Source organism: Camellia sinensis, chromosome 2, assembly GCF_055761805.1.
Source record: "Camellia sinensis isolate YWXY chromosome 2, ASM5576180v1, whole genome shotgun sequence".
In the NCBI taxonomy this organism is placed as follows: Eukaryota; Viridiplantae; Streptophyta; class Magnoliopsida; order Ericales; family Theaceae; genus Camellia; species Camellia sinensis.
The window spans coordinates 103,061,529-103,205,707 of NC_138962.1; the positions used below are offsets into that span (position 1 = coordinate 103,061,529).

At 38.3% G+C, this 144,179-nt stretch overlaps 3 protein-coding genes and 3 pseudogenes across 11 annotated transcripts; 3 read left to right on the forward strand and 3 right to left on the reverse strand.

The window, feature by feature from the left end:
• The first annotated feature begins 14,326 nt into the window (after positions 1-14,326).
• On the forward strand, positions 14,327-14,941 carry LOC114316387 (uncharacterized). The gene is made up of 2 exons (XM_082912560.1): positions 14,327-14,744; positions 14,913-14,941. Exons 1-2 carry the CDS (start codon positions 14,327-14,329, stop codon positions 14,939-14,941), a joined length of 447 nt encoding a protein of 148 aa, XP_082768686.1.
• Positions 14,942-30,026: 15,085 nt separating this feature from the next.
• LOC145816631 (protein FAR1-RELATED SEQUENCE 5 pseudogene) lies at positions 30,027-31,511 on the reverse strand (annotated as a pseudogene).
• A 1,139-nt stretch (positions 31,512-32,650) lies between these two features.
• On the forward strand, positions 32,651-71,100 carry LOC145789060 (nuclear pore complex protein NUP107-like; annotated as a pseudogene). Its single transcript, XR_014361421.1, has 24 exons — positions 32,651-32,904; positions 34,913-35,259; positions 36,253-36,322; positions 37,217-37,330; positions 38,264-38,297; positions 38,385-38,510; positions 41,090-41,248; positions 41,559-41,651; positions 41,719-41,886; positions 42,233-42,331; positions 51,368-51,603; positions 51,675-51,732; positions 54,235-54,323; positions 54,853-54,979; positions 55,876-55,998; positions 57,844-57,942; positions 58,046-58,234; positions 64,125-64,299; positions 64,420-64,576; positions 65,735-65,937; positions 68,929-69,070; positions 69,783-69,943; positions 70,152-70,268; positions 70,889-71,100. The product of XR_014361421.1 is annotated as a nuclear pore complex protein NUP107-like (transcript).
• Positions 71,101-75,048: 3,948 nt separating this feature from the next.
• On the reverse strand, positions 75,049-80,063 carry LOC114316396 (cation/calcium exchanger 4 pseudogene; annotated as a pseudogene).
• On the reverse strand, positions 77,581-89,304 carry LOC114316592 (putative disease resistance RPP13-like protein 1). 8 transcript variants are annotated; one of them, XM_082915298.1, is made up of 7 exons: positions 84,665-89,304; positions 82,371-82,481; positions 81,306-81,368; positions 80,019-80,207; positions 79,847-79,926; positions 79,116-79,201; positions 77,581-78,606 (listed from the first exon to the last, which is right to left on the reverse strand). In XM_082915298.1, exon 1 carries the CDS (start codon positions 89,057-89,059, stop codon positions 84,680-84,682), a length of 4,380 nt encoding a protein of 1,459 aa, XP_082771424.1. In that variant the 5' UTR covers positions 89,060-89,304; the 3' UTR covers positions 77,581-78,606; positions 79,116-79,201; positions 79,847-79,926; positions 80,019-80,207; positions 81,306-81,368; positions 82,371-82,481; positions 84,665-84,679. The 8 variants fall into 8 exon arrangements, with proteins under 8 accessions (XP_082771424.1, XP_082771423.1, XP_082771425.1 ...); XM_082915297.1 differs by having other exon boundaries at positions 80,015-80,207; XM_082915299.1 differs by lacking the exon at positions 82,371-82,481 and having other exon boundaries at positions 80,015-80,207.
• Positions 89,305-141,325: 52,021 nt separating this feature from the next.
• LOC114284294 (uncharacterized) lies at positions 141,326-142,247 on the forward strand. The gene is made up of 2 exons (XM_082912561.1): positions 141,326-141,525; positions 141,773-142,247. The coding sequence occupies exons 1-2, from the start codon at positions 141,326-141,328 to the stop codon at positions 142,245-142,247; spliced, it is 675 nt and encodes a 224-aa protein (XP_082768687.1).
• The last annotated feature ends 1,932 nt before the right edge of the window (positions 142,248-144,179 follow it).

Sequence of the window (144,179 nt, forward strand, 5' to 3'; positions counted from 1 at the left end):
ATTGTTGATATACATATCTGTTGAGAATGTGGATATAGCTTTTATGCTTATCTGAATGTGAGATATAGTTTTTATACATATCTGTGGAAATGATGATAGAGCTAGCATGCTTATTTGTTGAAAAAGGGAAAATGAAAAGTAATTGGGACTTGTAAGTCGTTGACATAAATATGTAATTTATGTGATTGTATCAGTGGTGACCAACTATCAATTGCTAATGTTTTAGTCATTGTCCATGGTTGGTTTAGTGTATTTCTACTGGGCTGTGGCTCACCCTATATGGGAATATCATTTTCAGGTACAGGAAGCATGCCACCTCCAAGGACATAGCTTGGAAGGCTAGAGGCGGACATAGTGTAGTTGTTTTACTTTTGATGTATTACATGTAACTTCAAGCCAAGGGCTTAATGTGTAAACGAGTTAGTACTCTTTTGTTGAAACCAAGTGTTAACTTGGAAAGCTGTAAGCCCGTAGGGCATTTTGTTTTGATGTTAACATGTAATACTTATGTAATGAAACTCAATGAAATAAAGGAATGTGGTTAGTTTATATGTAAATGATTGTCTTATTTTGAGGGCGTTACAACTTGGTATCAGAGCGTACCGGGTTCGAATACTTTGGGTACGTGGGAAGTGATTAGGATCACAATGGGTTTGTCTCGCTTGATAGAGACGTAGATGTAGTACCATATGCTATGTGTTTATTTGATAACATGCTTATGTGACTATGTGGGTATGGGATTTAATTTCTAGGATGTTGATTGGATCCTTGGGTTTCTGGGAGTCTTGTTGGAAAAGCACTTGATCAACGCTGCTTCTAACCGGAACTCTAGTAACGCCTCGGGACTATCATTATCCGGAAATGAAGTTCGTAAGTGCTTATGTGTTTATGTGCTTATGTGGAGTGAATTACAGTTGTCCATGCATTAGGACGTGAGTGTTTAGTTTCGGCACACTTAGGAATGTGCTAACGTTCTGTGTTGCCTTTATTAGGATGTCAGGACGAGGAAGAGGTGCTAGGCGTGGTAGACCTGCGAGGCAGGAAGTACCGTTACAGGGTGAGATTCCGGCAGTGCAGGAGGGAGTTGGGCAGGCCAATGTGGCCGAGCCAGTAGGTCAGCAGGCTATGGGTGCCTTGGCCAGAGAGATAGCAGGAGCTTTGGGTATTCTTAGAGCTGGGAATCAGGCAGCTGAGACAGGGCCTTCCTTCTTGAAGAGGGAGTTCTTTCGGTGTAATCCGGACGAGTTTATCGGGGATCCTAAAGAGCCGCTTAAGGCAGATGAATGGCTCGAACAGACAACGAAGACGTTTGAGATGCTTGGCATCGAGGACGGAGCACTGAAAGTGACCTTGGCATCCTTCCAACTGAAGGGAGATGCGGGTCAATGGTGGAAGTACGAGAAAGCTCGTGTTGGTGGTACTTGGGAGGCGTTTGTAAATGCTTTTCAGGAGAGGTTTTTATCAGCAGCAGCTAGGGAGAAGCTGAGGGATCAGTTTAGCCGGCTTAATCAGCAGGGCTTGTCAGTGGCCGAGTTTGAGGCTACTTTTTACCAGTCTGTCTAGGTTTGCACCTGAACTGGTGGCGTCTGAGGAACGCCGTTGCTATGAGTTTGAGCGGAAGTTGAGGCGGGGCCTCAAGTTGAGAATTGGTGGGTCTTATATTCGAGAGTATAGACACCTAGTGGATGCTGCAGCTCATATGGAGCTTATGATGCAGGAGGAGGATGAGGGTCAGAGAGGCTCCAAGAGGAGCCAGGATAGTCAGGGTGATGGCAGGAGACAGAAGGGTTATAACCCTCAGCAGTCTCAGGGTGCAGTCTCTAGATCGACCTTTCCAGTGCCGAGTGTTGGCTCAGGGAGAGGCAGTCAGGGGGAATTCACTTGTTACAAGTGTGGCCAGCTGGGTCACAAGGTTTCTGTTTGCCCGCAGAAGGGTGGGAGTCAGAAAGCTGCTTCTTCTTCAGCTAGACCGCCGAGTCAGAGTTTGGGCAGGGGGCAACTCTTGACTTGTTATCAGTGTGGACAACCTGGGCACATGAAGAGGTTTTGCCCACAGTTGAGTGCCACTTCGGGAGCGTCTGGTTCTAGGCAGACGCAGGGTTTTCAGCCAGCTCAGTCTGTGCAGCAGTCTTTTGCTCCGAGAGGTGAGCAGGTAGACCAGGGGCCTACGGGGCGCGTGTATGCTGTTACCGCGCAGGACTTAGTACCGGCTCCATCAGTAGTGCGAGGTACTTTTCTGTTTTGCAACTCAGTTGCTAATGTGTTGATAGACACGGGTGCATCTCATTCTTTTGTATCTGCTGCATTTGCATCTGTTTTGGAATTGGAGTTAGCACAGTTAGCATCTCCTATTTGTGTGGTATCGCCTTTGGGTGGTGAGTTGATTCTGAAACAGGGTGTTAGAGGATGTGATATAGAGGTCGCCGACTATAGGCTTCCTTTTCCGTTTGTTGTCATGCCCATGAAGGGTTTTGATGTTATTTTGGGTATGGACTGGTTATCGTCATACCGGGCTGTTATTGATTGCTACCGCCCGAGGGTTACATTGTGTACCTTGAGCGGGGAGTGGTTCCATTTCTTGGGAGACCGGGTTGGTAGTGTTTTACCACCGGGGTATGATTCGCGAGGGCGAAGTGAGCTTAGTAGTCTACTTGCCAGCTTTGAGAGTGGTAAGTGTGTTGAGACACAGATTGTGTTGCCGAGGGTGGTTTGTGAGTATTCGGACGTCTTTCCCGAAGATCTTGTTAGTTTGCCACCTCACCGAGAGATAGAGTTCTCTATTGATTTAGTGCCCGGCACGGCGCCGATTTCTATGGCACCTTACCGTTTTGCTCCAGTAGAGTTGGTTGAGTTGAAAGTTCAGCTCCAGGAATTGCTCGATAAGGGCTTTGTTCGCCCTAGTGTTTCGCCGTGGGGAGCACCGGCCCTCTTTGTTAAAAAGAAAGATGGTGCCCTGAGACTGTGTATTGACTATCGGAAGTTGAATCGGGCTACGGTTAAGAATAAGTACCCTATGCCCCGTATAGATGATTTGTTTGACCAGTTGAAGGGTTCCCGTTGTTTCTCTAAGATAGACTTGAGATCGGGTTACCATCAGTTGAGGGTCAGGGAGGAAGATATTCCTAAGACGGCATTCCGTACGCGGTATGGCCATTATGAGTTTTTGGTGATGCCATTCGGGCTTACCAATGCACCGGCAGTCTTTATGGACTTGATGAACCGGATTTTCCGGGAGTTCTTAGACCGATTTGTGGTTGTTTTCGTGGACGATATCCTTATCTATTCGTCTTCTGAGGAGGAGCACGAGGCACACTTGAGAGTGGTGCTTGAGTTACTTAGAGCCCATAGGCTGTGTGCCAAGTTTGGGAAGTGTGAGTTCTGGCTGAGGGAAGTCAAATTCTTAGGCCACGTGATATCCGGGGAAGGGGTGTCTGTTGATACATCCAAGGTTGAGGCAGTGCAAGATTGGGCACAGCCTAAGAATGTGTTTGAGATCCGCAGTTTTCTGGGATTGGCTGGGTATTACCGTCGGTTTGTGAAAGATTTCTCCAGGTTAGCGTCACCGTTGACTAGACTGACTCAGAAGGGAGTCAAGTTTGTGTGGAGTGAGACTTGTGAAAAGTCGTTCCAAGAGTTGAAAGTTAGATTGACCACCGCTCCGGTATTGATTATTCCGGAGAGAGGGTTGGGTTATGCGGTTTATTGTGATGCCTCACGAGAGGGTTTGGGCTGTGTGTTGATGCAAGAGGGGAAAGTGGTAGCTTATGGCTCACGTCAGTTGAAAATACACGAGAAGAATTACCCCACACACGACCTAGAGTTAGCAGCTGTGATCTTTGCCTTGAAAATCTGGAGGCACTACCTTTATGGTGAGAGGTTCGAGGTATTCTCGGATCACAAGAGTTTGAAGTATCTGTTTACACAGAGAGACTTGAATTTGAGGCAGAGGAGATGGATGGAGTTCATCGAGGATTATGATTTTGAGTTGCATTATCATCCGGGAAAGGCCAATGTTGTGGCCGATGCCCTTAGTAGGAAAACCATTAGTGATGTAGCTTGTATAGCCATCCGGGAATGGGTGATGTTGGGAGCACTTGGCGAGTTTGATTTGCTACTAGGCGAATCTGTTGAGGCTGCGGCCTTGTTTTCTGTCGTGGTGCAGCCTACACTCGTGACTAGAGTGTTAGAGGCACAGAGAGATGACCTTGAGGTAGAATCCCTCCGAGAGAAGATCTCCAGTGGGAAAGTTGAGAAGGGTTTGACTGTGTATCCCGACCTGAGTGTGAGATACCGAGACCGTTTGTTTGTACCGGAGGCTTGCCGTGAGAAAGTACTCCGAGAGTTTCACCATTCGCGCCTTGCGGTGCATCCGGGAGGTACTAAGATGTATCAGGATTTGGGTCGCCAGTTTTGGTGGCGGGGTATGAAAAGAGATGTGGCTGTTTTCGTGTCGAAGTGCCTTACTTGCCAGCAAGTGAAGGTCGAGCATCAGAGGCCAGCGGGTTTGTTGCAACCCTTGCCTATTGCCGAGTGGAAGTGGGAGCATGTCACTATGGACTTCGTTGTAGGTCTTCCGAGGACTCAGCGGGGTAGTGATGCTATTTGGGTGGTTGTAGACCGGTTGACTAAGTCGGCGCACTTTATTTCTATGCGCGTGAGAGATTCGGTGGATCATCTTGCCGATTTGTATATTCGGGACGTAGTGAGATTGCACGGGGTCCTAGTGACGATCGTCTCAGATAGAGATCCTCGTTTTACTGCTAGGTTGTGGCAGAGTTTGCAGAGTGCCTTGGGCACTAAGTTGACCTTTAGTACGGCTTATCATCCTCAGACTGATGGGCAGTCCGAGCGTACTATTCAGATCCTCGAGGATATGCTTCGGGGTTGTGTCCTGGACTTCAGTGGGACGTGGGAGAGGCACTTACCCTTGGTAGAGTTTGCCTACAACAACAGTTTTCAGTCTAGTATCGGTATGGCACCGTTTGAGGCCTTGTATGGCCGACCGTGTAGGTCTCCAGTTTGTTGGGCCGAGGTGGGTGATGCACCTTTGTTGGGTCCGGAGTTAGTTAGGGAGACGACGGAGAAAGTTGAGCTTATCCGTAGGAGGCTTGTTACAGCCCAGAGTCGGCAGAAATCTTATGCTGACCGTAGGAGGAGGCCTTTGGCGTTTGAGATAGGTGATCATGTCTTTCTGAAGATATCACCTAGGCGAGGTTTGATGAGATTTGGGAAGAGTGGGAAGTTATCCCCTCGGTTTATTGGTCCTTTTGAGATCCTTGAGAGGATTGGTGAGGTTGCTTATCGGTTAGCCTTACCGCCGCAGTTGTCCGGGGTGCATGACGTATTTCATGTAAGTATGCTTCGGAAGTATGAGCCAGGTCCATCACATGTGTTGGATTGGACAGATTTAGAGGTAGATGAAGATGCCTCGTATGAGGAGAGACCGGTTCGGGTCTTGGATAGGCGGGATCAGATCCTGCGTGGCAAGACCATTCCTTTGGTGAAAGTCTTGTGGAAACATCACGGAGTGGAGGAAGCCACTTGGGAACGTGAGTTGGGAGTCCGAGAAAAATATCCGGACTTGTTTGTTAATATGTGATCTTGTAGTTAAATTTTGCATTTTGTTGAACTTAAGAGCTTTTATATATGTCTTAAGTTGTGAAACATTGAAAATGTTTGGGTTATTGGAAGTATGTTTTTGGGAACTTGCCTTATATGGAAGTTGATTGTAACATGGTATATGTTGAATATATTGTTGAAATTGGAAAGATAGTGCATAATGTTGATGCATGTTGAAAGTACATATGTTGTTTACATATTGTGAAAAGCCTCTTGTTAAAGGGAGGGGGTGACCGGTAATGGGTCGAATTGTTAAATGTTAAAATATAACATTGTTTAAAAAAAAAACTTGTTTTTGAGAAACTTATGCTTAATTTCGGGGACGAAATTCTTTAAGGGGGGGAGGTTATAGCGATCCCGGGTTTACCCTTGTTGTACAGTGATCCGGACATGTGTCCGTGGATGTTGGTAGTTGGTTATCATCGTGTTTACATTCCTTTTTCTTCATATTTGAGTTATGGGATGTGTTGGGTGGGTTTGTTTCAGGTTGGTTGAGTTTAGAAACCAAAACTAGTTGCCCAGATTTTTGGCCTGTCCGCTCGAGCGGAGGTGTTGGCGCTCGAGCGGGGAATACACCCATCCAGTATTTGTTGTGCAGTGTTGTACGCTCGAGCGTAGGGTTGGGAGCTCGAGCGGAGGTCTGGTTCTGCAAAAGTACTGGGCGAGAGCATTCTGCGCTCGAGCGGGAGGTTGGCCGCTCGAGCGGAAGTCTGTGAGTGGCCGCTCGAGCGGGGTGTTTTACGCTCGAGCGGAGACCTGGGTTAAAGTCCCGAATTTGTGACTCTTTAAATCACTTTTTCACTTTCTCTTCTCTCTCTTACTTTTCCAAAATCACCATTGTTGAGCCTCTCACTCTAGACTCTACCTTCTCTCTAGGTTTTGATCTAGTAGGAGTGATTTACTCACCTTTGGCCTTTACAAAAAAGTTGTTGATCGTCGAGGGCTTCATTTTAATCTGAAAATCTCGGGTTTTGGAGCACGTTGAGTTTTGTCTTCTTCTCCCTTGGAGCTCCGGGTTTGAGGTAGGGATAACCTACTCCTCTCTATGGGTTTTGTCTTTAAATTTTGGTATTTTGAGATGTTGGGCTTGGTTTGGTAATTTTGTGAAAGATTGGGACTTTTGTGTAATTTTACAAAAGTTGGGGTTTTATTCATAATAAAACTAGATGCATGTTTGGCATAGAAAAATGGAATGATTGTTGAATCATTGATGAAAATGGGACCTAAGGGTTGAAATGGTAATTGTGGAAAATGGCCTAATTACATTGTTTAATTAATTGAGATAATTAATTGGTGAGAAATGAGGAAAAGAAATGTTGATTGAATATCCATTTGTGCATTTATTTTCTGCTTAGAAATAACTGCTTGGGCTATCGGTGGAGGATAGTCGTGATTGTTGTAGACAATGCATGATGATTAGGTAAACGGAAACTAATCAATGGAATGTGTCATGGAACTTAACGGTTGATAGAATACATTAATTGTGTGTATTGTGTGATTGTATATAGAACCAATGTGTTTATATACGTTATGTGTAGAGGAGGAGATAGGGGATGTACTCCGCGGTTTAGGGGAAGATAGGGGATGTACCTCTAAACCGGATAGGTATTGGGAGGAGATAGGGGATGAACTCCGTAGACAGAGCTCATATGCTTGTCTAGAGAAGTGAAGATAGAGCTCATATGCTTATCTGTTGTGAAGTGTGGATATAGCTTGTATGCTTATCTGTGGATATTGTTGATATACATATCTGTTGTGAAGTGTGGATATAGCTTGTATGCCTATCTGTGGATATTGTTGATATACATATCTGTTGAGAATGTGGATATAGCTTTTATGCTTATCTGAATGTGAGATATAGTTTTTATACATATCTGTGGAAATGATGATAGAGCTAGCATGCTTATTTGTTGAAAAAGGGAAAATGAAAAGTAATTGGGACTTGTAAGTCGTTGACATAAATATGTAATTTATGTGATTGTATCAGTGGTGACCAACTATCAATTGCTAATGTTTTAGTCATTGTCCATGGTTGGTTTAGTGTATTTCTACTGGGCTGTGGCTCACCCTATATGGGAATATCATTTTCAGGTACAGGAAGCATGCCACCTCCAAGGACATAGCTTGGAAGGCTAGAGGCGGACATAGTGTAGTTGTTTTACTTTTGATGTATTACATGTAACTTCAAGCCAAGGGCTTAATGTGTAAACGAGTTAGTACTCTTTTGTTGAAACCAAGTGTTAACTTGGAAAGCTGTAAGCCCGTAGGGCATTTTGTTTTGATGTTAACATGTAATACTTATGTAATGAAACTCAATGAAATAAAGGAATGTGGTTAGTTTATATGTAAATGATTGTCTTATTTTGAGGGCGTTACAGAATTCACCAACTAGAGCTTCATTGAGAGATTGACGTAGGAATTCCACCCTTGAATTGTATACTATGATGTCTAGACCATAAATTCAAGAGAATTTAGTTGAATAATGCAAGGATTGAGCTAGAATGGATAGACTTGAGCCATATCATGCATGCATGTACATTTTCTTACATTTTGAGTTAAACTTCAAGTAATTCTCACATGCATGTGCTAAGTCTACCTTTGTTTTGAGAATTCATCTTGTTTTGCATCATTTTATACCAAATGATCATGTCTTAGAAGCCTTGAAGCCAAACCATCTCATGCATGTTATGTTTTCAACGAATTAAGTTTTGTTTTGCACAATTGGCAAGCTTTTGGGCCTTGATTTTACAAAATGATCTTGAATTCTCTGTCTTCCAAGTTCACACATGTTTCCTTAAGTTTTTGGCCCAAAAAGATGAGTTCTGATGTGTTGAATTTGAGTTTTAAATAAGGAAGAGCAATATGGGAATTCCATATTCTACTCCTCCGTTCGAGCGACAAATCTTGCACTTGAGCGACCACTTTATGTCTTGTACCTCTGCTCGAGCGACCAAAAGTTGGCTGGAGCGTAAAATGCATGCTCGCAAAAGTTTACCATTTTTATAAATAGCTCGAGCGACAAGAGTTGCGCTCAAGTGAGGAACTCAGTCTCATGCTCAAGCGACCATCGAGCAGAGAATTCACGCAGCCAATACTTTTACAGAGTTTACAGACTGCTCGAGCGAAGGAAGTTACGCTCGAGCGAAAAAAAGTTATGCTCGAGCGAGGCCTCTATTTTAAGCATATTGCTTAAGTGTTTTCAAGTACATTTCAACAACCCCATTGCGTTCTAGGCATTTCTAGGCCATGGTTAGGACATAATAATAAGGATAAGACTTAGAAAAACACTAAGAATAAATGTATTGGGTTAAGTTATATTCGGGTGTATGTTTCAAGAGTGTATCTGTTATTTTTGTGTAGGTCACACGCCGTAAGCTCTTTCTGCTCTGTCTGTTTGCCTCTGAAGCCAACTATGAGTATTAACTTAGTAAAGCTATGTTCAACTTTATTAATTTTCTGTATGATGTAATAAGATCTGTTTTTTTGAAATGCCATCTGGAATGCAATTTGTGAATCATGAATGAGTGTCCATTTTTTTGAAATGTAATTGTGGCATCCATAGTTCACGTGGCCCACGTTCGAGGGTAACAATACTGTGACTGATATGCACATGGCCCTCGCCCAAGGGTACCAATACTGTGGCTTATGTTCATGTGGCCCTTGCCCGGGGGTAACAATACCGAGGCCTATATTCACGTGGCCCTCACCTGAGGGTAACAATACCATGGCTACTTGTACACAAAATGTGGACCTATGTGGTCGTCGGTACCAACTATGCAAATTTGATATGATATGACGGCTAAATGGATGTACTACATATAATTGCTATAATCTTTGGTTAAGTATGCGAAACTGAATTTGTTTCTAATTGAAAATCTGCTATAGGACATCATTCATTAAATTTTTTACTCTGTTATTATTCACTGGGCTTCCGCTAACTATTTATATTATATATATAAGTAACCAGGAGCGTGACCAGGCCTAAATTGCTGCCTCGAGTTTTGGTGTGTCAACCACCCTTTTGTACCTTCCGAGGGGGTTTCGGATTAAGTCAAGCCTTGTGGCCATGTTTTGTAAATGTTTAAGACTTTATTTTCTATTGATATATGAGCAAACTTTTGTTCATCTATATATGGGGCTCAGTTCCCTTTTTGCTCCATCTGCAATGAATATGACGTAAGACGACTTTATTTTTGACGTCACATATTTGTATATAGAGTTTTAAATTTCTGTCTCATATACGTCAGCACAGCTTTATGGACAATGTGTTTTATATATTTGCTTCCGCAGCCCCTAAGTATATGTTATTCTATTTAGAGGTCTTTGGTAATCTAAGGATTACTGGCCGGTTACAATGCTAAACCTATTGGGGTAGGTTTAGGCTGTGACAGAGTGGTATCAGAGCACATGTTATACCGCACACACAAGTCCATATGAGCTATAAGGTGTCCTAGAAAAGAAGTAGGGACATTACATCTGCATGTATGAGTGTGTGTTGAATTCTTTCAATGTGTAAACTGAATCTTAATATGAATTCATGAACTCTTGCAATTGAAAACAATGAACTTACTCCGAACATCGCAAACAAGATTATTCCTTTGTTTATTATTGCCTTTTTTACCTATAGCAAATGGAAAATACAAGAAGTAATGATGCCATTGAGTCTTCTGAGGCCTAAATGAGTAGAATGAAACAGATGCTTACAGCTTGACTGAGGCAATGACGCAACAACGGAGGCAACAACCGTTACCTCCACCACCTTCGGTGCCAGTTGAGCCAGAAAACAATGATATTATTGTACTAACACATAAGTTCAATAAAATAAAGCTGCCAATCTTTTTGGGTGGGATTGAGCCGTTGAAGCTGAAACATGGCTACTAGAGACTGAAAATATATTTGAAGTATTTCCGTGCTTGAAAATGCAGAAAGTTCTTTTGGCCACTTATACGCTGAAAGAAGAAGAGAGACGATGGTGTATGCTTATCCAAGATGGCAGTGGAACTATGACATGGAGTTAGTTTAAAGTAATATTCTACGAGAAATATTTTCCCCAATGCTTTAGAGATCGTAAGGTGTCAGAATTTCAAGAACTTAAGTAAGACAAGATGTTTGTAGCCGAGTATGAGGCTATGTTTACCAAGTTGGCCAGATTTGCTCCTCATATGGTTGACACAGATTACAAAAAGGCTCAGAAATTTGAAAGGGGATTAGATCTGGACGTTTTGATTGAGTAGGCATTTTAAAGTTGCATACATGTGTGGAAATAATTGATAGAGCATTGATGGCAGAGGCCATTTTGGCAGCAAAGAAACAAGCTCCAGCTCCAACAACTGAATGGAAGGGTAAACGATCCAGATTTAATTTCAAGAAAGGTCGGTCATTTTCAAAAAGGCAGAATACGGGATCCTCCAGTAGCTCTAGTCAGAGTAGTGGATCTATTTTAAATTGTCCCGATTGCGAAAAAAAGCATAAAGGCACATGTTACCGTACATCAGGTGCTTGTTTTCGATGTGGCAAGACTGGCCACATGGTTAGAGATTATCCTCTGAGATCTGATGATGCTAATCGTCCTATAGCAAGTTCAGCGGGGTCTACTTCTGTAGCAAGAACAAATGCATCAGCTAATGCTAAGGGTAACACGGGAAATAAGACGCCAAGACAAGGAAGAGTGTTCGCCCTAGCACCCGGGGATGTACAGAACACCGAGTCTGTGGTGTCAGGTATAATTTCCATCTGTAACCAAAATGCATATGTCCTGATAGATTCTGGTTCTACACACTCATTTATGTCGTATGTCTTTTTTCGGGAACTAACTAGACCTTTAGAACCTATGAATTATTTACTGTTTGTTTCTACACCATTTGGGGATTCTGTGGTATATACTTATGTTTATCCGACATGTGAACTAGTAATTGGTGATGTGACATTGTATGCTGATTTATTGCCATTGGGTATTGATTATTTTGATTGCATACTAGGTATGGACTGGTTGATGAATTACTGTGCAACTATTGACTGTGTGAATAAATCCGTTGTGTTTCGTCCACCTGGCTTACCTAAATTTGCGTTTACTGGGAATGGGGCAGTTCCCCCTCCCCAATATTTGATTTCTGCCATGAAAGCTGTTAAACTACTTAGGAAGGGATGTAGAGGGCATGTGTGTTGTGCTTTGACTGTGATTTCTGATAGTCTTACCATAGAGAACATCTCGATAGTAAATGAATTTCCTGATGCATTTTCAACTGAATTGCACAAAGAGTTAATTGATAGAGAAATTGAGTTTAATATAGATGTTGTACCCGAAACGCAACCAATTTCCAAAATCCCGTATAGAATGTCAACTTCTAAGTTGAAAGAATTAAAAAGCCAACTTCAAGACTTGTTAGACAAGAAGTTCATCCAACCGAGCACTTCACCTCGGGGTGCTCTAGTTTTATTTGTTAAAAAGAAAAACAAATCTTTGAGGTTGTGTATAGACTATCGGGAGTTAAACAAAGTGACTGTCAAGAATAAATACCCACTACCTCGAATAGATGACTTATTTGACCAACTGCAGGAAGCCCAAGTCTTTTAAAAAATTGACCTTAGATCCAGATACCACCAATTGAAAGTTAAAGTAGAAGATATAGAGAAAATCGCATTCCGGACGAGATATGAGCACTATAAATTTTTAGTCATGCCATTTGGGGTAACGAATGCACCTGTAGCTTTTATGGACCTAATGAATAGGGTGTTTAAACAATTTCTTGATGAATTTATTGTTGTGTTTATTGATGATATCTTCATTTACTCCAAAAGCAGGGAAGAATATGAATATCACCTGAGAACTGCTTTACAGATGTTGAGAGAAAAGAAGTTGTATGCAAAACTATCCAAATGTGAATTCTGGCTTGACAGCATAGCATTTTTGGGACATGTGTTTGACAAGGATGGTATATCAGTGGACCCACAGAAAATTGAAACCATTGTAGACTGGCCAAGGCCAACCAATGTGTCTGAAGTTAGAAGTTTTTTGGGGCTTGCAGGCTATTATCGCAGTTTTGTGAAAGATTTCTCCAAGCTTGCCTTGCCACTCACTCAACTGACTCAGAAAAATGTACCATTTGATTGGAATGATTAACAAGAGTCAGCCTTTCAAGACCTGAAAACTAGACTGGTAATTGCACTAATTCTGATCTTGCCTAATGGAACCGATGGGTTTTAGATTTATAGTGATGCTTCCTACAAAGGTTTAGGATGTGTACTAATGCAAAATGGTGAGGTGATTGCTTATGCTTCTCGGCAACTCCGACCACATGAAAAGAACTATCCAACACATGACCTTAAACTAGCAGTTGTGGTGTTTGCCTTGGAAATTTGGCGACATTATTTGTATGGTGTGACTTGTGAGGTGTATACTGAGCATAAAAGCTTGAAATACTTATTCAGCCAAAAAGAACTGAACATGAGATAGAGGCGATGACTTGAATTGATCAAGGATTATGACTTGTAGATTTTGTACCATTTAGGAAAAACTAATACAGTGGCGGATGCCTTGAGTCAAAATTTATTGGAAATTTGTCATGTTTGCTCATCGGCTAGAGGGAATTGTTATGTTACCTGGACAGAAATGAGATTGAAATTGTGTTGCGTGAACAAGGTGGAATCCTAGCTGCCATTTCTGCTCAACCTACCATCATTGGAGAAATTAGAGAGAAGCAACTTGAAGATGAGTCTTTGAAGAAAATTGTTGATGAGATTGACTCAAAGCCAAGGTCAGGATTTGTGTTAGAGAAAAATGTATTGAAATTTCAGGGTAGACTTTGTGTATTAGACCATTCTGAATTGAGAAAACGTGTTATGACTAAGGCCCACAACTCCAAATTTGTTATGCATCCAGGGAATACAAAGATGTATCAAGACTTGAAACAGAATTTATGGTGGCCTGGAATGAAAAGAAGTATCGCTGACTATGTGGCTAAATGTTTGTATTGCGAACAAGTTAAAGCCGAACATCAATGACCCGTTGGACTACTTCAGTTGCTTCCAATACCGGAATGGAAATGAGAGCACATTACCATGGATTTCATTGTGGGATCGCTTCGCTCCTCTCGAGGTATGGATTCTATCTGGGTCATAGTTGACCGTCTGACTAAATCTGCTCATTTTTTGCCTGTTACAACTTTTTACAATGCAAATAAGTTAGCTAACATTTATGTGAATGAGATTGTGAGATTACATGGTGTGCCTGTATCTATCGTATCAGACAGAGACTCTAAGTTCATGTCAAGATTCTAGCAGAGTTTACAACAGGCCTTGGGAACTGAACTACGACTGAACATCGCCTACCATTCACAAATAGATGGCCAAACTGAACGAACCAATCAAACTTTGAAAGATATGTTATGGATGTGTGTATTGGACTTCCAAGGCAATTAGGAGGCCTACTTACCATTGGCCGAATTTGTGTATAATAACAACTATCACTCAAGTATTGGGATGGCTCCTTATGAAGCTCTGTATGGTATAAAATGCTGTTCACCGATCTGTTGGGCTGAGGTAGGTGACTGATCTTTCTTGGGGCCAGAACTTGTGCAAGAAACGACGGAAAATATGAAATTGATTCAACAAAGATTGAAAACTGCACAAAATCGCCAAAAGAGTTATGTCGATGTCCGAAGAAGAGACAGAGAATATGAAGTTAGGGATCACATATTTTATCAAAGTAATGCCAATGAAAGGGCAAACTCGGTTTGGTGTGAAAGGGAAGTTGGCACCAAGATATGTTGAGCCATACGAAGTCCTTGAGAAGATCAACCCAGTGACGTATCGGGTAACCCTACCGACGGTCATGGAACATATGCATAATGTTTTTCATGTTTCGATGCTTCGGGAATATCTACGAGATCTATTCCATGTAATTGAGCCGACTCATGCACTTCTGAAAGATGACAATACGTACGAAGAGAGGCCAATACAGATTGTTAATTGTCGAATCAAAAGATTAAGAAACAAGGAAATCCCATTGGTGAAGATTGATTGGCAAAACCATGGAGGGACTTATGTGACTTGGGAGATCGAGGAAGATATGATGAAGAGGCACCTAGAATTGTTCCCTCTAGATCCGGTATTCTTCCAAAACGAAGGTAATTCGAGTTTGGAGGACCAAACTCTTTTAAGGGGAGAAGACTATAACAACCCCGACCTATGATTAACCGTTAAACCATGAGTAAGAATGCCTAATGAGTAATTAAGGTGAAAATTATTAATTGCATGTGTTATGTGCTGTATGAGTTTCTATCTGTTTTGCGTAGGAATATCTGTCTCTGATTTTGCGAATTGAAGGCCTTATCGGCATCCAATTAGGAAATTGACTTGATTTCTGTGATAATTAGAATTTTTAGAATTTTATGATAAGTTTAATTAAAATTCGATTTGGAACGCATTAAAAAATAATTAAAGTCAATTTGCTTAGCTTAAGTTAAGATTAATTAAATTTCCTAAGCAAGCCTATATAAGGCCTATACACACCACTTGAGTCACCTTTTCATCATAATCTTTGAGCCTACAAGAGACAAACGTGAGAGAGAGGAAGAAGAGACCAAGAGGGTTGAGATCAACACTTGAGCTTGAAAGAAATTGCTAGACAATTCAAGGAAATTGGTATGGAACCTTAGAGAATTCACCAACTAGAGCTTCATTGAGAGATTGAGGTAGGAATTCCACCCTTGAATTGTATACTATGATGTCTAGACCATAAATTCAAGAGAATTTAGTTGAATAATGCAAGGATTGAGCTAGAATGGATGAACTTGAGCCATATTATGCATGCATGCACATTTGCTTACATTTTAAGTTAAATTTCAAGTAATTCTCACATGCATGTGCTAAGTCTACCTTTGTTTTGAGAATTCATCTTGTTTTGCATCATTTTATACCAAATGATCATGTCTTGGAAGCCTTGAAGCCAAACCATCTCATGCATGTTATGTTTTCAACGAATTGAGTTTTGTTTTGCACAATTGGCAAGCTTTTGGGCCTTGATTTTACGAAATGATCTTGAATTCTCGATGTTTTCCAAGTTCACACACAAGTTTTCTTAAGTTTTTTGCCCAAAATGATGAGTTATGATGTGTTGAATTCGAGTTTTGAACAAGGAAGAGCAATCTGGAAATTCCAGATTTTACTCATTCCCTCGAGCGACCACTCTGTGTCTTGCACCTCTGCTCGAGCGACCAAAAGTTGGCTCGAGTGTAAAATACATGCTCCCAGAAGTTTACCATTTTTGTAGATCGCTCGGGCGACAAGAGTTGTGCTCGAGCAAGGACCTTAGTCTCTCGCTCGAGCGATCATCGAGTGGCCATCGAGCGGAGAATTCACACAACCAGTACTTTTGCAGAATTTACAGACCGTTTGAGCGAAGGAAGTTACACTTGAGCGACTACTCACATTTTTTAACCTCCGCTCGAGCAAAAAAAGTTGCGCTCGAGCGAGGCCCCTATTTTCAGTATATTGCCTAAGTGTTTTCAAGTACATTTCAGCAGCCTCATTGCGTCCTAGGCATTCATAGGCCATGGTTAAGACATAATAATAAGGATAAGACTTAGAACTATACTAAGAATGAATGTATTGGGTTAAGTTATATTCGAGTGTATGTTTCAAGAATGTATCTTTTATGTTTGTGTAGGTCACGCGCCGTAAGCTTTTTCTACTCTGTATGTCTGCCTCTGAAGCCAACTATGAGTATTAACTTAGTAAAGTTATGTTCAACTTTATTTATTTTCTATATGATGTAATAAGATCTGTTTTTCTGAAATGCTATTTGGAATGCTATCTGTAAATCATGAATGAGTGTCCATTTTTCTGAAATGTGATTGTGGCATCTATAGTTCACGTGGCCCTCGCTCGGGGGTAACAATACCGTGGCTGATATGCACGTGGCCCTCGCCTAGGGGTAACAATACTGTGGCTTATGCTCATGTGGCCCTTGCCCAGGGGTAACAATACCAAGGCCTATGTTCACGTGGCCCTCGCCTGGGGGTAACAGTACCATGGCTACTTGTGCACAAGATGTGGACCTCTGTGGTCGTCGGTACCGACTATGCAAATTTGATATGATATGACGGCTAAATGGATATACCATATATAACTACTATAATCTCTGGTTAAGTATGCGGAACTGAATTTGTTTCTGATTCAAAATGCTCTATAGGATATCATTTATTAAATTCTTTACTCTGTTATTATTCACTAGGCTTCTGCTCACTATTTATATTATGTATGTAGGTGACCAGGCGCGTGACCAGGCCTAGCTACTGCCTGGAGTTTTGGTGTGTCAGCTACCTTTTTGTACCTCCCGAGGGGGTTTCAGATTAAGTTAAGCCTTATGGCCATGTTTTGTAAACGTTTAAGACTTTGTTTTCTGTTGATATACGAGCAAACTTTTGTTCATTTGTATATGGGGCTCAGTTCCCTTTTTGCTCCATTTGTAATGAATGTGACGTAAGACGACTTTATTTTTGACGTCACATATTTGTATATAAAGTTTAAATTTTTGTTCCATATACGTCAGCACAGCTCCATGGACAATGTGTTTTATATATTTGCTTCCGCAACCACTAATTATATGTTATTTTGTTCAGAGGCCTTTGGTAATTCAATGATTACTAGCCGGTTACGACGCTAAAACTATAGGGGCGGGTTTCGGTTATGACAATTTCATTGCATGTTCATGCAGGTATTTTTGGAGGCCGATCATCCAGTTCCTCCCATTGTTGTGCTTTGGCGAGTTCACCATCACCCTTGTGCATCAAAATAGGAGAATGCATATGTTAGCCACATTTAGAAATTCAAAGACAACATAAGACCTAATGTAGCTACTCGAGAGACATTTGATATGGTTGACACTGACTGATGTATTAGAGAGAAGTTCTAGAATATTTAAAAGATTTAAGAGATTAGTTTTTATGATTTATAATAGCACGGAGTTCTGAAATGGATATCATTTTGCCCTTGGATTTTGTAATGGCCATTTTTTGATGGAATATCACATAAGTTATAGTTGTCTTATGTATGAAATGGATATCATATTGTTTACATTGTTTGAACACAAAACGTAATAAAAATAATATTAATCAAGTGCAACTACTGTTAAAGAGTAATAATATTAACCAACAAGTATCCAAAAAGACAAAATAATATCAACTAGTAGTTCAATCCATCCACATCATCACAAAATACATGTCTTCTTATACATAATACAAAGAGTAATAAAAATATTAAAGAGTACCACTGATAAATACCTACTACTAAATTACTAAATCTACCAAAGTATCCAAAAAGTACATAATCCAAAGATAATAATAATATTTGTCTCCTTGTACATCCACCAACACCATCACAAAATACCTAATATAACATTATGAACTACTATCAACTATGTGATCGGCGAGTGTAATGTGCTCCAAAACGATATGTAGTAGAAGAGCAAAGTGCAGACCGATCCTGAGTAGATGTGCTAGGTGCAACTTCACCAATGTGCTGATCATGCAAAAGGTGTTCAATTGCATCTATTGCATAGTAAAGCCTATCAGGATGTTCAACACTGTCATCATAGCCAGACTCAATGAAAGGATAAGTAATCTAATATATCTGTGACATACGCTACATTAAGAGAACAAGTACAACATTATATACATTGTCTGAACAGTTTACATACATAAGTTGTAATGTAAATGAAAAAAGATGATACCTGTGCATCTTGGCTAGGATACTGATAATGATGAATATTCACTAGGTTTTGAACATACATGTGATAACCATGTTCCTTAATATGCTAATTGGTCCTTCTTATGAATTTGATTATGTATTTGATATGATTTTGTGTGCCATTTATATGAATATATATGGTTTTGAATTTCTATCTGTTCACCGTAGGAATATCTGTTTGATTACCTGCTTTGGAATTTAAATTGAAGGCCTTATCGGCCACCAAATCCGAAATTGACTGCGCTGTTATGATTGGCGTAATTTTTAGAGCCTACGGTGAAATTTAATTGAAAATTGATTTAGATGAAATTAAATAGATTAAATTGGAATTATAGTGCTCAATTATTTAATTTTAATCAATTGTGACTAATAGGACCTATAAAGAGGGGCACTACACACTCAATTTCCCTTTTTGTTCATTTGAGCCGAAAATTGCTCTAAGGAAGGAGAGTGAGGGTCAGCTAGAGAGAGGGAGAGGGAAACAATTGAAGTTTTGATCTTAAACTTGAGTGATTTGGAGACCAACTCAAGAGTTAAGCATAAGTTTGGAAGATTAAAGCTCCTAGGTGAGTAATCAACCCTTAGCTCATGAGTTTGAGTTGTGTTTTTGTGAATTGAAGACTAAATGGTGAGTTAGATCATGAGTTGTGTTGATTTTGATGAGATATGCACATGCATGCATAGAATTGCTATGAATTGCCATAAATTTGTATAATCTAACATGTAGCATGTCAATTATAAAAGATTGAGGGTTGGATAATACATTCAAGCATGTTTTTGTTAAGTTTCATGAGAATGGACACCATTTGCATCATTTAAAATAGAAATGAAGTCAAAATTTGCACGCATGTTTGATTATTAAAAACGTGGAGCTTATATGAGGTTGAAAGCATGAGCCATCATTGATTTTGAATAATTGGATCATGATTTTGGGTGATTGGCTTCATGTTGTTTACATCCATGTGCTATATAATGTAATTGCATGTTTTGGACCGAAATCATGTGTTTAGAGCTTTTGAATAGCAAGTTTGAGCTCAAGAACGTTGCTGGAAAACCCAGAATTCATGATGTCCGCTCGAGCGGGGAAACCGCCGCTCGAGCGTAAAATTCGGGCTCCCAGTATTTTTTTTTGCAGACATGGTGTCCGCGCGACCGGGGAAGTTCACGCTTGAGCGGGGAGCTATGTAGGATGACTTTTCGCTCGAGCGCCCGAGTCCACGCTCGAGCGTAAAATCAAGGTAGCCAGAACTTTTGCAGACTTATTGGGTTCGCTCGAGCGGGGAAGTCCACGCTTGAGCGGGGACCCCTGTTTCTAAAATTTTGAAAATGCATTATGTGCTTCGTTTTCTGTTCTCTTTCACTTCCAAGCACTCTTAGGCATGCATTGAGCATTATTAATGTGTTAAAAGGATAAGAATGAAGCCTAAAGAGGAATATGTGAATTAAGAACGGATTGAATCATTTGTGACCCATATGTTATATGATGTGTAGGGTCAAGCTTCAGGGCAAATCAACCAGCCGATCACTGTGAGTAGTATCTTAATAAAGATATCTGAAGCATGTTATTTGTCCTATTACTTACTTCTATGTAAGTCTTATAAGTTTGTTAATTCGAATGATAAATGAATGGGCCAGAGGCCAGTATGATCTGAATGATAAATGAATGGGCCAGAGGCCAGTATGATCTGAATGATAAATGAATGGGCCAGAGGCCAGTATGACCCGAACGATAAATACATGGGCTAGAGGCCAGTATGATCTGAATGATAAATGAATGGGCCAGAGGCCAGTCAGACATGAATGATAGAATGAATGGGCCAAAGGCCAGTTTGACATGATTGAAAGAATGGTTGGGCCAAAGGCCAGTCTGACATGAATGGAAGACAAATGGGCCAAAGGCCGTTTGACATGAATTGGGCTCAAGGCCGTCTGATGTATGTTGTTCTAATGTATCTTCTTTATTCGATATTATTCACTGGGCTTTTGCTCACGCTCATTCATGTGTTTGTAGGTGAGCCAAGAGAGGTCCAAACCCAGCCCCAGTGAAGTTTGTGTGGAACAACCAAGGTTTTGAAGAGTCAGTCCTTACGTCTCACGCACGAGACTCGTCTCCGCCCTTTTGCTATCTTGTTTTATTTTGTCATGTTGGCAAAGACTTTAGACACGTTTGTATATAGCTTTGATTGGCTGACTTAGACTTGAATGATCCTGTGTGTACAGAGTTTTGTGTTGGTACATATTTTGATGTGAGTTATTAACAGATATATGTATGGTTTGTTATGGCGTGCCATGTAAGCACAGCTCTACGGACAAAGTTTTAAATTTTGCTTTTGTTTGGCCCTTTTTACTCTGATGAGTTATGTCTGGTTTGGTTTGAGGCCGAAAGTAATCTCAGGATTACTGGCCGGTTATGTCCTTAACCCATGGGGGCGGGTTCGGGTCGTGACAATACATATGGGTAATAGTTTGGTACCAATCCATGTAACTATAAACACAACCCTAAGGCTGCCATATCGGTGTAGTCCTCCTCTACTCATGTGACGCCCTCAAAATAAACCCATTATATGTATATCATCGACATGCATTATTTAAAGAAAACAATTTATTAATTCATTCATCAGAGTATTACTAAATAAAAACATTACATGTAACATCAAATTAAATGCCCTATGGGCTTACATCTTTCCAAGCCAACACTTGGACACAAAATATGAGTTCTAACTCAAATACAAATAAAGCCCTAGGCTTAATTATTTATCAAATAAAAACAAACAACTAAAGATAGTCTTCACAATCCAAATCCTTCCAAGCTAAGTCCTGGGAGGTAGCTTATCACCTGGACCTGAAAATGATGTTCCCATAAAGGGTGAGCCACAGCCCAGTAGAAATATACTAAACCAAATATAAGCATTGAATAAAGCATCAGTATTTAATAGATGGTTAACCAAGATAATCAATTACATCATCAAACAGTCTCATGACACTAATGTCTAAAACTCGTTTTACTTTCCAACATTATCAATATGGCTCAGAACCTGGCCAAACTTACAACAGTGAACTATATAGATATCATATTCACATTCTTCCAATGTCAACAAACAATTGAGACTCAGGCTCAAATCAAAACACTTCATACTTCCAGTTTGATACACATTTTAGTGCTGTATCAATAAAACACTTCAATATAAATAAGCATACATAAAAGTGATGCTAATGGAGTCCATCCCCTATCTCCTCCCAAACAAAATCCGGTTTAGAGGTCCATCCCCTATCTTCCCCTAAACCGTGGAGTACATCCCCTATCTCCTCCCACACAAAACAATGTATGCAAACACATATCATATACAACACACAATCAATACACATAATGTCTGTATTAATTCAGCAGTCAAAATTGATGACTTAATCAATGATTAATTTCAGTTATTCCTATTCCACATGCAGTGTCTACAACAAGCACGACTATCCTCCACCGATATCCCAACACAGTTATTTCTAGACTTGGAAATAAATATACCAACAATTCAATAGGCGAGTGATTTACATTATCCAACTACACCATTTAATCAATAAATTTCCCAATTTCATGAATTTAACCAATTTCCCCAATTCCCTTAAATTAATTATACAAATTAATTAATTAATACAACTAGGGTTTTTCCCAAAATTTCCAAAGTATCCCCAACATATCAAAATACCAAAACTTAGAACAAAACTTATAGAATGGAGTAGGAAATCCCTACCTCGAAGAAAATAACCCGAATGGAGAAAACGAAGATGAATACCCAAATTCCAAAGTGCTCCAAACCACCAAACGTTCAGATTGAATGAAAGCCCTTGACTCACTCTATCTTTTTAATAAAGGACCAAGGTTAGATACTCACCCTAGGTAGACCAATTTTTAGAGAGAAGGCAGGTTTAGAGAGAGAGACTCTCAAGGGGCGGTTTTCTAAAAGTTAAGAAAGAAAAGTAGGTCAAAAAGTGATCCAAAAAGTGAAATCTCGGACTGATGTAGTCGACTCCCCGCTCGAGCGTGGAAATCCCCGCTCGAGCGTCAGACACAAACTCACGCTTGAGCGTGAAAAGAGCCGCTCAAGCGTCGATTGCACACTTCCAGAAGTTTTGCAGGCGATGATACCCGCTCGAGCGCCAAACTCTCCGCTCGAGCGGAGGGACTGCAAAGTAAAGTACTGGGAGATGGAAAAACACGCTCGAGCGTCAAAACTCCCGCTCGAACGGATAAGCAACAACGAAGAGCCCGCTCGAGCGTTAAAACTTCCGCTTGAGCGTGAAGGCCAAAATCTGGACATCACCTTTTGGTTTCAAAGTGCAACCAACCTGTTTCAAACCTGCCCATCACAACCCAAGATTCAAATACAAAGAGGAAAGGCTAGAAGTGATAATGATACAATAGCAAGTCCACGGAACCAAGTCCAGAATACAGTATACAAAGGAAGGAAAAACCGGGATCGCTATAACTCAGATAACACATGGTTGTCCCATGTCTCCTAAATGATGTCCAAGTATGCATACATAACATTGTAGCATGGAGCTATGGCTCCTTAAGAAGTACGCATGGGGCCAAGTGATGGATTAGGGATTGTTTGCACTCTGCCAAACTGTCTTAAAACTTTATCAATGTGATATTGTTCAACTACTTCCAAACACTTCAGGCAACCGTGGTAGAACATAACTAGATGACACAGATAGACATCTCTGAAACTCTGATACGGATCCCAAATAACCTACAAACAATAACAACTATAAGATATAACAACTATAAAATTTGTATGAAATAAAGTTTCAATTTCGAAAGACTTTTTAATTGTGTACACCCAACCTGTTAAGCTCTTCTTGAAAAGCCTGCAACTGTATTTCTTCACTAGACTCTTTCTGAGAAGTCCAACGGTAAACATGTGGCATGTGTTGAGCATAATTCGTATTGAGGTGTGGTCGGAATCTACGAAAGTGCATATAAATCCATCATTCAAGAAGTGTCATGTAACTGGCTATTTATTTCACATTGGACCTACTAGTGTACCCCAACTATTTGTATAAGTATGCTAATGTAGCAGCACCTAAGCATATGAAGGTATAGTCATCAAATCGGATAACAAACTCAAATAAACAATGAGGACCCTAGTATCAGTCTTGTCACTGAAAAGTGTACAACCCAACAAAAATAGCAAGTATGATCTACCTGTATATGCAATTCTTTCCATTGAATAATCGTCTGTAACATTGTGAAAGTGTGCCAGCCTCACTGAATTGCCTCCAGCACTAGAGATCTCATGTCTGATCTTTTGCTCATCAATTTTCAACGTATTAACTACTAATGCAATAGCCCACCTTTTTGACAACTTGCGCATGCTAATAGATTTGCCTACAAGGGGAAGCCATAGGATAGTAGTGACGTCGTCCAATGTGATAGTCATCTCTCCAATAGTCAAATGGAATGTGTTTGTCTTCGGTTGCTATCTCTCAACAAAATTGGACACAACGATTTTGTTGACAAAGTGGTATGTGCAACGAGCTAAGTGTGCAAGTCCTGACAACTCCACAATGTTTACAAATGTTGCAGTATTGCCTTGTTCCTACCATGACCACGAACGAATCTTAGACAAGTGATTATGACACTTCAAGGGCCCTATTTCATCAGCACCATTCCAAATAGTTGCGGCAACATGACTTTTAAAACTTTTAAGATTGACAGATCAGCTGGCCCTCTTGGAAATGGCTGAGTAAGGATATGTTCATAAACAATGTCAACATCATCACCAGTAGGGTCATCATCTATAGCAATATTGTCCATAACTGGTGCATTGTGTATAGTATCATCATCCATGACAATGTGTGCATCATCATCCATGACAATGTGTGCATCATCATCATGCACTCGAGCTGTCCATGTCCACATCCATGTTTAGCATTTTCTAATTCAAGGAGTCTTCTATTCGAAGTTGTTATTGACCAACGTTGACTGGGACCGGCATCCATCTGCATAAGCAAAATTGTTCTCATTAACCCAATAGAGCATTTAGGTTAAAAACACTCTAATAAAAATACAATGAAATAGTCAAATTGTAGTCATTAACCAATATAGCAATAACATTAGAGGTTAGACTAGGGTGTGTTGTCTACTTACATGAAATTTGAGTTCAAATCTCATAAGTAAAATAAAATAAAATAAAATAGTTGGAAAAGAGGAACCGAAAGGGGAAAAATAGACCTAAAAGAATAAAATGATAGCATGAATTTCAGTGAATAATACTAGCTTCCATGTCAGTGCACCACAACAGATTTGCTTCTACTCCCATTCACAAAATCAAACTCTCAACAGCACTCCAATCCTGTCATCTTTTAAACATAAATGAACCCAGGGTCCACGTGTAATGTTGTCTAAATAAGTAAATAAATAAATAATAAATAAATCATTCGGAACTGCAGTATCGAAACAAAATACATCATTCAGAAAATCTACTGTTGAAAAAATTGACAATACGGAACTAAAATAATTTGTTAAATTTAGAATTCAACCATCGATATTTTTGTTTTTATTTGAAACTAACCTGGCCAATTAGTAAATATTATTCAGAAGTAAATTTCTGAAATAAACACATAAATTCGGAAGACCGGGACCGAAAACTTAAAATCGCAAAAGTTGAAAGAAAAAACGAGGGTTTTATGGCAATGGAGTGCATAAATGTCTAGAAATGATAAATGTAATAATAAAATGTTAAATGCAATAACAAAATGGAATGATGATTCACCTTTAACAATGCAATGGAGTCTTTTCCATGGTGTTGTCGATAGAGGTCTTTAATGGAATGGAGGTCTTCAATAGAGGACTTTGGTTCTTCAATGTGGGTCTTCACTTTGACTGTTGCAGAACTGTGGATCTACAAATTTTCAAACCATAACAGTAGGTAGCGTATGGAAGGAGGGACAAGTGTGTGAAAGGAGAGTTGAAGGGGTGTGTGTATAATGATATGAGTGAAGGGTATAATTGATATATTTAGTATATGAATTGAGAAAATTAATTAATAATTAAATTACAAAGTGTGTGTATTAAGAAATGATATGGATTGAGATAATTAAGTATGTGAAAATAGAAATTTTCTATTTTCATGCGAAGACTTTTAAATAAAAAGAATTTAAATTCGAATTTTTGACGTGAAAGCCTAAACTAAAAAAATGTGAGAAAAAAGTAAGGATTGATTTAAAAAATTGACGAACGCAAATGGAAACACCAAACAAAAGAGCGTTTTAGAAAGATAATTAAAGTTGAGTTTTTGATTTTTAAAATTTTTTTTTTATGTGAAAAAAGATTGATTTTTAAAATTTTTTTTTTATGTGAAAAAAGAAATGAATTAAAAATTGATTTTTAACGCACTTCCCCAAAAAGGCCAATTGCGGTTTGGAGATAAAGATGCTAGCTAGCCTATTATTGAATCACTAATGCCTCATACACCCAGTTGCCCCGACCCCCAGTGACACCCAGTGAGGTGGCACTCACGTGATAGTCACGTGACTGGGGTGTAAGACCAAACAAACAGGTTCCATTTCATTTGAAATTTTCCCCCCTCCCCCCTCAAACAACGGTGCCCTCCCCCCTGAAACAACGGTAACAGGTACTGACCCCCCACTCCGACGCCTGACTCCCACTCCGACGCCGGCAACCAGTCCTTCCCTTCACTTGAACTGTATGTATATCTGAGTATATATATATGTATATATCTATTTATTATCTGTGAATTTTCTATCTATTATCTGTGAAATTTCCTTTTGATTTGGGAATTGTGGCATTTTCATTTACGAATTGTGGCCTTTTCAGTTGGAGTCTTTCATTGCCTTAAACGTGTTCGATGAAATTCCCCAACGAAATGTTTAATCAATTGGTTTAATTTCTCCAGTGCATAATTTCTTCATTAAATCAATTTCGTAATTCATCTTGATTATACAGAAATTTCTGTGCATAATTGGTTCAATTGGTTAAATTTCTGAAGGTGCATAATTGGTGAAGGTGCTCTAATTGTTTAACTTTTGGTCAGAACTCCAAATTCATAGATGATACGTATACATATGAAGTGTCTTATATCAGATTTTTATCAGATTTTTATCAGATTCATATACAGATGACTTTTATCAGATTTTTTATATACATAGATGATACATATGATACATATACATATTCTGCTAAATCATAGATGATACATATACATATTACATTTACAGATGACTTTCAGATTCATATGTATATGTACAGATGACTTTTATATGACTTTCACATGTATATGATTCATACTCAGATTCATATGTATATGTACCTGTATATTCTGCTAAAAGTCATCTGTATATGGTTAAATTTCTGTATATGATTCATATGTATATGAATTTGTATATCAGATTTTGCTAAGTCAGGTACATATACACATGATACATATACATATTCAATATATTCTAGTCAAAATGGTGACATTTCTCCTTTATCCACATCAGATTAAGAGGGACAGGATTACAAAGCTTGTTGTGCTGCCACTTTATCCGCAATTTTCAATCTCCACTACTGGGTCAAGCATTCGTGTTCTGCAAAACATCTTCAGGTAAAATTTTGCTTCATTGTCTAAACTTCTATTTTTTGCTAGCATGCAAGTGTTATTTTTTGTCCGGCACATAGTATATCTAATCCTGAGTTATATGTCAGGGAAGATACATATTTGTCAAGAATGCCTGTTTCAATTATACAGTCCTGGTATCAATGAGAAGGATATATCAAGTCTATGGCTGACTTGATACACATGATACTTTCTCCCCATACAGTTGCACTGCACAGAGTCATGCACCAAAGCCTTTACCACACACAGCAGCAGACCTCATTTTTTATTGTATTTTTTTAGCAGTGCAGACACAAAAATCTACAACCCAAAAATCTGCTAATTAGCATGCCTCTAAGCTACAGCAAACAACAATACACATGATGCTAATTAGCATGCCTCTAAGCCATAGAGTCATGCATTAGACCACAGGGCTTTCCCAATGCAGCAATACACATGATGCTAATTACACACAAGATCATTAACAGAGAAACCACAGCCTTGATCCACATTTTACACCCAATCCTATAGCAACACCCTAGATCAGCAGCATACTTTCTCCCCATACAGTTGCACTGCACAGAGTCATGCACCAAAGCCTTTACCACACACAGCAGCAGACCTCAAAGCATTCATTTTTTATTGTATTTTTTTAGCAGTGCAGACACAAACAAGATCATTCCACAACAGACTCCATAAGATCATAACTATGTTGCTTGAATGGTAGACCATAACCCACACCACTGAAATACTCCAATATTGCTGGTAGGCACCAAAACCAACCTTAACACACACCAGTGAACCACTGAACCACAACACAGCACAAAGACTTGAGCCTAAACCAGAGAGCAGACCAACAGATCAGAGAAACCAACAGAACAGACCATCCTAGAAACCCACAACCAGCAACTGAATAGAAGAGGCTAAACCAGGGAGCAGACCAACAGATCAGAGGGGCAAATTTCAAAACAAGGGAGGAATAAGACAAGTAGCATTAGTGACCTCAGCATTCATCTTCTGTATATAGAAATTTCCTCCCTTTATGTATTATTTTTAATTGAATATATAAGATCATTTGAATATATAAGATCATTCATCTTCAGCATTCATCTTCTATTTTTAATTGCTATTTGTCCCTCTTTGCAGATGTCAACTCCAAGTGTTAGTGGCAGTAGCTCAGGTTGGTTGACATACGTGAACAGAATTTGTCGTACATGTAACAAAAAAGCCACCATCAAAATATCACAAACCGAGCTAAACAAGAACAAGTTATTCTACTATTGTAATGTTTGTGGTTTTATCGGATGGTGTTTACCTACGAATCCAGAATATGGAGGTCATCAAATTCAAACAGACGAAGTCCCAACTGTTGGCGAACAAGTTATGACCGAACGACTTCAAGCTATGACTGAACAACAAATACAGCTGACGGAACAACTTCGAATTCAGATCGCAAAGATGCAGAAGTTGATATATATGTTGTCCGTGTTGTTTGTAATTGGTGCCTTTAAACTTATGAATATGTAATAAGTAGAAGTACATGTCTCCTTGAACTTGTTGACGTAGACTTCATACTTTTGTGATGTTTTGGAGGAAGTCATGTTTTCTTGTGTATTGAAACCTACTTATTGTACCTCTTTTGTTGTTAGTGGAATGGAAAATGGCTTGTTCAAATTTGTACACTTTCTTCATTACGCATTGAATGGACATTGTTAAATACAGGAAACTATTGAATACAAGGTAACTATTGTTGAATACAGGTAAACTATTGAACATGGTAAATTGAACATGCTAAATAAACACTATATATTAAATAACAAAGTTTGAAACTCATAATAGTAGACTACATAATATTCAATCTTCTCAACATCAAAGTACATGAAGTAGTGACTACATAGAAACTACATAATTTCCAATCTCAAAAACAAACAGTTGGAATACATAGAAACTAGTCAAACAAGTCTGTAATATCTAAGTTTCCCGATGCAGAACCATAAAGCTGAGTTGGAGCACTCATCAAACTTCCCTGTGTGCCACTTATGAAGTCCGATGGAGTAAGAGATGTGCCTCCAATACCATGGGCCACCTATGACAATTCATTGCAAAAAGTACATGTTAGAACAATAGAAAGATGCAAAAGTACATGAAGTACTCTTTCGAATACACTTTGGAAAAGTACATGAAGGCCTCTTTGGAACACGTACCGGTGCATAAATACTATTTTCTGTGCCAACCATATAAGGATAATACGGTGTTTGAGCTTGAGCTTGAGCTTGAGCTTGAGCTTGAGCTCCAGGTTCAAATCGGAGCAACTTAGCAGCCTGCATGTTTTGAAGAATAATTACATATTGAAATGTATGAATTGCTTTTACATACTTCAATATAGTTTGTCAACAAAAACATTTGAATACACAATTTACCTTTGCTTTTGTTTGTTTTTTTGCTGTTGCCTTGAACCGATTAACAATTTGATCTACTTTGGCAACCTTCCGTTTCGTAACTGGACGACCTCTTCGCCTAGCAACCAAAGGACTAATCACTTTCCTACTAGTACCTCCTTGTATAGAACCGGTGTGAATCGGACTTCTTGTTGAACATGGTAAATTACTCCCATAACGGATTCTTCTTTCATGACTCTCTCCTTGATTTCATCCAACCCAAGCTCTACAATTCTAGTTTTGCCTTCAGAGTTACCAGCAAGTTGTACAATGGCAATCAATTTTTTGTTCATCCTCTCATAGGTACTTGAATTGAAATCGTTCCCAAAGCCGGTATATGTGGTTTTGATGCTTGCGTATTCTCTATCCACATCTTTTCTCCGCCGGGGCAAAATGTATTTACTTGGCACCTCATTTATGCATCTTCTGACAAGCACAGCGAGTGAGTGAGCGCACATAATGCCTCTAAACTCAAACAACCGACATATGCATTGAACTTCACATTCAGTTGAATTAAAATAGACAACAAAGTCCACATGCTTCATCTTCTCAGAAACTACCATCGCTTCTTGGACATTATATGTACAAATTGATCCCTCCTCTTTCACAATCACCGCCTGACAGTAAACTAATCTCTGCATCTGTCCTTGAACTTCTTTGAATTTCGCATTGGTGTAGGCTTGCTGAAATTGTTTTCAAACCCGTATATAGTTAGGCAATCAAACAATTTGTGTCGAGACTTGAAGTCTGCTTTCTTCTCTTTCTCTACCTTATTTCTCAAGGCATTGTCATATTGTTCAACGAATTGCTTCAATGTAGTTTTTGGATTTACATATCCATCAAAAAACGCATTCATACTTTCACTTCGTTGTGTAGTTGACATGCCAGCCCAGAAAATGTCTTTAACATAAACAGGTACCCATCGATTCCGCTCATCATATAGTACCCCCAACCACTCATTATCATAAAGATTGAATGTTGCAAGCATCTCTTCCCATTTACTCTTAAATTCAGCTCTTGTCAAACAGTCATAAACTGCATTTTGCATAGCCAACTTTATGGCTTCATATTGAGCATATCCTTTCAACTTCTCCGGAATTTTGTTCATGATATGCCATAAGCACCACCGATGTCGAGCTTCTGGAAACACAATTTCTATAGCATTTTGCATAGCTCTACACTGATCAGTTATGATAGCTTTTGGCGGATGATTTGACATGCAACTTAACCATGACTTGAATAGCCAAACAAATGTGTTAGTGTCTTCACTAGACAACAATCCACAACCAAGCAAAATGGACTGACCATGGTGATTAACTCCGACAAATGGAGCAAATGGCATGTCATATTTGTTCGTCAAATAAGTTGTGTCAAATGAAACGACATCTCCAAATGCTTCATAAGTCGCCCGACTCCTTGCATCAGCCCAAAACAAGTTTCTAATGCGAAACTCCTCATCAATATTAATCACATAAAAGAATCTCTCACTATGTGCTTGCATCCTCATAAAATAACTTTGAAGTGATTCGGCATCACCTTCCCCAAGCCTCAACCTTCTAGCTCTCTCAATGTAATTTCTTGCGTCTCGCTCGTCAAATGTCAATGACTCGTATCCCCCTGCTTCGACAACCATTGAATGAAAGTTCTTAGACACCCCTATCCCTGCTTCATCATTAATTTCTAATTTTCTCTTCACAGGAGTAAGAATTTTCTTATTCATTGCAAAATGACGTGAGTCGGTGGGAATCAAATCATGATTATGCTCAAGGTTAACTGTGGTTAGTTTATATCTCCCATCCTTTTGTACACTACCTCGTACCCTTGCTGTGCAACCAATTTTTGTGGACAAACATGGCTTCAGAGGGTTGAGTTCTGATGTCTTTCTTCTCTGCCCCGCTCGAGAACATTCAATGGCAAAGTTTAGCAATTGCCCATCATCTCCAAAATGTTGTGCTCTATGAGCTATAGCAAATCCGACATGCTTAGCATATTTGCCATAAAATGTGTACACCTCTTCCCTTGAGCTAAAACACATACCCTTTTTAGGTTCTTCAACGTGTTCGCCCTCATTTATTAAAGGATTCTCACCTTCAACATTTGAATCAACCTCCATTTCTCCACTTTGCGTACTGAAATAACAATTAAACAAATATCATTACTGATTATGGAACTAAACTTCATATTTCAGATTTTATATAAACTGTTTACAGATTATGGAAATTATATGAAGTTTGCTACCAAGCTTATGAAGTTGGCTACCAAGCTTACAGATTACAGATTATGAAGTTTGCTACCACAGTTGAGCACAATTACCCATAAAAATTAACTAAATTGTAGTTGAGCATAATGCCCAGATGAAAGATTAGCATATTAATTACTCATCTAAGTTTGCTACCACCTAGACCCAACTCACTAATGGTGATGTTTTTTACCTCATAAATCAGTTTCATACGAAAATTTAAAAAACCATGGTGTTTCCTGATCTTTTCATTATTTTTGTTTTTGAAAAAAAAAAATTGAAAAACTGAAAACAGAAATTTTGAAAACAATACCACACTCAGGATAAATTGTGAGCAAAGCTTGACATTGCTTGAAAAAACTCTACGACAAGTCAAGCAGAAGACAACAACATTGGCACCATCTTGCACAAAGGCAAAGCACAGAAGAACAATCTCATCAAATGACATAAAAAAATAAGTCACACAGCAACAAAAAAATTAAGACCAATGGAGTAGCATATAACTGAAAGATTAGCATATGAAATTGATTTTTTACCTCATAAACCAGATTGATGGACAGAGACAGAGCAGATCAAAACCAGACAGACCAAAATTACAGGAATTCTGAGGATAGATGAGAGCTAGTAATCTGATATGGTGGAGGAGGAGGAAATTTCACAAGAGAGCTAGTAATTTGACAGAGCAGAGCAAAACCAGACAGACCAAAATTGCAGAAATTCCGGGCGACTAGCCACTGGTTTTTACAGAAATTCCCGGCGAGCTATGGTGGAGGAGGAGGATGGCGGCTAGAGGTGAGGATAGGCGAGGGAAGACAGACGACGATGGCGGCGAGAGTTAGGACATACGAGGGAAGACGATGGCCAGAAATTCCCGCTTTTTTCTTTTTTTTTTCTTTTTTTTTTTTCCAGCTGTGTTTACACATCAGCTGCCACCTCATCACCACGTCACTGGGGTGGCCACGTCACTGGGTGTATGTAGCGGGATTGTTATTGAATTTGATCGGTGCGTTACGTGACATGGATTAGCCAATTTTTTCTCCCTACTCCTCCCTCTCTTCCCTCTGGTTCTGTCTCTCTCTAAACCCTAAACCCTTTGTATCTCTCTATCTTGGATCCAAGCCAGACTGGACACACAATTGAAGTGATTTATAGGGTTTTAAGGATTTCCACAACCAATATTTGCAGCGATGGAGGTTGATATGGAGACTTCTCCCAGCTACTTCGACCCCGAAGATCTCAGCACCAGAGAGCGCTATCGTCGTTATGGGTATTCTATTCTATTGACCATACCATACGCTTTCCATTTCAGTACTAGTCACTTTTTTTTGTCTATTTCTGCTTCACTATCATAACAACCCCTTTGTATCCTTAAAATGCCCAATTTCAACCAGTATCATTTGGGTTGTTCATATTTATTTCCATCAATTTGGTCTAACCACATTTATTTCCCCGTAGTATTAGTGCATTGTGCTCTCAGGCAGTGTTGGTGAATAATGAATTGGTGAAAGCGTTATGCACACTTGAATGCAGAGGCATCTTGGAGCGTAGGTGCAAAGCTCAAAGAAAATAATATATAATGATAATGATTCATAACATATATAATAAAAAGTTAAAAAGTCAAATAGCAATATATTTAGCCTTTTAACTGAAATGGTTAGAGTCTTATTCAGTTGTACAAATGTTGTAGTTCAAATTTGCATAGGCTTGTTGATGTAGGACAAATAGAGATAGAAGCAACAGTGAGCTTTGGGGCTGATTTTAATGTCAAAGTGCAGAAAACATAATAGGAGAAGGAGAAGAAGAAGATAGTTCTAGGAATCACACCTAGGCTAAGAAGCACGGACACTGACACTCGTTGGACACTTCCCGACATGTGTCTGACTCTCGTCAAAATGTGTCCTATTTTTTTAAAAGATTTTTAGATCTGGACATTTGGAGGACACATGTGTCCATTGCTTAAACACAAGTGTTCACCGATTAGACACACATGAAACTAGTTATAACTTACAAGCTTGAACTAAATAACTTAGGATACAATAATAAAAGAAAAAACAAAGTAAATTTATAAAATAAGTGTTATATTTCATTTTTTATTATTTTTGAATGACATATTCATATATGTGACATATGATAAATATATTAAATTATATATTTCATGCGTGTTCCCTGCATGTTCTACATTTTTTGAAAGTTGGCATGTCTGCATGTTCGTATCGCATATGTGTTGTGTCGTGTGTCCATGTCCATACTTCTTAGTACCTAGGATTTGATTGCGTCACACAATCCGTAAGAAAGTTTCAAAGCTTCTAAAATTCTCTAATATCAACTCTATTAACTTAGAAGCATTACACGACTTTATATAAGCTTTAGAGATTTCCTATTCCAACTAGAACTAAAAAAGAAAACTACTAAAAATACTGTGACTTTCAAAACTAATTTAAGGCCAAATAAGAACAATAAATTAAAACTAATTAAATAACTTGATCCACAAGACAACCCATGGGCAACCCCTACAGGCCATGCCAGCAAATATAAAAATTACCAAAATACCCCTGTCCTAAAAATCCTAGAAAACTTAAAAATAATAATAAAATAACACTCTAATAATATTAGAAATATGATTATATATGGTTCCTATTGGTTTTTCTTTGAAATCGTGCCAACTTTCTAATATTGTCACTTCTTTGAATTTACGCTTCCTTGAGCTTCTTATACTTTGCATCACTTGCCAATGTCTTTAAATTTGAAAACAATTATTGATGGATAATATAACAAGTGACCAACTAATCATATACCATTTAAACAAATCTTTTTATATAATTTCTCACGTGCTTTACCAAATATTCACAATTACAAAATATTCTCAATCATGATACTTGATAGTCATGATCAAAATGAAGTATATGCTTGAATAAAAATATATCTAAAAGTCAAACTTGAAAAACACTAGTGGTCCATGCCTAACACAAGCAATGCAATACAATCCTATAAGTGTATAATGATCATTCTCATTAAGCAAACCACCATCATCATTGTAATCTAAAAGTAGAGCTAATAAATTATATATGTTAAAATATATAAAAAAAGAGCTCGATTTAAGCTTATTAGATAGAATGTTTTTAGTGCAGTGTTGTAAATACGCTTTATTTTACCTACTAAAAGCTCTTCTATTATTGCACTTTGAGTGCGCTTTTACCAACACTGCTTTAACAAATTACAGGATTTATTGTATTTCGCTTGTGCATACCTGCGCTAAATGATTATGCAATGTGTAGGAAAAGGCACTCAACTTCCAGTCATGACAATTCAGTTTCTAAGTTCAGTGGAACCAGGATTTTGTATGATGGGCAGAGCATTGAAAGGCGGCCAAACGCTGCACTTTTTCTTGAAGATATCAAACAAGAGGTTGAGAGCTTTGATTTTGATCAATTAGAAGGAACACCTGCAAAGACACAATCTACTTTGTGGAGAAAATCATTGGCTGGAGATGCTGCTGCTGATTCGATACGTCGACCTGGAAGTTATTCATTAAAATCTTGCAAGCATGAGGATGATGCATTGTCAGATGGTGGAGATACAACTTTTACTTTATTTGCTTCTCTACTTGATTCTGCTCTCCAAGGTGCTTGAAGTAAAATTCCTCAATTAAAATCACAATTTTCTCTGTTTTTGCATGTGGATTGGTCTCTTGCGTCAATGGTTATAGATTTTGACCAGGTTTGAAGGATGTGTTTAAGTTGCATTTATTCATCTAACCTATGCTAGTTTATGTAGGTGTGAGATCACAAGATGTTTTCTTGAATCTAATTAATGTTTATCAATTTTGGAGCTGAGTGGATCATTTAAAAAAAAAAAATTGAACTTTAATTATTGTGGATTCAGTGACATCAAAGAGGGCAATTCATCAAGTGCATTAATCTTTTGGAGTTTCAGGAACTATTTGATTATGCTTTTGCATATGTGATGCCACTGTTTTTGTGTTTAATTATGTGTAAATCCAAGTTCACCCCTATGTGGAGTTTTTCTGTTTGTGTTATACATTATGGTATATATCCATTTAGGATTGCATGATGATGAAATGGTGCAATGCTACTTGGTTTTTTTGTTGTTTTTGGGATAGACATTTAATTACTTGCTAAAATTGGTATGGTAACTTTTCAAATTGCTTGATGCTTATGATCTTCTTTAGAAATGAAATTTGATTTTGACCTCAATTGAAGTTCATTTTGAGTCGACTTTTCTATCCTCTAGTTAAATTGTTATTTTACATATTACAAAATCTTTAAATTTTTTATTTATGTTATTCTAAGCCATGTCGGATGCTGATCTAGTAACTGTTTGGTGCTAACCTAATAATTATTTCCATTCCATAACTCCTGGAGAATGTTTTGGAGGATTTTGGACCTAAGATGGTAAACTTGAGAAGCTTACAAAGATTATTGATTTGCTTCTTTGAAAGCTGCATGAATGCTTTATCTTGTTTCACATTTTAAATTATTACACTAATGTTCAGAATTTCCTTTCTGTGCTCAAGTTTCTTCTGCCACAAAACTTATTATGAATGACATTTATGATTCCCTTGTGTATCTTACAGTTGACATTCTGTGTATCACAGGGTTGATGCCTATCCCTAATATGATATTGCAATTTGAGAGATCTTGCCGCAATGTATCAGAGTCAATAAGGTGGGTCTCACACTTCTCGTATATTTGTATTTCTGTTGAAGAGTTTTCTTTCGGAATGTGTGCACATGTACCACTGTAGCATGTTGAGTATTCTGAATATTATTGTAGTATTTTATTGTGCATGCACGAGAAACATATCTTTATTAGGATGAAAATAGGAGGTTGGTAGACAAGGGAGGAGGAAGTCTCATTTCTAGTTTATAAAGAAAGAAACAATGAGAAAGGCTAAGAAGCACTGATACTTCTAAGAAGGTAATGTATCCGTGTCATGTCCGTGTCGGACACCGACACTCTTTGGACACTCTTAGGACACGTGTCTGACACTCTTCAAAATGTGTCCTATTTTAAATTTTTTTAAAGACCCAGACACTCTTTGAACACTTGGAGAACATGTTTCTATTGCCTAAACACATGTGGCTATTGATTATACACATGTAAAACTAACTATAAGTTTGAATAAAACAATTTAAGACACAATAATAAAACAAAAACCATATAAATTTATAGGAATCAGTGTCACATTACATTTTTAATTATCTTTGATTCTTCGAATAATATATTTATATATATAACATATAATAAATATATAAAATTACATATTTCATGCATGTCCCTTACATGTCGTGTCCTGCATTTTTGAAAATTAGTATATCGGTCTGTCCGTGTCGTGTCACGTGTTCGTGTCCATGCTTCTTAGGAGAAAGGTCTCTACCTAAAATATTTTGTATAGTGCACATTTTTTGTGTGTGTAAATACTGGCTCTGAATTGTGCTGAATGAGGTTCTTAGGATGTAGTTATCATGAATATTTTGTTTTGATTTTTTCATATTAAATTTGGTAATGCTTAGCATCTTGGTTGGTTGTTTTACTGTATCCTATGCTCTACTTCTGTAGGTATGGATCCAATGAAAGACATAGAATTGTGGAGGACAAGTTGAAGAGGCAGAAGGCTCGACTCTTACTTGATGAGGCTGCTTCTTGGTCTCTTTTGTGGTACCTATATGGGAAAGGAAATAAATCTCTACCATTAATGTTCCTATCATAGAATTGATGTTTTATATAGATAAAGTGGGCTCTATAGTGTCACCACAACAATATTGAAACTTCTTGAATGCATGCTCATTGAAGTTTGGGAAGTTCATACTTCATGATTTATGTACTGAGGAGTGAAGTGTTTGTGTAATTTATCCATTCTCTGTTGGTGTCAAATTATTTAGTTGTGCTTAAGCATTGTGACATTCAAAAATGATTTAAAAGTAGTTCCATGTTACTAGATTAAAGCACACTTGAAGTTTATATTTGTTAGCTACATCCCTGCTGAATATATGAGCATATAAGTGATCTGACCATTCTCTTCAACATTTACAATTAATTCGTCTCTCTTGGTCAATGTAATATTTGACCACTCCACTCTGCACCTCACCTTTTAATCCACTGTTTCAATTGGGCTAGTTATGTAGACTTCTGAGAATCTTGCTGGTTCATGGTGTAACGATCTTCATGAGACAACATTGGTATATGTTACAATATCGGATCATGAATCAGCTAGTATTAGAAATCTTGGAAGATTTTTATTCCTGATTGTTGGTGCATGTCATATTGATACCATGTCTAATTGAATAGAAAGCTTTACAAAGTGTTATCATTTTCCTTAATAAACAAATTTCTATTTGATGGTGAAATTGGTCATTCTTTTATATACATTTATCATCACATAACTTCCCACAAATTGAATTCTTAAATTAGATGATTGGCTATCCCAACATTCATCTTAGAATGTTCAAACTTTAGTTACATATTTGCTCACATAGTTTCCTGGTTAGGAATAATGATGCATATTGAAGTTACTTAGTGTACTTGAATGTTTAGACAAGGTATTCTTGTTGGCTCCTGCATGTTTATGTTGGCTTGTTTGTAAAATTATTTTTTTCATCTTCTTGCAGGAAATGAAGAACTTCCAGAAGATCTGATGCTGGTGATGCATCTTCTATTGTTAACTCTCATGTTTTCCATTATGTTTTCTTGCTCTTATTTTTTGAGTTCATCTAATGCCTTATGACAGTCCCCTACAACTTCGCATTTGGAGGCTTGCCAGTTTGTTGTTGCAGATCATACAGCACAATTACGCCTCCGGATTGTTCAGTGGCTTGAAGGATTAGCCTCCAAAGTGCTTGATTTGGATAATGACGTGATGACTCTGCTACTTTCTCCTGGTTTGACAGTCTAATGCTTATACATGGTTTGTTGTTTCTTTACTTTCTAAAATTTAATTTTGATTTTGAATGTCTTTCTTGTTGCATTTCAAAAGATAGTCTGAAGCTGTCAATTATTGTGAATTGATACCATAATCCACCATATACTTGAATTATTTTTTCCTTTTTCAATTAGAGAAATTATCATAGTTGAAGGTGGCTATTTTCAGCCGTTATTATTTTTTAGTTTATTTGAGGTCTATTTTAGCAAACAAATGATTTAGATAGTGAAAATTAACATCTTTTTTCTTTAACATGCACATCAATGAGGTGTAAGGCTTGGAGTGCCTTCTTTCCAAATTAGCAGACAATTTAGTGATCAAAAATACTTTTTTCCTGGAGAGATTTCAGTGCACGTTAATAAATCAAATATATTATCAAGATATTGGGTGGCAAAGAAGATAAAATATGCAATAGGTTTTATGTGCTGAAATTTGAAAGCAAAAGATCTAAAGCTTTTATTCTGTATTAGTAAAAGGAGAATGTGATTTGGTAGAAGAATCAGTGACTTGCAACATTAATTGCCTGTTTATAGGAGAGCAGCGATGGGCCCTTGGAGGGTTAAACAAGAGCAATTGTAAATTGTATACTGAAAGCAAAATTTTGTTTTAATACATTGTAGTTCAGAAGGCTGTTTGGTGGGAAGGTTACAAAGCATGATATAGTCTTGGAAAAGGGAGAACTTAAGTAGATAATTATATTTAAATGGAGACTAGTAAGTCTAAGATATATAAAAATTCACATGACGATCCATATTGTAAGTTTACAACTATGGTGTGTGGTGATCAAGACATGCATGTACTTACTACAATAAGTCATCTAGAAACTAGAGCTGGATTACATTATATGCATCATGGGTGAGGATCAAATGCTTGTGTCATGAAGAAATTAAAGGATGTGGAACAGTGACAACTTTACATTCATTATTTACCCAATAAACCACATAGGGGAACACATTGCAGCTGAAATTATTGACTTCCTTGTTTTTAGGAACTGTATCTGTTTTTTATTTTTTTTTTGGGAGCAATTTACAGATATGGGAAAGGCATTGGGGTTTTAATTGAGGGCTTTGAAGGTAAGAATAGTCTCATTGTAAGATGAAGCGTAACAAAACTGAGGTTTGCACTATTACAATGGAATAAATTATATTTAACTAGGGAGTATTTATTTAATTTATTTTATAAGTAAAAAAGTATTGATGATATCTGCATGTGGAATAGAGGAGGTATTTTATATGATGAGAGAAAAGAGAAGGAATAAAGAGGGATATAAATGCTGCATCAAGTGCTATGTGAAATTTATTAGGTGTGCTGTGAAACTAAGAGGGTGACTGAGCAAAGGTCAAGAAATGAGACAAGAATAGTAGTATATTATGTGGTTTAGTATTATGTTGGTTATCCATGGAAGTTATTTTTATGTTATGCAACTGAAGGAAAGATGAGCATCTTCATATTGTTTTGTGGCTTTTGATGGAGTCATTACATGGGGGGCAAGAAGTCCACCAAAGTGATTCTTAATTACACTAGGTTAAGGTTGCATAGGGAAGGTCTTCTTTTGGATTGATTATGGTTGGATTGGTCAGGCACTTCAGGGAAGAGATCCCATGTTGTATGCCATTTGTGATCACTAGTTTGACTAGTAGAGACTGTGATAGTTTAGAGCTTGATTGCCTTGATTTAAGTTGAGATGCTTTAGATTTCAATGGGTATATATGAGAAGCAAGACTAGAGTTGGTAAAAGGATTTTGAAGAACTGGGTGCAGGTGGTGAGGGTGTAATGATAATGGATAGCCACTGTCCAACAAATTACGAAGACTGCTGATTTTATCTATCAATTGTTAGATAAAAAAAGCGCAGATGTAAGGAAATATCCATGAGTTAGTTTCATGATGAAAGTAGAAACATTGTTGTGTGGGATCAAGCATATGTATCGAATTGGAAGAAAGTCAATTAAGGCAAAGGGTGTGCTTTATTGATGGACAAGATCCAGGAAGTGACGGAATAACACACTCATAAGGGCAAACTTTAATTAAAACAGAGGAGGCTGAAATGGATAATTGATTGGTATGGATGGATGCTGGAGATTTCATTAATACCACCAGTTGTGGGATGGGTAAGCAAATGTTGACTAAGCTTTCCGGTCATGCAAAATGAAAATGGAGACGTCTTAATGAAAACATAGACTATGGGATGACAATTTTGCAGCTCTCATTCACATTGTTTTTTTAGCCTGGTTGACTTTCAGTTTTCATATTTGAACATATGGTTGGCCCGAAGCAGAAGGATCAAACCATGATTAAGCTATGTTGGGTCCTATTACCAATATCTAGACAGAATACCAAAGAACCATTTGGCAGCCATTTAGTCATTTATCTTCTTTGAAGAAGATTGTATTTAAAAATAATTGTTTGATTTCCTTGGTTCTTCCCTGATAGTTTAAACTTCACAATAATTTGACTGAAATTGTATTAGGAGTTTTGTGGTATGGTTGGCATAACTGTTGGTTGTCTTTGCAGGTAAGAGGTTCTCATGTTGGTACTTATCTCCCCAACTCTGGGGGCTGGCATCATACCCAACGTGCCCTAAAGAAAGGTGTCTCAAAACCAAAAACTGTTCATCACTTGGATTTTGATGCTCCAACGCGTGAACATGTTGAACAACTACCCGATGATAAAGTACTTTTCGCTGAACAATTGTCTCAATATATATAATTTTATTTCACCGATGAACTGCTTGTGGTCTGTTGTAGTACATTTTGAATATAATTTTGATTACATTTCAATATATTAAGTCCTTTTCACATCTGTTCAGCTTTGCAACCATGCACTGTATCTGTATCCTATGCCGTTCATCTTTTTGGCTTCAATTTTCCTGAAACTAGTAGATCTTGAAGATTTTAACAATTTTTGAAATGTATTATTTGTTTATTATTTGTTAGAATTATGTTTTTATTTATTTATTTATTTATTTTTTTAATATCAACAGAAACAAGATGAATCTCTTCTGGAAGATGTCTGGGCTTTGTTAAGGGCTGGCAGACTAGAGGAGGCATGTGATCTTTGCCGGTCTGCTGGACAGGTATGCAAATTTTTTTTGAGGTTGTAAACTTCCAGTGCCATTGTGATATTAAATTCCCTTTGGACAGCCATGGAGAGCTGCAACTCTATGCCCATTTGGAGGGTTGGACCTATGTCCATCAGTTGAAGCCCTGGTAAAAAATGGAAATAATAGAACTCTGCAAGCTATTGAACTTGAAAGTGGCATTGGTCACCAATGGTGCCTTTGGAAATGGGCTACCTATTGTGTATCAGAGGTATGGGGAAAAATATTTAATCAAAGTACTTTCTGTGAACGAACTTTCTTATGCAGTTACAATGATTTCTATAAATGTCGCACACAAATTCCTTGTGCTCCCTTTTTCTCAATATTTTGTGGCTCTAAGTTTTCTCTTCAGCAACTCCCATTGATTGATAAATCAAATCTTGTTCACTTTCTCTTGTAAGATTGGGAGACAATTGATGTTATTGTAAATTGTTTTCTGCTCTTGTTGTTTGGAGATTCTCAATATTCGTAGCTTAATAAGATGCTGCCATATCTCCATTAAAAAATGGTTGATCAATTGAGTGATTTTCTTTCTTCTATGCCTTCTTATATTGAAGAGAATTGCAGAGCAAGATGGTGGGAAATATGAAACAGCAGTATATGCAGCCAACTGTAGTAACTTGAAGTGTATTCTTCCTATTTGTACAGACTGGGAGGTAATATTTTGCTCCTTAATGATGTTACCTTCTAATTTTTTATCAGTTTTTTTTTTTTGGGTGAATAATTTTTTTTTCTCAGTTTTTGTTCACCCATAATTTGCTTTGATACATCTTTTGAGCTTTTTGTAAGAACAATCAACTATTTATTCCTCCTACCTATTACTTGGCATAAAATGCATATGAGCATATGCAGAAGCTCTCCCAGTTGTGGTTTTGATTCTAAGCATGTCTATTTAGCTTCTACAACATGGATTGCAACATATATATATATATATATATATATGTATAATATATATTGAGGAGGCTGTTTGGTTAGGCTGATTTCAGAAAAGCTCAATGGGGTTTCCACAAATAGAAGTATGTGGGATTTCGATTCCTTTATAAGAGTGTGAGTTGATTGATCTACCCTTGAGTAATGCTTGGTTTACTTGGTCTAATCTTCAAGAGAATCATGTTTGTTGTAGGTTGGATAGATTTCATCATACTTTGGGTTGGGAGGAGTTGTTTCCTAATTTACGGCAAGAGGTAGCGCCAAGAGTTGTTTTGGACCATTGCCTGGTGGTTTTTGAGAGTTGTCCCTTCAAATGGGGTCCAAACCCCCTTTAGATTCGAGAGCGTATGGCTGGAAAATCGCTCTTTTCAAGCTTATTTCAAGGAGTGGTGGGAGAATGGAAGAGTCCATGGGTTTTATACGGAAGTTGAGAGGGTTAAGGAGAGTTTAAAGGATTGGAAGCGTGAAGTTTTTGGTGATCTAAATGAGTTGAAAGCAGATTTAGTTTGGGGTATTGAAGATTTGGATGCAAACGAGTCTGGGGAGTGTTTATCTAGGACTTCAAGAGATTAGAGATCATTGCTCAAATTAAAGTTGGAAGAGCTTGATTTTAGGGAGCAGATTTTTTGGGGACAAAGCTAACTTGAGATGGGCAAAAGAGGGCGACATCAATTCAAGATTTTTTCATAGGGTTGTGTCGGGGAAAAGGAAGAAGAATTTTATTAAAAATTTGGAAATTGGGCAAGGATTGGTGGTGAATAAGGAGGAGCAAATCATTAATGAGATTTTCAATTTTTACTCGATTCTCTATTCTGATGGAGGAGTGGACCGTCTAGGGATCAAAGGTATTTTTTGGGCTCCTGCGGATACCTTGAAATCCAGTTGGCTCAAGAGACCCTTTGAAGAATGTTCAGTGCAATAGGCCGTGTTTGAATGCGAGAGAGATAAGGCTCTAGGCCCGGATGGTTTCTCAATGGCAAGTGTATCGTGACCGTTGCGAGATTGTGAAAGGGGATCTCATGAAAGTGTTTGGTGAGTTTTTTGAGAGTGGGGAAAGGTGCTCTCCAAAAGGGAAGTCGGTCAAGATTGGAGATTTCAGGCCCATTAGTTTGGTTACGTCACCTAACAAAATTTTGGGAAAGGTGCTCTCCAAAAGAATTAGGGCTGGCCTTGGGGAAATCATGTCTCCCTCACAAGGAGCCTTTGTGCATGGACGACAAATGTTGTATGTGGTCCTAGTGGCCAATGAGATTGTTGACATTTCGGGGACACACGGACATGACAGAGACACGTATGGGACATACCGCATGGCGTGTTCTCTTATTTAATTAATTTATTTTTAGGGGACACACTAGGGACATACCAAGTTATCTTTTTTTTTTTCCATTTTATTTAGTACTTTTGATGAATGTTAAATATTTATTATTTTTTTTCTTAGATTTGAATACTTAATAGATCATCTATAAAAAAAAAATGTGTTAATTTAAAAATGTTTTTTTTTTTGGGTATAAAAAAGTATAAAATTAGAATTAAAGTTAATTTTGTTAATATTGATTGTTTGTGGATGTAATATTAATCTCGATAGCAAATAAAAATATATGAAAACATATTTTATTGTTGTCTCTGCAGTGTTCGTGTTCCCATTTTTTGGAAATCGCCATGTCCTGTGTCTGTGTCCATGTCCGCATCCGTATTTGCGTCCGTGTTTCTTAGTTGAGGAGTATAGGGGATTGCATAAAAAGAGCACTGTTTTTATGGTGGATTTAGAGAAAGCATATGATTATATGGATTGGGGCTTTTGGATTTTGTGTTGGAAAGGAAGGGCTTTGGGTCTAGGTGGAGGAGGTGGATTTGGGAGTGTGTGTCGTCATGCAATATGTTGGTTATTGTGAATGGTAAGGTTGGGAATTCTTTTAGGTCATTGTGAATGTTGTCATGCAATGTCACCATTTTTGTTTATTTTAGTAGTTGATGTGTTGGGCAGAATCATCGATCTGGCTAAAGAAAAAGATGTTATCGAACGATTTGTGGTGGGTAAGGATAGGATTGGTGTCACCCATTTACAGTTTGTGGATGACACTATCTTTTTTTTGATCAAAAGAGTGAAAGGTTGGCAATTTGCTAATGCTATTGAGAATCTTTGACATTGTGTCGGGGCTCAAGGTCAATCTTAGTAATAGTAGTGTTGTGGGTATTAATTTGGAGTTTACCTATGGGCGAAGGATTGCGGATATGCTGGGGTGTCCCATTGAGTAGTTTCCTCTCAATAATTGGAGCTTCCATTAGGAGGAGATCCTAGATCGGCATATTTTTGGGAGCTTGTATTTGTCAAAATTGGGAAAAGATTGGAGAGTTGGAAGTGAGCTTTGTTATCTGGGGGGGGGGTATATTTTGGTATAGTCCGTGTTGGGTTATGTTCTTATTTACTTCTTATACTTGTTCAAAATTCCGGTCAACATTGCGAGGAAAATTGAGAAATTGATGAGAGATTTTCTTTGGGAAGGGTGTGATGAGGGTAAAAGGGATCATCTAGTTAAGTAGGAGGTTGTTTCTCTTCCTAGGGATAGAGGGGCCCTTGCTATAGGAAACATTGTTACTAGGAACATTGCCCTCTTGAGTAAGTGGTTGTGGAGATTTCCTGTTGAAAGTGGGTCGCTATGATATTCTATCATTAAAAGCAAGTATGAAGTTCAAGCCAATCTATACTATATATATAACCAAATGTAGTTGTTTTGTCAAAAGCCTCCAAATATTTATTCTTAAATTCTCATAATTTTAAAACCCTCTCTTTCCTACGTGGCAACCTATTGCCTTTCATGTTTTCTAGCCAATGGTAGATATTCTAATGTGGTTACTAGAGGCAATTCTCGTTCTCCTTGGAAGTCGATCACGCGTTTGTATCCACAAGTGTCCAATTTCCTGTCATTGAAAGTGGGGAATGGGATGAGTATCCTATTTTGGGAGGATGTTTGGTTAGGAGATTCCTTGTTCGATAGACCTTTTCGACTCCTTTACAGATTGGTTCGTACTCGGGATGTTTCAATAGCGTCGGTGGCATGTTCTAATGTGGCACCCATTTCTTGGAATCTTGGTTTTCGTAAGAATTTAAATGATAGGGAGGCTGGTGAGTTGGCTTCTTTGTTTTTATTGATTGATGGGGTTTTTCTTTCTTCCTCTTGTGATAGTAGGGTTTGGAATATTAGTTCTTCAGGGGTCTTCTCTTGTAAATCTTTGTTCGATAAACTCATTGATGATCCCTTTGTTTACTCTTCATAAGAAAATTTGGAAAGCGGTTGTTCCTCATAAAGTGAAGTTTTTCATGTGGCCCTTAGCTCAGAAGGGTGTCACAACCAATCACTTTCTTTTTCTTCAAATGGTGTGTGATGTGTAAGAGGAACTCGGAATCGGCGGATCATCTATTTTTGCACTACCCGGTGGCTTTTGCTTTATGGTAGTGTTTGTTTGGCGTATGTGATGTTCAGTGGCTTGCTCCGCGGGAATGCATTCATATGCTTCTTGTTAGGTTCAATGGATTGGGCGGCAACAAGAGAGCCAAAACAATGTGGTCCTTAATTGTGTTTGCTATTTCTTGGACTATCTGGTTGGAGAGAAATGCACAAATCTTTGGCGGCAAGGAATTAGATGAGGAGGCTTTGTGAAATAGGGCGGGATATTTGGCTTCATTTTGGGAATTTGCTTCTCCTCCTCTTGAAGGAGTTTTATTTTTCTTGATTTCTAAGGATTGGTCTGCTGCTTGCCATCTCTAGTGCTAGGAGTTCAACGTTATTTGTTTTGACTGTTTTGCCTTCTTTTTCTCTATTTGTTTAAGGACTTCTTGTCTTCTCTCATTCTTTTTTTTTAATAAAATTCTTTGTTGATGCTCAAAAAAATGTTTCTTGAAACTATTTCCACTCTTTGTGTTTCGTCCTTAAACTATTAATTTTATTTATGCTAAATTACAAATGCACCCCTTGAGATTTAAGTTAAAATACGAATTGCCCCCTATAGTTTTGAAAATTACAAATACCTCCTTGTCAAAAAATTTTATTTACTAAAATTAATAGAAAAAATGAAATTCTTAACCACTCCTATACAATAATAAAATTACTTGAATTTTTAATTGAAATATATTTATGATATCATTAAAAATTGTTAATTGACTTGATGATTTATTAATTAAAGAAGTCATTGGTTATGCAATTAGAAACTTGAAGTGGCGAGATGTAATTTACAGAACTATAGGGAGTAATTTGTATTTTAAGCAAATTTCAGGGGGTGTATTTGTAAGTTACCCTTTATTTTTATTTAGTCATAAAGATTTTAATTTCAACTAAAGTAGTCCAATTGAATGTTAAAACCTAATTTGATGGGCAAAAAGTCGTTTTAATAATTGAACAATTTAAACCACATGAACCAACAATCATTTTTTTTATTCGCTAATTTGAATTGAGGGTTGCAGAAGAGGATGGGTGTATGGTTGTCTATGAAACATGGGTACTTTGGAAAACTTGCTGTACCTGTACCGAATACTTACCAGCGTACCGTACCTCGTATGGTACTTCTGCATACGTACTGGGTACACGAAATACGTACCCAAGTTTTTTCTTCTTAATTTTTGACGTACCCAGTATATATTCAAGCCGTACCGTACCTTAGTTGAAACAATATTTTCCTTCTACTACAGAGATAAAACTCATTTCATTAGACTTCTTTTTTATTTTTTGTTTTATGCTTAGCATGATTTTAAAATTAAACTATAGTTTGTAAGTTATTTAATATATTGACATTTAATTTTGATTTATATTTTTACTTTTGGATTTAAATGTTAAATATTGGTTGAACCTTAACAAATTAAACCATTTAATTAATTTTTGCATTTCTCTAAATTAAAAATAAATATTTTTTTACAAGCGTATCAAGCCGTACTCGTACCCTATTTTTTTTGAATTTTACAGTATCGACGTACCCGTATCGTACCAGTACAGTACTCGTACCCGTACTCGTGCTTCATAGATGGTTGTAGAGTGTAAGTTGTCTAATATAGTTTTTGTATGATTTAGGCTATGTTTGGCATAGCTAACAAATCTACATTTTTTTGCTCATTTTTTTTTTAAGTGATTTTTTTAAAAAACTTGTGCCAGAACTTTTTACTTTTTAGGTTTGTCAAGTCGAAATGGATCTTATCCACCCAAAAAGTCTAAATGGATCTTAAAAGTAGGAAAAAATTGAAAATTTCCAAAAAAAGCTCACTAGAGAAAAAAAAAAACTCAAAAAAGACAATTTTAAAGTTTTTTTTAGTTGCTTTTAAGGTTTGTTTAGTCTAGTAAGACTTAAAAGTGAATTTTTTTTTGAAATTTTCTTTTTATAAAAGTTCACTAAAGACGAAAAAAGGCCAATAAAAAAACTATTGCCAAAACCACTATTAGGTTGTCTAAACTGTAAAATTATTTTTTTGCCTAGTGGATTAGGTTTCCCTCATTATTGATTTGGATGGGCTGTCTCTAATTGGACCATATGAACTGAAATCAAATTTTTAGGGATTAACTAGATAAATTGATAGTTTAGGGATGAAATAGAAAAAAACGGCAATAGTTTACGGGATAAAACTGAAATTAATCCTAAAAATTATGTAGTAAACTGATATAAGAGGTGGTTGATATTGCAAATAGTTAATCTTTGTAATTTAGTTTTCTTGAACTGCTGTAATGAAAGGAGAATTAGTTGTTGACCTGTCATATTGTTGTCTAGTTGAATAACTGTTTAAATGTAGTTGTAGAAGGGCAATGAAGTAGCATGATGGTGAGATGACTTTGTCTATTTTTTTATGTCACCAAGATTCTGAAAAGCGGTTGCGGTCGCCGTAACGGTAGCGGTGGTGCGGTTGCAGTTGTGGGGTGTAAAGGCCCTAGCGTAACGGTTGCGGTAACTGAAATAATGAATTTTTTTATTTTTCGCACAATTTGAAAAAAACTTACCGATACGTATATTTTTTTTCCATAATCATATTTATTGGGTTTAAAATAAATATTGATCAATTTTTATAAATTTTAAAGTATGATCCAATATATTTCATATTTTTAAATCACTATAAACTGAGTTTTTTATATTTTATTTTAATAATTAATGACTTTATATTATACAAAAGATCAATCACTAACTATTATATATAAGATAAATAATGACAAAAGTAAGAGAATAAATAAGAGTCTAAATATATATATATATATATACATACATATTTTAACCAAGCTAAATAGATAATGACCACACTTATTATTATTATTTTCAAACAATATATAGATAGACACACACAAACAAAATGGTTGAGTGATAGCAGCTGAATAGAATAGCATAGGTCTTACAGCTTCAAGAAATCAATAACTTGTTCTTCATCTTCCCTCTTCTCTCTCTCTATTTCTTACTCCATTTTCTCTCTTTATCGTCCCTCTTCTTCCTATCCCTCTTCCCCTATTTTCAGCTTTTTTTTTGTGTGTTCTTTTTCTTCGAAAGAAGCAGTTCAGAACCATTACGTAACGGTGCGTAACAGGTCGTTACGGCACCGTTACGATCGCTACGGCAGCCGCTACGGCTGACACACTTGTGAATCTCAATCACACTGCAAAAGCGGCCGTAATGGGTGGCAGTAACCATTACAACCGTTACGTAATGGTTGCGGCTGCTTTTTAAAACCTTGCATGTGAGAATGCCTATTCCTTTCTCTAACTTAAGGAATAGTCATTCCATTCGATCATAGAATCACTACAAAACATTATCAATTAGCTACTTCCACCATTCCTTTCTACTACCACTCCTTTCGATCACTGCCACCACCATTACTACTACTGCCATCGCCACAACCACCACCCTATTGTTGCCACCATCATAATCACTACTACCATTACTACATTATCACCACCACCATCGATGCCACAATTACAAGCACCACATCACCACCACAACCACCGCATCACCACAAACACACCGCCATAACCACTACCACTACCTCCACAACCACCACCACTGCCACCCTACTACCGCCGCCGATGCCACCACAACTACCACCGCTACAACTACCACCTCCACAATCACTACCACCATCGCTAGAATCACTACCCTACTACCTCCGCTTCTATCATCACCACTGCCTCTGTTGCTAAAACAATTACCTTACCGCCACTTTAACAAAAAGCATACAACCACCACCATTATTGCAAAACCACCACTCTGCTATTGCTACCGACCACCACCACCATCGTCACCGCCACAACCATTACCTTACCACCACTATCACCATTTTTACAAAAATCACATTACCTTTATCGTGAGAACCACCACTCTACTACCACTACCTGCCACCACCATTGTCGCCGCCACAACCAACACCACCACCTCCACAAACACCACAACACTAGCTTACCCCACTACCGTCATAGTGACCTACCACCACCATCATCCTAATACCAATACTATCACGACCACCGATGCCGCCACCAATACCACCACTGACCCCATCCCTTCCACAACTATCATAATCTATATGAATTTTTAACTTGTTTGTTACTAGCTTGTTATAATAATTATAATAATAATAATAATAATAATAATAAATAAAATCGAAAAAATAAAAATATTCTATTCTATGTCATTATCATTATATTTCTATGTCATTTCATGTTGGCAACCAAATAAGGGAATGGGAATGAACATTCCATTCTATTCAACCTTGCATTCCATTCCCACACTCATTCCATTCCTTCGTACCAAACATGCTCTAAGTGTTCAAGGTCTCACTATGCGCCCCCATCTCTAGGCCTACTTAGGTCTTCTCTTCCTCCACCTCCAGTGCTCTCAAGCCACTAAAGTGCCCGTCATTTTCCCAAAGGTTCACAACCGACCACCTCTAACCTCACTTAACCACAACTACCAAGCACACAAAATGCTATTTGAAACTTCCAAGTTTTCTTGGTGGTTGTATTCACCAATTTTCGCAATAATAGCTTGGTTCACAGCCTCAAGGCTCAACTTATGGATACTGAGATTATACAGAAAAGATAAAAGCTCAACTATGCAACTTCTAAGGTACCTCTTTATATCGTAGTTCTTCGCAATCCTATTTGATACCGCTTGACCAACATCTTATCTAATCCCAATCTTCAAACCATGTTGAGCTTTTCAATAATTTTCAACAAAGCACAATTTTATTTAACTTCTGCTCTGGTTGTAGGGAGATACTTTAGAACTAGAAGCTTATACTTTACAAGAAGCACCTTCTGCGAAGGGGTAAGAAACTTCCAAGGCCCTCTCTTGACAAGCTACACTTGGCCGTGACTGGATAATAGAGTAGTGTTATTTTATCCATTATGAGGTCTATAGAGTACCATTCCAATAAACACCCACCTTTTGAAGGGAAAAAAATAATGATCAAGCCACACATTTGCCTTCACAACAACCACGCTGTATTGTTGTTTATGCTTGTCGCTCTCCATTGTCATGAATACTTTCTCATACTATACTAGTAGACAACGTAATCAAGTTCTGTGAATAAGCAGTGTGTTAAGTTTAGAGCTTGAGGTAGTGAATTCTGATTCATAGTTTAAATACGTAATTTGTTTAAATGGCTCAAGTCTTGAGGTTTAGCTGCTCCCTTTGCAATATTTCTTGGGAGTTTTAGTTGCGTTGATCTTCATTTCTTCTCATTTTCTTGCCCTGTTACTTCTGTAGTTTATAGTTATCTTGGAAATTAAATTCGAATGCTTTTGCAGTCAGCATGTTGGGCGATGGCCAAGTCATGGCTTGATGTTCAGGTAGATCTTGAACTAGTCCGCTTGCCACCAGGTGGAATGGATCAATTTAAAACTTATGAAGATGCAATTGACAGAAGCCATGGACAAGGAGACAGTGTTTCTCCATCTACAGTTGGGCCAGAAAATTGGCCAGTACAAGTTCTGAATCAGCAACCTCGGCATCTGTCTGCGCTTCTTCAGAAACTCCATTCAAGGTATACGTCGTCAATTTATTACGATTTTCTGGTGGGATATATTAGTATTTGATATTTTCTGCATGATTTAGTGACTCAGTACATGAAGCTATTACTCAAGAATGCGAGGAGCAGCACCGGCAAATTGAAGTAAGAGCATCTTCTTAGCAGAAGACTTTAGCATACTTGAATATTCAAATGCAAATTCTTTATACGAATTGGTTTTGAGCTCTAAAATGATGTCTCACAGGCCACCTGTTCCATTATAAATAAGGGTGGTTATGACTTGTTGGAAACGAAGTCTTGTTGACAGTTAACTTGTTTGATGGATTGCCTAAAAAGGGATTGTGTTACAGTAATGTACGGATCAACCCACCTATTTGCTAGTTTCAATCATCAAAGTCTATTTTAGGCTGTGATTGGATCGTGGATTTGGGTAGGGATTTGGAAAGGAAAAGTGAAAAGGTACATGTTAGTGAAATGTGAATGAAATATAGTCACATTTCACCCACCTTTTTCCCTTTCTTTTTCCAAACTCCTACCTATATCTATGATCCAAACACAGGCTCAAGGAATTTAACTTGCTGATAATTCTAGTAACTGTCCACCTGCTTGACTGGTTCTCACCTCCTAAACATGCATGAAAACTAATATGTTGCACAATTACATAGTAAGAACCAAATTAGCAATATTTAGACCAATCAATATCTCTATGTAGGAAAAATATTTAGACATGTTGAGTAGTAGATTATGAGTTCTATTCTACACAAATTATGCATATTCCGAAGTTAATTGGATATAAAGAAACTTCACGGTCGTTGCTGACTTGGTGACCAAACTTGTCAGGACACATTTGATGTTCAACATGCACGGGATAGTATGCAAATAATATGATTTAGTTAACAAATAAGTGGGGTAAACTCTTAGGTTAAAATTGTGGGGGACACTATTGAATCTAAAGGTTTTAGGTTAAATAGGACCAAAACAAATTATTTGGAATGCAATTTTAGCGAACTTAGAAATAAAGGTAAAGATCAAGTAACACTTGAGGAGGGGTAAGTGGTGCCCAAGAGTGGTCAATTTCTGATGTTTTGAGTCAATTATTCATAAAGATTGAGGAAAATGTGGCTCATAGAAGGAATTAGAGTTGGTTGGATTGCTATACCTTATAAGGCATTTTGAGAAAAAATAAATTTGCCTCGATGTCCGACTCAAATTCAAATAAATTTTGAGAATCTCAACTGTTGCTGACAATAGGATTGGCGAAACCATCCGTAATGTGATCGCATTGGGCAGGCTAGGTGATTTGGCGTTTTGAACACTCCTAAGTTAAAAGTGGCACCAACTCATGATAAAATGGAAAAAGGCCGTTTGAGATGGTATGAAGCAGGAGTCCCACATTGCATGGGTATGAAACTAATGTGCATTATATAAGCATGTGTAACCTAGACCATATACGCACATGTAAGAAGGACTTATTTGATTCACATTGAGTGGTCAAATAAGTAAAAGGCCCAGGAGGAGATGGGCTGAGATGATAAGAAAAGACATAATTGAATTAGAATTATCTGAGGACATGACTTAAAATATTGCCAGCTAGGGGAAATGACCATATATCCAACCACATGTAGTAGGGAAATTTTTTGTTGAAGTGAGTTGAGTAATTTGGGTGCAGAAAGAGCACAATTCTAATGTGTTATTTGGTCCTGTCATTTATGGGGTGTTTTGTACTCTGTAGCTTAATAGAATTTAGTTCTCAATTTGGATGAAAAAAGCAAAGGGTTTTCTGTCATGACCAAAATTCCCTTATTGGTGACGAACTTGTTGCTAGCAACTCATTGGTATCATACTGCCTTTACAATATTTTGTTGATTATCTGTTTAGCGCAGCTGGTCTATTGTGCATTCATTGGATTACTTCTGTATCTCCTTTCTCGCCTCTGTATGTATTCCCCTATAGAATGGAAGAATTTCACTTTTGGCAGTTTTTTTATTTTTTATTTAAAAAAAAAAAAACCTAATGTAGGTTCCTATACACCATATGATGAATCATGACATCCGTGTAACCTGAGGCTTAGTTTGGTTTGGTTCTTGTGTATATTGTACTCCCTCCGTCCCAAAAATAATAGTCCCTTTTGGGAAATTTAACTTTTTTTGGTAGTACAATTATTGCACTTTAAAAAAATTGATTTTCCAAAATTACCCTTTGATAGCACATTTTTTAGGGAATATCAATTGTCATGATTGTTCTTTCTATAATGAATTTAAAAGAATGGCAAAATAGGAAATTCATATTATTTTTGTCCTTGATTTTTGAAAAGGGCCTAATATTTTGGGACAATGAAAAATGGAATAAGAGATTAATATTTTGGGACGGAGGGAGTACCAAGAAACAAGTTTAGAGCACCACTATTTGTTTTATTCTTTTTCTCTTCCTCACTTCTCTTTTTTCAAAGTCCTTGCGCTGCATGTTTGCTTGCTCTGTTTAATTTTAATAAAAACAAAGTATCTGTGTTTGGTCTTTTTTGCTTCTACTATAGAAAGATTTTTTTGCTTTTCTGTATACATCAGCAAATGTGGCAATTGTTTTAGTTTCCTCAGTTTGAATAACATGTCATTGGCCAGTCTTCTCTTACTTATCATTGATGTCCAGATGAATCTTATGATGGGGGATATACCGCATCTGCTAGACGTTATATGGTCATGGATATCACCATCTGAAGATGAGGAAAACGTCTTCAGGTGAATTTGTACTTTCTATCTGCATTTAAAGTTAGAGTCTTGTTTCTAGATACAAACCTTTGTTTTCTTTTTGATGTTCGTGTGCGTATAACTTGTTATGGTCCTTCCAAGTTGTGGCCACCTGTTGTGTTTGTTTATATTCTTGTTGTGATTAACGAAATAGATATATAAATCGAAGTCGTCATTCACAGCTTTGTGTTGATCCATTTGAAAGCTAGACCAAGGATTAGGTGGCTGAAATACTGCCAAATGCTTAAAAGGAAAACATCTTAAAAATAACTCTGTTGATGTTTCTTACTGGCATTCCAAGTAGCATTCTGTTTCACTATGGACCATGTTTGGAACTTGTTCTTCACTATTATTTTATAAATTCCATTTTTTTTTTTATGAAATAAAAGTGAAGAACATACCGTGCACATGCATGCATGCATCCGTGTTTGCTTAAACACTTTGTTATTATAAACATTCATCCGCCTGAGCATGGGATACTCATGTCATTGAGCTGGATGTGCTTTTTGCTTTCTCTCAGGCCTCATTGTGATCCTCAGATGATTCGTTTTGGTGCACACTTGGTTCTTGTTCTTAGATACTTGTGGACAAATGAAGGATGTTTTCAGAGAGTAGATCATGACTGTTGGTGACCTCATTCTTCATATGTAAGCGTTTCTGACCCATGCTTATTAATCATTGTTACAGATCAATAGATTGTAATACCTAAAATAATTGATTGTCACAGTGGAGTTGTCTTTTTAACATGGTTAGAGTTGGACAATAGTATTTTACATGTGTCTATTATTTTGATTTGTGCCTTTTGTTTTGTTGTTTGCCCGCAGAGTTATCAAGGTAGAGAGTCCAGCTATGTCATGTTCATTTGCAATTATCATTTGAAAGCACATATAAAGATGATACAGTAGAACAATTCGTCTTCATATTCGTTTTTGATAAGTAAGATACTTGCACCAGCGGTAGGAGAAAGCACTCAAGCTAACAAGTAACAACTGATGATACTTAATGATTTATTAAAAATGAAAGTCACAGTTTTAAAGCATAGAATCAAGTTGGTTTCTTTAGAGAGTAACTGTATTAAAGCTAATTAGCATTATTAAACACAAGTTACAACCGAAGAGTGACCTATTGTATAGAAAACCAAATATCAATTGTTGTAATGGATTTCAGTTTGAAATTTATTGGTCTGTATTTGCTCTTTTTGTTTGTAAGACCTTGGTCTTTAAAATCTGTAATTTGTATGAGTAATTTTCTGCTAGTCCATTAGAAAGGACATGATGGCATCCATGTGGTCAAGTTGATTCATTTGAGGATCTCTTGGATGAGATATGGCTTCATACCCCTGAAATGTGTGACGTCCGTAGATAGGATGGCTTACTTGCCTTGTGAAGAATGACCAAGGTTATGTTTTTTTTTTTTCCGTTATATGATTTGGTATATGTTAAACAAAGTCGGATACAATTGTTTACATTAGCTTGGTATTGCCATGCATTGGGAGACATTATGTGCAACCATTAACTGGGAAATACAATTTCTAATTTTCCAGGTATGCGATATTTCTATTTTCAACGCACTGCGAAGAGTTGGTTGGCATTTATGCTTCTCAACTTGCACATCATCGTTGCATTGACCTCTTTGTGCACATGATGGAGTTAAGGCTGAACAGCAAGTGTTTTTTCATGGCAGAACTGAAATTGGTTTCGTCTCTTTATTACTTTTGGAAAAATGCTATCCAAACTAACAAATCTTACAATTTGTTCTTGCTAACTGTACAATAATGAAACTGTGGAAACTGGACTCACTTCAATGATATAAAAGGTGAGTTAGAAAAGTTTGTAAGATTTGTTTTGCGTATAGTTCTCCAACTTGTTCTTTCCTTTTCCTTTATGTTTGATTTATTTTAGTCTTTTTTTTTAACCTTTTTGGCTGGGAGGGAGTTGATGCTTCTTTAGGCTTGTGCACAATTTACAGGTGCCTGAATTGTGCTTCACTATTTATTACTGGGGGAATTATTTATCAAAAAAAAAAAAAAAAAAAACTGTTTTGTTATTGGGGGAATCATCAAACTGTGGGATAGTAAAAAAAATTTACACAAATGGAGGGGTGCAACTCCCCCGTGTTTTGTTATTTTTTTTTTGGACCTACACCCTGCATTCTAATTAACCCTAAATAAAACTAAAGACGGTGTTGGAGGTGGTAATTTCAACCCAGGACTGAGTATTTTTTTCGTATGTGTTACTGAAATAGAAAATATTATAGTTTGGAATAAAACAGTATTTGTCTTTGTAATGGTCCTTTTTCCTCCCTAGATATTAACAAAATGGGATATATTTTATGTTATGTTACAATTAATATAAAATTTATTAATTTTAATATTTTTTTTTCTAAATTTTGTTTCGATTTTTTTCTTTTCATGCAATGTAATGATTACAAAGCTACAACTAGGTTAAACAAACAAGTCTGATTCAAAATAACTTTCCCATAATCATGACAAAAAAATTGTAACTAACGGTGGCCCTAAACCTATATTAATAATGAAGATGATGGAGCATACATTAAAGGTTCATGTTTATGAGTATTACTATGATGATTCAATATTGATTATCCTAGTTACAACTATCAAATTCATTATGTGTCATTGTACGAAATTCAGAGAAAAAATCTAAAAATATAGAAGTTGGATATAATATTTCACATAGCCACAAATGGAGGACAGAGGACCATTACAAAGACCAATACTGTTTTCTTCCAAACTATAATATTTTCTAGAAAATCTCTTCTTTCAGTAACACATCTGAAAAAAATACTCAGTCCTAGATATTAACAAAATGGGATACAAAATTAGGCTTGTAGACATTTTTTTTTGTTTCTAAACATGCTCATTATGTTTGCAAAATAGTGTACATTTAGTCTTCTATATGTATTGTAAGCTATGTGCGGTCGTGCAACAAAAGAAAAGGAAAAAAGAAGATAAAACTACCTATGTTAAGATATTGCTGAAGTTCATCTGTTCAACTTGTTTATTTGCGTTTGTATTGTTATATATTGATAGATATATTCTGTGAACAAATATAATTGCAATACAAAGGGAAATGCAGTGATAATGTTACTGTGCCCAGGTTTTCTCAACTAAACTATGTCAATAAGATTATCCATGTTGTCACTAAAGAGCGGTATGGTTGTTTCTTTTGAAATGAGGAGCCTTGGCTTCTTTATTTCATTGGCATATGGGTACTGTACCGTGAACAGTTTGATAACTGTTCTCTTTGTTCATTTGCTGTAAAATGTCCCACTAGCCGTGTGACAGAAGTTCTCTCATGATCATTTGTGTTCATGATAAACGTGCTTCTGATTTCCCTTTTCAAGAGAAACAACAAATTGTATGTAGAACTGGGAGGGAGAATGCTGTGCTACCAACTATCCTGGATACACAGAAAGATTATAAGAAGATTCTTAAATATGAAGTTGTGAGTTTGTTTTTAATGTGGTAACTTGTTGCTTTTTCTTTGGCCAGTGTGCATGTCAAATATAAAATCTTCCTTTCTGCTATTGAGTACTTACCATTTTCTCCTGGAGATGATTCAAAAGGCAGTTTCGAAGAAATTGTTGAGAGGTTTTTATCTATTTCCTTGACCTTAAGTTTATTGTTTGAGACAGGGTGAATTGAATTGTATTATTTTCATAACTGGGAGTTCATTTGCAATCTACTCTAATAGGGTTCTGTCAAGATCTCAGGAAATCAAACCTGGAAAATATGATAAATCGTCTGATGTTGCTGAGCAACATCGGTTGCAGAGTCTTCAAAAGGCTATGGTCATACAATGGCTCTGCTTTACACCTCCCTCCACTATTAATGATGCTCAGGCTTCTAGTGCCAAACTTCTCCTCTGAGCACTGTTACACAGGTATATATATGTTTGATATGCAAGTACTTCTGTTTGTATTTGGTCCCATAAAAATTGCAACATGTCTCTTCTATTTACATGGACACTTTTCTACATGCACAAAAAAGAGGGAGGATTATCTCAAATGTTAGGGTTAAATCAATATACATCTACCAACTCAACGGTTGTAGGTATTAGGTATCAGGTATCAGAGGCGGTGATGCAAAATATAAGAGGCTCAAGGAAGGCTAAATTCAAAGAAGTGATGATATTTAGATATTGGCGTGATTTACGTACAGGAATCTTATATAATTATGTTTATAGTATTATTAGAGTCTTATTTTATGATTATTTTTTTGTTTTCTAGTATTTTTAAGTCGAGGTATTTTAGCAATTTCAAATTTGCTAACATGGGCTGTAGGGGTTGTCCATGAGTTCTCTTGTGGGTCCAGTTATTTAATTGGTTTATAGTTATACTTCTTATTTGGTCTTAAATTGGTTTTGGAGGTCAAAAGTAGTTTTTTGGTTCTTGTTGGTTTAGGAACTCTCCTAGTTCTATATAAAGTCATCTAATGCTTATATTTAATGGAGTTGATATGTTAAAAATATTTTAGTGCTTTGAAGCTTTCTTGTGGACCATGAAAGCTCCAAAATCAGTTAGGGTTTGATAATAACTAAGAAAGCTTTCTTAGTAACCCAATAATAACGAAGGGATTCTTAAACCTATCATCTTCTTGTCCTTCTTCTTCTTCTTCTTCTTCTTCTTCTTCTTCTTCTTCTTCTTTACACCCAAACCCTGGTTATTATTATCGGGTTACTATTTACAGCCTTTGAAAAGTGCACTTTTCAACCTCAAAGCCCTATCCAATCACCCCCAAATCAACTTTAATCCCTTCCTTTACCTATTAGCTTTTAATTTAACTGTTAAAGCCTAAATTACTCACTGTTTAGGCCATCATAGGAGTTAGATGGGTAGGTATGATATCTTGGGAGGTGTATCAAGGCATGTAGCAGTCGAGAGTGAAAGGTCAACGTCCCTTCTCGTTAAGCCTAGTCAAGGTGGAGTTGTTTTCTTAGGGTAGCCAGGCAACCTTGACGAACCCTTGATCCTAGCCTCCAATCTATAATCCTTAAATGATCTCAAGCAGTGAATGCCTAGGGAGACATAGGGAGTGCATAAGGGAGACATAGGCAAGCTGAGGACTAGGTTATGTTGACTGAGTCGAGATAGTAATTCTCGAGTGTTCCTAGTAAGAATGAGGTACAGAGGACAATGGCCAACGTAGGCTCTAGGCAAACTGGGTGCTCTAGAGCCATGATGTTATCAAGTAGGTTATGGCTAAGCGGTGAACTTGGCTCTGCCACAGGCTCCCAACCATGCATCGTGCTCTTCATACTTTGACTCATTCACTTTGGAGCGCTTTCCTGTTAGGGCGGCACCTACTCTTGTGAGCTAAGCATCCTAGTTGGTGGGTATATGTCCCTACTTATGCTCGGCATACAACCTCAATTTGTCTTGTGAGGACATCGTTGGGTCTCGGAGCTTTGCCATGCAGAGGTATGGTGATAATGTCGCGGTGCTCATTGGGCTCGCCACATGTCAGGGTGGTATAAGTTCTCAACGTCAAAATTTGTTATGGTACTACTTGACCAAAATTTCAAGTCCCATAACCCATGGCTGGTGGAATTGTGAGTCTTCTTTTGTCCCATGTACGCATGCTATATTAACTACGAGTGTTCACGAGTTGAGTCGTGTCGAGTCGGGTCGGGTTACCCTTAGCTCGTCAGCTGAACCGACACCATCGGGTGAGGAAATTAGTCACTCTTTATCAGTCGATATACTGTTTGAAATCAACCGAATCATAGACCTCGGTTTGATTATCAGTTTAGTCGATTTTGAAGATCCAACAAAGATAGAGAAAGAGTAGAAAAAAAAATTATAAAAAATGAAATTCAAATTTCAAAACAATACACCTTAAAGCTTATATTTATATATATATATATATATTTACAGATCCGTGTAGGAGAGAGTGGAGGAAGGAAATGGGGGAAAAAAGAGGGAAAAGAGAGAGAGAGAGAGAGAGAGAGAGAGAGAGAGAGAGAGAGAATATTTCTTAGACTCCAATGGAGAGAAGAAAAAACAGAGTGTAAGTGACCTATAGAGTGAAGAGAGACTGAGAGATAGAGAGTCTTTTTAGTTTTCTAGAAAAGACTCTTAGGGTTTATTAGAGAAAAACATTGAATGGTTATGAATAAAAATGGGAGAAAGTGAGAGAGACCGAGAGTGAGTGAGAGATAGAGAGAGCATCTTTGTTTTTTGGGGAAGTCTTTGGGTTTATGAGAGAAATTGAATGGTTATGAGAAAGCGTAGCAGTCTATCATAGAGAGCTCAGACTGACAAGAGTGTACTTCCAAGGCCACCAATATAAAATGCTATATAATTATATTTATTTGGTCTGGTGTGTATTTTTTGTATCCATTTCCGACCACAAACTCGTGAAATAATATATTAGAAAACTACAGCCTATCATTCACCTGCTCGAAATCGTCTCTAACATCATAAGGCTGTCTGGGTCGGACGATTTATGCGGGTTAGCGGGTATAATGACAACCCTATTATTAACCCCAACATCCCATCCTTAATAACTTCTACACCTACGTATTTCTCAGTTCGTTTTCAACTTGCCAATGTAATGGATGCTAACCTTTTTTTCCCGCTGAAGCCTTTTTTTCCATTTGGTTTACTCATTGCCAACTTCTCAATAACCATGTTTGGAAATGATGGTATTTGAAATGTTTTGGTTCTTGTTTTCTCCATAGTGGATCCATTATTATTTGTAAAGGAATTTCAAGATTTTATATGTCAAGACTATTGGTTTTATGAGAAATTTGTATATTCAATTGTATATATAGTTACATCAAGACCTCAGTATATATAATCCCTAACTCCTAAAACTAAAAAGAAAATACAAAGATTACATAATCACAATCATACCTAATATAACGTAATTACAACCATGCTTGAATCAAGCCTAATATATACAATCAGAAGTATGCCTGATATAGAATATATACAATATATTCTCACAAAGATGTACCTTTGGGCTTGGCGGGGCGTTCGTCTTGGCCGGCGGCGGCGACGAGCTTGGTTATTGGCTCCGTTCTGTTTGATGTGGTTGCTTTGGTTAGAGCGGAATAGACGTACCTTCTTCAAGGTATCTCATAGTGTTTCTTGGTTACAAAGTCATCTTCTTCTAGTGTTGTATAGTTGGTTGGAGGGTAGGGTAGATCCGGATTTATTTGTGCTTTTAGATTTTTTAGATGAGGTGATTGGTCAGCCCTTGTTTTATTGGTTCTCCTTTATGGGGTGGTTTTTTTGTATTGGTTGCATCATCTTGATGCTTTCTTAATAATATTTGCTTACTTATCAAAAAAAAAAAAAATTTCTCACAAAGACATTTTAATAGTAGCTTTACACTAAAGGGCTTGCAATATGGGAAAAAAAATTCTTTGGTTGGAAAAATATGTTATATGTGAAACACCTGGCAATAACTCTAGAAAGTGAAGTTTGTAAAGGTAGATCCGTCTATGAGGCTCTGAATCCACTTGAAATGCAGAAAATTTGTCTTTTGAAGTCTTATTTTAATACAAACAGTAAAGAAAAAGTCAAAAAAGACTAGCCCCCTTCAACAACTTGATGCCAAGCATATATTGTTACACGAAAATGTTTCTTGAGAGAAAATGGTTTAACGGAAAGGAAAGGAAAATAAAATAGAAATAATTCATTTTCCCGTTATTTATTCAGTTTAAAAGAAAATTTATGTAGAAAAATAATTTTAACTTTTCCTCGATGTTGAATCTTGTACTTTTTATAGGAAAGGATTTGAGGAAAACTAGTTTCTTAAAGAAAATAGTTATGGTGGAACCTACATTTTCTTGTAACAATTGAACACGTGTAACAATTGAACACGTGTACGTGACAGTAAAAGAAAATGGTTTTCCTTTCCTTTCTTGTACTAGAGTTCTTGAGTCTTCAAAGGATGCGTCTATTAGAGTGAAATTCTTATTTTTTTCCCCCTCCTATTGGTGCTTTATTGGCTGTAACTGGAAGTTGAGTTCAAAAATAAAACACCATGCTCAAAAAGAGGCTTTTTTGCATAACCCCGGATTCAACTTGGAAACAAGTGGTCCGTACGCCCATGTACTCAAGTAATTATTGAAGCTTTAAATGAATTGTAAATACTTCGGAATGATCCCTATATTTGTTTTTTATATGCTTAATTGCACTTAAGAAGGATGAACATGGACACGGGATATGGTGATCTCAAAAAATGGAACACGGATCAAACTTAACAAAATCACTTTCTCCTAATAACTATGAAGCATGGACACACCAAAATGGAATCCGTGGCGGTGTTGGATACGGGGACACGTCGGGGACACGTACGGGACACGCCATATGGCGTGTCCCTTTAATTTAATTTATTTTTTTGCAAGGGACACGGCAGAGACACGGCGAGGACACGCATGTCCAAATCTGGACACGCCATGGGACATGGTCGGTGAGAAGAGTAAATGAAAGAGAAAAGGAGTACAAACTTGGTCGGCGCCATAAGCCTCGCTCTCTCTCTTGCTCTCTCATGACTTCGATCTCGAGCCAATCGACCTCCATCCAGTCCATTTCGACTAGCGATAGCCCTTCGACTTCAATGATCCAGTCCACTTCAACTCCCTTTGACTTCGACGATCCAGAGCCCGTCAATTCGACTTCTCAGAGCTCTCTCTCTCTCTCACCTTCTCTCTCCCTTGCGATTGTGATCGCGATCGATCGCTCTCTCTCTCTCTCTCTCTCTCTCTCTCTATCTCTCTCTCTCTCGTCTCTATCTTCTTGACTCACACACATATATATATAACTATTATATTATAATTGGTCTAAGAGTTAATGGTTGGACATCATAACATGAATTTCAGTTTTAAGGATAACTATTATTATTATATATTATATAATAGTTATTATATAACATATAATATACTTATAAGATAATATATAATATATATTATAAGATAATATATACTTATACATATTAATAAAAAAATAAATAAACACATGTATGTAACATAAAATAAAATAAATTAATTAGAACACATTATTTAAAAAATATAATAAATAAATAAAATAATTAATGTATATTAAAATAAAAATATTTATAAAAAAATTAAAAATTTGCCGTGTCTCTTGCCGTGTCCGTGTCCCCATTTTTTAGAAATTACCGAGTCCTGTGTCCGTGTCCGTGTCCGTGTCCGCATGTGTGTCTGTGTCCGTGCTTCATAGCCTAATACTTTCAATAGGTCGAACCAACACCAGCTAACTGGCTTTGGCCTCACCCAATTATAAACTTTCTTTACCCATCTGCTGTCTTCTAAGTTACAGGAGTGTATTTAGTACAAGGGTAATGGAACTTAGATGAATACAAATATGAGTCCATTTCCCTGTGTCCTGAATTGTGGGGTTTTCCATATCATACATTTGGTTCCAGTATTGACATTCGATACTTGTATACATGTCCACAAATCATGTAAAAAGTGCCCTTTTTCAGTGAATAATGAGAACTTAGTGATTTTTATTTTTATTCTTTACTTGATTTAAAATTGGAAGCAATTACATTTGTGATATTGTCTTTATTGCTGGTGTTTCTAGGTTCTGAACATGTTTTTCTTGTTCCTTTGATTAAGCTCTACCATCTATTTGTGGTTTGAATTTGTCTAGTTTCTCCCATTGTCTGCTACTGTGGTCTCTTCTTGCATTATTCTTATACATGCTTGACTAATTACTTTACTATTTTTCTTACCTACCTATTTTCTTGTTCTCATCTTGTTGGCTTGCTAAATACTGATCTTTCATTGTTTGTAGCAACATACTGTTCAGGGAGTTTGCTCTTATTTCCATGTGGAGGGTGCCCGCAATGCCCATAGGTGCACACACATTGCTAAGTTTTCTTGCTGAACCTTTGAAACAGCCAACTGAAACTCTTCTTTCTACTGAGGATCATGATGTTTCTGAGAACCTAAGAGAGTTCCAGGACTGGGTATGGTTTATTTAGATCTGTACTTGTTCATTGCACTCAATGTTGTTTATGCTTTTCTTTTGGCCTCGACATATTATCACTTCTAAGACTGCAAGTTTGTACAATGTTTCATTAAATTAGAGCGAGTACCACTCCTGTGATGCAACTTATCGCAACTGGCTGAAAGTTGAGTTAGAGAATGTGGAAGTTTCTCCCCTTGAATTGTCAGTTGAGGAAAAGCAAAGAGCGATTGCAGCAGCTAAGGAAACACTAAATTCATCATTTTCACTGCTCTTAAGTGAGTTGATTTACCTATATGCTACAAACATTGCACGTAGAGATCTTTGGATTAGCCACCATGTTTATTTGTTTAGTTTTTATTACGGATTGTTGACTTAGTCACATCTTTTTATGTTCTTCTACTTGTGAGCTTTTAGGTTTGAATTAATTGATGTATTTTATTTTCTAGGTGTGGGTGAGAGGTGTGGTTAGAGGTAGTCCGGGAAGATGGCGGGCACTTCAATGGCCTAAGATCACTGGAGGTGGAGAGGAGGAGGTCAAGGCAAGCTTGGAGAGGAAGAGGTTGGCAGTGATAGACCTTTGAACACTAATGTAAAATATGAGAGGGTGTTTAAGCATGAGACTTGGTTGTATTGTTGTTGTTTCTCGCTGCATATACGATACGTTATATAGGCCGCAAGAGTATTGGAGCCCAAGGAAACTGTTAGACAGGTGGCTCGTGCTCCTCATCTTTGCCAGAAGTGATATAAGCCCTTCTGCCGTCTGTGGCTTGCCGGCAGGCGGAGAGCAACGTTTCATGGCAGGCAGAAACTAACGTTTCGTATATGCATCGGATGACATGAACGTAAGGTCATTGTTGCCTCTTCTCCAAGCCTGGTCGAGATAGAGTTGTCTTAGCAAGAAGACAACCATCTCGACGATCCCATGACCTCAGCCGCCAGTCCAGTATCCTCTGATGATCCCGAGCAGTAGTGCCTGGGTCCTGCTCCCAACCCTGGCATCAAGTAGATAAATGGGCCAGGGCCCACCTTAGTGTTTAAGAGAGCCAAGGGCTCTTTTCCAAGTGACCAAGTAGGAGAATGGGCCGCAGGAGCCATTGTTTATCAATCCAAGTCCAAGTGAGCCGGGGGCTGATTGTATTGTTGTTTGGCCTTGGAGCGAGGTATGAAGGACCATGGGCCCTGCGGGGCTATGGTGCTGCCTGTTGCAGGGCTCTTCATAGCTAGATATATTTGGGCTTGTATATATGCTCCCTCTTAGGCTAAGCATATAGTTTTGGTTGCCTTGGCACATGGCGCCCATAGGGCTCGCCATGTATCAGACATACGACATGTCAAACGTGGTGCCTTATTGGTCTGCCACGTAGGTGGGGTTTTGGTGATGTGGCACCGTGGGGCTTGCCACGTATTGAGCTTGATGCAAGTACCCACACTAGGAAAAGAAAATCCATGGTTGGTTCCCACTGAAGATCATGTTTATGAATCAGTAGAACCTTTGTTCCTAGAATTGCATGCCATTGCAATGCTTTGTCTGCCTTCTGGTGAATGTATGTGCTCGGATGCCACCTCGTGTGCAACACTACTGAGTGCCCTTTATTCTTCAGTAAGCGAGGAAGTTGTCTTAAATCGCCAGCTCATGGTATGTTGCTTCCTTTCGTCCTGTCATATGATTCAGAGGGATGGGAGCCAAATGAAATGGTATATTAGTTTTTGGTAATTTGAGGATAGCTTTACACTTTTGTGCTTCATTGTGCCTTAAGGATCTATATGCCAAATTTGATTGCATTATTTTTAGTGGGATAGTCTCGTAATGTGTTAAGGTGCACTATTTTCCGAAGGTCACTACTCTATCCATGATTAGGTCCATCTATTATGATCTAAAGAAGCGTGGACACAGACACTTGACACGTGACAAATATACAACATGATTCGGATTTGCCAACACAACAATCTTAAAAAAAGCAAGACACGACATGCCGATGGACACGTGAAAGAGACATTTTTATATATTTTATATGCAATATATATTACAATATTCATGAATTTCGAAAAAACTAAATTAATATTGAGTTTTTTTTTTTCATTTTTATTGGATATTTTTTATATAATAATAAACTATTTGTTTATTTATTTATTTTTTTGTTTGCAATATTTTTTTTCCATGCATCCTCCTTTGAAATGATGGGCTTGATGATATCCAAATCTGAGTAGCAAAAAACTTCTACTTAGGTGACGCTTCTTATTGAGAAACATGTTTATGTGCTCCCAAGTAAGAAACTCCCTTCCATCAAGGAAGAAACTTGCTCTCAACTGAGATAGAAACGAAAAATATACAAATATCAAAGAAACAAAAGAAAAACAACTTAAACTAATGATAGTACTTTCTATTTATATAATGTGTATTCATACTTGACAAAAACAATTTATAATTGACGTCAATCACAAATTCTTATTCATATTTTATGTCTATGTAGAAAATTAATTGTTATAATATATTTATGCGTTTAATATATGAAATATATATACGCTTCCATAGGCATTCCCTACCTTAGAAACTTCTATATGCTCTCTCTCCCTCGCCCCCGCTTTGCCCAACTAAGATCCAAAGACAAAGCCTTGCATAATGAATTGGATCGATGGAAATGTAGAATAAAACACCCAACAAATCCCATAATAGGTGTACTACATACCAACAGAAAAGAGAGTTTTGCAACCTAGCCCGTTTGGTGAGATGTAAAGATTACAAACCCTAATAAAAAATTAAAGATGTGTTGAAGAAGACAAAGCTGAACCCAGGTAAGTACGTTTCTTTTTTTTTTTTGCCTTTTCCTTTTTTTAACATTAATTGTAGTTATGCTGATATGATTAGTTCTATTTTTTCTTTGAATCATAGATCTAGGGTTCCTGTAGGCTGAATGAACAAAATCAGTGATTTTTTTTTTTTTTTGGGGCCCATCGTCTTGTCCAAGGATTGTTCCAGAAAGGGACACGCATGTCCAAAGAATGTCAGAGGTGTGTCCAACAACCAAAAGAAGTGAAAAAAATGGGACACAGGAGAGGGTGTGTCTAACACGTATCTGCCGCATCTCCGAACATGTTTGTGTCCCAGACGTATTAGACACTAATATGTTAGATCAGATGAAGTGTCCGTGCTTCATAGAATATGATGCATATAGTGTGAACCTGAGGTTTTTTGAAAAGTTAAGAGAATAATGAGTAGTATGGATTTACATATTTATTGATCATTTGGATTTTTTAATATTTAGAACCTTGAACCTTTACAACTTCAAAATTGTTTGTGAATTGTGACTTCTAAAAGTAAAACATTAAGTTCTCTTCCTAATTATTTTCAACGTTTATATGTAGAACATAAACTATTTGTTATTATTTTCATATAGTAAATAGAAATTTTGCTATGTAAAAAAATGAATAATTTGTTTTTAATTTCATATTAAATAGATAATTAGCCATGACTCAGCTGTGATTGTATCCTAATTATTTGGAACTTGCTGTGTTGTTTGGATCCTTACTTCTTGGGTTTCTTACAACAACCAAAATATTAAAAGGCTTTATTGAGGCTCGCCTTGATGTTTACCTCGCCTTGAGGCTAAGGTAAAACGTATCAAGGCTTTGATTTTTAGACTACGTTTTCCAAAGGGTTGCGCATCACAGTCTATGGCATGCACCTTAGGTGAGCCTTGTACATTTTTTGCGCATAAGCATATGAGGGCATAAGAAGAAGTTCCCCTAGGCTATTGGTAAACTTAATCTTGTAGATGAAACAAACATAAAAAGGCAAAAAATAAAAAGAATCATTTTTGCAACTATATTCTATAAGAGGAAATGATCAATCAAGAAAAAACAGAGTTAATGTTCAAGTGAGAAGTTCAATCACTAAAGCTAAGAATATTAATTTCACTTTTGATGAAGGCAGGTTTCCTTCTCTATAGTGAAATGTTTAATGCCTTGTGGAGAAAAGTATTTACACTTTTATATTTTAATAATTTTATTTATTTATTTAGTAATTTAAAATATTTGATTTAATAACTAAATATTAAAATTTAAATTTTGAATGCTTATGCCTCAACGCCTTAAGGCTTTCACCTCCCCTCGAGTTAAACCCCAAGGGGTTGGCTTGTTGGCAAGGCCTTGGGTTTGGGGGGTGTGCTCTTTCCAAGGTTCAAGGATGGAAACCTCTTAGGAAAACCCTTGAATTAACCGTGGTCCACTTGCAGAAAACTCCTTGCCGAGGGAGTGTGCACCCCTAGGAATTAGTCGGGCTTTGACCCGGACAGCCTGGTGCCAAGAAAAAAGAAAAAAAAACCTCAAGTTACACATTCGCCTCTAAAAACTTTGACCACAACTCAAATTAAACCTTTCAGTTCCTGAAACAATACCATTAAATATCTATTGATTTGTTTATGAATCACTTGATACTTAAGTCCTGCATAATCTACAAAGTTTAATGAGGTGATGTAGGATATAATTATGTAATATGTAAAATTTGCTTCTGCCAACTATTTTTCATCAGATAAGCTTTTTAAGTTAGGTCTCTCTCTCTCTATATATATATATATATATACACACACACATACATCTTTTGTCTCTGACATTTTTCCTTGATGGGAAGGTGAGCGTCTCTATCTCATCAGCAGACAATTACTGCATTGAGGTTGTTCTTCGCTGCTTGGCAACAGACGGTGATGGACTTGGTCCACATGAACTTAATGATGGTGGCATTCTTGCTACAGTGATTGCTGCTGGCTTTAAAGGTAAGGGATGGTTGTAACTGCATTATCCTTTCAAAATTCATTATTTTGGAACTTAAATCTGATAACTGGTATTGGTTGAAGACTCCTATTTTACTTGATGGCTCAGTTTTTTAGGTGATCAACTTTTACTTTAGATTCCACATGATTGCAATAGAACTAATCAAATTTGAGGGGACATCCAAACACACCTTGAAAAAATAAAAGCTTGTTATATGTATATATGAACATTTATACAGAGTTGCAAGCTTGTGGCTTTAATTAAATACTTTTTTGTTTCCAAAAAAATCATGCCATGTTTATGTGTTGAATAGAATTTACAAGTAACTAAAATACAAAGGATAACGGAAGATATAGTGGAACATGCTAATTTGAAAGTCTACAAAAGTTTCTTGGCCCTTTCTGCACGTTGCTGGAAAAACAGATATTGGCAGTTGGATTGTTGGCTCTTCTGTCACAAATTGGCCAATACCTTCACGTCCTTGTCTAAATTGGCTCAAATGCAATTCAGTTCTACATTCGGATTGGGTAAAGTCTAATACAAGGTATCCAACAGGAATTACTAGGAGCTGTTTGACATCACATGTCCTGTCCTACATGGTATTTAGTAAATGGAGATGTAAACACAATGCGAAACCTGGATGTGAGCCGCTAGTTATAGGTTGTGTATTGTTTAAAACGACTTTCTTTTGTGTTATATAATGTATGAATGCAGGAGAGCTTGTTCGATTTCAAGCTGGTGTAACAGTGGAGATCTTACGATTAGATGCCTGGTATTCAAGCAAAGATGGTTCCCCGGAAGGCCCAGCTACATACATCGTGAGGGGCCTTTGTCGAAGGTGTTGCATTCCAGAAGTTACTCTTAGATGTATGCAGGTAAAGTTGTTTTTTGGAAGCCGGAAGTCCTTTTGTGTTTCTTCAAATTGGTTGGTTTACCATGTAACGTTCTACCATTTTGCCAATTTCTTCCTTTTAAAAATAATATATATTTTTCTTTGCAATCTCAAGGAAATTTGTAAGAGAAACAAAGGATCTGTAGTAAAGAATAGTAGTTTTTAGTTTTTGTTTCGTGCTAAATTCACAGGTTTCTGTTTCGCTCGTGGAGTCGGGCAATCCACCTAAAAGCCATGATGAACTCATTGAACTAGTTGCATCGCCTGAAACAGGGTTTCTCCATTTATTTAGTCAGCAGCAATTGCAGGTAATCTATTATCTAGATAACGAGTCTTTACTTGCTTGGGGTGGCTATTATCGCATTTTCTCTTTTCATTCTTCTTCGTAGTCATAGTTGACCTTCCCTCACAGGAGAATTGACTTGGATGGCAGTTTTGTCAACATAATTTTTGCCTTGGCAATAGTGTTGCCCTCCTAAATTTTGTCCATCCACCCTTTTTTATTATTATTATTTTTTTGGTTTCTGGTAAAGTTGCCAAGATTAGGGCCTTACTATAATCTTTAGGCTTAATTACATTTTTGGTCTCCAAAAAGTGTTGTCATTTTGGTCCTCAATACTTAAATTGTGTCAATTTGGTCCTTTACAAAAATTTGGTTCTTAATGTTTAAATTGTGTCAATTGGGTCCCCAATGTATAACAATTGTTCCAATTTACTCATATTTGGGAACTAAAACTGTAATTAAGCCATAATCTTACCATGTTAGAAATTCGCTTGAATGATTAAAGGTGTTTTATTTTTCATGAGTTTGAGAATTATATAGGTCCCACAAATAATCCATTTTTGTATTGTAACTAGTCGTTATTTTGGTTGATACAACAATTAAATACCATTGATTTTGCTGATAATTTTGTTTTGTTTTGTCCAGGAATTTTTATTATTAGAGAGAGAATACTGGATATGCAAATTGGAGCTTGGAGAGGAACTTCCTTGTTGATTTGTGTGTAAATTATGAGGTGTTGATTTAGGGTTTAATTATGAGGTGCTGATTTAGTAGCAGTGTAATGCTCTGCTGATGCAGTGGTATTTTTGTGGAATGGATGAAGGGTTGAAGTTTTATTTATTTATTTTAAATTTTTTTTTTAAGTAGTGTGTTTTGGGTAGTTCTTTTCTAGGCAGTAGGTAGATTGAGATCCTGTATTTGTTGATTCTTAATTGATTGTTGAGCTCCATCTCCAACTTTCATAAGTTTATGTAGTAATTACTCCAACTCCAACTAAACAAGGGAAATGCCATTTTAATGAATAGTTGGGAAAAAAAAATTTAATTTAGTGGAAACCTTGCAATATCAAAAGAAAATTTAATTAACTCTAACTGCTAAATTGAAAATATTTTTTGTACTGACATTATAATGATATTTCCCCTTTAAATTACCGACTATCATTTTTCAATTTAAAAAAATTTAATTCAGTGAAAATTAATTATCATAAGCATAATTGTTTAGTAAAATTCTCACTTTTATTTCATTAAAAGTTCTGAAGTCCATATTTTTATCATTTTCATTAGTTATCAAAAGAACTGATTTGTCTTGTAAAACATGCCCTTTTCTTGTGATTTTAGTTGAAATGTTATTTTGATTTTCAAAAGATTACATTAAATATGCATCCCAACCATGAAATACATATATAAATTGAAACACAGAAATAAAAATACAAAAATAGTTCATTGATGTTTAGATTAGAGACTGAAGACTATTTAACAAATTATAATTCACAAAAACTAAATAAAAAGCTCAATTTTAAGTCATTCATCGGTCTGCTAATTATAATTACCAAATGCTTTTGGCGTTTATAATTAGTAGACCAAGGGATGATTATATTTAAGTTTTTTTAATTAAGCACTTCTAGCCAAACATGTGTGGAGGATTTTGATTGACCCTAAATCCCTATTCTCCAAGGTTTTGTCAGGGAAATATTGTTCGTCTCAATCTTTTCTTATGGATACTGTCAAGAGCAATGCTTCATGGGGATGGAAATGAATTTTATGAGGAAGGGACTTGTTAAATCCGGAGATAAGATGGGTGGTAGGGGATGGTAAGTTAATTAATCCTCTTTGGAGGATCAATGGATTTCAACTATTCATAATCCAACATGCTTGAATCTATCTCACTTCATTGATACTCCAAATCATGATTGGAGGATCGATTGTCTACGAGTATTCTTTCCACTGGAGTGCATAGATTAGGGTTATTCATTTACCGGTCGTGCCTTCGTGAGATCAAATTAGTTCAACTTTACTAAATTTGACCAATACACCATTAAGGCTTTTTATTTATATGCAGCGCGCTTTTTATTTATATGGTAAGTTAATTAATCCTCTTTTTATTTATACGTAGGGGTACACGTCACCAATCTGGTGATCTCATTTGAAAATAATTGTAGAATCTTAGACAACCTCCTAAGTGGACGCTTTTTTATAGAAGTGGCTTTATTGTATCTTTTCAGTCCGATAGGTGTTATATCGGAGAAGTTTCCACTAAGTCTAGTTGTCCATGATGTGATAAAGGGATAGAGACTGTGGATCACTATTTCTTTGAATGCCAGTATTCTCAACTGGTTTGGCGAGCTTCTTCATTAGGCTTGAATTTTTTTAGAGGAAATTCCATGTTTTTTTCTGGATTGGTTCAAACAATAGATGAAGAAGGTTTGGGATCATGAAATTATTGTCCAATCCATTGCTATTCTTTGGGCCATTTTGCGTCAGAGAAATAGTTATGTGTTTAAAGGCATGAATATGACACAATTACAAGCAAATCTTCTTGCTCAAGAACTCACCTCTAACGTTACTTGAAGATCATTCCCATGTTTAGAGCAGGCTTTAATACCTTAACATCTACTGCTGATGTTTATAATAATGATGATATCTGTATGCTTGCAAATTCTCTCTCTAATGTGACAGATTACTAGGTGTAGACTTTTGTCATAGATGGTTCATAGCGGGCAGCTAATCAAAGTGCGTGTCATGTGTTTGTTTCAATGTAGACTTTTGCAAATTCTCTCCCATCATCTCTAATGCCCTTTGATGGTCATCTCTCACCTACGTATGACAACACTCGCGTATATATAAAGGGTGACTAGAGCAGCGCCACCTCAATCGTAGTTGTCGATGTGATCAATGTCCACCATCGTTGCCAAATAGTGGAGACGTATCTTGTTCAGAGTCAACTCCGCATAGTAACCGATGGGGTTCGAGGAACTCGTCAAACTATCAAAAGTTTTTAAAAAAAACATTAGTTATCTTATCAATATTTTGTTTAATATAAATTACTCTCATCAAAAAGTCAAGAGACTCCATCAAATACAAATCCACAATTTATTGTTTTGAGAATTTTAAATCACTCTATTTGATTAACAATTATTAAAAATAGTTTTTGAATTTTTATTTTTTATTTTTAGTGAACTTTTTAAATATTTATGTAATTATTTTACTTTGTAGATTCACTTAATCTAGATACTTAGACACATTTCAAAAGTAAAATATTTATGAAAAATATTTTAAAAATTCACTTACATAAAAAAAAATTAAAAATCAGTATATATATATATATATTGTATTTGTTGAATTTTTTTAAAAAAATTACAAATATTTTACTTTTTAGATGTATATAGGTTAGGTACGTCTAAAAAGAAAAAAAAAATAGAAAAAATAAAAAAAAACTCGAGCTGTTTTTGAAAATTCAAAATCACTCAAAACCAAACAAAGTAAATGTTGTTTAGTTTAATTTTTTTTAATAGAATTTACGGAACTTCAAGCTTTTGGACTGACCCATCTATAAACTAGTGCAAATTTATTAAAATTGCCATTTTGAAATGCAACAAGAAAAAATCAGCTATATATGTATAAATAAATCAATTAAACACTGCAAAATATACACACCTCATTGAACCAAGGACACTATTGACCCTTCTACCTTTGCTTGTCCTCCAATTTCATCACTGGAAAAAGTAACACTTAGTCAATATAATAGATCCAAGGCTAATCAAAACCAAAACTCATTCAAGGGGCCACTCCAAAACTCATACCCCTTCATATCTGCAATATATACTCAGATCTGGATTATTAACTTCATAACTGCATATATATATATACATATTCATATCACAAATTTCATTCAAAATTTTGAGTGAAGAGAGAAGATCAAAGTGAGCAAGCAGGCATTGAAGATAATACAAATAAACATAAACACTACTATAATACAAACGAATAACACTTACCAGAAATGGAAGCCAAAAGAACACTACTATAATTTGAAGTTTGATTTTGCACCTAATAGGAAATTCAGGTGCCTACACTGTACAAATAATAGTGACTAATTAATCACAAACAGATACATAACCACTCAAAGAAGTAACAAAAAATTTCATCAATAATACAATATCAACTACTTACCTAACAAACAAAAATCCAACTAATTTTAACCACCCAAAAAAGTCCCCCCCCCCCTCCCCCCCCAAATAATAATTAAGCAACCAATCCAATTTCCAAACGAGAAGAATCTGTTCTCTAGCATAAGCATTTTCTGATATGAAAATGAAGTCATTAATTAACCTACAAAAATCCTAAAAGTAGAGAAAGATTGCACTTGCAATTTTAGTGAAACTAACAGAATTTTAAAAGAACACTACTTACCTCTAATGTTCAAATTTGATTTTCAAATTTCATGTTTGGTTTGATTTTCAAATTATACTAAAACAGAGAAATCACAAAATAAAAGCAGATGATGGTAAATTCAAAATATATCACCTTATCTTTGTACAAAACAAGCAATTATAAATCAGAATAAAGCATACAAAAGCGTTGCCATATCCTTTTTTTTCTTGTAGTGAATTTAACTGTACAACAATTGATTACTCATTTCCAACTTGCAAGTACAGTAACTGATCATGATCATGAGTTTTTTTTCTCCTCCTAGTCCTTGGTGAGAAACAACTTCAAGATGACAATAATAGATAAGACAAAATACACATCATCTTCTTCAAAAATATTTGTAGTTAACCTGCTTTTCCTAAATATTCGCTACATCAAATGTTAACTTAGACCAGCCGATGATATGATTCCTATGGCCCGGATTACCCTAATAGGGAGAAATATCAAGTACAGGGCAATGAGGCCCACTCCAAGCCTCCTGGTAGGACGCATATCATTCCTTGGTAAAACAACAAGTGCCCAGATAGGTCCTGAGATGAGAAATCTCATAGTATAGAAGAGGCTTCTGTCTTGTGGAACAATGTACAAGCCAGGTTTCTCTGATCAGGCTCCAAGCAGCATTGAGATCCCCAAACCAAGTGTGTTGAACATCAGACTTGCATAGCATCCAGACAAGGCGATCTACATACCATCCCCACCATTCATTGCCAATGAAACATTTGACACTAAATCACCCATCGAGTTGCCCTATGCCAATACAGTTAATCCAAGGATTGATGGATTAACCCCTAGAATTACACCCAATCCTACCAACAGAGCAACAAACTCATTTGCAATCATGTAGAACCAAACACTACTCATCAAAAATCCACCCAAAACCAATGGAAGTAAAAACTTCTAAGGTGGGCGGTGTGATCTAGAGTACCGAAATGCAAGAAAACTGAGTGCACAACCAATGGAAACACTAACCATATAAGCAACCTTTCTGCTTTTAGAACCTAGAGTCTTGAGTCCTCCAGAGAAATACCAAAAGAATGGGAGCAAGTGAAGCACTGCCTACAACGTAGAGACCTTTGACTAAGATTCCTCCTCAACTAGAGGAATTGTCAACCGGTGTGGCACTTTTAAAGGCAACTCCGTTATCGAACTTAGTTTAGAACATGAGAATGATGAGTGCTCAGTTTCTATGCCATCATCAATCCAACCCCACACAAGCCTTTCATTGTCAGACACCTTAGCTGACTGATTTGAATATATTGCGACATTTGACACCCACATCTACTGAGGCAATGCATTACGGGACACGATTGTATCACTTTCTATGTCCATGTCAAGCAAAGTACTATAGATAGAGTCATCCTCTTGGTTCCCTTGAGAGAATACACTTCCTTTGACAAGAAACAACAATGTAACAACAACCAATTTCAACCTCCAAGCATGTTTCCTCAAAATCTCATTCGTAGCAACAACAAATGCATAAACTGCATAAATCAAGACAAATGTGATGGCTCCCCCCACAATCACCTTACCAACATACAAAACCAATGAAAGTGATACAAGAGTAACGAGCTGCACGTGAAATATGTGGCATGGGATACACTTCTCACATTGCTCTGACTTGGATCTCCATATAAGTGCAATTACTTTAAGTTATTCACACTTTAATGTATTTTCTTCTATATATTATGTTGTGGGTGTAAATATTTAAATAAGTTACCCTTGTATGTGATTTAAAACAAGTTTGCTCGAATTAGGTTGTACTAACTGCTTATAATCTAAAATAAATTCTAATACTAATCATGTTAGCCGTGTCATGTTCGGATTGACACGACCTCAAGTAGGTTAGGTCAATGTTATGATAATTGACACGTTTAATTAAATGGATCATTTTAGTGTATCATGTTAGTGTTGGGTGTTACACGAACCCGCAATGACACGACATGACATGACATGATTGCTACCCCAACTTGGGATGAGGATATTCTTAGAGTGCGTTTGGATCAAGGATTTTTGGGAGACTTGTGGAAGGAAAGAAAAAAAATAAGGGAAAAAATGTATGAAATAGAAGCTAAATTTTTTCCCTTCCCTATCTATTTTTCTCCCCATCCACATAATCTTAGAATTCTTAATTTAAACACAACCTTAAAGTTTCAAAGTGAAACACTGGAAATAGCAATCTCGATGAGCTGCAATACATGAGTTCAATGGTTGCCTTGTTGAACTACAAACAGAAGACCTTAATGCCAAAGGTTTTTGATTTTACCAGCAAGTTAACGAGTATACTAGTTAATAATACCTAGTGCGTTAAAGTTTTTAGATATCATTGTCCTAATGTTTCCCGTCGTTACTTTAAATGCCCGAAAATAAATTGAGAAAACTTATCAAATTCATGAATTTTTGGATGAAGCATGATATATCAAGAAGATTTTTCAAAATTCAACAAGTATTAGATTCTCTGAGTGTTGAGAATGAATATTAAAATTAAAAGACTCGACTCAAGAAATTGAACAAAAAACACCACTCTAACTTTAGTTTGAGAGTCATTAGAACCAAAGAGAAACAAAATTAGATCCACGTGTTTTAACTCTCCATATAGCCATAGGAAAACAAGAGGCACTTCAACATTACATTAATCCGTATGTTGCAAAAGAATCATTCCACAACTACAATGCCAAAATAAAATTAAAGTTGATAGCCATAGACTGAGGAATAATATTATCAGCCATTATGACAATAATGGGAAGAAATTAGAAGAGATAAATGAGATTAAGGCTTTGAATACACAAACACACACACACACACATATATATATATATTATGTATGTCCACGTATACATATTTCGTCTTTTTCCTTTAGACAATTTTATACTTCATTCAATAGGAATTTTTTTTTTTTTTCTTTGGGGAGGGGGGGGGCAGGTAGGTATTATGTTCCAAGTGCCAAACTAGCATTTTGCCTCAGAACATCAACTAAATTGAATACAGGATCAGAACTTTGTTCAAGTAATTGTGCTTCTACATCATTTATATGAGCAAGTAACAAAACATACTTGTCTCTCAAGAATGCTCTTGAAAAGTGAATACCATGTGAACACTGAGGCCATTGTGGCAAAGACTAGAAGAAAGTCAAATTCTAATAAATCAGCTACCTAAGCAGAGGTACAAATGAAGATGTGTCAAGAGACTTAAAAAGGGTCAAGAACTGCATTGATCCACAAATTGTGTTGGGTGTGGAAGTGAATGACTACAATGCTAACATTGTCAATCACATTGTAAGCTTACTCAAACCACCAAAAACATCTCTAATTTGCCACTAATGTACAAGTTAGCAGTCATCAAATTGAATTACTTTGCACATACTCAAGTTTCATTGAAAATGAAGGATATTCAAATAGATTTTCCATCCAAACATTTTCACTGCCCATTAAAAACTCATTCCTTTTTAGGTGGCTACGATCTGCTGCTTACCATCTGAAGAACTGACCAGTGTTTCTCTTCTTTGCAAATCCATCTCCCAATAATATGTTGATTAAGAGAAAAAAAAGAAGGCCATTTTTAGTAAAGTGCTAAACAGTATGTCATTAGCAAGCCTTGGGCAAAAAGGGATTTTACATATCAACTCAGCTTCAAAATCCAAAAAGCACCATGTGATGAGAGCTTCATTCCATTCCTGACACCAGTGCTTTCATCAATAAGGGAGAAAACTTTACATCAGCGTGGAATCCGTCAACCTTTCCAAATCATCACACACCAGACATTCAAATCCCTTCAAACCCTTTCTTGGAGATTGCACACAAAATCTATTGCCTTTGATGACGAGGGAATTGTTAGGTGTGCATGGGTATTTCTGCCTGCACTAGCATTTTTTTGTTTTTTTAAGTTTTCCCATGACAAACCTCCATATTGTTGTGCAGAGCCTCAAGCATCCTAAACAGCTACCTGCAATGTAAGGAAACAAAACCATAAGTTGATAAGAGGTTCAAAGTAATATACATGAACACAATTGTAGTAGAGATGAGAAGGCAAGCGAATTTGCTTAATAACAAATAAATTGAAATTAGCAACCAAACTCAAGCTCACTTAAAGGAAAAAGGACCAAACTTCATCATTTTATTAACTATTAGTGTAAAGTCTTAGCTACTCTATTAACTATGGATTGCCCACATGGATTTTGGCCAGACAAGGTGGCTTCATAACTGTCTAATGTAAAATAGCATGCAAGGAGAAAGGCTAAAAAACACAAAGTGATTTTTGCAAGGTCTAGAAATTTAAATGATCAAAAGTCTTGCCTAGGAGTGTGCTGGAGGGAGGTTTTTTCAATCATGGAAAGGACTTCTTCTCAATTATCTCCTTTTTTGATTTTTTTTTTTCCTGTCTCTTATTCCTTTATTACCTACGAGAGTTTTCTACATTATCCAAAGTACTTATCATGCAAATTTCTGGCACACCTTGAGAAGAGGCACAAAGACTTGCAGTGCAGTTTAGATGATGAGCGTGCATACATCCTAAAGTTTGTTTCCACAACAACAAAGCACTGAGAACAAAAAGGTAATGACAATAGTTAGTACATTTTTCTATTTAAATTTTCAACAAAACATTGAAAAAATACTGAAAAGCACAATTTTACAAGCTACAACTGCAGGTTTTAACAGACTGAGGAAGTTGTCCTCTTTAGGGTTAAAATATTCTCGACGCTCATGGAGGTGTATTTGTATTTGGTGGAGTAGGCGAACGTACTCATGAAGCAGATGAAAAACAATATCAGCATTCCAAGTGAAATGGAACCACTCATTAGCTCTCATCTTGGCAATTTCAAAAAAGAACAAATAACTTGAACTAATACAAATTGCTGAACCATTTATTTTGTAGCCATTGGAAACATTATGAAGCTAGCTAATAAATCATATGTCACATTTCCATTGTTGATGTAATAGATTAATTTTCCCAAAATATATTCCATGCTGCCATGGATATGATACATTATGCTGTCTCTGGCACTGCTATATGTTCTGCATAAATGCGACACACCAAATTTTCGTGTCCCAACTAAGTCCAAAAAATTGTAAAAGTGGAATACATAATTCTAACTCTATTGAAATTAAACTAGAAGCCATGGTATGGACTACAAATAGATAACATAATGAAATTAAAGACAAAGGAAATTTTGTCTGCCAATTACCTGGAATTGAAGCAGCAGTACAGGAAAAATGAAAGATCAAGAGAAAAGGCAGTGTCTAGCTCAGATTGTGAATGAAGAACCTGGAAAAAAAATATTTTTGCGTGAGTTGGTGACAAGGATGAATTAGAGAACTAATGTATTCCCAAAGTAAAAGTGAACCATCACAACCTACAGAGTAGATTTTGATTGTCATCCATAGGTGAGCATGGAAGACCATGAACATAGTGACTAAGATTTTGGATGATTGATAAGCTCCACATCTTTAGAGATTGTCACTTATACGGTTTGGGAGAGAAGCATTGTTGTCTTTTAAGGATAATAAAATTCTTTAATCTGCCAGCTATTCATTCTAAGCAAGACCCTAAAATTTAAAACTCAAAATTTATGCATAAGCTTATCATCAGTAAATTTCAAATTTACTAGAGCTAGAACCTGAAACAACTTGAAATTATAATGATTGTAACAATAGAAGAATTATGTTTGAGTGAGTTACTGTCGTGAAGAGTATCAAAAAGTGATGCTATACTTTTCAATAGACTTCAAAAAACCAGATTTATAAAGTTCAAAGCTTGTACATCATTTTTTTTTTTTCAGAATGAGATGGAATGCATGTTAAATGCACAATAGTAAAATAAAGATTCTCTTATGGTCCTAACAAAAATGCAAACTCGAAATATGATTGAAACATGGTGCAGAAGTAAAATTTTTGCTTCCATTCAGGTACTTGTAGAACAAAAGTGCAAGGATTCTATTGTTTACTTAAACATGGATGAATTAATGTGGGAACAAATAGAATTTTAGAAAAATGGCAGTTGATTATGCATGAATTGAGCTCAGGGTGAGTAAAAACTGCGGAACAAACTTGATACATAAACTTGAAACCAAACAATCATCAATAGCCACCCCTTTGACAGAATATTTGCTAAACCTAGAAAAAATTCATCTCTTATGCTTTGTTTGTTTTGGCCGAAAATGCTTTTTCGAAAAATGTTTGTCACATTTTTGGCGGTTAGTATGATAGAAAATGAAAGTTAAATGGAAAATCTTTTCAATGGTCAATAAAAAATAAGCCTTTTGAGTGAAAAATGCTTTATGGAAAAATGTTTTCTATGGAAAAATGTTTGTCACATTTTTTCCCGGAGTGTAAAACATTTTTTGGTCTAAAGTCTTGCCAACACTACCACACTACCACCACCACCACCATTGTTGTCGCCACCCCCCCCCCCCCCCACTCCAACTAATGCCACCGCTAATGCAACCACTAGTACATTAGTTTCAAGTTGCAATCAAACATAGGAGATCATTTTGTAGAGAAAACATTTTATAGAAAAATAGGTTGCGTTTGGTTTACTTTTGGAATTGTGATTCCAATCAAAAAATTTCAAAACTCATAACTAAACACACAACTCAAAACTCAATTCAAAAACTATTTTTAAAATTCATAACACACAATTCAAACCTCTTTTCAAAAGTCATAACCAAACTCTTTTCCAAACGAACAGGGCACTTTTTCCATCAGCACCTATGAATAATACAAGATAAAATAACAAATGAGAATGAAAATTAAGAGAAAAGGAAATATTTGAAAGGAAAAAACAAAGAATGAATTGAAAAACAGAGTAGTGTGTTTAATAATAATTAATTAGTAATGTATTGGTAATTTCAACATTCACAACAAACTAAAACTCTCTTACGATCCAAAAGAAGTAGATAGTAAACTCTGAGTTGTGATAAAATCTGAGATGATATTGGTAATGAGAAAATAAATAAATAAAAATGGTATGACAGATGTTGTGTTTGTTTGTTTGTACCTTGCAGTTGGCCTATGATCTAGTAGAATAAATAATCGACTATTTTTTAAAGAGCCTATGATCTAGTAGAATAAATATATCTAAAGCTAAGACTCTCATTGCAAACAATTTTTAATATTTCATGTTTTGGAGTTTGTCGGAAGATTTTTGGAGCGGCAAAGTAGCGAGGATTTCTCGCTAGTGTCTGCTAAGATACTTTAGTCTTTGGTCAACCCCATCCGGAAAAGAACCTGATTTTATCAAAGATTAGAGAACTATTTGTTACTATTAGATGAACTTCCCCTTATGTTTTCTTCTTATTGTTTTCCATATCGCCCACTTCATGACAAGTCTAAACAAATCAACAAGTAAATTTAAACAAACAAACACAAAAACTCTATACGGTATGCCAATTTCTAATAGTTTCCTATATTTTTTTGAATATTTGCCTTGGATTTGAATTCTAAATAATACTCCAAGTAGGGTAGATGGCTTCTCAACTCCCCTTTAATAAAGGAAGCCTAAATCCCTCCAACTACTAGAACAGATTGCCCACATGGATTTTGACAAGATTACGTGTGGCTTTGTAATTGTCAAATGTAATCCAGCATGCAAGCAGGATGGTTTAAAAATACAACTTGATACTAAAAAAGAAAAAAATCCCTTCTTGCATGGCAATGAAGTCTTAATGATCAAAAGTCTTACATGACAATGTGCAATAGGGAGGTGTTTACCATTGTAGTCTCAGGAAAGGACTTTATTCTCAATTTTCTTCATATATCTCTTGCTCCTTTATTACTTATGAGAGCTTTCGCCATGACTGGACAATAGTATATGAATATATTCTGAAAAGAAATTTATAAAAAAAAAAAAAAAACTAATGACAATTCTAAAACTCAAAAAATAGCGACCCATTGCATTCAAAATTGTAGCTCTCCTCAAAGCCAAGAAGCATTGAGTTAAATCAAAGCAGCCAAAGTCTTTTATCAAGCATAATTTTGGCATACCTTGAAAAGAGGCACAAAACCTCGCAATGCAGCTTAGACAGTAAGTATGAATACATCCTAAAGTTTGTTTCCACAACAACAAAGCCCGGAGAGCAAAAGGGTGACAACAACAATAGTTGGTGGGATTCACTATTTAAACTGTCCACATAGGCTGCGTTTGGTTTAGTTTTGAAAATAATTTTGAAACACAAGATTGAAAAGAGTTTTCAAAATTTGAAAATTTATTTGGTTGTATATTTTGAAATTAGTTTTGTAGGTTTGTAGTTTGGAATGATTTGAAATTTTTTTGTAGTTGCATAGATGGATGTGAGAGAAAAAGTGATTGATTGATGTGTAGGATGTGAGAGAATGAGAGAAGAGATAGAAAAAGTGATTGAAAATAATTTTGAGAAAATTGTAAACCCAACAAATTTTGGGTTTTGAGCTCTCAAAAATTGTTTTCAAAACAAACCAAACAAGTCATATTTTCTATATTGTTTTCACAGAAAACTGAGAAAATATAGAAAAATACACTTTTACAAGTTGAACAACAAAACGAGCATAGTATTCAAAGTCACAACTACATGTCTGTAAGTAGAATCAGGGTAAAAATAAAATAAAAATTAGAATGAAATTCATCCATGCAGCAGAGGTATATAGATAAAAAAGGAAAAGGAAATATTTGAAAGAAAAATAAAAGAAATGAACGTAAAAACATTGTTGTGTGTTGATACAGGTGAAAAATAGAAGCTATAAATCAGAATTATTAGAGCTGATGTGGAGATGTAGTTGAAGACACAAAATGATCAATTTGAGTTGATCAAACCATAGTAGCAGGAAACTCTTAATTTGGTGATGTTTCTTACTAAGTATGACGCACGGGTACGAGCACGAATACCGGTACTCGTACAATACGTGTATGTTGATATGGTAAAATCCAAAGAAAGTAGGGTACAGGTACGGCTTGGTACACTTGTAAAAAAAATATTTATTTTTAATTTAGAGTAATGTAGAAATTAATTAAATGGTTTAATTTGTTAAGATCCAACATATAATTAACATTTAATGCAAAAAATAAACGTATAAATCAAAATTAAATGTCAATATATTAAATAATTTACAAACAATAGTTTAATTTTAAAATCATACCAACCATAAAGCTAAAAATAAAAAAAGAATTCTAGTGAAATGAGTTTTATCTATGTAGTAAAAGAATATATTATTTCAACTAAGGTACGGTACGGCTTGGGTATATACTAGGTACGCCTGGGTATGTCAAAAATTAAGAAGAAAAATTTTAGGTACATGTTTTGTGTACCTGGTACGTATGTAGAAGCATCATGCGAGATACTATATGCCAGTAAATACTTGGTACAGGTACGACATGTTTTTCGAAATACCTATGCTTCATAGCTTACTAAGAAACGCAATTCCATGCTTTCAAATAAGAAACCAACAAGAAACTCGCTCATTTCTAGGAATAAACTCCCTTTCAAGTGAGATTGAATCTCTCAAGCATACAAATCTTAAAGAAATAAAAGAAAACCAACTCAAACTTTATTATCGTACTTTCTATTTACATAATATTTATTTATATTTAATAAAAATAATTTGTAGTTGATATCAATCTCCAACAAAAATTCATATTTTAACAAATATATTACAACTAACTAAATAGAAAAAAATAATTTTTAGAATATAATTATATATTTAATAATTTAATATATAAAATATATACATGCTCCAATATAGGTATGATAGATTTTGTGTTTGCTTGTTTGTAAGTTGAAAAATTGTTTGATAAAAATTAAAATGTTAAACTAAAAAAAATTATTTAATAGGTATAAGATCAAATTTAAAATTCAAAGTTTAAATTTAAAATTTATTATTTTTAATTCTACTTTTTAAATTTTTATATTGTGATGGTAGAGGATGCAAATATAAATAAATCCACATTTGTGATAAAAATCTGAAATTGGTAATGAGAATACAAATAAATAAATAAAAATGGTAGGACAGATTTTGTGTTTGTTTGTTTGTACCTTGCAGGTGGCTGCTTATACTACGACATCTACTCGAGGAATGTATTGGATGATGGGCCAATATTCTTTCCCCTTTTCACACTTCTGTTTCAGTATTGGATTACATCCCGTGATGTCCAGTGACAAAAGCGAGGGAGGGAATCCTTGTTCTGGAAAGGTCGCAAGCTCAGGGCACCTATAGATCAGTAGATGCAAAAGAGAGGGGGGCAACCCTTCCTTTGGAAAGGACGCGAGCCTAGGGCAACTCCAGATTTCAAATCTTTCAAGAGAGGTGAGGTTTTGAAACTCCTCATAAGAAAGTCTTTCCAGATTTGGGAAGTCTTCGATGGACAAATTGATGAGAGAGGTGGGCAGGAACATCCCTTCTTCTGGAAAGGACACCGTATCTCCCCATGGCCAACCTCCGCCATAAAGGTCGAGTCTTGTAAGAGAAGAGAGTTTGTGCAAACCCCACTCTAATGGAGATGGAGGCGGAACTAGAAGTTGACCCACGTCGTCCACTCTCAAACTCCCGATTCGAAGTGAAGTGATGTTGGTGGGGAAACTCCCTTCCTTGACAAAGTAGGAGACCATTCCTGCTCTGCAATCAACTAAACACAGCTTTTGAAGCGAAGTGAGTTGGTTGATGTTGTTGTTCTCATCAGGACCACCAAGTGACAGGGGCTCCAGATTAGGACACCATCTTGTCAGCAATTCTCTGAGATTCCTGAGATTATTGGCTTCAGGTAAAGATTTGAGACTGTTGCAATCCGTAATTTCAATATTTTCAAGAGATGGACAATCAATTTTGATCCCTTCCTCTGCAAAAAGTGACTCCAGGTTTCTGCAACCCCAAATCATAAGTTGTTTTAGTGTGGATGGTAGCCCACCTCTTGACAATAAATATGTGAGTGATGCACATTCAGAAACCTTCAACTCTTGCAGATTATTGAGTGTCATCAACTCGGGTAGGGACTCCAAAGCATTACACATTGAAACCAAAAGTTCTCTCAGCATAGATGGCAAACCTTTCATTGGAAAAGAGATCAGACTTGCACAATTGCGGATTCTAAGCACCCCAAGAGATGTGTATGTGTGCAGATCTTGTGGCAGTTTCTCCAGCATTCCACACCCTTCAATTGTTAAATACTCGAGTCTCGTCATGCAAGGCAGCCCCTCATGTTGCTGCTCTTTCGAACCTTCTCCTCCTTTTTCTTGCTCTTCTTCAAACAAGCAAACGAGTTTGGGACAATCAGAAATCTGCAAATGGCAGAGGGAGGGGAGACATACTTGTGTTCTCACCTTATTCTGCCACAATGTTTTGAGTTCTTTGCAGTTACTAATGCCCAATTTCTCGAGTCCCATCAAATCTCGAGTAAACCATGTCGGTAGGAACGCCAATTTTTCAACATGAGAAATGCTCAAAGCAGTTATTGAAGTCAAATGCTTAGACATTTCAGTAGCCAGTAACTCTTCATCAATTGTGCTTGGATCGCAGAGGGAGTCGGGAACTGTAACATGGCTAATATCCATGGTGAGGGAACCAAGTTCAATCGTGTTCTTCATCCCTAAGAGTGCTGGAAGGCTTGGGAGCATAACATTATTCATTGACAAGGATGCAAGTGATGGCTGAACGAGGCTCGAAACATCAATCAACAACTGCGGACAACCATCAATTTTGAGAGAATTGAGACAAGGAAGATCATTTGGTAATCTTCCAACAAGTTTGGGACAATTTATGATGGAAAGCTCACTGAGATGACTGAACGGCTGAACTCCCTCTGTTTCAAAAGCAGACCAATCCACCCATTCTGTCATAAACTCAAAGCTCAGTCTCTCTAGAGAGGGGAAAGGTTTGGCACCACACTGCTGCCCATAGAACTCACAACCAAGGCACTTTATTGTACTCATTCCTTCAATGTAAAGGTCTTTAAGCACGGGCAGTTGTCCAAGTGGTGGCAATGATGTGCAACATTTACTACCTTTTAATCGCATGAATACCATTTTAGAGAATGAAACATCTCCAACCCAGTTTGGAAATTTTGTACTACCATACCCACTGATGGTGAGTCGTTCCAAAAATTTGAAAGGCCTCATCACGTCAAGCACATCCCTCTCAACTATGTCATTCTGTGAACTATGAGATTCATCCCATTCTAGTGATAACTCTTTTAACTCCTCCTTAGACATTAAATTGGCATCCACTGCATCCTTAACACCACTGACATTCTCCATTCTTGATATGTGTATTGCCCCTTGAATATGTGATAGGTTTTTCAACTCTCCTATTTTACGCCCACGATCTTTACCCACCATAAAATTTGACAATGTTCGGAGATTAGTTAATTTACCTATATGTAGTGACATCTCTTCTGATGATGGAATATGCACGCCAGTCATGTCAAAGTGGCGCAAATTCACTAGCCTCCCCATGTTTAGAGGCAACTTCTCAAGTTTAACACAAAATTTCAAAAACAAGACTTGTAAATTGTAGAGAGTTACCACCGAATCAGGTAACTTCCTAATTTGCGAATGGGATACATCAAGGTACCGTAGATGCTTTAGATCTCCAATGGAATCTGGTAGTTCATCTATCCCAGACCAACACAAACGCAACTCACGTAAGCACTTTAACGTTGCCAACAAATCATGAATCAAGTACCTTGTTTTGTTGTTGAAACTACTTGGCCAAAACTCTAAGAAGGTTCGTAAGTATCTGGCATCATTGAAAGCTTTGAATTTTCTGATTCCTTCATATTTACTAGCAACATAAGATGAATGTCGAGCTTTATTTGAAATCTTGTTCTGCTTGCCGCCCTCTAAATTATTCTCCAACCTAAAATAGATGTCCCCTGCAACTGCTTGAGCCAAATCATTGATGAGGTCATGCATTATGAATAGCAATTTATTATGCCTTGACAATTGGAAAAATGACCTAGACACCAATTCGTGAAAATACCTGCGGCCTACATCTTCTATTTGTTCTCCACCTTCTGGGTGTTCAATTAAACCTTCTGCCATCCATAACAAGACTAATTCATCCTTCCCAAATTCGTAATCCTTTGGGACAATTGCACAATAACCAAAGCACCTCTTCAAATGGGAAGGGAGATGATGATAGCTCAATTTTAGTGATGGGAGAATGTGGCTTTCCTCGTATGGTTTATCCCATATATTGCTAGTTAGTACCATTTTCCATTCATGCTCATTTTGGTTACATTGTAATAAGCCACCGAGAGCCCTTGCTGCCAGTGGCAAGCCTCCGCACTTAGCAACAATTTGCCTACCAATTGATTCCAATTCTGGATGTTCACTAATATTTCTATTCTTGAATGCATGTTGGGCAAAGATTGACCAGCTATCATCAGGTGATAACTCTTTCAAATCGTGGTGTTCAATTGTACCCACCTGTCGTGCAACAGTCGTGATTCGCGTTGTTACAATGATTTTACTTCCATGTGCTGCAGCTCGAAACGGAGATTTTAGTGAACTCCACTCTTCATCTCTATAGTTCCACACATCATCTAGGACAAGCAAAAACTTTTTTCCTGCCAGTTTGTCCTCAAGTTTACGTTGAAGGGTATTTAACTCCGTCGAATTGCATGAATCAAGATTGAATTCATCCAAAATTGCCTTTGTTATTCTCTTAACGTCAAACTCGTCAGATACACAAACCCACGCTTTCAGATCGAAATGGCTTTTGACACCATTATCATCGCAAATGAGTTGAGCCAGAGTAGTCTTGCCAACCCCACCCATGCCCACGATGGGAATGACATCGACTTTGTTTTGAGTTGCTGCATCTCTGAGAAGCAATTCAATAATCTGTTTTTTCTTTTCTTCTCTGCCATAAACACAAGGCTCTTTCACCAAATATGTAGTTTCTGGTCTCTGCCACACATTTGTAGACTTCATCCCCCCAATAGCCTTTTTGACCAAACCAAGTTCCTTAATTCTTGTAGTAACATCTTGTAACTGAACATTGATCTCCCTCAACTTGGACTCAATTGCGAAATTGAATGAAATCGTACTTGGAGTAAAACCAGTGCAAAAAGTAGAAAGGAGGAATCGTCGTACCTTCCTACATGTGCTGGCCTCACCAACATCAACATCAGCATCAGTCTCTGCCCTGATCAGCTTCTTTCGTAGAGCTTCAGTGGCAAACTCGTCCAGCACATCGTCCGCATCATAAGCCAAATGCTGGAGCTCTTTCAGCCACTTATTGACAGCCCTGTCGGATATCTGCTTCTCCTCTGCATCAGCAAGAACATCGTTTATATCTTCAAATGACTTCTTCAGCTTCTTGATGGAAGTGTTGACACCCTCACGACGCGCCAAGTTGATTAAATCAGGGGACAACAACTTGTCAATCACAGCTTGAAGCAATGGAGAGATAAAGATCCCCACCACATCCATGTCTACTCGTCTTTGTTGTGAAAGAGCCCAGGAAGGAATGTATGAAACAAAGCAATATGAGAGAGAGAGAGAGAGAGATAGAGAGTTGAGAGCAAATTTTTGGAACTCTGCAAGTTTCTGTTTCAAACAAGTTTGGTAGGTAGGTAATTGAATGAAGAATATGATTTTGGATGGTTCTCTGTGTTCTCTAGCAAGCAGGGTATAAAGCAAGTAAGGCCTTCCCTCCCTCCCTCTCTCCCTACTAGCAAGCAGGGTATATGATTCTGGACAAACGTTTTGTATAATTTTTTTGGTTGGTGAAAAGCAGGGTATAAAGCAAGCAGGGCCCTTCCTCCCTCCCTCCCTCTCTAGCAAGCAGGGTATATGGTTCTGTTCTCTAAGTATGCAGGGTATAATTTTTTTTTTTTCGTACAATTTTCTATTTAAAAAATGATGCTATGTTAACACAAATAAATAAATGCAAATAAAAGTTCGAAATTTTAAGACAGAAAAAAAAAGGTAAATTAGAATGATTACCTCTGAGATTTATATACATATATATAATCAGCTTTACAAGTTTGGTATAATTATATCATTCTTCTCTTTGGTAGAGTTAAAGTGCCTGAAACTGATACAAAAGAAAATAAGATAAAATACACATTTCAAAGTAAAATAAATTACAATATTATTTTTTCATTATACGACTAACAAATTATTGATGAAAATAAGACTAAATATTATGTGAACTTTAAAAGTATCAAAAAATATTATGTTTAACTTGTGAAATTCTATGTATATTTTCTAAACTCTATGTATATTTTCTAAACTATAAGACAGGTTAGTGCAATTTACCCCCAAAAAAAGAAAATGAAACAACAAATATATCTAGAGTTTCTTATCGAACTCCAATTTTTTTTTTTTTTAATAAATAAAATTTTTAAATTCAAGTTGTAAACTTATATCCCAAGTTGTTTCATAATGTCCTTTTTTCTAAACTAATTTATTATAAAAAAAAATTTTGATTTTTTTTAAAAAAAATATTACTTTAACTTCGAAGCCGTGTTTTGAAAATACCTCATAAATATTTTAAATTTCAAAAAAAAAAAATTTATTTGGATATGAGAATTTTATTTTTAAAGTACTTGTGTTTGGTAAATAAAATATTAAAAAAAAAAGGGTTCCCAATAGGTAGGTCAAAATAAAATTAAATATAAGGAGAGAAAAGAGAGGAATTATTTATTAATCTAGTTGCAAACTTTAATACTTATAGCCTTCGTTTCACATGTCAGGCTTTTTAGTTTTTTAGCTATTTTAGTCATAAAAAAAATAAAATAGGTTTTTTAATCTAATAAGATAAAACATCGCATTCAAATCATAACCATTTCATTTTTTTCTCTCACAAAAGTCAAAAAAATCAAAAAATTTATCTCAAACGAGAGTTTTTAGTTTTAAGCTAAAAAAGTCAAAAAGCTAAAAAGTCAACCTACATTCCAAACGAACCCATCGAATGAAAACAAAATGAAATGGAATGCAACCATTTGAATGATAATTCAATTTTCAAACTCCCTAAGATTATTTTAGGAATTGGATTCTCATTGCTTAAATAATAAAGTGTAAAGTGTTAAAAAAATAAAAAATTCAAAAGACAAAAGGAAAAGAGAATATAATATTATTAATAATGGTAGAGCATCTCATTCTCTCTTTTTTCTTACATAAGCTTAATAATATTCTTCGTTGCTTTTCCAAAAAAAATAAAAAAATAGTAGAGCATCGCTTGTAGTACTATATTTCTCACTATCTCTCTCACAAGCTATACAATTCACAAATATATGGATCCCATCACCTTGTAAGACACGGTAAGAAATACACAGACATCAATGATGGATCTAGAAGCGATTGTCCCCTACAAATTCACTCACTCATATATTAGTATTAGTTGTTAATTATTTTTAAATTATACGAATTCACCCGGTTTTAGGTTTTAAGGAAAATTAATTAGTTGCACAATCCATGCATTCTATATCTATGAAACATAATGTGCAAAGTATAAAAATTAATAGTTTGGGCAAACGACAACATCTTTAAAAAAAGTAGTTTTGTTTCTCATAACTAGTATTAATAAAATGTCTTAAAATTGCCATCTTTTGTAGTTCAGCAAAAATATATATAAAAAAATACTTATTTATATATGTTTTTCATGTTATTTTTTACTCTTTTTTTCTTTTTGTTGATAGAAATTGATGTTTTAGACAGTAATTTTTTCCCCCAAATTTTTGTAAAAATTGGGCCGAGCTGGGTAATGAGCCGTTATGAGCCACAGTGCAAAGGGCCGAGTAAAAGGGCCACGTAAGTCACTCCGGTTGTATGAATATTCCGAAATTAGTCCGGTCCTAAGACTGCGAAGCTGGTCCGGTCTGACCGTTAGATCGGTCTAACGGTACCTTTGAGTTAGACCGGTCTTGGAGTTACACCGGTCACGACTTGTTAGTTCGGTCTAACCACGCCGTGTGTTGTGCATGAGAAGCCGACGTAAGAGAAGTAAAAGGAAGAGCTAGTTCGGCTTATTCTACGGCTATGCATAGTCGTGTTTACTTCGGTCGCATTGGAGTTCGGCCATGATAGAACCATCTCACTTGGTTTAAAGCAGTGAGGGGGGTGTTGAAGGATAAGCATTAGCTTTCAGGAGTATGAATCCTAGGAGGACTCTGCATGGAGGAGTAGAAGTCCTACTAGGATTATGCCACACGAAACCTATAAAAGCTCACAAACATCACCTTTGGAGAGGTAACACACAACTTTGCTTTCTGAATACGCAGAGCTTTTGTCTATTTGTCAAGCTTACTGACTTAGGCATCGGAGAGGTTTCCGGCACACACCCGCCGGCTAACTCACGTCTGTGTTTTCAGGTAATAAAACGACGACGTACGGAGGAGAGTAGACTTGGTCAACAGGATTATACGAGAAGGTTTATCTCTTTCCCGTACAATTGGCGCCGTTTGTGGGAATTGCAGACAGAACAAAACCTCTTGACTAAAGCTTCTCCTCTTTACAAAACAATGGCGCACATTGAAGAATTGCCACATTCCGCCATCGACGGGCAAACTCCAGATGGGGGCACATGGCGCGAAGGACTACCTTCTATCCCTCCCATAGCGGACTTGGAGCCCCAACGACATAACTCCAGGAGGGATGCTAGGGGGAGGCGGACTAACAGCCCCCGTCACTCTCGTTCACAAAGTCCTGACAGGCAAAGGCGGAGGATCGATCCTCAAGCTCTGGAAGACCGCGTGAAAGAGCAAGATGAATTGATAAGGAAGATGGCGGCGGACATGGAGGCCTTGAAGCGCCAGATGAAGAAAAAACAAGTGGCGACAGGAGAGGGGCGCAAAAACAAGACACCCCCTCGCCACTCAGAAAATCGTAGTAGGAATACCACACCCTCGCAAGGAGAGAGCAGAAGCCTCAGGACAGGCGATACTCAATTCTGGTCTTCCAAAACTCGTCACTCCATGTCTGAGAGGACGAGATCTGAAAGATCATACACTGAAGGAAGCACGTATTGGCCCTCATATTCGCACCAAACCAGATCTAAACAGACGGAGTTACCCAGACCATCCGACTTACGAACCGTGCTCGAAGAAAAGGCACGATGCAAGGAGGATGCCAGGGCACGGGATCCACACAGAGTTTCTGCCTTACAGCGGTTGGCTCCTCGGACGCATGGAAGCATCGAGGTTGGAATGCCAATACCGCGCCCGGTGTAACGCCCTCAAAATAATAACATTAAACCCATCAATATAGACATGCATTGATACACAAAAACTCCACATTCTTCTATTCATCAGAATTCCATTACAAAAAGTATTACATGTTAACGACAAAAGCAAATGCCCTAAGGGCTTACAGCTTTCCAAGTTAACACTTGGTTACAATAAAAGAGTACTAACTCATTTACACATTAAGCCCTTGGCTTGAATTTACATGTAATACATCAAAAAGAAATAAGACAACAAAAGCGTGTCCGCCTCTAGCCTCCCAAGCTATGTCCTTGGAGGTGGCATGCTACCTGTACCTGAAAATGATATTCCCATATAGGGTGAGCCACAGCCCAGTAGAGATATGCTAAACACAGTATGAGCAATGACTAAGACATTAGCAATTGATAAGTGTTCAATTTCCATAAACCAATTCATAATCCATTTCCATCTCTTATCAATTTCACAATTTCTATCAATGGCTCAGAACCTGGCCAACCACTTATATGAGACCAAGACTCATATTACACGTTTTCCATTTTTACAATAGATAAACACACAGGTTATATCAATATCTCAACAGATAAGCATACAAGCTATATCCACATTTCAACAGATATGCATATTAGCTATATCAACACTTCCCTTGACAAGCATATGAGCTGTATCAACACTTCCAATGACAAGCATATGAGCTGTATCAACACTTCCAATGACAAGCATATGATCTGTATCAGTGGAGTCCATCCCCTATCTCCTCCCACACAACATCCGGTTTAGAGGTCCATCCCCTCTCTTCCCCTAAACCGTGGAGTACATCCCCTATCTCCTCCCACACACACAATGCATATATACACAAAGGTCATATACACAACCAATCAATACATAACATTAATGTATTCTATCAACCGTCATACTCTATGACATATCCAATTGATTAGTTTTAGTTTGCCTAATCATCATGCATTGTCAACAACAATCAAAACTATCCTCCACCGGCAGCCCAAGCAGTTATTTCTAAACAGATAATAAAAGCTCCAACAGATAAAATATCAATGTTTTCAAAAGTGGGCGATTAACAAATCCAACTCCACTATTCTACCATATAATGAGTCAACTTCATTATTTCCAACTCAATTCCAAATATCAACATTTTCCCCAATTTAATTATACCAATTAATTTACACAACGAATTAGGGCTTTCTCCCCCCATTTTCCAATATTGACCCAATGGTCCATATATCAACAATCAACATCAATACCGCTATTTTGAAACTCAAAATACTCATTTTAGAATCAAAATAATAAAACCCTCTTTGACATTTTGAAACCCTAAGTCCCAAAATTTCCCAACTTCAACACTTAATCAAAATCACCAAAAATCTATGTTAAAGACCATAAAAGTGAGTAGGAATCCCTACCTCAATTTCGGAGCCCAAGAGGAGAAGATGTAGAAAACTAAAATGCTCCAAACTCCAAGATTCACGGATCAAAACGAAGTCCTCGACGATCAACACAACTTTTACAAAGGGCAAAGGGAAGGAAAGCACTCTAACTAGATCAAACCATAGAGAGAAGGGAATTTCTAGAGAGATAGGCTCTCAAAATAACTTTTTAGAAAGTAGGAGAGAGAGAGGAAGTGTAGAAAGTGATTCAAAAATGCCTAGCTGCCCTCTGTTATACGACATTCCCGCTCGAGCGGAAAACACAACGCTCGAGCGTCAAGAACAAAAATCTGGACACGCTCGAGCGCAATAAGGCCCGCTCGACCGCCAAGACACAAGAGTAAAGCACATCCGCTCGAGCGTGAAAACCAGTCCGCTCGAGCGTAGATTTCCCCCTCCCAGAACTTATACCCAGGAAGTACTACCCGCTCGAGCGCCAACAAACCCGCTCGAGCGCCACCGCTCGAGCGTAAACAAACCCGCTCGAGCGCAAAAATCACATCTGCAGAAGTTTTGCAAGAACCCGAAATACTGGAGGTGTGCAATACCCGCTCGAGCGCAAGAAGACCCGCTCGAGCGGATCGCCTAAAAACTGAACATCAAGGAATTGAAACCAAGGCCCAACCAACCTGTAACAACCCTGTTCAAAACAGCCTAAAAATCAATCAAGTGGAATTAAAAGACGACAACGAGATAGATACCACTACCAACTTCACGGAACCGAGTCCGGAATACAACAGAACAGTAAAGGGACAACCGGGATCGCTATAACCTCCCCCCTTAAAGAATTTCGTCCCCGAAATTTAAACACAAGTTTTTCAAAAACAGGTTTTCTCCATTTTCAATAATATTTCAACAAAATATTAAACAACCCGATCCATTACCGGTCAATTCCATCTCTTTTCAAGAGGCATTTCACAACAAATATTACAAGTGCATTATCAACATGCAGTTTTCTTCCATTTCCAACCATTTCCAACATGCATGGTTCACAGTTCATACCATAATCAATATACATGATACAACTCCCATTTCTACAATAATAGCCAACATATGCAATATCATAATCAACTCCCATATCAAGGTAAGTTCTACAACATACTTTCATTAAACCAAAACATTACAAATGTTTTACAACTTAAGACATATATAAAGCTCTTAAGTCCAACAACATTACATAATCTAAATATCAGATTACTCATCAACAAACAAGTCCAGATATTTCTCGCGGACCTCCAACTCACGTTCCCAAGTGGCTTCCTCCACTCCGTGATGTTTCCACAAAACCTTTACCAAAGGGATGGGCTTGCCACGCAGGACTTGATCCCACCTATCCAAGACCCGAACCGGTCTCTCCTCATACAAGGCATCCTCATCTACCTCTAAGTCGGTCCAATCTAACACATGCGATGGATCCGGCTCATACTTCCGGAGCATACTCACATGAAACACGTCATGAACTCCGGACAACTGTGGCAGCAACGCTAAACGATAAGCAACCTCGCTAATCCTCTCAAGGATCTCAAAAGGCCCAATAAACCGAGGGGATAACTTCCCACTCTTGCCAAATCTCATCAAACCTCGAACGCCAAAGGCCTCCTCCTACGGTCGGCATAAGATTTCTGACGACTCTGGGCTGTAACAAGCCTCCTACGGATAAGTTCAACTTTCTTCGTCGTCTCCCTAACCAACTCCGGACCCAATAAAGGTGCATCACCCACCTCGGCCCAACACACTGGAGACCTACACGGTCGGCCATACAAGGCCTCAAACGGTGCCATACCGATGCTAGACTGGAAACTGTTGTTGTAGGCAAACTCCACCAATGGCAAGTGCCTCTCCCACGTCCCACTAAAGTCAAGGACACAACCCCGAAGCATATCCTCAAGGATCTGAATAGTACGCTCGGACTGCCCGTCAGTCTAAGGATGATAAGCCGTACTAAAGCTCAACTTAGTGCCCAAGGCACTCTGCAAACTCTGCCACAACCTAGCAGTAAAACGAGGATATCTATCTGAGACGATCGTCACTGGGACCCCGTGCAATCTCACTATGTCCCGAATATACAAGTCGGCAAAATGATCTACTGAATCTCTCACGCGCATAGGAATGAAGTGCGCCGACTTAGTCAACCGGTCTACAACCACCCAAATGGCATCACTACCCCGCTGAGTCCTCGGAAGACCTACAACGAAGTCCATAGTGACATGCTCCCACTTCCACTTGGCAATAGGCAAGGGTTGCAACAAACCCGCTGGCTTCTGATGCTCGGCCTTCACTTGCTGGCAAGTAAGGCACTTCGATACGAAAACCGCCACATCTCTCTTCATACCCCGCCACCAAAACTGGCGACCCAAATCACGATTCATCTTAGTGCCTCCCGGATGCACCGCAAGGCGCGAATGATGGAACTCTCGGAGTACTTCCTCTCGGCAAGACTCCGTCACAAACAAACGGTCTCGGTATCTCACACTCTGGTCGGGATACATCGTCAAACCCTTCTCCACTTTCCCACTTGAGATCTTCTCTCGGAGGGATTCTACCTCAAGGTCACCTCTCTGTGCCTCTAACACTCTAGTCACAAGTGTAGGCTGCGCAACAACAGAAAACAAGGCCGCAGCCTCAACAGATTCGCCCAGATGCAAATCAAACTCGCCAAGTGTACCCAACATCTCCCATTCCCGGATGGCTATACAAGCTACATCACTAATGGATTTTCTACTACGGGCATCGGCCACAACATTGGCCTTTCCCGGATGATAGTGCAACTCAAAATCGTAGTCCTCAATGAACTCCATTCATCTCCTCTGCCTCAAATTCAAGTCCCTCTGGGTAAACAGGTACTTCAAACTCTTGTGGTCCGAGAACACCTCAAACCTCTCACCATACAGGTAGTGCCTCCAAATTTTCAAGGCAAAGATCACAGCTGCTAACTCTAGGTCGTGTGTAGGGTAATTCTTCTCGTGGATTTTCAACTGACGCGAGCCATAAGCTACCACTCTCCCCTCTTGCATTAACACACAACCCAAACCCTTTCGTGAGGCATTACAATAAACCGCATAACCCAACCCTCTCTTCGGAATAATCAAAATCGGAGCGGTGGTCAATCTAACCTTCAACTCTTGGAACGACTTTTCGCAAGTCTCACTCCACACAAACTTAACCCCTTTCCGCGTCAATCTAGTTAACGGCGAAGCTAGCCTGGAGAAATCTTTCACAAACCGACGGTAATACCCAGCTAATCCCAGAAAACTGCGGATCTCAAACACACTCTTAGGCTGTGCCTAGTCTTGCACTGCCTCAACCTTGGATGTGTCAACAGACACCCCTTCCCCGGATACCACATGGCCTAAGAATTTCACCTCTCCTAGCCAGAACTCACACTTCCCAAACTTGGCATACAGCCTATGGGCTCTAAGTAACTCAAGCACCACTCTCAAGTGTGCCTCGTGCTCCTCTTCTGAAGGCGAATAAATCAGGATGTCGTCCACGAAAACGACTACAAAACGATCCAAGAATTCCTGGAAGATCCGGTTCATCAAGTCTATAAAGACTGCCGGTGCATTGGTGAGCCCAAACGGCATCACTAGAAATTCATAATGGCCATACCGCATATGGAATGCCATTTTAGGAATATCCTCCTCCCTGACCCTCAACTGGTGGTAACCCGATCTCAAGTCTATCTTAGAGAAACAACGGGAACCCTTCAACTGGTCAAACAGATCATCTATACGAGGCATAGGGTACTTATTCTTGATCGTAGCCCGATTCAACTTCCGGTAGTCTATACACAATCTCAAGGCACCATCTTTCTTTTTAGCAAAGAGGGCCGGTGCTCCCCACGGTGAAACACTAGGGCGAACAAAACCCTTATCTAGCAATTCCTGGAGCTGAACTTTCAACTCAACCAACTCTGCTGGGGCAAAACGGTAAGGTGCCATAGAAATCGGCGCCGTGCCGGGCACTAGATCAATAGAGAACTCTATCTCTCAGTGAGGTGGCAAACTAACAAGGTCTTCGGGAAAGACATCCGAATACTCGCAAACCACCCTCGGCAACACAATCTAGGTCTCATCACACTCACCACTCTCAAAGCTAGCAAGTAGACCACTAAGCTCACTCCGCCCTTGCGAATCATACCCCGGTGGCAAAATACTACCAACCCGGTCTCCCAAGAAATGGAACCACTCCCCGCTCAAGGTACATAACGTAACCCTCTGGCTGTAGCAATCTATAACAGCCCGATATGACGATAGCCAGTCCATACCGAAAATAACATCAAAGCCCTTCATAGGCATGACCACAAATGGAAAAGGAAGCCTATGGTCGGCGATCTCTATATCACAACCCCTAACACCCTGTCTCAAGATCAACTCACCACCAATAGGCGATACTACACAAATAGGAGATGCTAACTGTGCCAACTCCAATTCCAAAACAGATGCAAATGCAGCAGATACAAAAGAATGAGATGCTCCTGTGTCAATCAACACACTAGCAACCGAGTTGCAAAACAGAAAAGTACCCCTCACCACTGATGGAGCCGGTACTAGGTCTTGCGCGGTAACAGCATACACGTGCCCTGTAGGCCCCTGATCTACCTGCTCACCTCTAGGAGCAAACGACTGTTGCACAGACTGGGATGACGAAGCTCCCGGATTGGCCCTCGAGGCCTGCACAGACTGAGCTGGCTGATAACTCTGCGTCTGCCTAGAACCCGACGCTCCCGAAGTAGCACTCAACTGTGGGCAAAACCTCTTCAGGTGCCCAGGCTGACCACACTGATAGCAAGACAAAGGCTGGCCCCTGCCCTGACTCTAGCCCTGAGGTCTAGGTGAAGAAGAAGCAGCTCGCTGATCCCCTCCTTTCTGTGGGCAAACTGAAGACTTGTGACCCAACTGGCCACACGCAAAACAAGTCAAGCCTCCCTGACTACCTCTCCCTGAGCCCGCACTCGGTACTGGAAAGGTCGATCTAGCCACACCACCCAAAGACTGCTGAGGGTTGGAACCACTCTGTCTCCTGCCATCACTCTGACCATCTTGGCTCCTCTTGGAGCCTCTCTGCCCCTCATCTTCCTCCTGCATCATGAGCTCCATATGAGCTGCCGCATCCACCAAACGTTTATACTCCCAGATGAAGGATCCACCAACCCTCAACTTGAGGCCCCGCCTCAACTTCCGCTCAAACTCAAAGCAACAGCGTTCCTCAGACGCCACTAATTCAGGTGCAAACCTGGACAGACTAGTAAAGGTAGCCTCAAACTTGGCCATAGACAAGCCTTGCTGTCTAAGCTGGCAAAACTGCTCTCTCAGCTTCTCTCTAGCAGCTGAAGACAAGAACTTCTCCTGGAAAGCATTCACAAATGCCTCCCATGCACCACCAACACTGCCCTTCTCATACTTCCACCATTGTCCCGCATCTCCCTTCAGTTGGAAGGATGCCAAGGTCACCTTCAAAGCCCCGTCCTCGATGCCAAGCATCTCGAACGTCTTCTCCATTTGTTCCAACCACTCGTCAGCCTTAAGTGGCTCCTTTGGATCCCGAACAAACTCGTCCGGGTTAAATCGGAAGAATTCCCTCTTCAGGAAAGAAGGCCCTGCCTCAGCAACCTGATTCTTAGCTCTGAGAATACCCAAAGCTCCCGCTATCTCTCGGGCCAAGGCGCCCATAGCCTGCTGACCCGCTGGCTCGGCCACATTGGCCTGACCAACTCCCTCCTGCACTGCCGGAACGTCATCCGGTACAGGTACCTCCTGCCTACCATGCCTGCCACGCCTACCACGCCCTCGTCCTGACATCCTAATAAAGGTAACCAAGACTATTAGGACATTCACAAATGTGCCGAAACTATAACACTCGCGTCCTAATGCATGGACAACTGTAATTCACTCCACGTAAGCACATAAACACATAAGCATTTACGAATTTCATTTCCGGATAATGATAGTCCCGAGGCGTTACTAGAGTTCCGGTTAGAAACAGCATTGATCAAGTGCTTTTCCAACAAGACTCCCAGCAACCCAAGGATCCAATCAACATCCTAGAAACTACATTCCATACCCACATAGTCACATAAGCATGTTATCAATTAAGCACATAGCATATGACATTACATCTAAGTCTCCATCAAGCGAGACAAACCCATTGTGATCCTAATCAATTCCCACGTACCCAAAGTATTCGAACCCGGTACGCTCTGATACCAAGTTGTAACGCCCCCAAAATAATAGCATTAAACCCATCAATATAGACATGCATTGATAAACAAAAACTCCACATTCTTCTATTCATCAGAATTCCATTACAAAAAGTATTACATGTTAACGACAAAAGCAAATGCCCTAAGGGCTTATAGCTTTCCAAGTTAACACTTGGTTACAATAAAAGAGTACTAACTCATTTACACATTAAGCCATTGGCTTGAATTTACATGTAATACATCAAAAAGAAATAAGACAACAAAAGCGTGTCCGCCTCTAGCCTCCCAAGCTATGTCCTTGGAGGTGGCATGCTACCTGTACCTGAAAATGATATTCCCATATAGGGTGAGCCACAGCTCAGTAGAGATATGCTAAACACAGTATGAGCAATGACTAAGACATTAACAATTGATAAGTGTTCAATTTCCATAAACAAATTCATAATCCATTTCCATCTCTTATCAATTTCACAATTTCTATCAATGGCTCAGAACCTAGCCAACCACTTATATGAGACCAAGACTCATATTACACGTTTTCCATTTTTACAATAGATAAACACACAGGTTATATCAATATCTCAACAGATAAGCATACAAGCTATATCCACATTTCAACAGATATGCATGTTAGCTATATCAACACTTCCCTTGACAAGCATATGAGCTGTATCAACACTTCCAATGACAAGCATATGAGCTGTATCAACACTTCCAATGACAAGCATATGAGCTGTATCAGTGGAGTCCATCCCCTATCTCCTCCCACACAACATCCGGTTTAGAGGTCCATCCCCTATCTTCCCCTAAACCGTGGAGTACATCCCCTATCTCCTCCCACACACACAATGCATATATACACAAAGGTCATATACACAACCAATCAATACATAACATTAATGTATTCTACCAACCGTCATACTCTATGACATATCCAATTGATTAGTTTTAGTTTGCCTAATCATCATGCATTGTCAACAACAATCAAAACTATCCTCCACCGGTAGCCCAAACAGTTATTTCTAAACAGATAATAAAAGCTCCAACAGATAAAATATCAATGTTTTCAAAAGTGGGTGATTAACAAATCCAACTCCACTATTCTACCATATAATGAGTCAACTTCATTATTTCCAACTCAATTCCAAATATCAACATTTTTCCCAATTTAATTATACCAATTAATTTACACAACGAATTAGGGCTTTCTCCCCCCATTTTCCAATATTGACCCAATGGTCCATATATCAACAATCAACATCAATACCGCTATTTTGAAACTCAAAATACTCATTTTAGAATCAAAATAATAAAACCCTCTTTGACATTTTGAAACCCTAAGTCCCAAAATTTCCCAACTTCAACACTTAATCAAAATCACCAAAAATCTATGTTAAAGACCATAAAAGTGAGTAGGAATCCCTACCTCAATTTCGGAGCCCAAGAGGAGAAGATGTAGAAAACTAAAATGCTCCAAACTCCAAGATTCACGGATCAAAATGAAGTCCTTGACGATCAACACAACTTTTACAAAGGGCAAAGGGAAGGAAAGCACTCTAACTAGATCAAACCATAGAGAGAAGGGAATTTCTAGAGAGAGAGGCTCTCAAAATAACTTTTTAGAAAGTAGGAGAGAGAGAGGAAGTGTAGAAAGTGATTCAAAAATGCCTAGCTACCCTCTGTTATACAACATTCCCCCTCGAGCGGAAAACACAACGCTCGAGCGTCAAGAACAAAAATCTGGACATGCTCGAGCGCAATAAGGCCCGCTCGAGCGCCAAGACACAAGAGTAAAGCACATCCGCTCGAGCGTGAAAACCAGTCCACTCGAGCGTAGATTTCCCCCTCCCAGAACTTATACCCAGGAAGTACTACCCGCTCGAGCGCCACCGCTCGAGCTTAAACAAACCCGCTCGAGCGCAAAAATCACATCTGCAGAAGTTTTGCAGGAACCCGAAATACTAGAGGTGTGCAATACCCGCTTGAGCGCAAGAAGACCCGCTCGAGCGGATCGCCTAAAAACTGAACAACAAGGAATTGAAACCAAGGCCCAACCAACCTGTAACAACCCTGTTCAAGACATCCTAAAACTCAATCAAGTGGAATTAAAGGACGACAACAAGATAGATACCACTACCAACTTCACGGAACCGAGTCCGGAATACAACAGAACAGTAAAGGGACAACCGGGATCGCTATACCCTGCCTACGAACCAACGGACAAAGCATTAGCATGGCTGCAGACTTCGCCATTTGTTCCGACGATTGAAAACGCGCCCCTACCATCAAGCTTCCTTCAGCCCAAATTCACTACATATGAAGGGAAGACGGACCCCTACTTACACTTGAGCCACTTTCGCCAGGTCATGGCTGTGTACAGGCGAAACGTGTCACACCCCAAACCTGGGTATGATCGGCCGTGGCCCACAGGGCCTTAGCCCAAGGCACACGTAAGCCTGAACACGAATTCAATATCACCTTGAACAATTAAACCATAGTCCAATAATAAATAACCAAAACTCAATCCAGGACATGCCACAAATGAAAAACAAGTCATAACCAACTTCCAAAAAAAATATATATATAGTAAATGGGACACAAACCGCCCACAAAATAAAATAATTCTAAATAAAACCCAACCACAATGTATGCACAAAACTCGACAAAGCAACCTAAAAGAAAATTAAATAAATGCCCTAGAGGTCCATGCAATTGAGTCCCCGCTACGCCATGAATCCACTCTAAGTCCTTCTAACACCTGGAAGTGATAAAACTACGTCAGCTGATAGCTCAGTGAGTAGCAACATGGATAGTAAATACAGTTTTGAAAACAAGGACAAATTCCAAAATAAGATATATATCACAGAAAATAGATTGGCATACAGTTTGGTAAATACAATCTGTTTCAAAAGAAGGTTCCACAGTTCAACACTTAAAATACTCATGTCTCACAAGAACATGATAAACGACATTTTCCACTTAAAACAGATTATAACATGAACACCAATAATTTTCAGGGTACCAAGAAAAACAAATAATCTGCCACACATTTCTCAGGCTATAAGCCCCGTTGGATCCAATACCGAACTGAGAGTCATCCTCAGGGTGGCACCTGGGCCTTTTCTCAAAGACGATCCGATTGAAGGTCACCTAGTTGTTTTTAAAGGTCTTTTCCTTACAATCGTTGGGCACTAGAGTCATCACGGCCCAACCCGGATCTGTTCCCTAGTGGCCAGAGTCACCACACACAGTGGAATAATTTCCCTGGACTAAATACACACATGGTCCCAATAATCAATACACATCAGTTTTGCAAAACATGGTAGTTCATCATTATAAACATGAGACCAAAACAAATAGTTTACAGTATGTCAAGTTCACACATGTTTCAGAAATAATTTGATTCAATTGATAATATAATAATTTATCAAAACAGTTAGTCTTGAAACAACAATTTAATTTTCCAACAGTTCAGGGTAGGGGAACATTTATAAAAATACGTAGCATGAAACTACTCACCTGAAACGAAATGATATAATCCTTGAATCGAATAGAGTGTAAAAGTCCAACTAGTGCCCTGAACGAAGTATAAAAAAAAAAAACTACACGTCACAACTAATTTAAAATACTACAAAATAGGAACTAAGTAACCTCAACTAAAGCGCACTAACACGGCTCAACCCAACTCACCGTTACTCTTAAATGTTAGCTAAGTTCATGTTCTTCAACGTTTAAAATCACCCAAGACATGGGTTCCGATCAAAACTTAATTAATTGTGACTTTAAGATAAAACAGAATTTCAAACAAGCCTTCCCAACCTATTCGCTAACTTTGAAAATTACAAAACCCACTCCACGCTATTCAAAAAAATTCCAATAACCTCCAGATATGATCTAATATATCCTAAGTTTCAAACCCAATTGGTTTCACTTGATTTGCTTATCAAAATAATTATCTACAATTTATTATATCCAAACAGGTTGTTTTCTGCAGCACTTTAAAGAAATTGACGGTTCTCTTAATATACACGAGCAATCAATGCAAGGCCAAAAATGTATGAAACTAGACTCGTAACCGGTTCTAATGACACTAATTTGATAATTTTTGGATTTATACCCAAAGAGAACAACACTCCCGAATTTACTATTTCGGACTGGTTTCCTGGACAGATTTGAATACCTCAATTTATATGGATTTTGACTCCCAAAAATTATGAAAAAATTCAGATATGCAATTCAATATGTGATTAATCTACTGTAAAAATTTCAGATTAAAATTCATTCGTTTGATATGGTTTCTTGATTTTTAAAGTCTATGATTCTGCACAGAATGTTTCCTTGAATAATACCCAACCTTTATGCATGAATGTGTTGAACCTTAAACATTATATCTAGGCCTATACCAAACAAGGGCACCAGTCCACTGTCAACAAAACACACAAAAAAAAATAATGTCACATCTCTTCCACAATGAGACTTACGCAACCACACAGCACCTCTTCTTCCATCATTATTTCCCATAACCCAAGTTTGATATACTAAACTTCCCTTCACACCAGCCCATAAATTAATATATACCTGAATGATCAAACCATGCATTTCATGAACTCAACTATAGAAGATCAAAAATAATAATAGAAGTGAGAATAAACAATTAAATTACCCACAAAGTATTGGTTACATAGAATTCCTCTCCCTCTTTGTTTGCCACAAGCTTCTTCGTCTCTCTCTCCCTCAAAGAATCACGACTGCTAAGCCTAAAGTGGCTGCTGTTGCGTTGATTATAAAAAAATATTGATATCACACCATTAGGGTTTTATCCACCTAATATAAATTTCCAAAATGACCCCTTACTAACTAGTTTATTATTATTATTATTATTATTATTATTATTATTATTATTATTATTATTATTGTTACTATCATTAAGATTATTATCAAAAGTCTTAAAAAAATTGTGAACTTCCATAAAAATTTATTTATACTTTAAAAATTAATTAAAGATCCCCCAAATATTTAATTTGCATTTTAGGATTCACCATCAAAATATTTGAGACTGTAATATTATTATTGTTATTATTTAATTATTTACTTAATTTTTATATTTGGGTTCTCACAAAACGAGGCCTTAATGTGTATACTCTTCCCATCTAGCCTTGGCGACCTAGGCTTGACTTGGTTCGGGAAACTTCCAGAGGGCAACATAGCCTCCTGGGCACAATTGGCAGAGGCGTTCGTAACAAGGTTTCGAACAAACACTAAAACCCCGGTGGAGATCGACCAGCTACTCTCCATCGACATGGGCGATAAAGAGACCCTAAGATCCTACAATAGTCGCTACTGGGAGACATTCAATCAGATTGGGGACTGCCCCACCAATCTCGCCATTGCAGAGTATAAAAAAGGCCTTCCAGTCGGGAATAGACTAAGGGACTCGATCACCATGACGCCACCCCTCACCATGGAAGCCCTGATGGAAAGAGTGTATCAGCACATCAGGGTAGAAGAGGATGGCGCTCGTGCCAAAGCAAAATTTAGGGCGACCACAGTACTGTAGACAAGCCCGCGGGGGACCTTGCTACAGCTCAGACTCGATTTTGTAGTCACGGTTCTAAGTCTGAACCAAAGAGTCCAAATCTGGCAAATCATTTTGAGAAAAACTGATTTTTTGAAAGAAGTGCCAAACATGGACTGCTTTGCCAGATACAGAGTCGCCACCTAAATATTTTATTTGGGAAATTTAGGAAACCCTGACTCGGTGCCAAAAGGCCACGTGTCCGTCATCACCAAAGTTGCCTCGACTCGGGAACTTGGGTACGGTTGGGGAAGGTCACTTCGTGAGCACCCCCGCTCGCCCGGTCATAGACCGGCCTCTACTAACCATGATATCAATTTTTGAAAACATTGCGAGTTCTTATTCCGGTTTATTAGCCTAGGTTATTATGTGATGCGCACAGCATACAAATATAGACCGGGTCGCCTGATTTGGAACGAAACATTTCATGTTTGTTTTTGAAAATGGTTTGCTACCCGCAGGTAGGCTTGAAACATTTTGATGTTTTATTCCAATTTAGATAACCCGACCTTCACCCACAGGCATTCAGGCAGTTATATCATGTAAGCACATAGCCTCATGGTAAGCATGCTATTCATGGCAACACTCACACGCATGCAAGGATGCTAAAGCATAAAACTTACCGGGTACTCCAAGCCAAAACAAAAACTGTATTAGAAATCATGCATGATCCTAAGTATACAGAAATGCCTAATGCAACACATGCAAAATGCAACTATAGCAGGCTCGGCTATTCTGAGATGGTATATGAAATGCTACAACTACCATGTATTCAATTTGGAATTGAAAGTACGATGCAGTTAGTATGGTGCGCCGAGCCCGGTGCATGCAAAACAGATGAATGATGCAAACATGCTGTCATACTGTATGCTAATCTAAATATGCCCTAATCTAACCATCATAAGCGGATAAATAAAAGGGAGAAAGACGTGGGGTTGGAAGACATACAACACACACACGCACACTTATTATAGTTGTGCCCTCGCGCAGAGGGTCCGAATAAATATACAGTCCAAATATTACAGTCCCGAATAAAAGAATATTACAGTCCGAAATATTATAAAATTCTAATTAATAAATTAACTATGAAAGCAAATAAAACTGGCGTGCAAGCCAGGGACCGCCTTGCTTCTGATGGATGATGCATGTCCGGGTTGTCTTGCGCGGAAATCCATCGGAATGCCCCAATTAGCCTCTGTTTACACCTGTTCTTGAAATGCGTGCCAAGCCCCAAAAGGCTGTTGATTCTTTGTTTTGCTGCAACAGAGAGCAGGAAAAGGGCATAGCAATGTATCTGCACAGATATATGCATGTCTCGATCCTCGTGCCACCAATCACGCATACCGAGGCATGATGGCCGAGGAGTCGAAATGCACAACTCAATATAGGATGAATGCGCATGAAACTACAGCTAAAACCTAACTCCATCATGGATAATCCGGAGTGTCGGTGACTGGGGAATTGAGACACATTCCGTCACTTGGAGTACGAAATGTACCTCGTTTCCCGTGCCCGGGCTAACTCCTATTCCGGACAATGCAATATGCATGATATGCATGAAATGCAACTAAGATGTAATCCTAACATACACAATGTTATGAAAATGAGATGCCTCGAAATGCATGCACACGGGCACGCAAACCGAGGCGATGATAAATGCAATGAAAATGAGATGCCTCGAAGCGCGTGCACACGGGCACGCAAACCGAGGCGATGATAAATGCAATAAAAATGAAGTGCCTCGAAATGCGTGCACACTGGCACGCAAACTGAGGCAATGATGGAATGCAATGAAAATGAGATGCCTCGAAGCGCGTGCACACGGGCACGCAAACCGAGGCGATGATAAATGCAATGAAAATGAGATGCCTCGAAGCGCGTGCACACGGGCACGCAAACTGAGGCGATGATAAATGCAATAAAAATGAGATGCCTCGAAGTGCGTGTACACCGGCACGCAAACCGAGGCGATGATAAATGGGCTTATACCAAATGTACCTCGAAGTGCGTGTACCAAAAAATCGAGTACGAAATGTACCTCGTTTCCCGTGCCCGGGCTAACTCCTATTCCGGACAATGCAATATGCATGATATGCATGAAATGCAACTAAGATGTAATCCTAACATACACAATGTTATGAAAATGAGATGCCTCGAAATGCATGCACACGGGCACGCAAACCGAGAAAATGAAAGAATGCTATGAAAAAGAGGCGCCTCGAAATGCGTGCACACGGGCACGCAAACCGAGGCGATGATAAATGCAATGAAAATGAGTTGCCTCGAAGTGCGTGCACACGGGCACGCAAACCGAAGCAATGATAAATGCAATGAAAATGAGATGCCTCGAAGCGCGTGCACACGGGCACGCAAACCGAGGCGATGATAAATGCAATGAAAATGAGATGCCTCGAAGCGCGTGCACACGGGCACGCAAACCGAGGCGATGATAAATGCAATAAAAATGAGATGCCTCGAAGTGCGTGTACACAGGCACGCAAACCGAGGCGATGATAAATGGGCTTATACCAACATGGGTGAGCCTCAGCCACACTCACATGGGATACCGGCGAATAAAAATGGAGTGCCTCGAAATGCGTGCACACTGGCACGCAAACCGAGGCGGTGATAAAATGTGATGAAATGACATGGAAATGACAAATGGGCTTATACCAACATGAGTGAGCCTCAGCCACACTCACATCGGATGCCGGCGGATAAAAAAATGAAGTGCCTCGAAATGCGTGCACACTGGCACGCAAACCGAGGCAATGACGGAATGCAATGAAATGACATGGAAATGACAAATGGGCTTATACCAACATGAGTGAGCCTCAGCCATGGAATGCAATGAAATGACATGGAAATGACAAATGGGCTTATACCAACATGAGTGAGCCTCAGCCACACTCACATCGGATGCCGGCGGATAAAAAATAAAGTGCCTCGAAATGCGTGCACACTGGCACGCAAACCGAGGCAATGACGGAATGCAATGAAATGACATGGAAATGACAAATGGGCTTATACCAATATGAGTGAGCTTCAGCCACACTCACATCGGATGCCGGCGGATAAAAAATGAAGTGCCTCGAAATGCGTGCACACTGGCACGCAAACCGAGGCATTGACGGAATGCAATGAAATGACATGGAAATGACAAATGGGCTTATACCAACATGAGTGAGCCTCAGCCACACTCACATCGGATGCCGGCGGATAAAAAATGAAGTGCCTCGAAATGCGTGCACACTGGCACGCAAACCGAGGCAATGATGGAATGTGATGAAATGACATGGAAATGACATGCAAGCATGCTAATGGAATTTCAGCAACAAAATATGGGGGAAAAGGGTCCCGAAATGAAGCGAAATGACATGAAATGCAAGGAAACGTCCCGAAATGCAACATTAGGCACCCGAAATGGCCTATAGCCATGCTAAACATGCACAATATGGACATGCAATGCAAAGACAGAAGCTAGACAGTCCCAAGAGATGCACTTTCACAATTGTAAACATGGCCAAACAGCAAGCATAGGTATGGGAAAAATAGCATGCAAGAATAGGGGCCAAAAGAGGGGTAATGAAGCAAGTGGTATAAACTAAACCCAAACTGAAAAATTTCCTTCTACAACACTGAAGATGATCCAAAAATATGAACATTTACAGTATATGGCAGCCTCAAAATCAGTATACAAATATGCTAAAAAAGTGATGCAAAAACGAGGCTCAAAAGGTGCTATAACATGAAGTATACAAAATAATCACTAAACAGAAAAAAAGTGTTAATGAAACATGAAGTATAGGCTAAAATAAGACCACTTTCAGTTTGGACCAAGGTCCAACAACAGAAGCAAAGAGGGCTACCAATTTATGCAAAAATGGGGCCAAATAGGGGATATAACTACAAGTGACACATGGAGGCACCAAACAATGTTGAGCCCTTCCTCAATGTTGAAGAGGGGCTCAAAATAAGCCTTATATCAGTTTACAACATGCTCGAAAATAAATTGCTCATGGGCCAAAAATAGCATGCAAAATCATGACATACAAGATGATCAATGAAGCAAGTGTATCATGGAGGGCTCAAACAGGGTTGATCCCTTAATGAAAAGTGAAGATGAGCTCAAAATATGGCCCTTTTCAGTTAGGGCCGGATCTTGAAACAAAAAGGAAGTGGGGCTTAGAAATAGATCAAGAAAAAGGGTCAAAAGGGTAAAAGTGTTACTTACCCTTGAAGATTCGAACTTTTGTTGCTTCTTGGATGGATTTGCAGCTTCTTTAGCCTTCAAGAATCCTTCCTTGTTGCTGGAAATGAGATGGTGGTGGTAGAGCTTGGTGGTGTAGAAGGAATGATGGTTAGGGACTTAGGGTTTTTTTAAGAATTGAGAAGGAAGAAGATGGAGTTGGCTATGGAAGCTTGAAGGAGAGTTTTTCTAACTCTAACAAAGGAGGCCACCAGCTGGTTATAAGGATCAAAAAGGGGGTGTAAAGGTGGGGGAGAAGGAGAGCAAAACTCCCCCACAAAATATCCCCCGGATACAGAAAATATCTGGGGGATATTGCCCCACAGCTGTAAAGTGCACAGTGCAAGGAACACGGCCGACCCATTACTTTTGCTGGAGGTGGCCGGCCGGCCACACCCCCTAGCCGGCTGGCTAGGGGTCAAAAGGGTCAATGTGATTTTCTGGCCGGCCAGCTACTGGAGAGGTACCCCTATGTGTGTACATCACAACCATGTGGTTAAAAGTCCAAGAAAGTGGGCCCAAGGGGTTCAACATTAGCTCGGAAAGAGGGGTTCAAAAGGGTCAATTTGAATTACTGGCCGGCCATGAACTTTTAGGGGCCTCTCAGGTGTGTACATCACAGATATATGGTTGAAAGTTCAAGAAAAAAGGTCCAAGGGGTTCAACATTAGCCCGGAAGAAAGGGGTCAAAAGGGTCAGGTGACCTTAATGGCCGGCCCCCAACTTTTAGTGGCCTCTCATGTGTGTAGATCACAGATATGTGGTTGAAAGTTGGCAACACTACCCCTAGGGTGTTCAACATTAGCCCGGAAGTGCGAAAAACGGGCGCTGGGAGGCTCCGGAGGAGAGATAACTGGCTGCTGCAACAATTGCTGGCCTCCCACCCTTCAGTGACCTTCCTCGTGATAAAACAGAGGTACCTGCCAAAAATGAACGAAAACCGTTGCAAAACGAATGTTCCGGAGCCAAAACACGCAGTTCGGGGTCCCGAAAATGGGCCGTTAAGCACCGAAAATGGTATTCGACCTCGAAGTGGGTTTCTCAGCCCCCAGTGTCCCTCAAAAGGGATGAAATAAGATGTATGCCAAAAATCAGAGCAATAGGAGATGGTTAAGCGGTCCCGAACCGAGGCACACGGCCTGACGGCTCCGAAAACCGGGAACCGGACTCTGAAATGGGAAAAATGGCCTACGGCCACCAAATGTAGCCTGTGAACATTGAGAGATGGTCTACGGGACCTCTCCCTCCCCTTAGGAAAAGAAATAGGGAAAACCGAGTCTGGCTCGCAAACCGAGACAAGGCACAGAAAAGGGTTCGGAAGTCCGGAGGTAGGGCTTACGGCCGCGACTCTGAAACTTCTGCACAAGCACATCATGCAACATCACCAAGCGCTCCATCGGTGACGTCTGAGTCTTAAGGTCGGTCAAAAATGGGGTGTCTACAAGTACCAAAAAAGAAGACCTCAGCAAGGGTTAATACGGTAGATCGACCGAACATAAACGGACGTGGCAGATGAGATAACGGAGAAGACCCGGATAAAAGATGGTTGAGAATCTGCAGTGCCATAACCACGGTGTTCAAGAAACCGATATATCGGATTCTGAGCGAAATAAGAGATGAGCCTTTCGTCAAGTGGCCAGCCAAGCTGGGAGAAGCACAAAAAGACTACGACGAAAGATCGCGGTGCACCTTCCATAAAGAAAAGGGGCACCGCTCTGAGAATTACACACCATTAAGACAGCACCTGGAGGAGTTAATGGCGGCAGGTCACTTGGATAAATACATTGAAGGAGGGACGCAGCCAGCCCCCCAGGACCATAATAACCCCAATGGGATGCCAATCGACACCCCGCCTCAAGGCATTATCAATGTGATACATGGAGTTTTTGAACCTGAGCGTGTATGCGAGCTCAGGGGATCAATCAAAAAGGCTGAGCACTTTAGAGAGGTGCTAAGTGCCCAACCTACCATCAAGAAGCGGAAGACAGAGGCAACAAACGTCATGTCCTTTTCGGATAAAGACTTGGAACGAATTTACTGCCCTCACAATGATGCCCTGGTCGTCACTCTCCGAGTCAAGGATTTTGACATCAAGCGGATTCTGATTGACCAGGGTAGTTCATGTGAAATCATGTACAACGAAACATTCAAACAATTGAAGCTGCAAGACAAAGACTTGGTGCCTGCCGTATCTCCCCTAATTGGATTCAACTCCATGCCAGAATGGCCCGTCGGTAAAATAATTCTTCCAGTCAGAGCAGGAAGCGTGACGAAACAAGTGGAGTTCTGGGTATTGAAGGTCCCCTCCACTTACAACATCATCTTGGGCAGAACATGGTTGCATGCCATGCGATCAGTGGCGTCATCCTACCACCAAGTAATGCGGTTCCCCAACGATACCGGGGTAATTGAAGAAGTCTATGGAGATCAGATCATGTCAAAACAATGCTTCGTCATGGTAAACGGCAGCCGCGCTGCCAAAGGATACGTTCATTCGGTGGAAGAACCTGAGAGCAATGAGCTATTCACAGATGTCGGCAAAGCGGCTGATCAGAAAGCAGTGGAGGACTTGGTAGAGGTAAGAATAGATGAAAAGAACCCGAATAAGTTCTTTTTGCTCGGTTCGTCGTTGTCCAGCACTGAGATATTAGAGGTCTTAGAATTCTTAACCTCTAACATCGAAGTGTTCGCCTAGACGCCCTACGACATGCCAGGCATTGATCCAAACTTCATCTGTCATCAACTTAATGTCCACTCATCCGCCAGACCAGTCATCCAACGCACACGTAGATCGGCGCTCCACCACGCCGAGATGGTGGCGGAAGAAGTAGGTAACCTGCTGGAGGCAGGAGCAATTAGAGAAGTACACTACCCAAGATGGATCTCCAACACAGTCGTAGTACCAAAAAAGAATGGTAAGTGGCGTGTCTGCGTCGACTATAAAACAGTCAACAAGGCATGCCCAAAAGACAGCTTTTCTCTACCACGGATAGATCAACTGGTAGACCTAACGGCGGGGCACAACCGACTTAGCTTTCTGGATGCATACAGAAGCTACCACCAAATCGCCATGCATGAACCAGACCAGGAGGTCACATCCTTTACAACTCCAAGAGGACTGTACTGTTACAAGGTCATGCCCTTTGGCCTAAAGAACGCAGGGGCAATATTCCAACGAATGGTGACCAAGATGTTTGAACCATTGTTAGGCAAAACAATGGAGGCTTACATCGACGACATGGTGGTCAAGAGCAAGGATGAGAACGACCATCTCAAGGACCTAGGCGAGATGTTTGAGATCCTGAAGAAGCACAAGTTGCGCCTCAATGCGTCCAAGTGTGCGTTCGGAGTAGGGTCTGGCAAATTCTTGGGCTTCCTTGTTACCAACCGGGGTATAGAAGCAGACCCCTCTCAGATCAAAGAAATCCAGGATTTGAAGAGACCAAACTCAGTAAAAGAAGTGCAGCATTTCACCGGCATGGCAGCTGCGCTCAACCGATTTTATCAGCCGGTCGTCAGACAGACTACGACCATTTTTTCATGCCTTAAAGGCCAAGTTTGAGTGGGATGAAGAATGCGACCAAGCTCTGGAAAGCTTGAAGGAATATATGTCTTCCCCACCACTGCTTGTTACCCCAGTACCTGGTGAAGAACTTTTCTTGTACCTGGCAGTCTCTCAGCATGCAATTAGCGCAGTGTTGGTTCGTGCAGAAGGAATCCAGCATCTGCCCATCTATTATGTCAGCAAGACATTGCTAGGGATCGAAACAAGGTACTTGCCCTTGGAAAAATTAGCATTGGCCTTAATGATGGCCTCCAGGAAATTGGCACACTACTTTCATGCCCACACCATAGTCGTCCTCACAGCTTTTCCGCTAAAAGCTTTGTTTGAGAGGGCGAACTTTTCTGGGCGAATCTTGAAGTGGGCAGTAGAGTTGGGACAATTCGACATCAAGTTCCAACCCAGAACCGCAGTAAAGGCCCAATCTTTGGCAGACTTCATCGCAGAGTTTACTCCTGGAAGTTATCATATCTGCCCAGTCGACCTAACTGACACAACCGAACTAGGGATGGAAGTTGACGCCGAAATAGCGCAACCCCTAGCAGAAAGCACTCGGTCAGACTCCAAGGTAGTCCAGACTAAAGACGGGAAGGAAGAAACAAACCAAGACTCGCCAACAGTACAATCAGATGACGAAAGGCAGACAGCAAGCATGGACCTTGAAGAAAACACCAGCAACATTCTTGACCCCACGACATCGTCTGACCCCTCCACTTGCTAGAAGTTGTTCGTTGGAGAGATGGGGAAGCTCTTTGTGGATGGAGCATCCAACCGGCATGGTGCGGGACTTGGCATAGTCCTCATCTCACCAGACGGCCTGGTTGTAGAGCAAGCAATCAACCTTGGCTTCCCAGCATCAAACAACGAAGCGGAGTATGAAGCGCTTCTCGCAGGACTCAAATCAGCATACTACATGAACGCCACCGAACTAATGGTCTACAGCGACTCACAGCTGGTGGTAAACCAAATTTCTGGCGACTATGAAGCAAAGGATGATAGGATGGCCAAGTACCAAGAATTGGTTAGAACAGAGATCAAGAAATTTGAAGTAGTAAGGATAGAACAAATCGGCAGGGAGGAAAACAGCAGAGCGGACGAACTAGCAGGCTTTGCCTCAATGGCAGATACATCCATCCCTCATCCATTGCTCATCGACTACTTACCAAGACCAAGCATCGAAGACCCAGAAGCAGAAGAAGTATGCTGCGCAGAACTAGGCCCCTCTTGGATGGATCCCATCATCCTGTTCTTAAAAGACGGCATCTTACCAGAAGAGAAAAAAGAAGCCAACAGAATAAGAGCGAAGTCGCAGCGATTTTGGCTCTCCCCATCTTTGGTATTATACAAAAAGTCATTCTCAGGACCTTACCTAAAGTGTGTTCATCCCAGCAAAGTGGAAGCATTCTTGTTCGAAATACACGAAAGGGTGTGCGGAAGCCATCAAGGAGGAAGATCGCTAGCTTACAGGGCCATTTCACAAGGATACTGGTGGCCATACATGCAGGCAGACTCGGAGAAATATGTGAAGAAGTGCGAGAAATGCCAGAAATTCGCACACCAAATACATCAACCAGCTAGAGAACTCCTACCATTGACTAGCCCATGGCCTTTCGCAATGTGGGGCTTGGACATAGTAGGACCACTTCCAACAGCACCCGGCAATAGGAAGTTCTTTCTCGCAGCAACAGACTACTTCACAAAATGGGTGGAAGCAGAAGCATTGGCATCAATCAAGGAAAAAGATGTAAAGAAGTTCGTCTGGCAAAACATCATCACTCGGTTTGGCATACCAAAAGCCCTAATTTCAGACAATGGCACTCAGTTCGACGGCAAAATCTTCAGAGGCTTTTGTGAAGAGTACAAGATAGAGTTCTATAATTCTACACCGACATATCCTCAAGCAAATGGCCAAGCAGAAGCATCAACTAAAGTCGTCTTGGATGGACTGAAGAAAAGGTTAGAGAAGGCAAAAGGCAAGTGGGCGGATGAACTTCCTCATGTTTTATGGGCTTACCGCACCACACCACGACGATCAACAGGAGAGACACCATTCTCCTTAGCCTACGGAATGGAAGCAGTAATCCCACTAGAAGTTGGCCTCCCCACAATTCGAAGCGAAAATTTTGATCCAGACTTGAATGGCGAAGCCATAGCATTGGAACTCGACCTTGCGGAAGAAAGAAGAGAAAGTGCACTGGTTCACATTGCCTCATACCAACAAGAGTTATCCAGGAAATACAACAAGACAGTGCATCCAAGACAATTCAAGATCGGCGATTGGGTACTGCGCAAAGTGATGGGAAACACCTTGATACCAGGAGATGGCAAGTTAGGGCCAAACTGGGAAGGTCCTTACAAAGTGGTTGGGTTAGCAGGCAAAGGGGCATACCACCTAGAAGACAAGGACGGCAAAGCAATCCCTAGGCCATGGAACACAGCCAATCTTAAGTTATTTTATTTTTAGCTTTCTTCTTTTCGAACATGTGTAATTTCTTTTCCCTCAATAAAACAATCGATTCTTTTTAGCATTAGTTGTTCTCTGTAAAAGTTAGCTTTAGTGAAGTTTAGGTACATTGCAAACATTTTATTCTAAGTTAGCTGGAAAAACTAACTTAGAGGTTGGCTGGAATAAACCAACACCCCTTCTAAGCCCAGGATAAGGATCCAGGCTGCTGGACGTTTGGTCGGAATAACCAAACATTCTATTCTAAGTTGGCTGGAAAAACTAACTTAGAGGTTGGCTGGATTAAACCAACACCCCTCCTAAGCCCAGGATAAGGATCCAGGCTGCAGGACGTTTGATCGGAATAACCAAACACTTTATTCTAAGTTGGCTGGAAAAACCAACTTAGAGGTTGGCTGGAATAAACCAACTCTTGTTACTCTTCAGCCGAAGTAAGTTTAAGGCTGAAGAGTGGTTGGCTGGAATAAACCAACTCTTGTTACTCTTCAGCCGAAGTAAGTTTAAGGCTGAAGAGTGGTTGGCTGGAATAAACCAACTCTTGTTACTCTTCAGCCGAAGTAAGTTTAAGGCTGAAGAGTGGTTGGCTGGAATAAACCAACTCTTGTTGTTCTACAGCCGAAGTAAGTTTAAGGCTGAAGAGTGGTTGGCTGGAATAAACCAACTCTTGTTGCTCTACAGCCGAAGTAAGTTTAAGGCTGAAGAGTGGTTGGCTGGAATAAAACAAGAGTGGTTGGCTGAAGAGTGGTTGGCTGGAATAATCAGTCAGATTACTCAGCTGAGACCAGATTAAAGTATCTCGCCACAAATACTATGAGAAAGCAAGCTTAAACAGGAATTTAAACCGAGATAACAGCTGAAAGTGAAAAGAGAATGGAAAAGCCTTTGCAAGTACAAACATACAGATAAACCGAAATAAAAGTTCAAAACAAAAAGGTATTTTTCATTCATCAGAAAGATCACATGGGAGGGGCCGCAGCTCGGTTACAAGTCCAAGAAAAAAAAAAAAAACTAATCAAAAAGATCATCGAGATCGGCTTCAATTTCAACACCGACTCCGGTTTCAGAGGGACGAACATTCTCAGTTGGAAGTACATCTTCGGTTGTCAAGTCTTCGACTACTGGCTCCAACCGAGCTAATTGATCGTTGACAGCCGCGTTGACAACCGGAGTCTCAGTTTGCTCATCTTCTTCATCGTCAGACGCATCAAGAAATTGTTTCTGGAGGTCGGCAGCATACTCCGCCAGTGAGGCTGGAATAAAATACTGTGGAGCATTGTAGACATCGGTGTTAGGCCCACAACCGAGCTGCTCCACAGCACCCCTCCAGCCGCATTTGAAGAACAAGTCCTTCGCAGCTTCACACTGTTGGATGTACGCAGCCTCGCCATCCTTGAAACCCTTCACCACGGCGTCCTCAGCCTTCTTCTTCAGAACTGTTATTTCGGCGTCTTTAACGCTCTCAAGCTGTGCCATCTCCCACAAGTATTTGTCTTTCACTTCGGTAACAGCTCGCCGTTTATCACTGTCAGCCGAGGTAACTAGTCCGGTTAGACGTGTTACCTCAGCCTCCAGCTCAGCCATCCTTTGTTGAGAGCGTGTTAGTTCGGCAGTCTTGGCTTCGGCTTCCGCCATTGCCTGTTTCGTTGTTTTCCGGAGCTCCAGTACTTTCCTATGTGCAATGTTGTTCTTCTAAATGGCCTGCAAAATAATAACTCTCTTTAGTCGGACTGACAGTTGGGAAAATGTTAGACAAGGAAAACAGAGAGCCACCTACCAGAATCATTGATTTTGTTGATGACCGGATGGCCTTCAGCTCGGTGTTGAGTTGCTTGTTGTGGTGCTCCATATCTTTTGGAAGGCAAACACTCTTGGCTAGATTGAAAGCCATTAAGTGATCCTTCTCAGTAACAACCGAGTCACTTTCCTCGATATTTCGGTTTTGAAAGGTGAGAATTAGAGTCCATTTGGAGGAGTCAGCTCGGTCAGATTGCTCCGGTTGAAGGCTGGGTTGAGGGCTTGGTGGAAGGATGGACTCAGCTTCGTCAACAAGTTGGTGCTCGGTTTGGCCAGTCCGGGCACGCTTGTTCGCCCGAGATGAGGATGGCTGCTGGGATGGAAGGGCTACCATGGTCTCAGTTGCTTGGCTTGGTGGCGGTACCTCGGGTCTATTGGTCTCGGTCAAGAGCGCCCTTACTCTGTTCCTTTTAGCCATTTCTTCTTCAGCGGTCAGGGGGATTAATTTGATTTCTGGCAAGGTTGGGTCCGGTTCTGGGGCCTCCTCTAGAAGAAAGTTGGTCACCCTCGCTTTTCGGCGGCCGCTGTATCTATAGGTCGGCTCGAACTTTAGCAACTTGGCCCAACTACGTTCTGGATACCGTAGTGCGGCGCGCAAAGTCGCTAAATTTGGGTAGCTGTATAAAGAATGGAGGTGGGCAGAATCTGCGAAAGAAGACTGTTAGTTCGGCTGAAAGATTGAAAAACCGAAATATAGTAAAGCACGCAAGAAAATCGAAGTAAATATACCGGGTTCTCCTTTTTTCCAGTTTATACGTCGGCCAGGAATCTGGGCTTGATGATCCTCAAAGTTCCCAAACACCCAGAAAAAGTCGTCATCGTTTTAGTCTTTATCCGGTGTATATTTATTATCTTCTCTCGGCGACGGCGTATTCTTAAATAGTAGACCCACCCATCTTCTTTTGAACCAATGGAGTATTGGTGGAAGATTTCGGCCAGACCGAGGTTGAGACCGGCTTGGCGGTTTAGTTCGGCTATTCCCATTATGATACGGTATGAATTGGTGGATAGTTGGGTTGGGCATAGTCTGGTTTGCCTAAGAAACTCGCAAATTAAGGGTTGGACTGGAAATCGTAGTCTGGTTTCAATTATGGACAAAAGGGTAAAGGGGACAAAGCCTTCATTTCCCCAGGGTATGACATCTTTTTCGGCTAAAATCAAGTGGACGTCATCGGGTATATTGTAATCCTTTCGGCATTCGGCTAGACCGCCCGGAGTATTTACTAAATATCTATACTTTCCCATTTATTTTATAAGTATAAATAAATTAGTTCGGTACAAAAATTGTGCTCAGTAGCTCGGTTGAGCGCGCAGAGGAGTGCCTGGGCGACCTAAGTCTGCAAAGTGAAGAACAAAGGTGTTAAGCACAGATCATTGGGTTGTGCTACAAATTAAAAGCAAGGTAAAAAAGTTCTACTTTGGCTTTGAGGGATGTTACAGGCTCTATCTCGGTATTCTACAAGGTGATGGGTAGCTCGGTTTGAGCAAGCTTTTTTATTAGCTCGGCCTGGGCAAGCGTCTCGATATATCGGTTATGGAAACGATTTTGTTAGGCCGGTTGATCGTCTAGGGGCAGCTTTCTAAGTTTGGTCTAAAAAACTAAGAAAGCTGGTTTAGCCTCGAAAGCCTAAGATCGGTTAGAATTCAGGTATCTCAGTATGCTAAGTGCAAATTTAGTTCGGTTGGTAACCTCGGCTAAGGTTTTTCAAGAAGTGGTTTGACTTATTCAAAGCTACTGGTGTAAACATGAAGCGTTAGTTCGGTTGTAAGATGACTACACTTTTACCTAGCTTAAACAGTATCCTAGTTCGGTTGCATCATGATTATGGATCAAAAACCAGTTTTCTACAGGATATTTCATATACTCGTGTTCTATGGTGAAGTTTTTTCCATAAAAGTACAGAGCAAAACAAAATGGAAAAATACGTTTTGCAAAAACACAGACAACAGGACATAGAAAGCAACATACGAAAACAAAGTAAAGGTGCAATACTAACCTGATAAAGAAGTAAGAACTGAAGATGGAGCAAAAGGCAGCAAAACACGAGCTCAGAAAATGAAAAAGCAATGGAGGCTCAGAGAGAGAGAAGTTGTAAAGTGTGTCGAAATGATGAGATTTTTTTTAGGTAAAGGGAAAAAGGCAGGACTGTTCAAATTTCACAAAGTACGAAGAACGGCGTGACAGCCGTCCTCAGTCAATCAGAACATGCCACGTGCCATCAGAATGGGAAGCGATTCAGATGCTGTGATTGAAAAGACGTTTTGACCGGACAAGCAGAGCTCGGTGTGAAATTAGCTCGGCTGGAATGTTTAAGAGTTTTTAGCTCGGCTGGAAAGGCTAAAGGGTTTTTAGCTCGGCTAGAAAGGCTTAAAGACTTCAGCTCGGCTGATAGTCAGATAATCCCTATCATGCTGCGCAGATGGAATTAAGGGGCAATTGAGAGGGTAATTTTTGTAAAAATTGGGCCGAGCTGGGTAATGGGCCGTTATGAGCCACAGTGCAAAGGGCCGAGTAAAAGGGCCACGTAAGTCACTCCGGTCGTATGAATATTCCGAAATTAGTCCGGTCCTAAGACTGCGAAGCTGGTCCGGTCTGACCGTTAGATCGGTCTAACGGTACCTTTGAGTTAGACCGGTCTTGGAGTTACACCGGTCACGACTTGTTAGTTCGGTCTAACCACGCCGTGTGTTGTGCATGAGAAGCCGACGTAAGAGAAGTAAAAGGAAGAGCTAGTTCGGCTTATTCTACGGCTATGCATAGTCGTGTTCACTTCGGTCGTATTGGAGTTCGGCCATGATAGAACCATCTCACTTGGTTTAAAGCAGTGAGGGGGTGTTGAAGGATAAGCATTATCTTTCAGGAGTATGAATCCTAGGAGGACTCTGCATGGAGGAGTAGAAGTCCTACTAGGATTGTGCCACACGAAACCTATAAAAGCTCACAAACATCACCTTTGGAGAGGTAACACACAACTTTGTTTTCTGAATACGTAGAGCTTTTGTCTATTTGTCAAGGTTACTGACTTAGGCATCGGAGAGATTTCCGGCACACACCTGCCGGCTAGCTCACGTTTGTGTTTTCAGGTAATAAAGCGACGACGTACGGAGGAGAGTAGACTTGGTCAACAGGATTATACGAGAAGGTTTATCTCTTTCCCGTACAGTAGATATTCTCCCCATTGTTAGAATTCTAGATTCATCCCTGTTAATATTTATTTAATAATATTATTGATTATTTTATTAGTGCTGATAGAAGACAACACAATTAAACCCAGTTGAGAAGGTTGAAAAATAATGGTAGCATTTCATTTTCACCAAGAAATGGACAGATGTAGAGTATATGAAATAAGAAAGGTGGAGATTTATAATTTAAGATTGGGCAAAATTTAGCTAACCCTTGGTTTAAGGCCGAAACTTTACCCCTATTGTTCAAAAATAGGCAGACAGTCCCTTTATGATTTTGGATTAAATTGCAACTCTAACACCATTAAAAAATAATGCAAAATTAGCTTGATAACCCTTTGTCCTTCTACCTAATTTTTGCTTCTCTTGTTTTATTTCTCTCTTTTTCTCTTCTGCACATAACCTCTAACTTAAGCAACAATAAAAATAACATTAATTCAATTAAATAACATAATAACCACCCATCAAAAGGGAAAAAAAAAACCACTAATTATTTATTTAATTTATGACATTTTAAACTAATTTTCATTTAATTATATTTTGCACAAAAATAGATACATATATATACATGCATACGCAATATATATATATATATATATGGGATTTTAAAGTCCCTGATATTAAGATTTTATAAAATAAATGACATACAATATTTTTAGAGTAGTTAAAGTCCCTCAACATTTTTATAGAGAAAATTCGACTTCTCTGTGAAATCAGAGAAATTTCTCTAAGTTGGGGTTGAAATTTCTATGAGTCAAGCAAAATTTCTCTGAGTCGAATTTTTTTTTTTTTTTTTTTTTGTGAAAATGTTAAGGGATCTTAGCTAATAAAAAAAACATCTTGGACCTCTCCTACTACACAAAGTTAGAGAGGAATGTTTCACTAATTTTTCCTATATATATATATATATATATAGGCTACAATAATGGAAAGAGAAAAGGGGTTGGTAGCTGATAGATACGAGAGAAACAAAATCAACTAAAATAAATTAAAATGGGAAAGATGAAATTACAATTTTCTTTTTTTTTTTAAAAAAAAACCACTCTTCTCTGTTTTCTGTTCTCTGTTCATTACTCTGGGTCTTTTCCCAAACAAAAACAAATACATATATATATATACATAAACAATATATATATATATACACACATTGTATATATTGTAAAATGAAATCAAAGAATCATTTGGATTGATCAAAATCATGTAATCATCCAATGTAAACATGAAATAAACTTAACAAAAAGAATTCAATTTTTTTGGATCAAAGCCTCATATATATCATAGATGGACTAACGCAGTGAAATCCCATATTTTTAAGGTATTTAATATTTTAGTAAGAGATATTGGTGAGTTATTATATGATGGCAAGATTTTAAGATGAGAATCTAATTTATTTCTTTATATTTATTTTATCTCTTTTATATCTATCTCTTTGTTATTCATCTCTATTTAAAAATAAATTTACTCCACTTTCCCCCACATTTCACATCCTCTTTAGGTGGAAAAGAAAAAATATATATATAAGAATTGCTTTGGTGCTCCTCGGGATGGGTTCAGTGGATAGGGCTTGACACGAAAATACTTCCAACCCGGGACTAGGGTTTGGCTAAGCCCGTGCCACCCCTTTTTTCCGTGTACCAAAAATTAATTTTTTTTGTTGTTGTTTTTAAAAATGCTTTGGTGAAGAAGGCTTGCACTTTGATTCCTATTTTGCCCTCCAGTTAGGTTAGTTGCACAAATTGAATTACACGCCTGCCACTGGCTCATGCCCCTTACTACCAACAGAGCATATAATTAAAAAAAATAAAAATAAATTAAGAGTTTAAATTTTATAGAATTATTTTCTTAAGAAATGTTATATTGTGCACCACTTTAGTGGTGCATATTACATAAAATTTACCACAAAAATAAAAAGTAATGTCGTTACAAAGTTTTGCAATATTAACTACATAATATATAATCTCGTTATAAATTGGTATAACAAAAAATGTCATAATAAAATCAAAAATTTTTGCAATATCAATCACCAAAATTTAAAATATTTTGTTACGTTAATTTATTGCAAAGTTACACATTTTGTGATTGCACATTTATTTGGTCGTAAAATTACACCACAACAATTCTCCATTTTCTTTAAAAGTAATTTTAGAATGATTATTATATTCTTCACTTTTGACACCTTGACCTTTTGTAAAATTAAATATTAGTTGAGGACAAAGAAACTGCTGATATCATTAAACCTTTAGAGGATCTGTTCTATCTCTTTCCACGAGCTTTGGTTGGTGTTATCTACTTTTGTTCTTTTTGCAATCGCAGTTGGTTTCTTTGGCTGGTGTTAGTGGATTTGTTAAGGTTGATATAGAGTATCTTCCATAGGCTCTGTTCTGTAAGGTTTTTTGTGTTTTGGGGAACCAGTGGGGTCTTCCTTTGTCTGTTGTGGTTTGAGTTAAGGATCAGTGTCAGTTTCTTTTGTAGGGAAGGGGGTTCGTGTTTGCCTCAAGAGGTAAGTCAGCTTTTGGATCTTTCTGAAGTACAGTCTTCTTTTCTGGGTAGTATGTCGGGCTATATAAGGGAAGGACTTGGACGGATAGTAGTGATATGGATCAGGGAAGCGAATATTCGGAGGAACGTCGAGGTCTACCCCATCTACGTTTTTTAAATCGCTTGCAGTATACACAACAGCGCAGGGGAGTTCGCTTGACGATGTTGGCGCCATTGTGGAGTATGGGTAACCATATATGTTCCAAAAGGTGTTTGGTGGGGGGTTATCTGTTGGATTGTCAGTTTGTGACTTATCTGATGCAACACTTTATTGATGAGCATTGGAGAGCTTTGAGTGGGGTTGAAGTGGCTGGGCATCATGGAAACTTTTATATTTTCCGGTTTGCGAGTGAAGCTGACATGCATAGGGTGGTGGCCCAAGGACCATATGCGGTGGCTGGTGCTTTGCTCATTATTGAGTACGGGCGACCAAATTTGGTGCTTGAGCATCTGAAAATTTTGCAGTATGCAGTTTAGGTTCGTTTGCATGGTCTGCCACTGGAGTGTCTTTTGGTGGAAGCTAGTTTTCAATTGGGGAGTGCTATTGGGGGTGGTGCTACGTGTTGATTATGATGAGTTTTCCCCTATTAATCTTTGTTTTCTTGAACTTCGAGTCTGGAATACAAATCGAAGTTCACAATTAAAATTTAGAATAATAAATGAAACAAATTTGTTTACTGCAAAACCTTTATCAACACAAGAGGTAAATAAGTCTTGAATCCCTTACATGAGTCCATAATGCATATACTTATATCATTATAGTCGAAAGTATCTCCACATTTATCGACTATAATACGGTAGGATGTGGGCACCAAAAATCATCTGTTTTTCCACTTTTACCAACTCCAATACGGCAAGACCAGTGGACACCCAAAAATTCTTTTCCACATTCGTCCGACGATAAGCTTAGAACAAAGCAATTGGGCACCTGACACCCCATGCGGGTACCAAAACAACACAAAATTCTCAAACCTGACTCTCTGTAGCACTCCATAAATTTATTTTTCCTTTTCTCATCGCTCGAGCGATGGACTAGTTGCTCGAGTAGTCTCGCGAAGCTCCCAGTACTTTTGCAGGTATGAGATTCTAGGAGTTGTCGATTTTCGCTTGAGCGCAGGAGTGGTTGTTCGAGCTGTCAGCCTTATCTGGTTTGCACTTGTGGGAGTTCGTATTGCTTGCTCGGGCGAAGGATTAGTCGCTTGAGTGAAGTGTCCGAATTCAGCACATTTAAAAGTCAATTTTGGTCCACTTTTTCTTATTTTCTCTTGCTCTTTCTCTCTCTTCTTCCTCATTTCCACCATTGTTGTGGGTTTCAAGCTTTCAAGCTTGGTTTTCATCTCTTTTCTTTCATTTTCTACCCCATGTTCCTTATATAAAAACAAAGAGCACGTCGAGGGCTTTTTATCCATCCAAGCATATCGTGCTTTCGTTGAAATTGAAATTTTGGGTATCCTCTCTTCTTGCTAGATGTATAGATTTTTATTGAAATTTTGGGTGGTAAATTTCTATTGCATAAAAACCTCTTTTTGAGGAGATTTTTATAAGCGCATGTAAAGAAAGTTAGGGCTTTCAATTTATGGAGATTAAATGTGAAATTGAGAAGGATGATGAAAGTGTTAAGTAGTTAAAATATGAAATTGTGTTTTAAGGTTAAAAGCCCTAAAATTTGGTTTAACCCTAGTTATGGATTTATTTTATATATGAGAAATTGCCTTAATTAACTTTAATTTCTTGAAATTGAGAGTATGATTGGAATAAATTAGTACTTGTAATGAGACTAAACTTGTTGCTAGAATAATAATAGGATATGAAGGTTGTGCTTGGAAAATTAAAATTTGGAAATTTTAAGAAGTGTATGAAAATAATTGTGTTGTATAATTGAATATTAAAATTTGATGTTAATGTGGAGAAGTAAAAGAGGAAATGAAACACAAGAATTGTGATTATTTCTAAAGATAAACCTTTATGCTTACGGTGGATGTGTTGTTTGACTAATGTGTAATGGAAGTAATGAATGATGTTGTTGGTTCTGTCGAAATTGTAATAAGGAATAACATGATGAATTGGTGGATGGTGATATTGGAATAAGGGTCCGTTTCCTTTCGGCTTGTGACCGGTAAAGCGTGGCGCTTAATAGAGGTTTCGCCTTCCTTCCTGAGTAGCGCCTGGTAAAGCGTGTGGTCTGTTGAGATATGTTGAGGGTCCGTTTCCTTTCGGTTTGTGACCGGTAAAAGCGTGACACTTGATAAAGGTTCCGTCTTCCTTCCGGAGTAGTGCCCGATAAAGCGTGAGGTTCCACATTCCTTCTGGCTCGTGACTGGTAAAGCGTGGCGCTTAACAGAGGTTCTGCATTCCTTCCAGAGTGGTGCCTGGAAAAGCGTGTGGTGTGATAATGTGACTTGGTAATGGAGCCAGTTTCTGTTTGGACTTATCTAAAATAATTATAATGAGATCTATATATGTGATTGTGATAATGAAAAATGAATAAGTTAATTGTGTAAAGTTGAACAGATGAAATTGAGTTGATTCATTTTATGTGGGTTATGATGGGGTGATGGCTTGGTGTGAATTATGGTAGAATGATTGATTTTTATGTTCTTGACCTTTAAGTAATGTTAACAAGGGATTCTTGAAAGAACTTTGGAAAAACTATACTAGAATGATACGGAAACAAAAAAAAAAAAAAGTTTTCTTTGAAAAGTTTTCATGGACTTCTGTATGAGAAAGGTATTACCTATATGTATTGTATTTTGAGTATGAAAATAGCACATTACTTATTCATGTATCATTCTTTAGCATTCATGATCGCATGTATCTAGAGATCTTATTATTGAGAATCATTGAAAATTCCTACTAGATATATTTGTTCATTCCACGTATTTGTACCATTTTCAGGGAGAAAGATTCAGAAACACCAGTTGAAGATTTCAAGAAGTTTATTTTCTTTTATGTGTATTTGTCATTTTGCATGTAAACAAAATGTATACTATGGCTTGAGGTTGTTGAGTATCTTCGCATGTAATTATCTGTCTTGGGTATTTCCATGTGGATCTTAGCATGCAATATTGTTGTATTCATTCGTGAGAGATCATTTTTCTTCTACTCAAGTGTAATGGTCACTTGTATATATAAATGTATTGAGTAAATGAACTTAAATTAAAGGTTTTGGTAATGTTTCCGGGTAATAAAATTTGGGGCATGACAACTTGGTATCAGAGCTAACCGGGTTTGAAAACCTTGAGATCATGGGAAACGGTGTTTACCACAATGGGTTAGCTTCGGTTGGTGAGGATGTTTGCATATAGGGAGTATGAGGTGTAGGACATTATATGTTACATTGTGTGAGCATAAGTTAAGTTTAAGGGGTAGCGCTTGTAGCCAGCTAACTTGCTTTGAGATCTCATTAGAAACGCGTCTGATCAACATGGTTTTCAGTTGGAGTTCCTTGGAAGTTCCGGGACAAGTGGTCATCCTTGTAGACTTAACTCGATTACATGGTTTGCTACTTGAAACTGTTTATGTGCTATGTGATTACATGTTAAGCTGGTTTTGCGTCTTGGTAGGACGAGTAAGTGTCTCGGGAAAGGTTTAGAGTTTGGTTGACTGATGTTTGATGTTGTCATTGATATGATGTTAGGACAAGCTAGCAGAGGTCGTGTTGGAACTAAGGGTACCGATAGGGGCACAACAGTCCCAGTAGTACCTGCACCTACAACACCGGCTGTGGGCGAGGAGATCGCACGTGAGATAGTGAGAGTTGTGCGTGAGGCTTTAACACGCAATGAAGGCGACGAGTCTTATGCCTTCAAGACCACTAAGGAGTTCTTTCGCTTTAACCCACCAGAGTTCACAGGAGGGTCAGAACCGCTAGAGGCAGAAAGTTGGTTAGAGCAGGTCACTAAGACTCTTGATATGCTTAGAGTCACAGATGAGGGATTGAGAGTGGCATAAACAACTTTTTCACTAAAGGGAGAAGTTGGGTATTGGTGGAAGTATGTAAGCCATACCATAGGCACCAACTGGGCTGCATTCACTGAGGCCTTTTGGGCCACGTATTTTCCTCCTTCTGCTCGCGAAAGATTGAGGAAATGATTTGTGGAGTTGTGCCAAGGTACTACACCTCTGGCACAGTTTGAGGCAAGGTTTAGTTTGTGTGAATTTGCTCCAGATTTGGTAGCAACGGAGGAGCAGTGTTGTATTGAGTTTGACGAGAGGTTATGCGATGATATCCAATGAAAGGTAGTGGGGTGCATGCATAGGAACTATCACACATTAGTAAAAGCGGCGGCTCATGTGGAAGTCATTAATCTTAAGGCTGGTCAGTATGAAAGAGAAAGGGGCATATTGGCGAGTTCTTTGGTTCAAGAGCACACGAGACCTAGTAGGAGGCAAAGGAGAGTTGAATTTCAATCACCATCCCAGTCACAGCATCAATCTAGTTTTACCTCGTCAGGTTCATTTGTTAAAAGATTGTCAGGACCCAAATCTGCCCCGATAGGTTTAGCATCATCACCGGCCAGTAATCCTAAGATTACCGAAGGCCTCTGAAACATATTAACAAGACAAGGGGCTAGGGGAAGCAAATATTAAAGTACAATGTCCATAAAGCTGTGCAGACTTATATGGGATAGAAAATTTAAAACTTTATTTACATATATGATGACGTCATCGCGTGTACAGATATAACAAAAGGGACATAGCCTTATATATAGAAAATAAACAAAAGCTTGTCCAGATAAACAAAAGTAAACCAAAACTTAAGACTTCATTTCAAACTTGACCACACTAAATTCAAGGAACCTTTACGTGAGGCACGGTGGTTGGCTTGACAGAACAAATCCAGACTTGAAGTCCTAAGCTTGGTTGCGCGCCTGAACACCTACATACATATATAAAATAACGAGCTGGAGCCAAGTGAATAACAACGTAGTAAAGGTTGTGATGAATGATGTCCATAACATATTTAGAAATCAGAATTTAGATTAGAAATAGATTCATATACGTATTCAGATTTGTTAACAGTCATTCGTGGTACATCCATTAGCTAACAGATCAAATTGGTCATAAAGACCTACGTGCAGAGTACTTGGTCATATAGACCCATATTCACATGGAATGGTCATTAAGACCCACGTGCAGAGTAAATGATTATGCATAATCAGTTCTATGAATGGAACCGGTGTAAAACCCTGGTACTAGGTAACAGATAGCACATGACAGATTCACATGATGCTAAGGATGGCACGAATACATTTTAAAAAAATTGGGCATTCATTCATGATTCAAAAAATAACATTTCAAAAAATAGATCATATCGTATCAGTTGAAAAATACTTATAGTCAACATAGCTTTACAGAGTTGTTACACACAGATAGTGCTAGACGTAAAACAGACAAAGCAGACTGATCACGGACGATAACACATGGCCTATACAAACACGTGACAGATACACATTGAAACACACGCTCGAAAAACACTGGACTTATTTCACTTCATTCTTAGTGTGTTTCTAATTCATTTCATGATTATAGCTTAAACCATGGCTTAAGAATGCCTAAGATGGAATGAGGATGCAATTAAGCACTTTGAAACATTTTGTAAAATTTCAAAAAATAGGGCAGTTCACTCGAGCAGTCTGCAAGGTCTGCAAAAGTATTGGGAGCTCTTATTTCACGCTTAAGCCAACTTTTGGTTGCTTGAGCCAAGGTTCAAAACAAAGGGTGGTCACTTGAGCGGTCTTTTGGTCGCTCGAGCCAACCATCAATCTCCGTAAAACTTCTGAGAGCTCGAAATTTATGCTAAAGCGACAGTTTGGTTGCCAAGTGATGCGACCAAATTCTGGAATTTTCAGATTTCAGTTCCAAGTTGAAAGCCCAATTTCAAAGCTTCAAAGTTTGTTCTTTTGGGCCAAAACTTGAGAAAACTCTTGAAAATTTGTACAACATTATGAATTGAAGATCATCTCACAAACTCAAGGGCTGAAAGTATGTCAACTGTTCAAAGTCAAACTTGAAACTTCATGTATAACACATGCATGCATTTTTTTGAGTTCAAAACTTCCAAGACATGAATAAATAAAGTGTTTTCATGTAAAATCATGGTGAACTCTCAATATATAGCCAAAATATGCACTTACATGTAAGAATTTGTGAAAATAGAACTAAAAAATCGTGAATTATGCACGCAATGTATGAATTGATCTCATTTCTATCTTCTAAGCTCAATCCTTGTTTTTTCACTCGCTAAAATCTCTTGAATTCACATGTCATCTAACTCTATGTCATAAATTAGAGTTGATTTCTTACCTAGAAGCTTTAATTGCCTTGGATTCTAGCAAATCTTGCTTGCTTTCTCCAACTTCCTTCACTGTTCTAGCAATTCTCCTAGCTTGATCTCAATTCCACTTCAAAATTGGCTCTAATCTCTCTCTCTCTCACGGTTTAGAGGTCACAAAGATGATGAAATGTATATGTATACGATGGTCTAGAAGTCACTAGTGCCTTATATAGGCTTGCTTAACATTAGGCTAATTAAGTGTGATTAGTTCTAATTAATTTATTCTAATTATTTGATTCTGAATAGAATTCCAATTAAACTTATCATAAAATCCTAAAAATCCTAAATAACATGTGAACCTAACCAATTTCGTGTTTGGATGCCGATAAGGCCTTCAATTCGCATGTTGAAACGGAAATTCAAACAGATATTACTACGTCAGACATATATGATCACAAATAACACATGAAATGCACAATTAACACATGATTTCATCTAATCACTTGATTGACATTCTTAATTTTGGATTACTAGCTAATCACGGAGTGGAGTTGTTACATTCTTCCCCCTTTAAATAGTTTGGTCCTTCAAACTTTAAGCACTTTCATATCAGAAGAACATCGGGTCTAGTGGAAACAATTCCGGATATCTTTTCATCACATCTTCCTCCATTTCCCACGTTGCATAGGTTCCTCCGTGTTGTTGCCAATCAACTTTGACCAATGAAATTTCTTTGTTCCTTAATCTTTTAATCTGGCAGTTCACAATCTGTATTGGTCGTTCTTCATAAGTATAGTTGTCTTTCAAAAACACGTGAGTTGGCTTAATAACATATAGTGCATCTTTGTCAAATACAATAGATATCAACACCCTATGTAGTCTCACAATCTCATTCACATAGATGTTAGCCAATTTATCCGCATTATAAAAAGTTTTGACAGGTAAAAAGTGAGCAGACTTAGTCAAATGATCAACAATAACACAGATAGAGTCCATACCTCTAGATGAATGAGGTAGACAGACAATGAAGCCCATCGTAATATGTTCACATTTTCATTTCGGTATTGGAAGTGGATGAAATAATCCAGCGGGTCGTTGATATTCGGCTTTCACTAGTTGGCAATGCAAACACTTTGCTACAAAATCAGCAATATACTTCTCCATTCTAGGCCACCAAAAATGTTGTTTCGAGTCATGGTACATTTTCATGTTTCCCGGATGCATAGGAAATTTAGAGTTGTGGGCCTCAGTCATAATACGTTTTCTCAGCTCTGAACAATCTGGTACACAAATGCCTACCATTAAATTGCAACACATTAGTTTTAACTATAAATCCCGGTCTCGGTTTAAAGTCAATTTCTTCCATAATCTTTTTCAGAAATTCATCTTCTAATTGGCTTTCCTTAACTTCCTCAATAATTGCTGGCTATGCAGAAATAACAACAAAGACTCCACCTTATTCACGCAAAACAATTTCAATTTCATTTTTGTCTAAGTCACACAACAATTCTTTTTGACCGGTGAGCAAACATGCCAAATTCCTAATGGATTTTCTTTCAAATTTGTAAATAGTCATGCATGGTACATCCTAATAGATCTGATTGGTCATAAAGACCCACATGCAAAGTACTTGGTCATATAGATCCATATTCACATGAGACGGTCATTAAGACCCTTGTGCAGAGTAAATGATTATGCATAATCAATTCCATGAATGAAACCCGCGTGAAACCCTAGTACTAGGTAACAGATAACACATGACAGATGCACATGATGCTAAGGATGCCACGAATGCATTTCAGAAAATTGGACATTCATTCATGATTCACAAAATAGCATTTCAAAAAATGGATCATGTGATATCAGTCGAAAAATACTTATAGTCAACATAGCTTTATAGAGTTATTACTCACAGATAGCACCAGAAGCAAAACAGACAGAGCAAACTAATCAAGTGGACGATAACACGTGACCTACACAAACACATTACAGATACACACTGAAACACATGCTCGGAAAACACTTGACTTATTTCACTTTGTTCTTGGTGTGTTTCTAATTCATTTCCTCATGATTATAGCTTAAACCATGGCTTAAAATGCCTAAGATGGAATGAGGATGCAATTATGCACTTTGAAACATTTTGCAAAATTTCAAAAAATATGGCAATTCGCTAGAGAGAAGCTTTGGTCGCTCGAGTGGTCTGTACAGCCTGCAAAAGTACTGGGAGCTCTCATTTCACGCTTGAGCCAACTTTTGGTCGCTCGAGCCAAGGTTCAAAACAAAGGGTGGTCGCTTGCGCAGTCTTTTGGTCGCTTAAGCCAACCATCAATCTCTGCAAAACTTCTGAGAGGTCAAAATTTATGCTCGAGCGACGGTTTGTTCGCTCGAGCGATATGATCAAATTTTGGAATTTCCAGATTTCAGTTCCAAGTTCAAAGTCCAATTTCAAAGCTTCAAAGTTCGTTCTTTTGGGCCAAAACTTGAGAAAACTCTTGAAAATTTGTACAACATTATGAATCGAAGACCATTTCGCAAACTCAAGGCCCGAAAGTATGTCAATTATTCAAAGTCAAACTTAAAACTTCATGTATAACACATGCATTGTTTTGAGTTGAAAACTTCTAAGACATGAATAAATAAGTGTTTTCATGTAAAATCATGGTGAACTCTCAAGATATAGCCAAAATATACACTTGCATGTAAGAATTTGTGAAAATAGAACTCAAAAATCATGCATTATGCATGCAATGCATGAATTGATCTCAATTCTATCTTCTAAGCTCAATCCTTGTTTTTTTACTCGCTAAATTCTCTTGAATTCACATTTCATCTAACTCAATGTCATAAATTTAGAGTTGATTTCTTACCTAGAAGCTTTAATTCCCTTGGATTCTAGCAATTCTTGTTTGCTTCCTCCAATTTCCTTCACTTTTCTAACAATTCTCCTAGTTTGATCTCAATTCTTCTTTAAAATTAGCTCTAATCTCTATCTTTTCTCTCTTTTTCTCCCTCCCCTCTCTCTCTGTCTCTCTCTCTCTCACTCACAGCTTAGAGCTCACAAAGATGATGAAATGTATGTGTATATGATGGTCTAGAAGTCACGAGTGCCTTATATAGGCTTGATTAACATTAGGCTAATTAAGTATGATTAGTCTAATTAATTTATTCTAATTATTTGATTCTGAATCGAATTCCAATTAAACTAACCATAAAATCCTAAAATTCCTAAATAACATGTGAACCTAATCGATTTTATGTTTGGATGCCGATAAGGCCTTCAATTCACATGTCGAAAAGGAAATTCAAATAGATATTCCTACGTCAGACAGATATGATCACAAATAACACATGAAATGCACAATTAACACATGATTTCATCTAATCATTTGATTAATGTTCTTAATTATGGATTAGTAGCTAATCATGGAGTGGGGTTGTTACAAAGATCTAGCCAGACTCAGATTTCCTAGAGTCGGTCGCAGAGTAGAAGACCACCTTTTTGTTCTAAGTGTAGATAGGTGGGCCATGTTAGGCGTTGTTGCCCTTCGCGTGGGTAGGGTTTGTCTTAGCAGTCTAGACAGGGACGATTGTGATGTGGTGTTTTGGTGAAGATTTTTGTGTTTTGGTATTGTGATGCACTTTCCCTTGTAAGTAAGGCTTTGTGCAGACATATGTTGTATATGTATATGTATGCATATTTTTGGAACCCAATTGTCTAGTAATGTAATTAAACCTTGGAACTTGTTTCTATTGGGAAGTGCTTTTAAAATTTATAAATCTTAATATTTTGTTGTAATTGTTTCTATTCCCTGAATGAAGAATATATTGACTTATAAGCCTTACATTGAATTAAAGTGTTTATGAAAAGTGGGAGTTGTATGATTTAAAAGGGTTATAGTTGGGATGACTTGGAAGATGTGTGAGAATTGTGATGTTATTATAAGCTAGAAGTTATGTGTGGGTAAAGAGGGGGTTTGAGATATTCAAGTATTGAGTGACATGATCAAGGCGTGTTCAGGATTCATGAGTATGAAGGGATCTTAATAGCTAGATGCTAGAAGTGATTCTTAGGAGGAAGGATGGGCTGTGTTTTCGAGTAACAGGTATATTGTGGACCACGATTGTTTATGTGGTTAGAAATAGATGGAGTGCCATTGACCTTATAGGTCTTGTTTCAGGCAAAAAGGGAAGGGTGTTACTTATCGGCATAAGAGTGATGGGATTATTGGAAACAGTGCTATTGCAATATATATATATATATATATATATTTAGGAATATAGTGAGATTCTAGAAAGCGTAGGGAATGGTGTGGGGAGCTCCATCTCGGAGTAAACGATCAAGGGCAACTTGTGGATGTTTGAGAGTCAAAATTAAAGTTTTACTGAGTAGTTAGTCGATTGGTTAATATTAGGGTTTGGTTGACAAATAGTCACTTTAGAATGGTTGAATATGGGTAAAGTGACAAGTTTAAGAAATGTCTTGGAAGGGTTTTGTGAGTGTTAAGTCTCTTATATATAGTGGTGAGGCTTGGGTGAAGCTTGTCTCGAGTTGATGGAAACTCCTCGGGTTAGGGGTGGAAACATTGTAACCTTCTTAGTTTTGCATTATTTTATTTCAATTATGTATCATTTTGCATTCTGCCCCAGAACTACGATGGTTTGATTCCTTGCAAAGGGATACGTAGGCAGCCTGTGGGTGTAACCGTTCTTTGTTTCGCTTGTTTGTTTGTCCAAGTCTTCGGCCCTATCAAAAATGGGTAGTCTTTGGGCTTTGATGTTCACTCACGTCATTTCATGATTTCTGAGTTCTGTCAAAGAGGGACAACTGTAGACACCCCATTTTTGACCATCCTCAAGACTTGGATGTCATCATTTGAACACTCGATGATTATCTTTGTTTGTGTTTGTTTTGAGCACCCAGAGTTCTTGGCGAGCGCCTTGTCTTTGAAGTCTTTGAACCTATCTGTTTTGTGCTTGGTTATGGACCAAGAGCTTGTTGTTTCAAACCTGGAGGAGAGGGTGGCCTGTCGGCCATGACTTGTTCCTATCGGCCATCAGTGGTGGCCGACGGCCACCAGTCTCTTTTTTTCAGATATTTGTTTGCCAAATGTGCCAGCTGTTGCTCACTGAGCTGCATCTTCATACACGTGTATGGTAGGATGTATTGAAGCTCAAAGCTTGTTTTTCTATATATAAGGGGGTTTCTCCCCCATTTTTGGGAGTTAGACACTTCAGATCAAAATTCTCTCTCTCTCTCTCTCTCTCTCTCTCTCTCTCTCTTCTTATTTTGTGCTTTGTAGTTAGTTTTCTCTACACTTTTGCACATCAACCCTTAACCAAACATTCTCACCTTTGAGCTGAGGTCTCTTGGAGCTTGGTTTGAGCCTTAGAAGGGGATTTGAGGTTGAGTTTGTGGCTGAATTACATTTTGCTTCAAAGGTATTAAACTTTCCTCATTTAAGCTTATTGTGCATACTTGATTTGCCATCCTTTTCAACTATTTTAAGGCTGTTTTTGAGGTATAAGAAACTCTATTTTTGAGGTATAAAAATGGTAGTTTGAGTCTTTGTGAGTTAGGGGGGTTGTCCCCTCTTTTGTTTCTTAGCTTGTGAAGCTTTTTGTGCCGTCTTTTCTCATATTTAAATCAAATATTTTGGGCCTTTTAACCATTGAAAATCAGATTTATTTCAGTGAAAAAAACCTTCTTTTGAAGTCCAAAATTGGAGGGGTTAGCCTCCCCTCCTTGTGTCTTGTTTACATGCTTAGATAGCTTAACAAGTGAGCATGTTTTTCTAGCATTTTGTGGCTTAATCTCAGCATGTTTTTGCTACTGTTTTGACTTGTTTTAGCTCTATTTAGGGCTGGTTAAGTCCTTTGAGCTTTGTATTGTGTGCTTGTAGTGCAATTTCCTTCACTAGCTTAGTGTTTTTGGGCCTTGAGCATCATTTGTGTGCCTTGAATGCATGTTTTAATGCTTTTTCATGCCTAATTCCAGCACCTAAATATCTGCCACCTCCCTCCTTTCTGCGTCTTTTCATTTGCTTTGAGGGTTGTTTAGCTTTGGGGTTGTGTTTAAGCTTGAGATTGAGGTTTGTGCTTAATGGTTTCAATCCTCTTTTAAGGGTTTCTACGAACCAAAGGCATGACCTCTCTCTTGCCTTAAACCATCCCTTGGTTGACGCCTCTTCCATTAGAGGACGCTTACCTTGGACTTAATCAATTAAAGAATGGATTGGTAAGCTAAAATGAGTAAACAAAAATGAACAAGTAAAAGAGGCAAGATAAAACATTTTCGTGTTGCATTGCATGTGTTTGGATCGGATGTTAATTTGAACACCAGGAAAATGGGACGTTTTATACTCAAAGTGATGAAACATGCCACTTTCCTTTGTCATCACCACCCTTGATCATGCATAATAGGGTTGTGGTTTTGTTGAGTCTTGCTTTGCACTTATTAAGCTTGTACAAACTTAGTTCTTTGACCATCATGCATGGAAATGCTTGGTTGATGGTTTGAGGGCCAAGAATTACACTTCTTTGAACTTGTGTAATGATAAGGAGGGTAATAGTACACACAAACCTTGAGAATACACTGCTTTGCCTCTGTTTGATCTTTGTTGCAACAAAAAAAGAAAGGTTTGGGAAAGGGGTGGCCGACTGTCACCAGTAGTAGCCAATCGGCCACCAATGGTAGCCGACCGGCCATCAATGAAAAAGTTGCTCAGTGTGTTCCTGAAGAGGAACAGAGGTGTTCTGGAAGTTAGCAGAATCTTCGATGTTCAAACAAGCACAAACAGAGGCATCCGATGGCAAGGCGGTGGATTTTCGGGAGGAAGCCAACCAAGCATGCATGTGTCCCTCGCCCTCGGGACCTTTTAATTGCTTTAGATAGCTTAGAATAGCTAGTTAATTAAAGTGCGGTACTTAATTAGTTAGTGTTTAGCTCATTAATTCCGGTTTGTAATATTTAATTAGCTTAGAATAAGTTAGTTAATTCATTTCAATTGTTGTAATTAGTTAGCTTAATTAGCGTAGCTAGTTAGTTAGCTTTTATTCATTCGGACCCTCCTTCGTGAGGACATAATGTTGTAATAAGTGTGCGTGCGGGTGTGCATGTCTTCCAATCCCACGTCTTTTTCTCTTTTATTTAATTGCTTTTGATGGTTAGATTAGGGACATTTTCAATTAGCATACCTTATGCTCGCATGTTTGTATCCATTCATTTGTCTTGCATGCACCGAGGCTCGGCGCATCATTTAAACTGCATTGTCATTTCAATACTTCTTTGAATACGTGTTTCAACACATGCTATCAAAGTGTTGCAAATTCCATATTAGTAGCCGAGCCTATTAGTTGCATATTGCATGTGTTGCATTAGACACTTAACATAGTTAGGATCATGCATCTTTCTAACTAGTTTCTGTTTTGGCTTGGAGTACTCGGTAAGTTTTATGCTTTAGCATACTTACAGGAGTGTGATTGCCATATTGACATGTTTCGCATCCTTACCATGAGGCTATGTGCTTAAATGCTAAACTGCATGAATGTCTGTGGATGAAGGCTTTGTTGTTTTAATTGGAACGATTCAACAAATGTATGTTTTAAGCCCGCTTCGTTGTGGCAAATCATGTTTTAAGCCCACTTGAGGTGGCAAATCCACATCTTTAAGCCCACTTGAGGGTGGCAAATTCAAACCATTTTCGCAAACAAACATGAGTTGAATTGTTTCAATTCTTGCAAATTTAATCTATATTTGCATGTGCGCATCACATAGTAAAGCTAGTTTAATAATCAGAACAAGGACGCATAATGTTTATAAAAGAGCATATCATGATTAATAGAGGCCGATCTTTGATTGGGCGAGCGGGGGTGCTCAATTCATGACCTTCCCCCCTCGTACCCAAGTTCCCGAGCCGAGGCAACTTTGGTGATGACGGATGCATGACCTTTGGTACGAGTTAGGGTTTCCTAAATTTTTCCAAAACAAAATATTTAGGTGGCGACTCTGTAATCTGGCAAAGCAGTCTAATTTTGGCATTATTTAATTGAAAATCGATTTTCCAAAAGGTTTGCCGGATTTGAACTCTTTGGTGATTATCAGTTTCACATTGCACTCGTGAGACTAGATTCAGAACCGCGGGAGTCCAAACTGTGAGGCCTTTCTTTTCAAACCCTTTTCGAAAGGCAGGGGCGCGAGAAAACAACGAGTCCACACTAAGTTGTGTTAATAAATAGCTTGTTGATTGAGTGGAAACTAAATATGGACGAGTCTTGAGGATGTAACTAGTTTAGTATTCTAAATAGCACCTTCCGTTTCAAAAAAATATATATATATATAAATTATGGATTGTAATGTGTTTTGATGGTGAATGCTATAAGTTAGAATACCTTTTGATAAAAAAAAACTACATATACACATGAACAATTTTCACTGTTTTACTTTTAAATGCCAGGTTGTATAAAGAATTGGTGATATTGCTAAGTGTGAGGCTATCTAGGATTATTGTATTGAGCCGTGCATTGTAGTGTATCATTTGTTTTTGCCAGTGTTGGCTGTGTTTCTGATTTTATGGTGGTTTTCTTTCCCTTTGAAATTGGGTTTTGATTATTCGGTGGTTGTTGTGTGTGTTATTGTCAGTAGGGAGTTATTGTTGTCCTTGGGAGTACAATGGTTGGTGTTATCCCTTATCTCTTGGACCTCGATGAGTATGTAGGTTGAAAGAGCATTTGTAATTTTTTCCTTGTGATTCTTCTTGTTCAGGTGTCTTTAGGGCACCGAGGTACTAAACCATAATTTGGGAACTTATATTGAGAGACCAACTGCTACCTGAGACACATTGAGGCAAGGGAGAGTCTTCGCACTCATCCCAAGTGACACGTAAAATACTGAAGCTGTTGTCTCATATACTATCTCTATATGTAATTAAGATGCTTTTGTGTTAATTGATTCCAGATCAACACATTCCTTTGTGTCTATTACATTTTCATCTAGATTGAATAGACCTTTACAATCATTGCCATACTTGTTATGTGTATCTACTCCATCTGGGGAGTCTGTGTTGTGTACATATGTGTACCGTGTTGATGATATGCATATTGAGAGTGTTACCTTATATGTGGATTTGTTACCTTTGGATATTAGACATTTTGATATAATTTTGAAAATGGACTGGTTATCAAAGTATTGTGCCATTATTGATTATGTAACAAAACAAGTTATACTTAGACCTCCAGGACATGATGAGTTTGTGTTTGTGGGTAACGATGTAGTACCTCCGCCTTATCTGATTTCAGCAATGAAAGCATGTAAACTGCTTAGGAAAGGGTGTTAGGATTACCTATGTAGTATAATGACTGAGTAACTTATGAATGTTGAATTAAAGAGTATTCTTGTTGTTAGAGAACTTTCAGATGTATTTCCTGATAAATTGCCAGGGAAATTGGTTGATAGAGAAAAAAAGTGTACTATTGATGTTGTACTAGGCACCCGACCTATCTCAAAAACTCCTTACAGAATGTCTATTGTTGAAATGAAAGACCTGAAAGAATAGTTACAAGATTTGTTTGATAAGGGTTTTATTAGACCGAGTACTTCGCCCTGGGGTGCGCCGGTATTTTTTGTGAAAAAGAAGGATGGGACTTCATGATTATGTATCGACTACCGGGAATTGAATAAGGTAACGATCAAGAACAAATACCCTTTGCCCCATATTGATGATTTGTTTAATCAGTTGCAAAGATCACAAGTATTTTCGAAAATTGATCTGAGATCCGGGTACCACTAATTAAAAGTAAAAGCAGAAGATGTTGAGAAAATTGCATTTTGGACAAGATATGGTCACTACGAATTTCTTGTTATGCCATTTGGAGTGACTAATGCACCTGTAGCATTTATGGATCTTATGAATCAAATTTGTAAGTCCTATCTTGATGAATTTGTCGTGGTCTTTATTGATGATATTTTGATATATTCAAAGAGTAGAACTGAACACAAACAACACCTAAGAACTGTTTTGCAAACACTTAGAGAAAAGAAGTTATTTTCTAAACTAAAGAAATGTGAATTTTGGTTAGATGACGTTGTGTTTCTAGGCCATGTTATTAACAAAAATGGAATTTTAGTGGATCCATAGAAAATTGAGGCAATTGTGAACTAGCCTACATCAACAAATGTAACGGAAGTTTGAAGCTTCATGGGCTTAGCAGGTTACTACAGACGGTTTGTAAAAGACTTCTCCAAGATAGTTGTGCCATTTACCCAACTAACATGCAAGGGACAACTGTTTGAATGGAATGATGAAAGGGAATCTGCCTTCCAAGAATTGAAGACAAGATTGACTGTTGCACCAGTTTTAACATTGCCCTCAAGTACGAAAGATTTTGTGATATTTAGTGATACCTCTTACAAAGGTTTAGGTTGTGTGTTAATGCAGACCAGAAGAGTGATTGCTTATGCCTCCTGGCAATTGAGACCACATGAAAAGAATTACCCAACGCATGACCTAGAATTGGTTGCAGTTGTGTTTGCTTTAAAAATTTGGCAGCATTACCTGTATGGGACCAAATGTGAAGTTTACAAGTATCACAAAATTTTAAAGTACTTCTTTACCCAAAAAGAATTGAACATGTGGCAAAGAAGATGGCTCGAGTTGATAAAAGATTATGATCTTCATATTCAGTATCACCCAGGAAAGGTCAATACAATTGTCGATGCCTTGAGTAGAAAATTAACAGGGAACTTAGCTTGCCTACTCACTAAACAAAAAGACCTTCTGCAAGACTTTGAAAGATTAGAAATTGAAGTGTTATTACATGAACATAATGGAATGATAGCCGTTGTTATAGCTCAGCTGGCAGTTATTGATGAGATTAAGCAAAGGCAATGGGAGGATGAATTCCTCAAAAAGGTGATTGATGAGTTTGAAGTGAATCCGAAACTGGGGTATAGTGTTAAGAATGAAGTGTTAAAATTTTGGAATAGATTGTATGTTCCGAACATCTCTAATTTAAAGAAGAGAATTCTAGATGATGCCCATAAGTCGAAATTTGCCATGCATCTGGGTAACAACAAGATGTATCGAGACTTGAAACAGAACTATTGGTGGCCTAATATGAAATGGGAAATTGCAGAATATGTATACAAGTGCCTTCAGTGTCAGCAAGTCAAAGTTGAACACCAGAAACTAGCCGGTCTACTTTAACCTCTCCCTATTCCAAAATGGAAATGAGAGCATATAACTATGGATTTTATTGTTGGTCTTCCTCGAACTCCGAGAGGTATGAACTCTATATGGGTTATTGTTGATAGACTGACTAAATATGCACATTTTCTTCCTGTTAGAACTAGTTATGATGCATATAGATTGGCTATCATTTATATTGATGAAATTGTCTGTCTACATGGAGTGCCGGTGTCTATTGTGTCAAATAGAGATCCGAAGTTTGTATCTTGATTCTGGAAAAGTTTGCAATGGGCAATGGGAACAGAACTGGTTTAGCACTGCATTCCATCCATAAACTGATGGGAAATCAGAACGGACCATACAGACTCTGGAAGATATGCTCAAAATGCGTGCCTTGGATTTTTAGGAGAGTTGAAAGGACTACTTACCGTTGGCCGAATTTGTGTATAACAATAGTTTCCACTCCTGTATTTGTATGGCATCATATGAAGCCTTGTATGGCAGAAAATGTACGTCTCCAATATGCTGGACTGAAGTTGGGGATGGAATCTTACTTGGGCCCGAGATTGTACAGACGACTACTAAAAAGATCAAAGGTATTCAGCAAAGGCTCAAAACTGCTCAGAGCCGACAAAAGAGCTATGCGGATGTTAGAAGAAGGCCTCTCGAATATGAAGTTGGTGACCATGTCTTTATTTATGTCATCCCGATGAAGGGCCAGTCAAGATTTGGTAAGAAGAGTAAATTGTCAACCCTTTACATTAGGCCATTTCAAATTCTGGAGATACTTGATCCAGTTGCTTATAGAGTTGTTTTACCGCAGGGTATGGAACAAATGCACAACGTGTTCCATGTGTCAATGTTGAAGGGCTACCTCCGGGATCCATTTCATGTTATAGACTACCACTGGATAGCTCTTAATGAGAATATGGAATATAAAGAATGGCATGAACTGATCATTGATCGACAAGTGAAATAACTGAGAAACAAATCCATTCCAATGGTGAAAATGGAATGAAAAGAGCATTATGGAAGGAAAGCCACGTGGGAAAAAGAAGATGAGATGTGAAAACAGTACCCACATCTGTTTCTAATAGAAGGTAACATAAGCTTAGAGGACAAAACTTCCGAATGGGGGCAAGAATGTGACAACCCCATTCTGTGGTATGCCGTTAATCTTTAATTATACTTGTGATTATGTTCTTAATGTGAATTTGGATGCTAATCATGTGATTATATGTGTTTTTGAATTCATATATGTCCATTGTAGGAAAATCTGTTTTGTATTCCGTTATAATTTGAAATTGAAGGCCGTAGAGGCAACATAAATCAAAATTGACTGTACTATTATGATTAGCATAATTTTTGGAGACTACGGTGTAATTTAATTAAAAATTGATTCGGATCAAAATAATTAGATTAATTTAATTTAATTAAGCCTATTTGATTAATCTTAAACCTTGATTAATCAATTAGATTAGTCAAGCATATATATATATATATATGTTGTAATGTGCTTAAGCACATATTACAGGACCAAAAATTCTAAAAATATACACCATAGAGAGAGGGGAGTGTGAATTAGAGAGAAATTGAGCACATTCTTGAAGGATTGAACTCAAGTTTAGAGATTTAAAGAGCTAGATTCAAGAATTAACTAGCATTTCATTGCTTAAGCAGTCCTTCGCTCGAGCCACTATAGACCGCCCCAGAACTCCGCTCTCTGCACCGCGAGGGCACAAATCGTTTTGTTCTTAGCTACTACAGTTCGGACTCATGTCACGATTCTGAATCTAATCTCGCAAAGTGCAATGCAAGACTGGTAAATCACCAAAGAGTCCAAATTCGGCAAATCATTTTGGAAAATCGATTTTAATAAAGAAGTGCCAAACATGGACTGCTTTGCCAAATACAGAATCGCCACATAAATGTTTTATTTTGGAGAAATTTAGGAAACCCTGACTCATGCCTGAGGCCACGTGTCCGTCATCACCAAAGTTACCTCGACTCGGGAACTTAGGTACGAGAGGGGAAGGTCATGCAATGAGCACCCGTGCTCGCCCGATCAAAGATCGGCCTTTACTAACATGATACGTTGTTTTTGAAAACACATGTGTTCTTATTCCCGTTATTAGCTAGAATTACTATGTGATGCGCACAACATACAAGTATAGACTAGATCGCCTAAGTTGGAACAAAACATTTCATTTTCGTTTGTGAAAATGATTTGAAGTTTGCTACTCGCAAGTAGGCTAAGTCGTAGATTTTGCCACCCTCAAGTGGGCTTAGAAAACATGATGATTTGCCACCCTCAAGTGGGCTTAAAACTCACATTTGATGAATTGTTTCAATTCAAGCAATCCAACCTTCATCCACAGGCATTTATGCAGTTAATCAACTAAGCAGTTAGCCTCATGGCAATCATGCTAACATGGCAGCATACACATCTCATGCAGGGATGATAAAGCATAAACACTCACAGTTACTCCGAGCCAAAACAAAGAACTCGTTAGAAATCATGCATGATCCTAGTTCATGTTAAGATGACTAATGCAACACATGCAAAAATGCAACTAAGATAGGCTCAACTATCCTAAGATGTCATGTGAAATGCAACTTGGTAACATGCTGTTGAACATGTATTCAAGTAGATGTATTGAAATATAATGCAGTTTGTATGATGCGCCGAGCCCGGTGTATGCAACACAGATGAATAATACACGCATGCAAGCATAAGTATGCTAATTGAAACATGCCCTAAAACTAACCACTGAAAGCAGGTAAGTAAAAGGGAGAAAGAAATGGGGGTTGGAAGACATGCATCACACACACGCACGCTTATTACAACAGTTGGCCCTCTCGACGGAGGGTCCGAATAAATAACCGACTAGCTAATCTAAGCTAATTAAAC

Bases quoted from the DNA above. Each gene is read 5' to 3' on its own strand.
- LOC114284294 (XM_082912561.1), top strand. From the start codon at position 141,326: ATGGATTTTATTGTTGGTCTTCCTCGAACTCCGAGAGGTATGAACTCT. The intron at 141,526-141,772 runs GTTTGTATCTTG...CTTGTATGGCAG, and splicing joins GTGTCAAATAGAGATCCGAA to AAAATGTACGTCTCCAATAT.
- LOC114316387 (XM_082912560.1), top strand. From the start codon at position 14,327: ATGCCAATGAAAGGGCAAACTCGGTTTGGTGTGAAAGGGAAGTTGGCA. The intron at 14,745-14,912 runs GTAATTCGAGTT...TGTTTTGCGTAG, and splicing joins GGTATTCTTCCAAAACGAAG to GAATATCTGTCTCTGATTTT.
- LOC114316592 (XM_082915296.1), bottom strand. From the start codon at position 89,059: ATGGATGTGGTGGGGATCTTTATCTCTCCATTGCTTCAAGCTGTGATT.